This window comes from Chionomys nivalis, chromosome 4, assembly GCF_950005125.1.
Source record: "Chionomys nivalis chromosome 4, mChiNiv1.1, whole genome shotgun sequence".
Lineage (NCBI taxonomy): Eukaryota > Metazoa > Chordata > Mammalia > Rodentia > Cricetidae > Chionomys > Chionomys nivalis.
This window is the reverse complement of record NC_080089.1, coordinates 56,893,538-57,037,527: the sequence shown is the minus strand read 5'-3', so window position 1 is coordinate 57,037,527 and position 143,990 is coordinate 56,893,538. Positions and strand designations below refer to the sequence as shown.

Sequence of the window (143,990 nt, the reverse complement as noted above, 5' to 3'; positions counted from 1 at the left end):
AGTGGAAGAATACCAAACAGCAGTCTGAAATTCACCCTCTAAAGCCATACAGAGTGTGTCTATTCGCTCTTTCTAATACAGCCCTTTACGAATTTAGGTCACATCCTTTGAAGTATTTTTTAAAGGTTTATTTGTGTGTGTGAGAGTGAGTGTTGTGTATACGCATGTTCGTTTGTACAGGTCCGCTCAGAGGCCAGAGGTGTTGGATCCCCTGGAGCTAGAGGCAGCTATGAGCTGAATACTTAATACATAACCGCTGGACTTTAACCCCCCAAGTTTTGTTTTGCATTTTTTTTTCAATCAGGGTAAATTACCCCAGTTCTAAAAAAGGCCCTTCATGAGGCTTCCCTTGGAGTCTAGTAATCTGACATGGTCAGTCGGTTATTTAAAAAACTTCTACTTAGTCCCTTAGATCAAAACGCAACCGCAGTAGAGGCTGGGCAGTGAAGACTGGCCTCCTTGTTTCTGATGTAAGCAATACTGGAGGCACTGTCTTCTAAGGTGGAGAAGCCATGTGTCTGAACCCTATCAACTTTACTCAGAGGTCATCGTGGCCCAGTTTCTAACTATGAACAGTCTCTGTAATTAAGGACTCAGCTGGAATTGGGGCCCAAGAGGAGAAGTGAGAACACATCTTACACAAAAGAAATTTGTTTTATTTCTATAAGATTTATTCATTTTTATATGGATGAGTGTTTTTGTCTGAATGTCTGTAAGTGCACTGTATGTGTGTGCCTGGTACCTACAGAGGCCAAAATAAGGCATCATGTCCTCTCGCCTGCAAAAGCAGCCAGTGTTTTTTTTTTGTTTTGAGACAGGGTTTCTCTGTAGCTTTGGAGGTTGTCCTGGAACTACCTCTTGTAGACCAGGCTGGTCTCGAACTCACAGAGATCTGCCTGCCTCTGCCTCCCAAGTGCTGGGGTTAAAGGTGGGTGCCACCACCTCCTAGCTCAGCCAGTGTTCTTAATCACTGAGCCATCTCTCCAGCACTTTAGACTTTCCCTGTGCTGTCTTCTTTGGTAGGATTCCAGCTCTGGAGTGCCTGGTATCTACAATACACACACACACTGTCACAACCTATGGGCATAGAGTAAATTGTCTAATAGGACACAACTGAGGCTCCCAGGACACAGGTCATTTGTGGAAAAGTGAGTATGACTGGGAAACCTGTTCCCCTTCCACACCTAAGCTGCCACTTTCGGGATGAATGTTTAAAAAACCCTTTGGCCCAGGTAGCCTCCCGACTGGAATGGGAACAAGGCCCAGGTGAGTGCAATGATGGGATTATGTCGGATACACTTTCACCCAAGTCCTAGAAAGGCTAATTTCCCATCAGGAAGTCACATCTCCTAAACCTGCTTTTCAAGGTTGTTATAAGAATGTACAGAGATGATACAGTGAGTCCCCAACTCAGTCCCAGCACAGAGAGAATGTCTGATCAGCGAGCGCTACTGCACTGCACTGCAGGCATCTGGTTTCGCCAAGGCAGAGGCGGCTAGTGCCTAGGTCATTGTGAAAGACACTTCTGGTCTGGAGGAGACTCAGTTCTGTAACTAGCAACTGCAGGGTGTATGGGACCAAGGCAGGGCTAAGCCCAGGGGAACCAAGAGTGCAGCTAGACTGACATGGCCATGGCCTGGAGCCAGAGAAGGCCCAAAGTGTGGGAGTCAGGGGAGGCAAACAGAGAATAAACTCCCCCAACATCCTCACCAAACAGTCACTGCCAAAGCCTGTGGCAGAGGAAACAAGAAGCCACCTCAGGGGAGGGATCTGAACTTGGTCTGGGGCCCAGGCCAGATGGGGCTGAGGCGAGGAGCAGAACCCGGGCCCATGTGCCCAGCAAGCTGTGCCAGCCCAGTCCATGTCAGCCCAGCCAAATTTGAGTTATATCAGGAGAAAGGATCTGTTCAGAAAGCTCACCCATCTCCGCATATTTGCATATTCTATTTTGGGGTCTCTCTTCCTTTTTTTTCCCCCTTAGCTTCCTAGAAAAGTTCTCGTCATCAATTCCAACTTCACCTCTGTTGAACTGCAAATGCTCATTCAGTCATCCCATCTCCTCTCCAGTTATTCACTTACCTCCCCGTCACTAGCAAGGGCAGCCAGGGGTCCCTGACCTCCTTGTCTCCACTGCTCACTACTTATTCAGGGCCAGTGCTTGCAACTCAGCTCTAGCTCTGCTGTAACATCTCCCCAAGGTCACCAAAGCCCTTCTGTGACCAGGCTTGCCTAGCATGTGACACCACTGACGGTGTCCTCAGTCCATTTCCTTCTACTCCCCTTTGGTGACCCCTGTGATCCCCTTCCCAGAAGCAGACCTCCTTCCCACAGCTCCCAGTCACCACTTCCCATACAGCCCAGCTCCTTTATGGGTATCTATTTTCCTCCACATTTTCCTGGAGCGATGATTTACCTCCTCCTATGGTGTCAACACAACCTTGAACTTTAAATTTCCTGATGACTATCTCAGCCCAAGGACCGCTGCCTGGCTGTCTTGGAGTGCCTCAAGCTCGCCATGTCCAAACTGGTCTTGCATTCCACATTGTAACTCCAGTTCCTTAGTCTTGGCAGCATCAACATCTACCTACTCACATCCTGCCTCTTCCCCTTCCCCACCCCCAGATCTGATCTGTCCTTCACACCTCCCATCCCTCCCTCCACCCAGCTCCTCTGCCGCAACTTTGGTTGCAGGCCCTACAACGTCCCATCTGGAGATAACGAACCTTCTCAGTGGCTGCCTATCCGAAGTCTCACTTCCCACAAATCCAACCTCCACACAGCTGTCAGATTATCTCACATACAAATCTGGTCCCCCACCCCCACCCCACTGTCCTGCATAAAGATACTCTACAAGGCAGGGCTCCAGGCAGATTATGAGGTACCTAGAAGCCTGCAGAGTCCTGAGTCTTTTATGTCAGTGCAAATACCTCTCAGCATCAACCCCAGGACCATCAAGGAAATGTAGAAAGGTCAAACATTGTCAGAGTGGGTCTCTTGAATAGTGGGTTCCTCTGAGCACCCCCCCCCTTTACTCTGAGGAGAAAACCAATGCTCCTCAGCCTGCTACAGCACTCACCACCTACTCTTCCCCATCTCAGAGACCACGGCTGAAGAAAGAGCACAGCTGTGGAGTGAGTTTCTAGCTGTCCATTTCCTAACTGTGGGATCGTTGACAGGATTTCCCCTCTGAACCTCGTTGTCTCCGTCTGCTTAATGACAATGCTAACAGTACACTCTCCCAAAGACGGGAGTCAGTTTGAATCATGGCAGCTCTCCCCGAGTCTCTCTCTTTTACTGCCAGGCCGGACCCCAGGTCAATCAAAGTAACCTACTGCCTCAACCTTGTGTCAGTTGAGTCACCAACCCAGAAGCCAGAATGACCTTTCTGAAATGCAAATCTGCTTCCCCTGTTAAACTTTTGATTTCCTGTGGTCCCCAACTTTCTTTCCACATCCAAAGGCCCACCTGGGTGACATCCTTGCCACTTCTAACCACTCAGTATGTAAGTTTCCTTGCCTGCCGCCCCTTCTTCCTTACTCTTCCAGTCTAGCTCCAATACGACCTTCTCCAGGCGGTTTCTCTTGACACCCACTCCTAATCTAAGCGAGCTTCCTTCCCTATGAGTTGTCCACCCCAACCTTGGACTTTCCTGGCCCAGCTCTCATCAGGGTTCAGTGGGCAAGGTCTGCCTGTCTTACCAATAGCACAGTTCTTCATGAGCAAGGAGGCCACCATGTTTACACAACACAGAAGCTCACTGTTTGTTGGAAGAGTGAAAAGCACAATAGCGAGGAAGGCATCCTCAGTCCACGGAAAGCCCCAGGCGCAGAGGGGCACTTATCAGGCTCAACATGCACTGTTTAAAATATGACCACAGGAAGCAAAGCCAATGTTCCAAGCCCTTGGAGGAAAGACCTGACAAACAGGGGAAACTGGCTCAATTCTGGGAAGCTGGGGAACAGGTAGCAAGCGTTGTTCCAGAGAGAGCGAGGACACACCAATGGTCTGCAGCAGAATGGGACGAGTGAGCCGCAGGCAGAGGAGGCTGTCAAAGGACAGACAGCAGAGCCAGGCAAGCTTTAGCAAGTGGACCAACCGGAGCAGCTGTCTCAGCCACATTGGACCACCACTGGACCTTGGCCTTTATTTGTACCACAGAGCAAGAGATATTGGGCTCAAATAGCGCTTCTAGGTCTTCACTGCCATTCACAAGGCAGATTACGAGGCTCAAAAGGCTTCTTGGCACCCAGAAGCCTGCAGAGTTCTGAGTCTTTTCTGCCAATGCAAATACCTCTCAACATCAACCCGGGACCGTTGAAAGCAATGTGGAAACATCCAACATTTTCAGAGTAGGTAAAGAACAACGGGCTGCTGAGGGCGTCCCTCCAGTAGTGTGTTCTTTTGAGCACCCCCCCCCCCAACTATCACTAATATAAAGATCATACACAACAGGATGTGCTGGGGACCAAAATCAGGAGGGTAGTTCAAAGGGACACATGGGATGACCAAGTACTAAGACTGTACTGGCAGAGAAAATGGCACAGACCAGTTCCATGTGGCTCCACGTGGTAGAAAAGATTATAGATACATTCATGGAGGACTTTCTGCCTCAAGAGGAGATAAGCAGGAGCCAAATGGCTATGAGTGGAGAAGGTGTGAAGGGAATGTGGGCCGAGGCCAAGGCAGGGCCAGACCTCTGAGCTCCAGCCCACCCACATCAGTTCCGAATGAGCTCAAGCACTAACAGTAAAGACATTTTCCCCAAACAGATGTGAAGCCCAGGAAGCCCACTCGTCAACTTGGACACGTCTATGATGCTGCAGGAAATGCCCCAGGGAACAGTCACGGGGAAGGAGGGCACAGACAGATGAGCAGCAGCTGGGAGCTGTTTGTACTGCTGTTGGTAGTATTGTTTTCAACTGCTCGTGTTTATGCCTTTAGGACACAGGAAAGGGACACGCCTCGTGGCAGGCTGAATCCTGGATTACAGCGCATACATCTGAGGATGATTGCTAAGACACCGCCAGTGTAGGGACATGGAATCATTTGACAAATATTCTCTGCTGCCAAACCCAGAATCCACCTGGTTGCTCCCTAGACTTTAGCCACAGGTGGTAGTCTCCTCTGGCCTTATCTGAAACTCAGCAGCTACTACGAAACTGGGTTGTAGCCTGGCTCCACCTTAGACTCTAAGCACCAAAGCACATGGGTGCTACTACTAGGGACTTGTCTCTAAGGTATACATGGGTATGCACTACCCCCTGACACTGGTCCGAAACTTCCTAACCAGGGCCCAAACCAAATGTGGGGGGTCACCCTGATCCCTGATGTCACAGCACCCAAACCATACATCTTGCTTGCAGTTGAGATCAATAGAAAGGTCAAGTAGTGGACACAGCAGGTGAGTAGACCATCAGATATATTGGAGGGTGGGGGAGCTGGAGGCAACTTCACAACTGCCTCCTTCTAGGATTCGCCTCTGCAACTTGCTAGGCACTTGAGTACAAAAAGTTCATGGGGCTCCTCCAGCAAAGATCAGCTCCAGGGCTGCTTGGATATCCCCTCCAGTGGCCTGAAGGGCGCGGAGGCTCAACTCGTCATCCTGGATGCCCATGTCACGCAACTGCTGCAGCTGAGGCTGCCACTGGCTCTGTGGAAAGACAGGGAAGGTAAAGGTGTTATCTGGGCTCCCGATGGAACAGTCAGACTTAGAGGCTGTTTTCAGGATAAAAAGAAGAGAAGAGACCCACAGAGAAACTACTGACACTCAGGACGGTACCATAGGTGCTTCAGGAAGACTGAAGACATATTGAAAGGTAAAGAGAACAAATGAAGTTTTATAGTAAAGAAAAAGCGCCGGGCGGTGGTGGCGCACACCTTTAATCCCAGCACTTGGGAGGCAGGGGCAGGTGGATCTCTGTGAGTTCAAGGCCAGCCTGGTCTACAAGAGCTAGTTCCAGTATAGGCTCCAAAGACACAGAGAAATCCTGTCTTGAAAAAACAAACAAAAAAAGCACAGACTACTCTTATCTAAATTCCAAAAACTCATTATCTACACAAACTTATTATCTACACACACACACACACAATGAGGAATAAGTTTTGAAATTAGCTTTAAGTCAAAGGTGAGGTAAAGGTAGGGCATCCCTAATTCAAGCCCAGTGAGCCTTAAAAAAAAAAAAAAGTAGCTGTAGAAGTCATGAAACTATGGAGAGGGCCATTGGGAGGAGGCTGTCCTAAATCAGTAGGCAGGTACTATGAAACCAGAGATGGGGCACGCTGGGATGGAAAAGTTTAAACAAGGAAGAGGTGCTGAGACACAGGAGAAAGCTGATTAACCAGAACAAAGGGTATGAAAAGTCACATTGAGATCTAGTAAGCATACTTTTCATGGCTGGGAAAAACTGCTCCTAGAAGTTATTGGTTATTAAACAAAATACCAATGCCAAAGGTGGGATACTGATTAGGGAGTTTTTGGTCAGGGAGGCCCCAGAGTTCCCCAAAATAACACAGGTTCTTGCCATCCCTCTTGGTTACCAACCAGAACTAGACAGTAAGACCCTGTTGCTGCAAACAGTGGCATTGCTGTAACAAGGTAAAACAGCTGCTCTATGATTGACTCTGAGGCCTGCTTTATAGGAGAGAGTCTATGTTTGGTATGGTAAAACCTGACCAAAAACTGCATGCTTGGACGATCATAAGCCCAAGGGAAGGGGACTGAATGTTGTCTAGATAAACTGACAATGCACTAACTGCCTTCTACATACTTATGCTTATACACACAGACAAATGTTCAACTAGAGAAGCCTCTCCTTCCAGGGAATGGTGGTGCATGAAGAGAGTCATGGCTGTACAAGGTGCTCTAGTGCTCATCCCTAAAACTAGACACTTACACCATCCCTCTAAGGCTCAGAGAACACTTCAGAAGGGGGGTGGAAAGAAATGAAAGCACTGGAAGGACTACAAAATGTCATCTTCTAGGCAAGACACAACCATTGCAGTAATGAACTCAAAGCAGTTGTGGATGCCTGCACTGACTGAGCCTGAGCTTCTAGAAAGGCTCATGAAGACTGGTAAGATGGCTCAGTGGATAAAAGTGCTTGCCTTGTGAACCACATGATCTGAGTCCAATCCCTGGAATCCACATAACGGTGCAAGACACACACAGACACAGACACACACACAAATGAATATTAAGTTAAATAATATAAAAACAAAAGCAAAACAATGGGCCTACCAATAGTCAGGCAGAGGTGGAAGGAGGGCTGGGGGGCATCTCTCAAGGCTGAACTATTTACTATTGATAGAGTCAAGGAGAGCAGGAGTCATTGCCTTTAGTTGTGTGTCCACTGGTGACCCCAGGCTCCAGTGGACAGTTCCAACCCATTGCTTACACAGAAGGCCTAGTTAAACTAGTGAGACACAAACAAAACCCAAAGTCCTGAGTCTGGGAAAGACTAATAATAGTGGTGTTGGGCAGGACTTGATGGGGTGAGAGTGAGATATAGGAGGGTACGAGGAGGGTAATCAGAGTAAGTTACATACGTGTGTGAGACTGTCAAAGAACCAATGAGGAGGGTAATCAGGATGTTATATACAATACGTGCGTGAAACTGTCAAAGAACAAATCAACAAAATTAAGCTGGGATTTTTAAGTTTTTCTTTTCTTTTGGGTATTTGATCAAGGATCTCATGTAGCTCAGGCTAGCCTCAAACTCGCTATATAGCCAAGGATGCCCTTGAACTCCCCAACTCCCTGCTTTCACCTTCTGAGTGCTGAGACTACAAGTACATGTCATCACAGCCTGCTTAAGAGTTTTGTTTACTATGAGAGTAGTGAAACGTGATCTATGTTGGTACAATGTGTTAGTCAGGGTTTCTGCTGCTGAGATACAATATTATGACCAAAAGTAACTTGGGGAGAAGAGGGTTTATTTCATCTTACAGCTTTTAAGTCCATCACTGAGGAAATCCAGGGCAGGAACTCAACAAGACCAGGAACCTGGAGGCAGGTGGCCATGGAGATATGCTACTTACTGGCTTGCTCCCCATGGCTTGCTCTGCCTGCTTTCTTACAAACTTAGGACCACCAGCCCAGGGGTGGCACTACTCACAGTAGGCTGACACCCCCCATCAATCACTAATTAAGAAAATACCCCACAGGCTTGTGTATAGCCAGATCTTATGGAAGGAATTTCTCAACTGAGGTCCCCTCCTTTCAGATGACTCCAGCCTGTGTCAAGCTGACATAAAAACTAGCCAGCACATACACACACACACACACACACAAATTGGTTTTTGTTTTAAAGAGCTTTCCTATGTATATATAACACAGGCTAGTCACCAACTCATAGTATTCCTACCTCAACCTTTTAAATGTTGAGAACACAGTGTACCACCACACCTTAATAAAAACTATTTAGTAAGCAAATAATATTTCAGTTCCCGGTTGGCTGTTTGCAGTTTTCTGCCATTACAAACAATGTGACTCTTTCAGCATTGTCAGACTGTCATTTTCCATATACACAAACATCTCCAGGACAGCTTCTGAGAAACAGAACTGCTGGGAACCCTGTGTGCATACAGCCACACTTCCTTCTCAGTGACTAGTCTATTCATAGCCCTTCCCAGTTTTCCAGGAAGTGGTGGGTCTTAAGTTGCTCTATTTTAGGAGGATGTGCCACTTGTCTGATAGGATTACAACTGTCAGCCTTAAGACTTTGCTTGGTTTTGCTGTTGATTTTTCGGCTTTGGTTTTCCAGGAATGTATTTTCACTTTGACAAACTCAAAATTTAGAATGACTGTATATAATGGCTCCTGATTCTGAATTTCATCCATGAGAAGTTTTCCCTGCCGTAAGGATGAAAAAGATTTGCCCATGTTTTTTTCTAGTACTTCATAGTTTCATTACTGCCCACCTCTTCCCAGAAAGGAAATGTACAACTTATGGAAAACTTCCCCTGTCAGGAGAAGGCAGTGGGGAAGAAGCGCAGAGGCAAACAAGGGTAAGGCTATGGAAGGCAGAGAAACGCAATGTGCCGTCTCAGCTTTGCTTTACGCCAGATAGTGAGAGCTGGGAGCTTTGGAGCCCAGTGAACAGGCATCTAGCTAGAGATGACATTGAAGCAAACACGGGCTGTCCAACTCACTTGCACTGCCCATGAGTACCACACACAGTCATGAAAATCACACAGGCTTGTGCTCTGTTTTCAGAATGATGCTTCCTGCCCAGAGTCCATGAGAATCAGGCGTAAAGCAAACAGCTCATACTTGAAGGTGAAAAATACAATGCTGACACTTCGGTGTTCCACTCAGTTGCTACGGCGACCTTTTTTTTCTTCTAAGCTTCTGAGACTCCAATAACTACCAGATTAAACTTAACCTCCTTGGCCTCTTACACCCAGACTTCTACCCTCTTTCTTTGATCCCATTTCAGGATATTCTATGCCAACACGGATTTCTTTTTTTTTTTTATATTTATTTATTTATTTATTTATTTATTTATTATGTATACAATATTCTGTCTGTGTGTATGCCTGCAGGCCAGAAGAGGGCACCAGACCTCATTACAGATGGTTGTGAGCCACCAAGTGGTTGCTGGGAATTGAACTCAGTACCTTTGGAAGAGCAGTCAGTGCTCTTAACCGCTGAGCCATCTCTCCAGCCCCCAACACGGATTTCTAATATATAGTTTTGAGTACATCATAAACACCTATTTGCATCTGTTCTCTCAAGCAGTTGCCTCTGTCTAGAAATTATCTCCTTCCCATCACAAACAACCCTTCCCCTACCTAGCTTACCAAACTTAGCTCTATCAATCAATCAGCTTAGACCTCTCTCAGTTCTGCTGGACCCAGGCCCTCACTCTAAGCAGCTGAGCTTCTCACCAAGATGTTTCTCAAACATGTTACTGCATGGCGCCCCTCCAAGGCAGGGACAAGGATAGGCTCACTTTGAGCTCACCAGCTTAGCCTATATAAGTGTGCTCACTGCTCAGTCAATGCTCACTAAATCAATGATTAACTAAAACTTCCTCATGATCACAGGAATCAGGCCACAGTCACTCAGGCAAGAAGAAGCTACAAGAACAACTGCCTTTTCTGGGAAGGCTCACCTGTCACACTGCCATTCATTTGCCCCTGGTATTCCTAGAGGGAAGGACCTCCAGTGTGCAGAAAAAGGCTCAGTGTGTCAAAGTAGGAGACTACATGAAACCTCTAAGTGGGGAGACTCACCTGAAGGCTGGGCTGCCCAGAGGCCTGCAGGGCATGCTGGAGGGCTTGGCTGAAAAGATCATTGGTGATGGGTGTCCCTGACTGGACACCAGAAGACATTGGCGAGGTGCCTGAAGAATGACCCTAGATTCAAGAAAATAGTCAGCATTGCTCCAGAGCCATTTCAGTTTCACAGCAGAGAGTCAGTGTTGTCACATGACCCCATACTACTCCTGGGGTACCTAACTGGGGTACCTAACTGCTGCCTCCCAACAGGGGTCTGTTATGAGACAACCACACTATATTATGGGGTACCTAAAAGCAATCTATGTGAACATAAAAGGTTCCATGCTCTTTGACTCCAGGGAAAAGAACTCTGAGACCCCAGGCCCAATCTAGAACCCCAGTATTGAGAGAAATAGCTTTGAAGATAGCAAATCACCATCAGGAACCTTACTCCAGTGATATGCAGTCCCTGTTGGGGCTAAGAAAGAGAAAACACCCAGGCCTGTGCTAAAACTGGACTTCTAAAGGCAAGTAAATGAAAAGGGGAGTCACCTGAACCACAGTTGAGAAATCCCTACCAGGCCCCAGGACTTAGTGCAAGGAGACCTAGCACCCGGGCAGCAAAGGCAAACCTAGTCAACCACAAGGAATTTGCAGAGGGCAGCCTGGCCTTAACGTTCTCAACTCTCTTCTCCATACCTGGGTGCCAGGAGTTGGTGTGTGAGAGCTGCTCTCTGGAGTACTGGCCAGGGCCAGGGCAGTGGCCAACTCACTCTGGGTGATGGGGCGGGGCCCAGCAGCTCCACTGTACCCCAGAGAAGCCGGGCGGGAGCTGGGTGTACTGCTAGAGGGCGTAGACCGGGTGGTGCTCTGGAAAAGAGGCATCCAGAATCAGGATAAAGGAACCACACCCATCCCCAGTTCCCAGAAAGACTTCTTAAGGTCCCATCTTTCATAAAGAATATCACATGGTCTTGGCCCCCAGAGGTCCCTGTGACCACTACCTAGCCTTGGGAATAACATATCCTAAGGAGAAGCTGGATCCCAGGACCATCTCCCCTAAGGGGCAGGCTGCCATGCCACTCACTGGGTGAAAGTCGTCCTCATCATCCGAGAGCCCGTCAAACAGGAAGCCACCTGGAGGAGAATGAACAGATTCCAGGAGGAAGAACAGAAAGGCACCGGCGCAGCTCCAGCTCAAGTTACACTCCAAATTCATATTTCATCTCTCCCCTTGGAAAATTACAGGACAGATGCACTTCCTGACTCACGCCCTATGCCAACACTATACATAGCTGCTGAGTAAAGCAAATCCCTGGGCCACTACCAGCTCCTGAGGGGCCTCACCTGGCATATCTCGGTATGAGCTGGAGGGCATGCTTCGGGAAGAGGAGTCAGCTCCTGGCATTGGGGTGCTGCCTGCTACTGAGTGCAAAACCAGGATGATGGCATTGACCAGGGCTGGGTGAGCAGGCACCAATCTAGGAGTGGTAGAAAAAGAACGATTAAGGAAAGAGCATCCTTTTCCATGACAGTATGGGTGACTGTTAAAGCAGAGCCTGCCCTTAATCCCTAGTCTTCAGCATGGTTTTCTTTTGTTTTAGTTTGGGTTCTGGCTTTCAGATAGGGCCTCACTCTATACCTCTGACTGGCCTACAGCTTCCTCTCTAGGCCAAGCTAGCCTCAAATTTATTGTGACTGCCTCTGCCTCCAGAGTCTGGGATTACAAGTCCATGCCCCACATTTAGCTCACTCTTCAGCATCTTCTGATGATCTGATCTTAGCAGTGTCAGAAAGGATCTAAAGGCAAGGCATGATGGGAAATAGAAACAACAGTTTGGTAGGCTCAGGGTTCCAAACTGGGTGCAGATACCACCTCCTATACAATGGCAATCTCTGATGACTCCTTTCTCTTCCTAGAGCAGGGTTCATTTCTTCACTTGCAAAATAAGGACACACGGCTACTCCTGTCTGTCCTTCCAGCTCTAACATTTTATTGTCCTATACCTAAGTCTACTTTCCCTAGCTTACAATCCCTGACATTACTCATGAAATTCACCTGGCACACAGCTCTCCCCCCCATCCCTCTCTCCCTCTCTCGCTCCCCTCCCTCCCTCCCTCCCTCCCTCCCTCCCTCCCTCCCTCCCTCTCTCCCTCCCTCCCTCTCTCCCTCCCCACACTGCTTCATTGGGCCCCTTGGGCTTTTCTATTTCCTAAGCAGTCCTTGCTGCTCCTTCCATCTTGACACATTTAGAAAGCAGACCTGGTGACAGACTGGCTCCAAGAAGAGATCCCAGGGCAACAAACAGGTTTCTAACTGACCGCATGAGGAATGGTACTTTACAAAATGATGATTATACTTACGTATCCAGCATGTTGGGATCAGCAAAGACAGAGAAGAGGTCCTTGTCCTGGAGAACCCCTGGAAGACAGCAAGATTTCTCTTAGACAGTGGAAATCTGGCCATATCCAGAAGGAAGAGGCAGCATTAAATCTCAAAGCAAGCAACTCAAAGGGACCTCAAACCAGCCCTCCTGAGAAAGGAAGAAATGAAGTTGAGGGCATCTTACTCCAGTGGGAATGCTCCAGCTGTCCCCACATTCTCCTGTACTTAGCACACAGAGCTGCAACAGTGGAGGTCTGAGAGCCCTTAGGGGCTAGGTTTGTGGAATGAACCTTGATCATGTTCCCTCGTCCCTCAACAGCAATGCTTCTTCAAAAGATGGTCAGAGCCCTCTTTTGCTCCTAGTTTTTTTCCTTTTCCTTACATTTCTTTAAATCTTTTCTTGTACTTACCTAGGGCAATGGGGTCACTGCTGAGACCTGGGGTTGCCACAATGATCTGATCTAGAGATTCTTTATTGCTGAGCATCTTAAAGACCTGCAGAAGAAAACAGGGATGGCTTAGAATTCTACCTAGTGCCATACAGTCACCAAGTGCCCACACTCTTCTTGACTTCCTCCCTCTGAATGTTTGTACAGAATGCTTGTATACATACCACAAGGGAACAGTCTCTATGGTTCCCCACCACCATCCCTGTACTTCTAAAACAAGACCAATAACAATTTCTCCAGATCCATGCTCCATACAATGACTACTTTACACTGGTAAATATTGGGAAGGACATTCACAGCCGCATTGATTCTGCCTGTCAACAGCTCATTTCTCCAGTGGGGAAATCCATACTGAAGAGGTGACAGGCAGTTCACCAAGAGTCAAAGATCAAGACCCATCAGTAAAGGTATAGGGATTCTGTAGCAGTAACCATACTCAGTCCATAAGACCAGCCTGAGGAGAGGCTGTCTAAGCAGCATCCTAAGGAATCAACAACCAATGCCTGACTGAGACAGGCTCTTTGAAGAAAGACAGGATTCTACTGAGGCCTACAGACATGGCAAGAACTCTCAAATGAACTCTTGGTTGTCGTGGCAATGTGCTGTCAGCTCCCAAGCTGAACACTGACCAGTGACAATCCCATCTCCTGCAGTCTTGGCTGAACTCACCGCCTCCCTGTAGGAGGAGCTGCTGTGCAGGGCGGTGTGCAGGACCCGGAACTCTCTCAGGGCAGTAGCTTTGTCCACAGGTTCTAGAGGAGAAGATGTGGTTAGCCAATAGCCCAGGCACTCATTACCACAGATGGGGAGATGCTTGCTCTACAGAGTCCCTCCCCTCATCACCCTCCAAAATTGTGAGCATCACCTCAGAAAAACCCATTTGTGCCACAAGTATGAAATTTGTATAGTCAATAATCTTTGGTACATAAAACAAACAAAGATCCAGCAGAGGGGATCTTACCATAGGAAAGAGGCTTTTCTGATCAACAACCCACTGCAGGGATTCTAGACTTCTTACATTTGAGAAGGAAGAATGTATCATCAACTCAGTGGACTCTTACGTAGGGACTTAAAATAAGTTCACTCCAAGCCATCTTAACGATATAGCACTATGCTGACACAATATGTTAAGAGGAAGAAATAGAACACAAAGTTGGATGTGCATTCTCTGGTAAAACTATGCAAAATATGCCAGTCTGCATATGGTCCAAGGCTGGAAGGAGCAAGATAAAGAATAACATTTTCTAAGAGGGATAAGCCCATGGGTAATTCTTTCTTCTTTGTTATTTTCTTGCAAATTTCTCTATTTCTTTTTAGGCGTCTTTATTCTTTTTTATTTATTTATCTTTTAATTATTATGTGTATGAGTGTTTTACCTACATGTATGTCTGTGTACCATGTGAGTGCGTAGCCATCAGATTCCCTGGAACTGGAGTTACATTTAATTGCGAACTACATGCAGGTGTTAGAAATTGAACCAGGGTCCTCTGGAAGAGCAGAAAGTACTATTAACCTCTGGGCCATCTCTCTAGCCTGTAAGACTATTTTAATTCATAAAAAGAGAGAAATTGGGCTAGGTAAAGCATGCACCTGACAACCTGTGCTAAGTCCTGTTTTTGAACCTAAGCACCACAAATAAGACAAATAAATAAAAAGAAGTCACAATTAAAAGAATCCCAGTAAAGACTAAGGAAGCACAAGACACTTGAAAGCACCGAACAAACTTTTATCATGTCCCAAATAGCAACTTTATGATTTCTGGACGCTGCGATCTACATTTCCAGCAAAGTCTAGCAGTAGTCACGCTGCATTTGGTCACCTGACTATCATAACCCATTTTACAGGGGAGGAATCTGAGGGACAGGAGCAGGTAGGAGTTCACCTTGGGTCACACTGTACTATGGTATGCTTAGGATAATCTAGGCTACATAATCAGACTTTATATAAACTACTCTGTATGCCTGGAGTTTAGCACAGCCACTATATTGTGATCATGAGGGTTTGTCTCCTTTGGAAAATAGATACCACACATAAATTATCTAACTTATTCAATAAACTGAACAAAACAAGCATTTATCTTATATCTAGCTTTGGGCAAGTCACAAGAAGGCAAAAAAAAAAAAAAAAAAAAGTCCATCCCATTAGGAATTCTTGGGGCAGTAGGAGAATGAAACTATGAAACTAAATCCAACACACAAACATACAATTATAAAATACCATATTAAGGTCCTGGGGAGAGACACAGAATGCCAGTAAAGGTGCTAGCCATCACTACAAGTAAGACTAGGGCCCAATTTGCCTCCTGGGAAACCATCCAAGAGGGGAACTTAAGGCGGAGTACATATTTACTGGAAAGACGGCTTTGACGTCTAAGTGAAAATATACAGAAATGCATGGGAGAATAAGAAGGGGCTCTTGATCTCCAGCACTGCCAAGAAATAAAAAATAAATTAAGCTCAGTATGGTGGCATATACTTCTGATCCAGGCCTTCGGGAGCAAAGGAGAGACTACAAGTTCCAGACTAGAAAACCAAGGCCTGGCTCAACACACACATACAAAATAAAGCGAGAGCCTTAGGGAACAGCAGCCCGCAATGGAGACCCTCAAAGTGAGTCAGCCAGAAGAAAGAGGCTGGCAGGTTCTCCTCCCACAGTGCCAACTCTGGGGTAGGATGCTACTGTTTGTTTTATTTCTATTGCCTGACACAGAGTCTTACTATTTAAACCAGGCTGGCCTTCAGTAAGCAGCCTTCTCCCTCAGCCTCTGTTATTCTGTGACCACAGAATCAGATCATTAAGTCGACCCACTTTTGGAAGAAGAATGCTGCAGGAGAAAATATCTAAAATACTATCATTTTAAAAACTTATTTTCAGAACTAAATTTAAATTCACCTCCCAATAAAAACTCCATTTGTTTCAAAAATAAACCTGCAGATAACATGGGGAAGAAAAGGTTCTAAATATCCTAAGCAAAATCTCCTAACAGTAATGAGTGTCTCTGTAAAATCCTTTGGGAAAGAGACAGCCAGGCCAGAAGAAAACACAAAGGCTTCTAAACCAGAATAATCTAGGTTTATATCCCAGTTCTAACTCATTTTAATTAGGTGACCCTGACTATCCTTCCCATCTTTTTTCCCCACATATAAAATGCTACAATGTGATTAAACAAGATACTGAACAAAAACAAAAACTAGCTTGCAGAAACCATAACCACTCATTTTCTTCCATCAATGCCCTCTAGCTGAAGAGCAGAGGGACAGACCTGTAAATGAACAAGCTGAGTTCAATGCTCACTCAGAACATAAGAGGAGAATACATACCCCAAGAACTGCAGGGCATTTCAATCTGAGGATATTAGAAAAGTCAGAGAATCTGGGCTTTGATGGATGATTCTGGGGAAAACAGTTTTGCTCTGGGGTCAATTTTATGATTAGGCTCTTAATAGCTTTATTCGAGAAGAAAGGCAAACCAGAGCAAGATGAAAGCGATAACGGCAGAGGCAGCAGCCACTCCCATCAGCCAGGGTGAAGGGGTATGTAATTTCTTGTGTGTCTAGAAACGGTAAGAATTTTATTTTCCACTCGATCCACGATGGTCTCAGAATGTCCTTGTCTGATAATGGTGAGCCCTGTAACAGTGGGTCTTCAAAGCCCAGCTGTGAGTGTCAGACTAATGCTGGGACGTTGGCTGCTTCTCTCTCACACTTCCCATGTGGATACAAAGACGCTTTTGTCCTTAGCATTTAAAATTTAAAAAGATAACTTTCAAACTGATAACTATTCATAGCAGACACAAACAAGATAAAAGTATGTCAAACTGCTAGTATAACAAAGCAAATCTCCGCGTGGTGGTGCACACCTTTAATCCCAGTACTTGGGAGGAAGAGGCAGGCTGATCTCTGTGAGTTTGAGGCCAACCTGGTCTATAAGAACTAGTTCCAGCCGGGCGGTGGTGGCGCACGTCTTTAATCCCAGCACTTGGGAGGCAGAGGCAGGCGGATCTCTTTGAGTTCGAGACCAGCTTGGTCTACAAGAGCTAGTTCCAGGACAGGCTCCAAAGCCACAGAGAAACCCTGTCTCGAAAAACCAAAAAAAAAAACAACAACAACAAAAAAAAAAGAGCTAGTTCCAGGACATGTGCCAAAATGACAGTGGTGGCGCACGCCTTTAATCCCAACACTGGGGGGGGGGGGCAGAGGTAGGTGGATCTCTGTGAGTTCAAGGACAGCCTGGTCTACAAGAGCTAGTTCCAGGACAGGCTCCAAAGCTACAGAGAAACCTTGTCTCAATCCCCTTACACTCTCCCCCCCAAAAAGAATACACAGGTGTAACATGAGGGTTCTGTTTGTTTGGTTTTTGTCCTGCCCCGGGTACCCCACAGCTGTTTAGCCCCAAAGAAAATCACACATAGGTCTCCATAAATTATAAGCTGATTGGCCCATTAGCTCTGGCCTCTCACTGGCTAACTCTTACATCTTGATTAACCCATTTTTTTGATCTATGTTAGCCATGTGGCTCAGTACCTCCTTTTAGTGAGGCAGATCACATCCTGCTGCTTCGGTGGTCTGGGCAGGAGTGGGGGGAATCAGCTTCCTCCTTTCCAGAATTTTCCTGCTTCATTACATCATTTCTACTTCCTGTCTGGTTTTTCTGCCTATACTTCCTGCCTGGCCAATCAGCGTTTATTTATAACATGATTGACAGAATACAGACAATTCTCCCACACACAGGCTCTTCCCTTGGTGACATCAGGAAGCTCTGCTTATCTAAGAGGACAAACCCTCACTTACCAGGTTTCTGATCAGGCTCAGGCCAAGATTTGCGGAGAACATGGACTGTGGACCCAGGCTGAATACCATAGAAGTCAAGGGTCTGGTCATCTTTTAGCTTCCGGCCACAATAGATCAGATCTACAAAACAAACAAACAACAACAACAAAAAACCCAAAACCCAAACTGCCCTTTTATACTTTGTTTCTCAAAGCAATTTGGTTTCTGTCCTCTGAGAATCTTATTTTAATTAGACAGCTCTCAGGGTCTAAGGAAATAGTTCAGTGGGTAAGACTGCAAGCGTGAGGACCTCAGTTCAAATCCCCAGCACCCACACAAAAAGCCAGGCATGGCTGCATGTGCCGGTAACCACAGCAGCTGAGGGTAGAGGCAGGCTGAAACCAAGAATTGCTGGTCATGTAGCCTAACTCAAACTGCAAGCCTCGGGGTCGGTGCGAGATCTTGTCTCAAGGCTGTAAAGTGGAGCAAGAGAGGACACCTGATGTCCTGCTATGGTCTCTTCAGATACATGCATGAGTGCATGCTCTGCACACACATACAAAATAAGATATTCTCTCAGTTGCAGTGACACACATCTGTAATCCCAGATACTTGAGAGGCTGAAGCAAATTTGAGGCCAGCTTGGGCAACTTAGCAAGATCTTGCTTTAAGACATTGAAAAAAAAAATCATAGAAACAGGCTTTGGGTACAGCTCAGTGGCAGACTGCTTCCCTAGCATATACAAGGCCCGGGATGCAAAAGTCAGAACCTGTGCGTGTTGCAGGGATATCAAGAAAACACATTTGTTGCACGCCACACCTTTTATCCCATCAGAGGAAACAGGCAAACAGTAAGTTTGGGCCAGTCTGGTCTATAGTGAGTTCCAGGCCCCTCAGGAGTACAAAGTAAGACCTTATCTCAAAAACAAACCCAACATTTTTAACAACTGTTATTAAGTACAAATGCTTACTTAGGAAATATATCCACAGAAAAGCTCTAGGACTCAATACTGTAGAGAGTACTTAAATCTAAATAAATGGAAAAAACTTTAGTAACCAAAAGGGAACGAATCACAAGCCCTTAATTTACTCTTTTTTGTTTGTTTGTTTGTTTCTTTTTGTTGTTTCTCTTTAGCTTTTGGAGCCTGTCCTAGAACTAGCTCTTGTAGACCAGGCTGGCCTCGAACTCACAGAGAAACACCTGCCTCTGCCTCCCAAGTGCTGGGATTAAAGGCACCACCTGACTCCTTATTTTACTCTTTAAACGCTTCTCCCGGAGGAGGCCAGAGCAGCAACCCAGCTCCAAGACTCACCAATCAGCTCTGGATCTGGAACAGATTCCTGGAGCTTGCCAGCAATTAGCTGCTTTAGAAACGAAATGCTATAGCCCCCTAGCGAATATTCTCCCAGTTCTGTCTCTGGCAACTGAAGAATTGATTTGGGGGCGAGCGGCTGGTCAGCCAGCTTCACTGCCAGATGAAAGTCTGAGAGAGACATCCTCTCTCTTTCGCGTGCTCTCTTTCTCCCTGGAAAAGAATAAGGCATTAAAAGCTAACGGCCAAACAACCACCCTACTCATCTCCTACCTGCAACCAGGCTAAATGAAAGATAATTTCTGTGCAATAGTGCTACAGAGCACAAGGCGTAGCATTAGGAAGTTAGAACTAGCACCTTGTGTCCTCTTATTCCTCCTACTGAGTGTGTCTCAGTTTCTTCACCTTTCAAATGGACACAAAAGGCCATTCTGACAAGAATGTTGTGAGGTTCAAGCATCATCACCCAGCATCCCTTTTACACACTTGATTTCTGGTTTTCTTCTTCAATTTTTGATTTTGCTATTACAACAGCTTTACCAAGTCCTTGCCTTTCTTGCTTCCCCATCAAAGATCCATGGCACCACCCACCTCTTATTTAAAACACAGGTCTGGCAATGACTTAACTGCTTTGAAAGCCTTCCTTAACCCCAAAGCACCTTTGTGAACAGGTGTGAAGGCCACAGCCTGCAGTAAGGACCCATTCATTATGACTCCTACTTGCTTTCTTTAACAGCCCCAGCCCTGCCCCAGTATAACAACAGTAAGTCTCCTTCATAACAAAATTGTCCCCACGTATACCTCTGCTCACCTCCTGTCTTTGTAAGTAAGTTCTCTTCCCTTTTTGGCCTCTTAGCAAACTCCTACCAAGACCCACACAAATATATCGTTTCCATGCCCTCTTTTTTTCTTCTCTTGGTCACACATTCCCTGTTCCCTCAAGGCAAAAGAGCAACACAAATCAATAGATTTGAGGATATGCGGCTAGTCAGCCAGCTTCATTACCAGATGCCAGCCTAAAAAAGTATCTTCTCTTTGCTGCTTTTTTACTTGTAAGACTTACTTCTCAATTTCTCACCCTCCCCTAGACCTGTGCCCCCCCCATCTTGAATACCTTGGAAGCCAAGACTAGAGCTTTTCTAATTCACTGTCCCCAAGCCTCACTTATATGAATATCCACGAATTAAATCGAAAAACTCAAAGAATGTAAAAGCCTTGCAACGCAAGACAAGTCCCTGTTATAGACATTAGTTCCAAAGACGCCTCTTGAGGTATAGACAAGGCTAGGAAAAAGCTGTGATTCTACCCAGCAGACCTCAAGATACTGTCTACTTTCGATTTAAAGCGAGGAAGGAGTCGAGGATATATATATATATATAGCGATCTCGGTCCTCACAGCTGTCCCCTGGGGTAGGCATTGTCCTCCACATTTTACAGATCAATAATCAAGATTCAGCTCACGTCACTTGGCCCAAGGTCACAGATACCTAGTCGTGAGTAGGGACACTGTTGGCAACCCCACCTCTCCCGTGGGGCCAGTTAGCTACTTCAGACCCACGAGAGCCCCGCGCGCCCAAGGGGGCCCAGCGCCCTCACCCGTCCCGCGGAAGGAACCCGGCCGCAGAGAGCCGCCGGTGTAAACACTCACTCTGGCCCTCTTGCCGGAAACCGGAAGCTCCGCGCTGCATTCTGGGGGTTATAGTTTTCGCTGAGGTCCCGTCTCTTTTAAATGGCCGTCCAGTAGCTAGTCGCAGTGTTTCTGGTTCCGGGAGGCGGGACTTCGAGCAGATTGAAATTCTAGGCGCGCAGGGGATCTAATTTCCTGTTAGACAAAATCCTACCAGCTGAGGTAGGAAAACACGGTGTGGGGTTTCGAAAGCAGTCAGCAGCCCGGTGGTTCTCGCACTTTGCTGGGATATTTATGAAGCCTGTTGGTTATTCCGGGACGAACCACTCCCCACCCCGAGGGGGACCCGTTCCTACGTGGACAGGCTCCCTGCGGCCCTTCCAATGAAGATGCTGTCCTCCTGCGTAGTCAGCCTCCTGTGTTTTTTGCTCCTTTCACCCAGGGAACCTACCTTGTGGTGGCGCACTAGGGCTCCAAAAGTTGAGTTCTTACGAGGAGTGATTAAGTAGGGATTCTGGCACACCGTGAACATGCAACAATGGGGTTTATATCACAGTCATTCATAGAATCAGTTTGGGGAGGGGAATTTCCATTGAACTTTCATAGAGAAACTGTTTACGATGATTGAGAAACTTCTACTCGATCAAATTGAATTGTGTTTGCACAGAAGTTAGAATTAGCTAAAATCAGAAAGTACTGTTTGGACTCAGAAAATTAATTCCAAAACTAAGGAAAACAATAGCCGAAAAAGAAAAGAAAAAAACACCTATGAAACTGTGAAGTTGAGGGACCAGTGAGACAATGAGATGGCTCAGTAGGTAAAGGCTCTTGCCTCCAAACCCCAGGGCCTCCTCCAAACATGGTGGTAGGATGGAAGCATAGAACTGACTCCATAAGACTGTCCTCTGACCACACATTCCCACTGGCATATATGCACACACACAAAATAGATAGATAGATAGATAGATAGATAGATAGATAGATAGATAGATAGATAGATAGATAGGAATTTTTATAAATGAAGTTGTTCATAGTAGCTGAACACTGATTCTGTGTATGCAAGTGTAAAAGCTGTGTTCTTGCATAGTTCACTCTAGGACGGAACTAGGGCAGTAACTGAGCAGGATAGCTTGACAGAGAAAATCAAACTACACATAATTACCCCCTCCCATTCTTATGTGTGTGCTGGGGGAAGGTTTCACAGTTCCCAAAGTCCCTCTTCCCTATTATATCCATCCTTAGATGCAGCTCCTCTTTCAGGAATTCTTAACTGAGCAGCCTTCTAGGCAATTTCCTATCTACTAAGGTACTGACACTTAAACTTTATACTTCATTCCATTAAATTTGGTTTAGTTCTTAGCTTTAACTGTTTGCCAGACATGTCAGGAATTCTATCTCCTTTTGTGTTCTCAAAATGGAGCTGAATGCTCATGAAATTCTTTTGTTTGATGTCATCATAATCGTCATGAAAAAAATGGAGACTGTCTTGTTTATTTTGTCTTCCATAGTTGACCAGGACCTGAAACATAGTAGGTTAGCAATAAATAGGTGTTAAATGAGTAATCCAGGCCAAAGCTATTTATCAAATATGGCTGCATTATTGTATGTAGCCTTTTGCTCCCAAGAGGAGATGTCAATTGCAACATGATAATGTTGTAAGTAGGCAAATTAATGAAGGAATAAGCTAGGGTCAACCAAACAGGTTCTGTGGAAACCCAGTTATCAAGTAAGCACTGTGCTGCAAAGCAGAGAGAGAGAGAGAGAGAGAGAGAGAGAGAGAGAGAGAGAGAGAGAGAGAGAGAGAAAGAGAGAGAGAGAAAGAGAGAGAGGAAAAAAGAAACCTAGGCACAAGACAAAAATAGATATTTGGCAAGAAGGAAAGAGTTCAAGACCAGGTCCTTCAGCCAGTTCATATTTGGAAATATTGATACCCTTGTTAGCTCTAAGAAAATGCTGAATTCATTAAACATTCCAGAAATTATTGGGCCTAGTCAGTAATTCTACTGAAGAACAAATTGTAGGGATGGTCATATAAATTTTTATTAGTATTACTAGGGGGGAATACATTATGTTCATGGGTGTAGGTGTGAATGGGTGTGTGCCATGGCAGAAGTGTAGAGGTCAGGTGAGAATCCAGGTGACAGTCCGTGCCTTCCCATCCTGTCTGAAACAGGATCTCTTCAATGCTTTCTAAACCAGCTAGAGAGCCCAGGAGCTTCTGGAGAGTCTCTTCCTCCCGTCTCCTGGTAGGTGTGTCCTGGGATTACAGATGCCTACACTACTACCTCTGGCTTTCTGTGTGTTCTGGAGATCCAAATTCAGATAGTCACACTTTTGTGGAAAGCAAATGCTTTTACCCACTAAACCATCTCCCCATCTCAACATTTTTATTTTTGAAATAATGTGTAATAAGCTTATAAAAACATGAGGATTTCTGAGTCTCACAAAAAAAATAATTGAAACTCATCTATAACAGTTCCTGCTACAAGCACAAATGAATCAACGATTAAGAACAATGGCTTATGTATTATTATTCTTAAAGGCTTGTCATCTCCTTCAGTATCATTGTCCATTTGTTTTTATTCAGATTGATGTCCTATTTGATATTTTTTAGTGTTGACTATTGTTTTCCTTCTGACTTTTTTTTTTTGAGGGAGGCATATTTTGCTCTTTTTTATGGTCTATTATTTCAATGAATATTTGTGTGTGTGACACTTCTTAGAATATATGGATGTTGCTAGCACTATGTCAGTGGATTAATACTTGTTTTGTCAGGATCCATGGGACAGACTATGGATATCCCTGGGTGGTCTTAAAAGTTTGAACTCAAGCGGGCGGTGGTGTCGCACGCCTTTAATCCCAGTACTCAGGAGGCAAGAGGCAGGCAGATCTCTTTGAGTTCGAGGCCAACCTGGTCTATAAGAGGTAGTTCCAGGACAGGCACCAAAGCTACAGAGAAACCCTGTCTTAAAAAAAACAAAACAAAACAAAACAAAAGTTTGAACTCAGTTTTATGCAAAGCGCAAGCTTGAGGGTTCACATGGTAAAGAAAGACAACTCACACAGGGGCCCTTTCCAGACCCCATCCTCAAAGCCAAGCAGAGAGAATTTCCCTTGTCTTCTTGTAGTACCTAATTGCTTTTTTTTTTTTTTTTTTTTTTTTTTTTTTTTTTTGTAATCTGGCCTTCCTTTTAGCAAATATTTTAAGAGTTTCCACTTCATACTGAGATGATCGGTTTCAATCTCTGAGAGGCCCCCAAACCAAAAACTCCCAAGCAAGATGTCCAGAACCACAGATCTTTATAGGGAAATACACATTACCTTTTCACCTCCGCTGGTATTTTCACTTCCTCTTTCATCTTTGACATCTGAGAATTTCCTGATTATCCTGTAATTACAGCCATGTGACTTTTAATAAATGTATTTTGTATAACATCTGGGGATTTTAAAAAATTTGTTACGTGCATTGGTGTTTTGTCTGCATGCATGTTTGTACACCACGTGAATGCCTGATGCCCTTGGAAGGCAGAAAAGGATGTCAGATTTCTTGGAATTGGAGTTACAAAGGTTGTAAGCTGCCATAGGGATGCTGGGAATTAAACCTGGGTCTTCTGGAAGACCAGCCAGATCTCTTAACTGCTGAGCCATCTCTCCAGCCCAAATTTCTGTACCTTTATATTTTTTAAGATTTATTTTTTGCCAGGCAGTGGTGGCACACACCTTTAATCCCAGCCCTCAAGAGCCAGAGACAGGCAAACCTCTGTAAATTCAAGACCAGCCTGGTCTATAAGAGCTAGCTCCAGGACAGGCTCCAAAGCTACAGAGAAATCCTGTCTCGAAAAACCAAAACACAAACAAACCAAAAGATTTATTTTAATTTCATCTGTATGGATAAAAATAAATCTGTATAGATTTATGTATGTATGTCTGTATGCCACGTACATGCAGTGCTAGAGGAGGCCAGAAGAGAGCACTGACCCTTTAGAACTTGAGTTACAGCTGATTGTTAGCTGCTACGTGGGCGCTGGGAGTTGAACATGAGGCCCAGGAAGAGCCAGTGCCCTTAACTGCTGAGCCAGCTCTCCAACCCCCAATCCCTGTACATTTAAAGTAGGTCTTGATATCTGGTAACACAAATTCTTCAACTTTCTTTTGTTCTAAATTGGGCATGACTATTTCTTACCAACAGATGACAATTGTTACTTTTTTATGCTCCTAAAATATATATAAACTTTATTTTTGAACTAACTGTGCATGAGCAATATATCCAACTAAATATATGCAGTCAACAAAATTTATACTGCACATTTGTTTGGTAATCTACATATTTCACTTAACTTGAATATTTTCACACATGCTGAAATTGTCTTTTGAGAAAGTGATGTTTTAACCATTTTCAAGTTATTTCAAGTTGATAGTAAAGTTGCAAAAATTATACAAAGTGGGGGCTTCAGATATGGCCCAGTGGTTCAGAGCACTTACTATTCATGCAGAGAACTAGAGTTCAGTTCCTAGCACCCACATGGTGGTTTATAACCATCCAAACTCCAGTTCCAGAGGCTCTTACTCCCTCTTCTGACTTCTGCAGGTAGAAGTCCCATAGGGTAAACATGCATGCAAGCAAGCACTCACATAAAAATAAAATATTTCAAAAATTTTACAAAATAATTTGTTCCTACACTTTACCCAAAGTCCCAATTGTTAAAATTTTATTTTTGCCTTATCCTTTCTTTATATATGTTAGGCAAGTGCTTTACCACTAAACAACATCCCTGGCCTTCTTCCCCCTACACACACACACACACACACACAGAAACAATTTAAATGATTTGTTTTATGTTATGCATATTTTACCATGTTTTTACAGGACATAAAAAAAACACTTGAAAGTTTGACAGATGCCACTTATCAGTCATTGGGCTGGAACTCCACTGATTCTTCTTTTGGTTGGGGTCTAGCCTAAAACTAAACAATGAGATTTCAGAAATGCTTATTATAAAATGCAAAGAAATGTGTCGCTGTGTATGTGGGTCTCTTTCTTCTGTAGCTGGAAATAAAATGGGCAAAGATGTAATGAATGCCTTTTGGCTGGAATTTTCTTACCAAAAGAGTTTAGGTGCCTGTCTGTTCTATGCAAGGGCACTGTGCCAGAAACTATAAAAAAAGAAAAAGAAAGAAGAAAGAAAAAAGAAAAAGAAAAGAGAATAAAAGAAAAATTAGAAATCAAAAATCAAGTAGCTACTAAAGTTTCATGGCCCTGAAAAGGACATATCCACACATAAGCTTATGAATGAGATAAAGCAATGGGTTCCATCCCAGAACTACAAAATGTGGAACATGCCCTATTCTGTGACTCTCAAATGCTCTCTGCTAATTATTAGGTGATTTATTGTATTGTCTTAATATTCCCTTTTCCTTCTTTATTGTGATGGATTATGTTGATGCCCAAATTATCGCCCTCTTTATATTCATTCCCTTTACCATATGACATAGCATGACCCTCTCCCCATGAGTGAAGTATTCTGCCCCACACCTTAATCCCGCTTCTATTATGTGACTCGCTTTGGCAAAGCTTTGCTGACAGATATGCAGAAGCAGAGTTTTGAAAGGGACTTGCACATTGGAAGGTGCCCATTTGTATCTCAGCCATCACTCTGAGAACATGATAGACACATCTTGCAAAGCTGTCTCTTGATTTGCCCCAGCTAAAAGGACAGCTGAGGTTAGGTGATTCCATACCTCATGTAGCTATATGAGGAGGCCTAGCCAAGAAGAGTGCACAGATTATAGTTATACAATTTCGGTAGTTTTCACAAAGTGCACACATTCACATAATCACTGCCCAGATACAAAATGAGAACCTTAATACCTGAGAAGCTCTTCTCAGGCGCCCCAGTGTTATTCACTCCTGTTCATTGGCCATGCCTTTTAATGCTCTAATTTATTTTGTTTAGTCCTAACCGTGTTCTAGCTGGAATAATACTGTATACACAGACTTTTATGTCCAGTTTTCATCCAACATTTTTTAAATCATGCAAGAGATCAAATGTAGGGTCTTACATATGCTAGCAAGCTCTCTGCCGCACTGTCCTCATTCAGCGCAATGTCAATGAGATGTTTCCAGTTTGTTGTGAATGGTAACCCTTTTCTCATTTTCATGCTTGATAGTATACAGTTCAGTATACTTTTGTGTATGAGTATAGTACAATGTATTCTCATGTTGGCGCACAATTGGATTATTAACTACTTAAAGCTATTCTGAATAATGAAAACTCTCATACTTATGCATTACTGTTGTACACTATAGTATTATATATAATACTATGATTTTTTTTCTTTTGTTTTGTCAAATTGACACAAGCTAAAGTCATTTGGGAAGAGGTAACCTCAATTGAGGAAATGCCCCAATTAGATTGGTCTGTAGGCAAGTCTTGGGGTGTTGCCTTCATTTAACGTCTGATGTGGCCCACTGTTGGCAATACCACCACTGGGCAGGTGGTCCTGATTTGTGTAAGAAAGGTACCTGAGGAAGCCATGGGGAGCAAACCTGTTAGTAGTATTCTTCCCCAGCCTCTGTTTCAATTCTGCTTTGAATTCCTGCCCTGACTCCATCATGATGGATTGTGATAAGAATGTGTCAGCCAAATAAAACTTCCTTCCCAACTAGCTTTTGGTCATGGTCTTTATCACAGCAGTATAAACCAAACTGAGACAAATACTTAGGAAATTAACCATTGGGATATTGAATTGGTCAACCTTAACACATACTGCCAAACAAACTTTCCAAGTTATTGAGCCAATTTGCATTCCCACCAGAATTGCATGAGGTTCTGATTTTCTCTAGAGCTCACCAAACACTTAGTTTTAGGTTTTATTAAACTCTTTGTTTTTTTTTTTCAGAGTCTTGCTATGTAGCCTAAAACTAGTTTGAAACTCACTATGGACCCCCAGCTGGCATCAAAGTAGCAATTCTGCCTCTGATTTCTAAAATGCTGTGATTATAGACACGTGTCCCCCATGCCTAGCTGAACTTTTAAATTTTTAGAGATTCCAAGAGGTATGAAATAGTATCTGTTAAGTTGGGAGCATAGCCCCAGCCCCTGGCCTGGGAGTTGCTTTGTTCTGAACTCCAAATCCCAGCATGCAAGGTCCTGACCCCTCCCTGGGGTATTTAAGGGGCCTCCTAGAGGAGGAACACGTGGTTTTTGGGTCTGCATGGGCTCTCACTGTCCTGTGTCCCCATCATGCACTCAGCTACCCGAGAGCTTCATCCTTAATAAAACGATGGGCATTTTGATTTGGTTTGATTTGACCTAATTGGATTTCTTGCGCCGGCGGAGCTGCTCTTATTCCTATCAGTATCTTGTTTTGGTTTTCATTTATATATTCGTTATGATAAATCAGCATAAGTAAGATCTCTTACAAACATACAAACACGTGGGTGTCCCTCTTTGTAGATGAAACATCTGTTCATGTAACATTTAAGTCTGCTCATCTAACATCAGAAGGGCAGCTAAGCAGATCATGAGGCTGACAGCAAGAGATGCTGAATCTAAAGAAGCATGTGTCAGCTCAGACCCAGGCGAGCCAATAGCAGGAAATGCGGCATACAGCGCTGTTCTGGTAGATGATACTGAGGCCTCACACTAATACCCAAGAATTAGGTGATGGGTTGTGTACATAGCAACGTGTTTGCTCACAGATTCACAGGTTATTAGATGCCATGAAAAAACCAGGGCTTCTGCATGCTACAGACACACAAACTTGTAAAAGAGCTTTTGCAGATGCCATGAGTCAGAAATTCATGTAAACGGCAACAACAACAAAAAGATGGTGATGGATTAATTCGCACCATAAACCTGAGCTCCTAAGCTTTCCAGTTTCTGATTAAAACCCTCCCTCCTTACTAAAAAAACAGCCTAGGAAAGCAATGTAATCAGTAGGTTTCAGAGAATTACATTCAGAGCACCAGCACAGAAGAGGCCTGAATAGGAGTAGTAATAATACAGAGGACCAGTCACAGGATATGACCTTGGACCAGGGTGTGCTGGGATTATAGGCACCACTGCCTGGCTAGGGGTTTTTCTTTCTTTTTTTCTTTTTTTTTTGGGGGGGGGGCGGGGTTCGACACAGGGTTTCTCTGTAGCTTTGGAGCCTGTCCTGGAACTCCCTTTGTAGACCAGGCTGGCCTCGAACTCACGGAGATCCACCTGCCTCTGCCTCCCGAGTACTGGGATTACAGGCATGCGCCACCACCACCCGGCTGGGGTTTTTCTTTATTCTCTGGAATCTATGTGACCTTGGGACTTTGTTGTTGTTGTTTTTTGGTTTTTCAAGACAGGGTTTCTCTGTAGCTTTAGAGCCTGGAACTAGCTCTTGTAGTCCAGGCTGGCCTCAAACTCACAGAGATCCACATACCTACCTCTGCCTCCCAAGTGCTGGGATTAAGGGCATGCACCACCACCACCTGGCGACCTTGGGACTTTTTAAAAAAAAAATTATTTATTTATTATGTATACAATATTCTGTCTGTGTATATGCCTGCAGGCCAGAAGAGGGCACCAGACCCCATTACAGATGGTTGTGAGACTGTTGGACTCTAGCGTCCAAACACCAAGGAGGAGTCACCCCCAGAGAACACCTCACACACCACAGCTGATGCAAAAGCATGAGGATTTTATTAATTCTGTCATGACAGGGTCCCTCAGCATTTGGGAAGCCGAGAGACCTCGAATAGCTGGCACAGGCTACTTTTAAAGGAGAAGGCCACAGAAGCAAGGGGGGTTGTGATTGGCTTATTCAAAAGGGCTATTACCAATAACAGGCTGGAGAGCTGTTGCCAGATCAGATGTGGTAAGAGGTCATTTTGACCCTGTTTCCCAGGGGACTGAATCAAAACATACGTATATGGGTAATTGTTCAGGAACTGAGTACATGCATGTGTAGCTGTTAGGTCCTTGGTTCCCAGGGGAGGAGGGGAAGCTCTATGGCATGGAGGCTGAGAGGATTTAGAATTGTCAGAAATGGCTTCAGAATTGTCTTAAAGTCTTACAAGCCACCATGTGGTTGTTGGGAATTGAACTCAGGACCTTTGGAAGAGCAGGCAATGCTCTTAACCTCTGAGCCATCTCTCCAACCTTGGGACTTTTTGAGGGATAGTTATTTTAGCCTTCTATGTTTGCTCTGGTCAATGTTAGCAAACAGTGTTTTCCTAGGAAATTATTTAGTGTTTTTCTGATATGTTCTCTAGACTTAAGAAAAGTAGTATACTAATTTTTATTTACTTCTTCCACAATTCCATACATATGTATTGTATTTGATCATGGTTCCTTCATTATCCTCTCTTATCTCCCTCCTCCTTTCACCAGACCATTCTTTTTCCCAAGTCTTCTTCCTACTTCCATGTGCTTTTGTGTGTGTGTGTGTGTGTGTGGTGTTTGTACGTCTGTGTATGTATGCCTCTATGTGTGTGTGTGTCTGTGTTAGTGTGTGAGGTGTGTGTATATGTCTCTGTGTGTATATCTGTGTATGTCTGTTTATCTATGTGTGTGTCTGTGTATGTCTGTGTATCTGTGTGTGTTTGTGTTTTATAGTGATATATTATTTGTATTTTGATAAATAAATATTGCCCAAAAACCAGAAAAGCAAAGCAGCCAAGCCCCTAGAGAATTCCTACTTCTACCAACACTGGGTGACTGTAAACTAAACAGCCTAAACTTCTCTCCTATTTTATATTCCCTCTAGTGCTGAGATTAAAGACATATGACTCCCTAGGACTGGGATTAAAAGTGTGAGCCACGATCACCATGATTTGTTTCTGCATTGATCTTGTGTTGTCCAGGGTGACCTGAGCTCACAGAGATCCATCTGCTTCTGTCTCCCAAATCCTGGGGTTAAAGGTATGTGCCACCATTGCCTGACTTTAGTAGCTTTAGCTTTGCCTGTGGTCTTCAGGCAAGATTTATCTATCAAAATACAAATAATATACCACTACAGCGTGTATGTATATTCACAGGATGTTTATACTGGTAGCTATTTTTTTAAGTCTTTATTTTATTTAGTTATTTATTTGATTTTTCAAAACATGGTTTCTCTGTGTAACAGTCCTTGCTATCCTGGAACTAGCTCTTGTAGACCAGGCTGGCCTTGAACTCATGGAGATCCTTCTCACGGAGTGCTGGGATTAAAGGTGTGTGCCACCACCGCCCAGCCTGGTAGCTATTTTTAAAGTGGTCGAGGTCTTAATATACCATAAGTGTTCACAGATGTTCCCCAATGTCCCCCAGCAGACAGTGGTGTGAATCCCAGGCTAGCATCTACTCCTTGTGGGACAGTGGAGCTGATGCTGTACCATCTGAGCACTTCTAGGCCCCAGCTGCACTCCGCACTGTCACCCTTCTGACTTTATTGGGCTGTAGCTTTAGAGTTAGCTCTTCAGGGTTCAGATATTCATCTCCCATTTACATGTAAATTGAAGTTTGAGGTTTTCTATGCCTCTTGATTGATGCTGTAGGTGAAGGCGGGGGTTATTTAATTGATTCCATTGCTGATGTGTCTAGTTTTTGAAGGATTGTGGAGGGATTTAGAAAGCTGACATTATTCTACAGGATTCAGGAAGCTGTGTGTTTTCATTTTTATCACATCTTTGTGTTGTTTTTCCTTATGTTCAGCTCTCCACTGGTTTAATCGGGTTCTCTTTTTGGCCTGTTCGTTTCTATGGACGCTGGAGTCAGAGTCTATTTCTGTCCTCTTAACAGCAACCCTTAGAGTGTAGTGTGCACGTGTGTTAATCTGTGCCACCACTTTCCTCCCAAACAATATAAAGACATTGAGATGCATAGGTGCCAATCATCTTACAACCACAGGACTATTCTTTCAAGATATACCAATTGATAGTAGAACAAACAAAGAGAAGAAGGAATTGGAAACAACTCTTCTAACGATTTGTGCTTTAGTGGGGTAGATAAATGACATAAAAGTTTTAATGTGATGTATTGGTTAGTAAAAGTATTAAGGGACAAAGAAAGAATGGCGAGTGCTCTCGGTCACTTCTCTTTGCTGTGACCAAATACCTGACAGAAGAAAGTGAAGAGAGGGAAGGTTTACTTCAAGAGAGACAAGGCCTCACTATGTAGCCCTAGCTAGCCTGGGACTCACTATGTAAACCAGGCAGGCCTTAAGCTCACAAAGATGCACCTGACTCTGCCTCCCTAGTGCTGGGATCAAAGATGTGCTCCAACCATGTCCAACATTGAAAGTGTTCTTTGTGCTCCCAGTTTTAGAAGGTTGCCATCTGTCTCCACAGGGACAGCAGCGGTGAACTTCACAGCAGCCAAGTGTGTGATTAAAGGCAAACTGGGAAGTAGAAGTTAGACTGGAGCCAGTGTGGGTATGGTATACCTTTAAAGGCCACTGCTTGGGACCTACGCTCGCTATTCTCAGCCTGCCTCCTAGAGGCTCAGCAGCTTCAGAAATAGCAGCACCACAAATGTTAGCAGCACCAAGAGATCAAAACACGAGTCTGTGTACAACATTTCACATTCTACCATTAGTCAGGGTTTTCCAGGGACTAGAACTTATAGAATGATTTTATTTATATACACATGCGCGCGCACACACACATACACACATATATATATTAGAACGACTACAGACTGTGGTCCAGCTGGTTCAACAATGACTGTCTCTACCAATGGAAGATCCAAGAATCCAGTGCTGTTCAGTTCACAAGGGTGGATGTCTCAGCTTATCTTCAGTATATGCCAGAATTCCAAAGAAGTAGGATCTAATGCCAGTGAAGGAATGCACTTGCCAGCGAGGGCAAGAATAAACAGTCCAAGAGAACAAAATTCTTTTTTCCATTCGGCAAGTATGGCCCAGATTAAAGGTGGATCTTCCCACCTCAAAATATCTGGATTAAAAGTGAGTTTTTCCTACTTCAAATGATTTAATTAAGAAAAAAAAGTCCCTCACAGATGTACCCAGCCACTTAGCTTTTCATTGATTCCAGATGTAGTCACTTGACAACCAAGAATGGCCATCACAAGCCATACAAGTAGGAGAATAAAATGTGTGGTGTGTTAGCTAGGTGTAGTGGTGCACACCTTTAATCTCAGCAATCAGCAGGCAGAGGTAGGTGAGTCTCGGTGAGTTCAAGACCAGCTTGGTCTACATTGAGAGTTTCTGAACAGCTAAAGTTACATAGAGAGACCCTGTCTCAAAAAGGAAGGAAGGAAGAAAAGGTAGTGTGGCAGACAGGAAAGGCCACACTAAGCCAGGCAGTGGTGGCACACGCCTTTAATCCCAGCACAGGCAGAGGCAGGTGAATCTCTGTGAGTTCGAGGCCAGCCTGGTCTTTATAGAGCTAGTTCCAGGACAGGTTCCAAACTACAGAGAAACCCTGTCTCAAAAAAAAAAAAAAAGCAAAAACAAAAACAAAAAAGCTACACTAAAAGATGAATTTTGGAGCTGGGAGTGGTGATATATGCTTTGAATCTCAGCATTTAGTAGGTGGAAGCAGGAAAAGCAGGAGTTCAAGACCAGCCTGGAATATTAAGAGAATATGAAAACAACCTGAGCTATATAGTGAGTTTGAGGCCAGCCTGGGCTACATGAGGTCCTGTCTCAAGAGCAAAAAGAAGGAGAGGAAGGAAGGATAAAAAAGAAAATATTAATTTAGAATTAAGGCCTAAAGGAAGTGAAAGCCTTGTTTATGCTGATATCTTGAGGAAGAGCATTCTAAGCAAAAAGAAGAACAGGTGAAAGTATTCCCAAAAAGCTTTGTGGTGTGGCTGAAGAACGGGGCCATGCTGTGGGCTTCCCTGAAAGCATGAGAGCAGCTTGGTCAAATATGAAGTCACTGAGCTAGCAAGGAACCCACACAGAACCTTGTTTTCCATAGTGAACGGTTTGGTTTTTCTTATCTTTTTGTCTGCACCCAGTGCTAGGGACAGAACCAAGGGAACCGTGCCTAAGAGGCCAGTGCTATGCAAGCCGTTCCTCTTCCTAGGAACCGGGCTTTTCTTTCCTTCCTTTCTTCTCTTTTTCTCTTTGTTGTTGTTGGCTGGTTGTTTGATTGGTTTTTGAGACAAAGTCTTAGTTCATAGCTCTGGCAGGCCTGGAATTCAAAATGTAGACCAGGCTGGCTCAAACTCACAGGCCAGGCCTCTCTGCCTCCCAATTGCTGGAATTAACGGCCCGCGCCACCATGCAGGCACGTGTGTAACTGAGGTGCCGCTGTAAACTGTGTGGAACGCTTTTAGTCTTCTGTCCTTTCAGCACTGTGGGTTGAAAAGCCAGCATTTCTGTAGGAAATGATGACAGGTAAGGGATCCCTGCTCTGTTCCAGAAACCTGCCTTCTCAGACTACAGAATACACCACAGCAGATGCATCTAAGCCCATAGGAAAGGTGGTGGCAGGACAGGAAGGTCTCCAGAGCAAAGGAAAGTGGTGACATTGGATGATTACCGCTTGGTTCTGTGAGGCTGGCATGCCATGGTCCCACAGAATCTAAGAGCTCTTTCCCGTGTAGATGGGAATCACTGCTCAGCCCAAACAGGACACACAGTGCCCTCCAGTGGGCTTTGACAACATAGAGCCAGGCCAATAGGGAACCTCTGCTTATGGCCTCTCACTCCTCTGCCAGTGCTGTCCCTTTAACCTCATCAGTGTTACTCTTATGCTCAAAACTGAGGCTGAAATAACTGCTCTTAGCCAAAGTTCTCGCAGTGGGTTGACAGCGAGGCTCTTTCCATGTGCCTTCTGCTCTCCCTCCAGCTACCTCTCTATTCCCACCTCTAATCCTTTTAACCCTTTACTTTCCCTTTAAGGGGGGGGGGTTGGGAGGCCCCGCTGGTCAGAGGTTACAGTCTACCATAGCTTAGTGGCTCTCCCTGGGCTCAGCAGGTGCTTCCTATCCTACCTATCCTTATCTAGAGGACGTCTTTAGGCCCAGAAGCCTGACTTATCTCAAGGATAACCCTTGACACAATTCCCTGCAAACATTCTTCCCCCACTGCCCACATGGTAATTAAGTAATACGCTCTATTTTCATAGGGCCATGCTACCACCAGTCCAACTATATGATAGGAGCATGCCACCTAGTACAAATCAGGGTCTGCCCCAGCTACCACCCCAATACTGTATATTTCCTATACCCTAGAATAAAGTTTAGCTGTCTCATTGGAGCTAGCTCCCAGAAGGTTATTTCTGCTATATTCACAGGCTGTCCAAAATTCTCTGTTGTTGCTTCTGCCCCCTTGTCCTGATGGATTGGTGGTCAACACCAGGATAAAGGGGACCCATGGGGGACAATTATTACAACTTGTTATGTGCACATGGTGTGGGTGTCTATGGTGTGTGTACGTGTTGTGTGCAAGCACAGAGAAGGACACCGGGTCTCCGGCTATATTACTCCCTATCCTGTTTGCTTAAGACAGGCTCTCTCATTGAGCCTGGAAATAAGTTGCCGGCCAGCAAACTCCAGCGATCCTCCTGTCTCTGCCCACCCCAATCCCCCAACACACAGGTACTGTGGTTTGTGCCTGCCTGGCCACACGCAGCTTTATTTAGTTATTTATGTCTGTGTGCTAAGGATTTGAATTCAGGTTCACAAGTTTGTGCCGCAGGCACTCTTTATCAGCTGAGCCACCTCCCCCACCTTCTCTTGTCTGCTCAACACCGTTTACCAAGCATGCGCCAGCCTCTGTGTTTGCTCTTTCCTGCCTGTGGTGCATGGATTGCTTCATTATTCCCTTCACTGCTGTGTTCAGATACAGCCGCATCACCTTATCACCATGTTAAACAGCAGCCATTTCCAGCACACTCTATCCCCTCAACTAGATCCATTCTATGCCCTGGTATTTTACATCTGACACTCTCTGTATTTATCTACTTGGTATAGACAGCCATCCTTCGGTATCCAAAGGAAATTGGCTTCCAGACTCTTACTCAGAATAGTCTTATATACATCAATATGATGTTTGTAATTGATTTTCTACATAATCCTCCTCATTAGTTACTTAAAACACCTGACACCACATAAAGGTCATGTGGTTACTTCTTATACTGTGTTATTTAGGAAATAATGAAAACAAAATTCAGGACAGATAATTTTTGTGAATATTTGTGATCTATGATTGCTTGAATCTACAGATATGGAATCTGTGTGTGTGTGTTGCGTACATAGATATCTGCATGTGTATGTGCTTATTTCCTGTCTTTCCAAGAGGATAAGCTTCAACATATATAATGTGTACTTATTACTTTAGTGTATGTTTGTTTGTGTGTGTGTTTGTGTGCATGGTATGTATGTGCAGGCATGCACATGTCATGGTGTATATGTGGATGTCAGAGGACAAGTCTGTGGAGTCAGTTGTCTCTCTCCTTTACTAGGGATTGAGCTCATGTCAGATTTGAACAAAAAACGTCTTTCCCCACTGAGACTTGTCGCCAACTCCTGTTTTACATAGTTATTCATTACTTATCTCCCCTAAACTAGAATGTAAACATCAAAAAAAGAAGGAGCTTTCTGTGTTTTGTCCACAGTTGTAGCACTCAGCGTCTAGATCTCTAAATGTGCAGCAGGTGTCCAAAGTCATCTGCTGGAGCTGAAGCCACAGGCAGCCGTGAGGAATTTGGTGTGGGTGCAAGAGCAGAACTTAATCCATCTCGCTAGTCTTAATTTAAATGATAATTCTAATCCCAACAGAATTTTTTGTTGTTATTTTGAAACATGGTCTCGTGTAGCCCAGAATAGCCTCAAACTCAGTATGTAGGCAAAGATGGCCTTGAACTCTTTTTTCCTCCTGTTTTTAGCTCCCAAATGCTCAGATTAAGACATTATAGCATTATAGCGTGCGTGTGTGCGTGCATGCGTGCATGTGTGCGTGTGTGAGTGTGTGCACGTGTGCGTGTGTGTGCGTGCGTGTGTATGCATGCGTGCATGTGTGCGTGCGTGTGTGCGTGCACGTGTGCGTGCGTGCGTGTGTGTGTGTGTGTGTGTGTGTACAGGATCTCATTATGTAGCTCACCTTGACTGTCTTGGAACTGCCCAAGTTGATGTTGAATTTATGGCAGTCCTCCTTTCTTGACCTCCCAAATTCTGGGATTACAGATGAGAGCCACAATTTCTAGTTCACATTTCTTTATAATTAGAATGAATTATCTTGAATTTTTTTGGGATTTCACCTCTAAGAAACTGATAAATATAATATATATAATAAGTATAATAATATAAATATAAATATAATAAGTATATTGTAACTAGATATAAAAAGACATTAGAAATCTATCATAATGGCATCCATGTTATATTGATATAGGAGTAAACAAATCAGTCAGTGGAACAGAATATGACATATGGGGACTGGTGATGTGGCTCAGTTGGCAGTGCTTGCCCCAGTCCAGACCTCCCCACCCATGTATAGTGATGCTATGTCAGCCTCAGCTACATAGATAGTTTGAGATCAATTTAGAGTATTTAAGATTCTACCTCAAAAAAAAATAGAAAGGACAATGAAAAATTTAATTCACTGAGAAAAGAATGACTATATAAAAATGTATACCATTATAATTTACCAGGAAAATATGCTCCTATTTTGTAAACATGTACACACATCAATTTCACCTAGATTAAATGCTGAAAGAGCTTGTACTTTTAGAATGCCACCATAAGATGAGAACATAATTAATTTCCCCCCAAGCCTATCAGAATGACCGAAGATCAATTTCATCATGGTTGTAACTTCCAGCGCACAGTCTTAATCCTCAGACTTTCAAATGTCCGTTTCACAACTGGGCTCAGATTGTCGAACCCAGGCAGAATGGAAAACAAGAGACTGGTGGTAGTCAAAACTGAGGTACTGGGGGCTGGAGAGATGGCTCAGTGGTTAAGAGCACTGACTGCTCTTCCAAAGGTCCTGAGTTCAATTCCCAGCAACCACATGGTGGCTCACAACCATCTGTAAAGAGGTCTGGCGCCCTCTTCTGGCCTTCAGGCATACACACAGACAGAATATTGTATACATAATAAATAAATAAATATTTAAAAAAAAAAAAAAAACTGAGGTACTGGATCCGAAGCACAAGGAGGGTTTCCACAGGGAGGTGGGGGTGACAGCAGCAGCTACCCAGCTGAAAATGCCAGAGCCCTAGAGGAAGAGGCCAGAGGGTTTTGGAGGACTAGAAGCAGATGCTAATCAAACAGTAAGTATGTTAACACTGATGACAGCTAATTTTTTTTTATTAGAAATGAAGGGACAAATGCAGTAACGGCAGAACTAAAATGAACCCCGTGACTTTAGATTGAAAGGGAGCTATTAGAGATGAAGTTGTTGTTTTGTGCGAGATAGAGTGTGCTGGATAGTTTGTCAACTTGGCACAAACTCGAGTCATCTAATAAACATCAGGTGAGGAATGTCAGTTGAGAAAATTCCTTCCTAAAATTGGACTGTAGGACATGGGGAGGTGTTTGTTGTTGTGCTTTTGTTTATATTTTGTTTTGTTTTGAGGCAGGTTTCTCTGTGGTAGCCCTGGCTGTCCTGGAACTCATTCTGTAGACCAGGCTAGGCTTGAACTCTGCTTCACAAGTGACTCTAGGATCCTGCCCTGCTTGAGTTCCTGTCCTGACTTCCTTCCATGATGAACAGTGATGCGGAAGCGTAAGTCAAATAAACCCTTTCCTCCTCAAGTTGCTTTTGATCATGGTGTTTCATCACAGCAACAATAACCCTGACTAAGACATAAGGAGATAAAACGTGTGTGTATGCGTGTGTGTGTGTGTGTGTGTGTTATTACAGGATATGTATCTCCTAGATAGGTCCTAAAGAAACCAGGAACAGTGATATCCTCAAGCAGGGAGCTCACTTAGCACCCACATACTTAAATCTGATTTCTAAGGAACCTAGACAATGCCATCTTCAATGAGCCGAGTACACAAAGGTGGCACTATCGGTAATGTAGACACTGGCACTGTACACTATCGGGAAGGGTGCGGTAAGATGAAGGGGATCGCTCCTGTGATATTTCTGTCAAAGATGCATAACTTGATCTGGACAGGACACTACATCAGACAAAGGCAGATCAAGGGATGAGGTATGAAATAACTGGCCCACTATCTTCAAACGTGGTCATGAAGGTCAAGAAAAGAGTGAGAAAATGTTCCAGACCAAAGAAGAGCAAAGAGGGATGAAACCAAACGCAATAAATGATCCTGGGCTGGGGACTCTTTCAAGGATGTTCTCGTGACAATTAGCAAACTTGAATGGGGTCTGTGAGCTTGAAGTGTCATTGTCAATGACCTAGTTTTGATAGGTTACTATATTGATGTATGAGAACGCTATTTGTAGGAAATACATTAATTTATCCTCAGGAATGACAGGGCATGTTGATGGTATTCTTAAAAATCTCAGAGCAAAACTATTTTGCACTAGATTGCAATTTTTCATAACCATGAAATTATTTCATCATAAAAAGAAAGATGGAAAAAATCTTATTTTCACTACCAATCTAGTAGAGGAAAAAAGAAATTTAAAGTAAACTTGTCCATGTATAGTTATACCTACAGCCATGGGTATCTGTGTACATATTTCAACATAAAATAATCAGTTTTCATGAGGAGTGATTTGATATACTTCTAAGAAAAATGAGTTAATCTGTTTTCACCCATACTGATAATCCATATTACCCATCCGAGTGTAACTGCAAACACTGTGGCAGAAAGGTCCATAAATGAAGACCTAGAGACACATGGTGTGCCCGAGTACCACTTAAGCTATATAGAAGATCAATACACATTCTGTGTTCTGGAAGTTAGGACCCCCATTTCGCAGAGTATTGTCTTTGCTTCAGCTGTGCCTTCACCTCTCTGTCCCAAAACTATCAAGCATCTTCTTTTGGAAGATGACCATGACCAAAAGGTAGCGAGTAACCTGTAACTATCTTATGTTAATAGAACTCTGTCTTCCAGGTATAACATGATTGATGGTATCTTGGTACCAATGCAGAGGCCCAATGTGGCAACGCATGCCTTTAATCCTGGCACTCAGGAGACAGAAGCAGGTGGAACTCTATGAGTTCAAGGCCAGCTTGGCCCACACAGTGAGTTCTAGGATAGCCAGGGCTATATAGTGAGACAATAAACAAACAAACAAAACAAATAAATATTTCTTAAAAAAGAAGAAAGAGAAAAGAAGAGGAAAAAAAGAAGAAAGAAAATAAATCAGAGCAGCTGTAGTCCAGAATGAGACTCTAAAAGGATTGGCCTACTAGCATTTCCACGTGGAAGCAGAGGATTAAAACAGCCTCACAGCCGGGCGGTGGTGGCGCACGCCTTTAATCCCAGCACTTGGGAGGCAGAGGCAGGCGGATCTCTGTGAATTCGAGACCAGCCTGGTCTATAAGAGCTAGTTCCAGGACAGGCTCCAAAACCACAGAGAAACCCTGTCTCGAAAACCCAAAATAAATAAATAAATAAATAAATAAATAAATAAATAAATAAATAAATAAATAAATAAAACAGCCTCACATAAGCCATCCCCACTCCCAAAGATATAAATAGTTAAAAGTTTCTGGACTGAGCAGGGCATAATGGAACACATCTTTAATACCAGTATCCAGGAGGCAGATAGATCTCTGTGAGCTTGAGGCCAGCCTGGTCTACAGAACAAGTTCCAGGATAGCTAGAGCTACGTAGTGAGACTGTCTCTAAAAAGCCAAACCAAACAAACAAAAACAACAATAACAAAAGAATTTTCTGGGCCGGGCGTTGGTGGCGCATGCCTTTAATCCCAGCACTTAGAAGGCAGAGGCAGGCAGATCTCTGTGAGTTCGAGACCAGCCTGGTCTACAAGAGCTAGTTCCAGGACAGGCTCCAAAATCACAGAGAAATCCTGTCTCGAAAAGCCAAAAAAAAAAAAAAAAAAAAAAGAATTTTCTGAACTAGTGGGGAGTGCTGCTTAGTGATCCAAGTCCTCCTGAGCTGTCCATGCTCCTGTAAGTAAGCCCTCCCCAATGCCGCTCTAAATCCTCCCAATTAAATGCATTGGTTCATTAAGCAGGATTTTAATGACATTGCATTGATTCTTTGGTCTGTCATTGGTAGGGGTGAATAAACATTTGTCTACATTTCCCTGGGAAAGAATCCTGTAACACATGGTCGTTGGTCCCTAGTTTGGTACAATTATGTAGGATGTCATGCCAAACACCTCCTATGCCCTTGGCTAGTGGTGTTGGGGATGGAAAAGGCAAATCTAAACCTGAAATATAAGTATTTTCCTGAGGATGAACTTCTGATTCCAGAATAGAAGGTCCAGTGTGGTCAGTTGAAGTTCAGGTGGTCTCCTCAAGGACTGGAATGATAGTCTCAGCTTTGAGTTTGTCTTTGTTGGTGGAATGTTAACATTTGGCCAATACAGTAGCTATATCACCTGTGATAAATGCTGTTGGTCCTGACCTCTTTACTGGGCAGGAATCTCTATAGGAACAGAACCAATGAAAGTACTTACTACACAGTAAGTCTGGGTAGTCCGACAGTAATCATCCCCTTGCTGGAGAGGCAGAGAACTTGGATTTCTGCTTAGTCCACAAAGTTGGATGCCTCAGCACCCAGTCTGTCTCTGAAGGTCTGGAGGATTCCTGGAGCCCCATGGCAGCAGGGGCAGCAACAACAAATGCACAGAATAAAATGAAGGTGATGAGTCGATGCTGTGTTTTAAAACTGAGTGTGTGCATGTGTTATATATGTGTTCACATATTGGGCATGGGCTTGTTCACACAATAACGCTCATGTGAAGGTCAGAGGACAATCTTGATTGTCAATCCACCTTGTTTGAGACAAAGTCTCTTGTCTGCCACTGTGTCAGCCAGTCTAGCTCTCTAGTGAGCTTCTGAGTCTTTTCCTCGTTCCACCTCCCATCTTGCCGTAGGAGCACTGGGATTATAGAGGTGCTCCCATATGTGGCTCCTCATAGGTTCTGAGGAGCTGAACACAGGTTCTCAGACTTTCCTGGCAAATGCTTTACCTACTAAGCCATCTTCCCAGCCCCTGTCACAACATTTTTCCCTTGGACTTCTTTGTATCTGGGCCCTCAGTTAAATGGTGCCACCCACCCTGAGGCCAGGTCATCCCTTATCAGTTAGTTAGCCTCTCTGGAGACACCTTCAACAGGCAAGCCTGGAGCTGTGTCTCCTAGGTGATCCTAGATCCCATTAAGCTGACAATCAAAATCAACTATTACAACCTGTCTGTCACTATGATCACTTTAGCTAGGAGGTAAATGCCAGCATAGGGTGGCTGATAAGAGAGCCTGGCTAAGGTCAAGCAGCTTTGTCTTCTTTGGGTGTTGTGATAGTTAATAGTCAATGGCCGGGACAGGGGTGGGGGGTGGGGGGAGCGCTAGAGTGTATAGACTGGAGAATGAAGGAAGAGGGCACCATCTATGCAGTCATGGGGAAATTGCCATCCATTCTGGGTGCAGACCCCCCAGTGTGATTGCTTTACAGTTCTCCATGCCCCTGCCTGTAACCACTCACCCATAGTTCTGTAAGTAGGCCTCTCCCCTCCCCTTTAACTCTCTCCCATGGTCCCCATGCTCCCAATTTACTCAGGAGATATTGTCTTTTTCTACATCCCGTGTAGATTAGATCCATATATGTCTCTCTTAGGGTCCTTATTGTTGTCTAGGTTCTCTGGGACTGTGATTTATAGGCTGGTTTTCTTTACTTTATGTTTAAAAACCACTTATGAGTGAGTACATATGATAATTGTCTTTCTGGGTCTGGGTTACCTCACTCAGTATGATGTTTTCTAGCTCCATCCATTTGTCTGCAAATTTCAAGATGTCATTTTTTTCTGCTGTGTAGTACTCCATTGTGTAAATGTATCACATTTTCCTTATCCGTTCTTTAGTCGAGGGGCATTTCGGTTGTTTCCAGATTCTGGCTGTGACAAATAATGCTGCTATGAACATAGTTGAGCACATGTCTTTGTGGCACGATTGAGCATCCTTTGGATATATACCCGAAAGTGGCATTTCTGGGTCTTGAGGAAGGTTGTTTCTTAATTTTCTGAGAAATTGCTAAGGCATTTTTTTAATTTGTGATTGATGGAGAGGGCTCAGCCCATTGTGAATGGTGCTATCCCTGGGCTGGTGGTCCTGGGTCCTTAAGAAAGCAGACTGAGCAAGCCATGGAGGGAAAACCAGTAAGCAGCTCCCTTCTATGGCCTCTGCATCAGCTCCTGTCTCCAGGTTTCCACCCATTTGAGTTCCTGTCCTGACTTCCTTCAGTGATGGACTATGGATGTGGAATGTAAGTGAGATAAACCCCTCCCTGCGAGCTGCTTTTGGTCTTGGTTGTAACCCAAACTATGGCATTCCCCAACAGTTCCACCAGCTAGGAACCAGGTCTTCAAATGTATGAGTCTATGGGAGACATTCTCATTCAAACCGCCACAACCAGACCTAGAGTGATGTAGAAGAGAAACAACCAAGTTCACAGGTGAAGGATTACCTAAATTAGGTTAGTTTCTGGGCATGCCTGTGAGTGATTATCTAGTTAGGTTGGTCAAGGTGGGAAGACCCACCTTAACGATGGGCAGCACCATTTCATGGTCTGTGGTCTTTGACCACAGCACTGCCTGGGCACCACTTCGGCCACAGCACAAACCTGAGCACTACCATCCATCACCATGCCTCCCAACTGCGGATACAATGATTATTCTAGGGCCTGACATAAATTACATAGTGTCTTCGCATACCTCTGATAATCCCCAGCATTATGAATTCTGATGAATTGTATGACATCACAGCCATAGGACACTGGCTGTGCCTTCTGCAAAACCATCATGATGTGGGCTTGCTTTGGGTCTCAGGCAAAGCTATCAGCCCTTTATGACACCTGATAAGTAGATTAGAGCAAAGTTCGGCTTTAGATACTAAAGAAATCCACCAGTTTGTGTGAATGTGTGTGTGTGTTTATGTGTGTGTGTGTGTTTATGTGTGTGTGTGTGTGTTATAGCTACAGGATGCAACAATTTATCTTTTACCTTAGAAGAGATATCCCAACATGCCTCTAATAAATGGACTCCTGACTCTTCACAAAAATCTTTCTAAAGTAGATGCATCTTACCAAGGCTCCACCATGCTGCATGCATCTTTCTCATGTGGATCATTGGCATGATGTCATGAAAGCAATTGATCAGTGTGATACCCCAAAATTCATCCAGGATGTGACATAGGACAGGACACATGATCCTGGGAGAAAACTCTAAGGACAGATTTTAGTTCATTTGGTGTAAATGTAAATATTATTCTGTCCCTTCTTTCCTAAGTTGGGGTACAAATTAACACATTTACCAAACTAGAAATAACATATACTTGGGACCAAAATAATCTCTTCTCTAGAAAAGATGCTGCATCTGACACAGCAGCTGCAGTCAGGACAATGCAGAGCCTGGTTTAATTTAGAGCAGACTACAGTCCTCCTGCACAATTTGTCTGGTTTCAGCAAAGTTGAGAATATTAAATCTGGGCTGGGGAGATGCTTCAGCCATTAAGAGCACTGGCTGGTCTTCCAGAGGACCCAGGTTTGATGCCTAGTGCCCACTTGGTGATGAACAGCCATTTGTAGCTCCAGGTCCTGGGGATTCAGTTTCCTTTTCTGGCCTCCACAGGCGTCAGACATGCATTCAGTTCACAAACATACATTTAGGCAAAACACCCATACACAAAAAAAACCCAAATAATTAAAAAAAATTTAAAAGAGTGGTAAATCTAACAGATATAAATAGAAATCGCCATCATGGTGTTCTTTGTATGTTCAGCGTTAAAGCTAATTTCTGTTGTCCTCACTTGTAGCATTTTTTTTATATGTCAAATATTGGTTCACTGCTGACCCACTTCCTGTTCACACTTAGAGACCAGGAATGACTCAATGAGACCAAGGACCCAATGAACACACTACAGACTCAACCCAAGACAAAATTCTACCTGTTACCTGTGCTTCAAATTGTCTCCTCAGCTCTACCAGGGAAAGACTACTGTGATTCTTCAAGCTGCCAAGACCAGCGTCAACACACCAGTGAGCTTTCAGCTGCTTTGTACCCTAGCGGCACTTTCTGCGTCGGTTATTCTATTTTAGTCATTCTCATTGGTACAAAGTGGTTTCTTGATGTGATTTCCTTCAAGATAAGGTCTCTCTGTGTAGTCCTGGCCCGCTTGGAACTTGCTCTGTAGACCAGATGACCTTGAATTTACGGAGAGCCACCTGCCTCTGCCTTTGGAGTACTGGGATTAAAGGTGAGCACCATCACCACCTAGCTTTTTTCCCCTCGATGTGGTTTTAATTTATATTTCCCTGATGACTAATAAGGTTCAAAACTTCTCACATTTATCAGGCAGTTGGGTATCTACTTCTACAAAGTATTTGTTCTTGTCTTTTGCTCTTAATTTAGTTGGTTTTTTTTCCTTTTCATTTGTAATATTATAGTCTGTGTATTTTTCAAAGAGCGGCTCTCACCTATAAATGGAATAGATTTGCTCCAGAGTCACAAATTGAATTTAACTTAATAAATTCAAATGATCAATCTTTTAATTTTTAATTGTATTTGTTGCTATTATTTGTGTGTGTGTGTGTGTGTGTGTGCGCACATGCTACCTATGTGAGTACAGGTGCAGGCACATGCATGCTGTGGCACACCTGTGAAATTAGAAGACACCTTGTGGGAACTGGTTCTCTCCTTCCACTGGAATTCAGGGGTTAAACTCCAGCCGGGGAAATGAATGTTTTTACCATAGGAACAGTTTCACTGCCTTATCAATCTCTTTCTTTACAGGGTTTTTGTTTTCTTCTTACTATATCAGACTATCACATATGTATTAAAATAAAAATATTCTGTGAGCCACTTAAAATTCCTTGGGTAGCACCCTCAGTCCCTGGTGGCCTGTCTGAGGAAGTCCAACCTGCCTAGCATAAACTACCCAGTCAGCCCCCTGTAAGCTCTGCCGCCTCATCTTCTGGCTCCCTCCTCAGTGGTTCTCACACAGCACAGCAGTGTGTCAGTTCCCATGACACTGCCTGCCTCCCACCTGCCCCGATTTTCTTTAGACATATCCTTCTTCTACATAGATTAGCACTTGGGGGAGGTTCATTGCACCCTGAGCTTCAAGAGGACCATCACAGGATCCAATCAGAGTTCGTGTTCTTTCTGTCATGCAAGTGGTGACCAATTCTGGCCAAGGAGATGTAAGGGGTTCCTAAGAAAGTCATCGTTGCTCCTGCCAAAGAGAACAGAAAGATTTATCACGCGGGTACCTCCTCAGGACAATTCCAATATACTCAGGACAGCAGGGTAGAGAGGTTTGTCTGAAAGAATGTGAGCCTTTGATGCCACGGAGTGCCAATGACTGCACACGGCCTGAAGGACATCTTTGTCTCGGTCTATACTCTTTAAAAATTTGTATTACCTTCTATCTATTTATTGGTGGGGTACATGTGCCACAGCACACAGTGGGAGTTGGTTCTCTCCTTCCACAGTGAGGCTGCCTTCATGGGACAAGCTCCAACTTAAGGATGGGAGCAACAGTGACTCACACACTCTTGCGCCTAAGCAGTTAGTGCCAGTTCCTGATTCCCCCAGATCACAGCAGTTGTGGAGGGCATCTGTTTACTTGGTGGTACCACAAGGTGGAAGCAGCCTGGATCCTTAAGTCACCACATGGAGGACAGCTGCCCTGACGAGCTGTGCATCTTGCATGAACACGTGCCTTCACAGGAAGTGCACATCTTTGTGTGATTCTGGGTTTTGTGTGTTAGTAGAACATAATTTAGCCTATCTTAATAAAGTCTTTCCAGAAATGGGTTTCACATATTCCAATATATCGAAGGACGGTTTTATTGTTTATAAATAGGCTCATTGTAGAATATTCTGGAGCTTCCTTTTGTTATGTAACAAAGCATTTTTGGAATTTTTCTACATCAATATAGAGCTTGCTCTTTATTTTATTTTATTTTTTTTACAAAAGATTTACAAAGGACAGCATGAATACCTTGCAATGTAGTTAGGAGGTACATTTCCTTAATGTTTTTGAATAGATCTTACACACATATGCTATAAAATTTAAAGATGTCTAAAGAGTATATGTGTGTGTGGGGGGGAACAACCTCCCTCCCTGAGCCAACAAATTCTTCTCCAAAGGTAACCAATATTTTGTGTTCCATGTATATTTCCGGAGATATGTTAGGCATAGGATATTTAAATAAACTCCCATTGCCTGAAATCCCAAAACGATAAGGTCCACCAACACAAGTTTTGCAAAGGAGATCGCAGGAAGCCAGTTTCACTCTTAGCTCACCATCCACCCACAGCCTACAAAAGACGAAGGAATCATAGGCAGGTCAAAGTATTTGGAGAACTCCATCAGTGTGCTGAGTCATTGCCTCACCCCTAACCTCACCCTTATAGAGTGTGTGTCACTTACCTCATGCTAATATAAAGAATTTTACTGGGATAACCTAATAGAACATAATATATGTTTCTTTCAATTTGATAAACACAGTGAGCTCATGTCTGAGTCATGCCTAGAATACGTGGAGGGAAAAATAAAATTCTGATGCAGATAATCTATAGATAGAGGCGATCACAGCTTGGGATGCAGTAGGACTCACAACAATAGGTCAATGAACATATTTTCTCTAACCAAAAGTAGTGAAAACATGCCAGGGTGGCTGGGGATGTACTCGGTTGGTAGAGTGCTTACCTAGCATGCACAAAGCCCAAGGCTTAATCCTCAGCACTATATAAAGCTGGGTGTGATGGTGCATGCCCGTAACTTAGCACTCAGAAGGTAAAGGCAGGAAGATCATAAGTTCAAGGCCATCCTTGGCTATATTGTGCTACTGCATGCCTATTATCCCAGAATTTCGAAGTCTAAGCAATGTCAGCTTGGGCTTCACTGTGAGTACCAGGTAAGCTACATGCCAGGGCCCTGTTTAAAAACATCATTAAACACACAAAGAAAGCTGCAGAAATATCTCAGAAGTTAAGAGAGTTTACTACTCTTGCAGAACCCTTGGGTTTGGTTCCCAGCACCCACATGAGGTGACTCACAATCACCTGTAACTCCAGTGCCAGGGATCCCATGCCCTCTTCTGGCTTCTGAAGATACTGCATGTACATCATATACAGACAAGTCGGTACATATAAATAAATATAAATATATATACATAAATTTAAAAATTAAAACATGCCAAGTTTCTAGACAAAAGTTGCCTTGCGACCTGTTCAAGAAAGCTGCCTAGAGATATGAGTAAACTTCAGGAGGAAGAAGGTAGAGGCATATCACCAGAAGCCTAGAGTCTAGCAACTACAAGGCAATGCATTCAGCTATGAAAATGATGCTTCAGAGATGAGACCTCTCCCTAGAAACAACACGAGGACTCTCCAGAGGAGCAGAATAACTAAGATAAAGATGTTTTCTGATTCTACTCCACCATTGAGACTTCTAGCTCACTGTAATGAACTGTCCATCTTTAAACACAAGGCTTATTCCCCACCATCCTTCGCAGGTGCTCTAGCCTTCTTACTAACTTTCTCCACAAGAAGTTCGGTTAGATTTAACATGCTGGATGCCTAACCTATAAACACCCTATGAAAGTCTTTGTTTTTCTTTTTTCTTTTGCCACTTTGGTGAAAAGAATTAAAGTAGTGGCAGATAGAAAAACCTGAATCCAAGCAGAAAAGTCATGTGCCTGTCTGACACTACCATGTGGGCAGGAATTGTACTCCTGAGCGCTGCTAAGCCACTGTGTCGTAGATTTGTCCCTATTAAACATACCAAACTATTTCATCTCTGGAAAAGCAAATTGAATCTTGTCACAAGGGAGAACTGCAGAAATATGTAATCTCTATAGGTAACATAAAGGATAGAGTCTATATAAGTCATATGGGAAATATTCATGATTAGTTTGAATTTCTGACTGGGAAGAATAAAATCATAAGAGCCAAGAATAACACAACCATACACTGCAAACAATACTCCTGGAAAAATAGGCCATAGTGAACTCATAAAATTACATAATGGTACTGAGGCATCTGGCATGGTGGCACACACCTATAATCCCAGCACTCAAGGGCTAGAGGCAGGAGGGCCATAAACTGAAGGCCAGTCTGAGCTACACAAAAAGACTTCATTTCATCTCAAAACCAAGGGCTGGAATGCAATTTAGTGGTAGAACATTTATCTACTTGTACATGCACAAGATCCTGGATTCAGTCCCTAGCAACACACACACACATCCACAAGTATATCGTAAAAAATACCTGTTGTGTGGTGACCTTGTAGTCATGAAAATATCATATTACTCATGTGTTCATGATGACGCTGTTGCAAACACAGCTGCCACATAGTCTATTGTACCAAAATTACAAAAAATTATGTATGGTGTGATAGTTTGAATGTATTTGGCCCCCATGAGCTCATAGGGAGTGACATTATGAGCAGTGGCCTTGTTGAAGGAGACTGGATGACACATGCCTTTAATCTATACCTTTAATCTGGGCCACACCTTCTAGAGGAAGTGTGTCATTATGGGGGCAGGCTTTGAGGTTTCATATACTCAAGATACCACCCAGTGAGTCAGTTGACTTCCTGTTGCCTACAAAATGTAGCGGTCTCAATTCCAGCACCACCTCTGCCTGCATGCTGCCATACTCCCTGCCATGATGGACTGAACCTCTGAACTATAAGCACAGACTGAGTGTTTCTTTTATAGGAGTTGCCATGGTCATAGTGTCTCTCACAGCAATAGTGACCCTAACTAAGACATATGGTAAATATATTTCATAAGAGCAAATGATTGTGTTGTTGACTTATTATTTACTATACTTTATAACTCTTATCATACTATGCTTATATTTATTTTATTTATTTTTTAAAGATTTATTCTTATTTTATGCACATGAGTATTTTGCCTACATGTATGTAGGTACATTCATGGTTGGTGCCTGCAGAGGCCAGAAGAGGAACTGGAGTAAATAATAGTTTGTGAATCACCATGTTGGTACTGGGAACAGAACACTCAGGTCTTTTGCAAGAACAAGTGCCTTTAACTGCTCAACCATCTCTCCAGGCCCCTATGCTTGTTTTGAAAAGTTTACTGTAAGCCAGGTAGGGGTGCACACAGCTTTAATCCCAACACTCTGGAGGCAGAGGCAAGTGGATCTCTGAGTTCAAAGCCAGCCTGGTCTACAGAGAGAGTTCCAGAACAGCCAAAGCTACACAGAAAACCTGTCTCAAAAAAATAAAAAACAAAAAGTTTACTGTAAAACAAGATGCCGCCTGACATATGCGACCACCCCAAATAGTTCATGTTCATTAAATTTCTTGGTCATGTGAGAAAGCAATGTGAGCCAAATGTGGTAGCACAGGCATTGTAGCAAGACTACCAGAACAAGGAAGGGTGGATGTGGTGGTCTAGGTTTCTCCATGGTGACCTACTTTAATTTCTGTGGTGGTAGTAAAACATTGGCCGAGTGTTTTATCATCTTAGAAGAGGAAAGAGTTTCAGTTTACAGTCCATCATCAGGGAAAGCCAGGGCAGGAACACAAAGACAGGAGGTAAGACTGATAGGGCGGAGAGACACTGCTTACTGCCTTGCTTTCCATGGCTTGCTGGGTCTACTTTCTTAATACAACCCAGACCACCTGCCTAGGAATAGCCCCACCCACAGCGGGCTGGGCCTTCCTACATCAATCGTTAATCAAGAAAATGGCCCCAAAGGCCTACCTACAGGCATTTTTCCCAGTAGAGGCTCCCTCTTCCGAGATGACTGACATAAAAACTAATCAGGACAGATAGAAACACACTCTATAATGTTCAAATGATGATGAAAAAACTAAATGTACATTTCTCAGAGCAATGCCAAATATTAAGTGATGTGTGGGACCTCACATGTGTCTCATGATTTAGCTCATTGAATTTTTAATATCATTTTGGTTTTGATTTTCATTTTTTCTGATGACTGAGAGGGATAAAAACTAAGTCGGGTATGTTTAAGGCGATACTGTACGTGTTTCAAAAGTTATTGTCCTAGTAAAAAGTGTTCCTCCATCATCAGACATCTAAATTGGAATAACCACTGTAGGGATATAAAGTCTAGAAGCTCCTTAGCCACTGTGAGGGCTGTGACTATGTGACCACTGCTTCAGTTCATTGGGAAAAGAAACACACTACCATACTATTACCAATGCATACCTGTATTAGTCAGGGTTCTCTAGGGGAATCCTGAGTGTGTGTGTGTGTGTGTGTGTGTGTGTGTGTGTGTGCGCACATGTGTGGGCGGTTTATTAGAATGGCTTACAGGGTGTGGTCCAGCTACCCCAACCATGGTTGTCTCCTAACAGAAAGTCCAAGAATCCAGCAGTTGTTCGATCCACAAAGCTCTGTGTCTCCGCTGGCCTTCAGTATACGATGGAATCAGAAGCAGGCTGTAATGCAAGCAAGAATGAGGGCAAATAGGCCAACAGCACAAGGATGCCATGAGGTGTGGCCTAGATTTAGGGCAGGTCTTCCAACCTCAAAGGATTCAGTCAAGAAAAATCCCTCCCAGGTATGCCCAGCTGCTTGGGTTTTTAGTTAATTCCGGATGTAGTCAAGATGGCAACCAAGAACAATCATCACAATATCCAGGACTCACACGGGCAACCCATTGCATGAGGTCCTCTTGGATGCGCTCCAAGGGTCTCTTAAGATAAGCTCTAATCTCTTCTTCGTTGCCCTTAAAAGGTTTCTTGTGTTACATTGGTCACAAATGAGCGTGTTGCTAGCGCTGCTGAAACCGATTAGAGCACAGGGGCAGGAGTTAAGCACTGTTGAGCATTGTTAAATACCATCAACTACTGTGAGCTATTAGAATTGTTAGTTCTGTGTTGAGCTTTTGTTAAGTCTTTACTGTAAACGCCCTTTGAATGCTTTCTGTGAATGACTAAAACTGTCAAGAGCAGGCATTTGACAGGCCCTTCAACCTTGAATGGGGAGCTGTCAGTCCCGCCGCCCCTTTATTGGCAACCAGCCAGACTGCCATAATGGCAGCCTGGTGAGTCTGGACACTTTACAATTTCTCTGAGGTTATTGTACCAGCTGCAGAAGATCGTTATAATGACAACTGAAGAACTCTGCTCAGAACCACTCCAGACGGTCTTAGAAAGCAGAACTCGAAGCCAGACAAGGCTTGGTGAATTCTAAGTGGTCCTGCAGCCATTTAACCCAGGCCGGAAGAGAAGCACTTGCTCTGCTCCGAGGCTGACGCAAACACAGTCCTCCACTGCTTCAGGATTGATTCAAACGTCACCCTTCGTTTTTACGTGGGGCTGCGAAGGCTGCAAACACCCTTGCCACACTCCGCTGGCGGCTTTCTAGGCCGGCTGTGCGGCTCCGTCTTTCAGCTGGAAAACACTCTCCTGTGCTGCCCTCTGGTGTCACAACACTAGAAAAGTCTCCTCTTGCCAACTTTTTGCTCAACGTTAGGAGAGCAGGTGGATGGTAGCCCAAGGAGGGCAGCAGAAGCAGCGGGTGTTGGTGGTGGCAGCAGCAAGACCAACCGAGAGCACTGAAGCAGCAGGGATCAGAGGTGGTGGAAGCAGAAAGAAAGCAAGAAAAGCTGGCGAGTCAAGACTGAAGAAAGATAGATAGATATAGGCAAACCTAAGAAGAGAGACTACAGGTCTTGGTCACTGGAGGAAGTCTAGGGAGTTGCTGCACATTAAGGACAAAGAGGCATCCTGGGACCGAGAAATGTAACTCTAGTCACTGTCCAGGACTGAGTTCTGACACTCTGGTTCCAGGACCCACAATGCTAGCCACCCAAAATTGAAGTCCATGGCAGCGTAGGTCAGTGTTTCTCAACCTGTGGGTCGCAACCCCTTTGGGGGTCGAATCACCTTTTCACAAGGGTCACCTAAGACCGTTGGAAAACACAGATATTTACAATTCATAACAGTAGCAAAATTACAGTTATGAAGTAGCAATGAAAAAGTTTTATGGTTGGAGATCACCACATGAGGTCATAGCATTAGGAAGGTTGAGAACCACTGCTGTAGGGCAAAAGTCCCAGCATCTGAGACCTGCTCAAGAGCCATCAGGCCAGTTGTCACTTGCACCTGCTGGGTGCAGACTGCCACCCCCCCCCCCAACACACACGCACTGCTCCTGGAAGCTAAGGATCACAATAGCTTCTGGAGGCTCCAAAGTGTGTGCCTGGCACTACCAGTCTAATTCCAAAAACCTGGAACAGTAGGCACCCAGCTCCCAGGCTTGTAAGACTGTCTAGTTCCCTCCATCTACCACCCCCACCCCTGGGCACACAAGGACCAGGGCTTTCCAGTACCTGAAGAACTAGCTCATTCTTGCCTGTCCACAATTCCCGTCTAAGTGGGGCAAAGGTCCTCCGGCCAGTGCCGCCTGGAGGCTGTCTGCCAGCATCTTACCTGACTTATGTGTGTGGTGGAATTCTTGAGCCTCAGCATTCAGTTTGCATGACTCACCATTCAGTTTTTAAAAGAAGCCACAGTTTGAGAGACTCCAGGCAAAGCACCTTATAAGTACAATTCAGAAAGCATTTTTTTTTTAATTGTCATTGTGGGCCTCTTAGTGACTGACTGTTGTTTCGGAGACATCCAGAAACTTACTCTTTTGGTGTATGGGTGGCTTAATGTGCAAAAGCACTTGCCTTGAAAGTTCATCTAACTGAATTCAATCTCCGGACCCCATGTAAAGGTGGAAGGAAAGAACCAACCCCTCAGATATGCTCTCTGACCTTCACGTGCCCACCATGGAATAAATGCCTACACAAGCACCATGAGCTCATGTTAGCACATGCACACCCCCACACACACCCCCACATACCCCTCGTGCACACAAATAAACTTTAAGAATTTAAAAGAAACTCACTAGTTTGGTGTCTAACAGTGGCAACCCAACGTTGTTTTCCCCGTGGTGTTCTGAAGTCGTGGCTCATGAGTCAGAGCATGAGTTGTATTGATTACTGTTCTGTGCTGTGTTTAACAAGCGACCTGAGACAGAAATTCAGGCGAGAACTTCCTCGTTCCCAAGTGAAATGAACCAGAATCAATGGAGTCCAAAGATGGGTCTTTGCAGGGATGGGGCAGCTACAGAACCCAACATCAAACTGAAAAGGTTTTGAGAGGCAAAGGCGTGCTAAACCACAACTAATCCAAGGAAGTGAGCAGTTTTGCAAAGAACAACTGAAGTACAGTTGAAGAAATAGCTAAGCCTGATGTTCCATACTGTCTCTCAGGAGACCACTTCCTAAATAGAACACCAGTAGCACAGACACTGAGAGCAACGATCAACAAATGGGACCTCCTGAAACTAAGAAGCTTCTGCAAGGCAAAGGACACAGTCAAGAAGACAAAAGGCAGCTTACTGAATAGGAAAGATCTTCATCCACCAACCCCACATCAGACAGAGGATTGATCTCCACAATTATATATATATAAAAAACTAGACATCAAAATACCAAATATTCCAATTAAAAAATTGGGTACAGATTTAAACAGAATTCTCAACAGAAGAATCTCAAATGTCCGAAAGACACTTAAGGAATTGCTCAACATCCTTAGTTATCAAGGGAAATGCAAATCAAAATGATTCTGAGACTTCATCTTACACCAGTCAGAATGGCTAAGATCAAAAACACCGATGATAGCTTATGCTGGAGAAGATGCTGAGTAAGGCAAACACTCCTCCATTGCTGGTAGGAGTGTAAACTTGTACAGCCACTTTGGAAATCAGTATGGCAGTTTCTCAGAAAACTGGGAATCAATCTACCTCAAGACCCAGCAATACTATTCTTGGGCATATACCCAAAGGATGAACACACTCATAACACAAGAACATTTGCTCAGCTATGTTCATAGCAGCATTATTTGTAATGACCAGAACCTGGAAACAACCTAGATGCCCCTCAACCAAAGAACGGATTAAGAAAATGTGATACATTTACACAATGGAGTACTACTCAGTGGTGAAAAAATGATGACATCTTGAAATTTTCAGGCAAATGGATGGAACTAGAAAAAACAATCCTGAGTGAGGTAACCCAGACCCAGAAAGACAAACATGGTATGTACTCACTCATAAGTGGATATTAGACATAAAGCAAAGGATAACCAGCCATGACCCCAGAGAAGCTAGGTAACAAGTCTTCCTAAGAGAGACTTACCATAGAATTCCCTGGGAAGAGGAAATAGACAAAATCTCCTGAGAAAATTGGGAGCGAGGTGGGGAGAAGGGAGGACAGAAAGGGATGTGAGGAGAAGGAGATAATGAGGGAACAGGATGGTTGAGATGTAGGAAGGACAGACAGGGAGATCAAGGAAAGAGACATCTTGACTGAGGGAGCCATTATGGGGTAAGCGAGAAACCCGGCACTAGGGAATTTCCCAGGAATCCACAAGGATGACCCCAGCTAAGACCCTAAGCAATAATGGAGAGGGTGCCTGAATTGTAATCAGATTGACGACTACCTTAATTGTCATCATAGAACCTTTATCCAGGAACTGAAAGAAGCAAATTCAGAGAACCATGATGCATGATTAACAAAAGATCAGAGAGAGAAATTGGGGTTCATCCTGAAGATCCGAAAAGCAAAGCAGTCAGCCACTGGCTTACCTCTACCTCAGTCCAAAATGGTGATCCTGCCTCCAGGAATCTCAGAATGAGTTTGCATCTGTGAGCTGTCTCCTCCCATTTTATAATCCTTTCTACCGCTGGGATTAAAGGCATGCACCACTGGAATAAAGGTATGCACTGCCTGGTTTCTATGGCAACTAGTGTGACTTCTGGGATTAAAAGTGTGTATTACCACTGCATGGTCTATAAGGTTGGCCAGTGTGGCTGTTTTCCTTTTCTGATCTTCAGGCAAGTTTTATTTACTAAAATACAAATGAAATGCCACTACAGATCTAAGCACTGGGCCGAACTCCCAGAGTCCAGTGAAGGAGAGGGAGGAGTGATAATATGAGCAAAGGGGTCAAGACCATGATGGGGATACCCACAGCTCACTTGAGCTAGTGGGAACTCACTGACTCCAGACTGACAGAGGGGGAATCCTGCATAGGAACAAACTAAGCCCTCTTAATGTGGGTGACAGTTGTGTGGCTGGGGCAGTCTGTGGGGCCACTGGCAGTGGGACCAGGATTATCCCTACTGCTTGAACTAACTTTTTGGAGCCCATTCTTTTTGGAGGAATACCTTGCTTAGCCTAGATATAGGGGGAGGGCCTTGGTCCAGCCTCAGAGTGATGTGCCAGATTTTGTTGACTTCCCATGGAAAGCTCTATGCTCTCTGAGGAGTGAATGGGGGTGGAGTGAGGGAATGTGGGGGAAGCGGGAGGAGGGGAGGGAGTAAGAACTGGGATTGTTATGTAAAATGAGTAAAGATCATTTTAAAAATAAATAAAAATAGAGAGGCATGGAATAGAGAAAAATAAATGCTGCTATTTGTATCTCAAAAACAACCACAACTTATGCATCATTTCTAACACAAGGAACAGTTTTGGTCCAAAAGGTTTCTGAGGGAATTAGATAGAAATAACTATGTTATGATTTTGCTGGCCTGCCCTGTCACCATGGTACCCTGTCCCTTTAAGAGACAAGCTCCCTCTCTCTATGTCTCTGTCTCTGTCTTTCTCTCTCTCCCTCTTCCCTTCTCTCTTCTTCTGAAGGGCAGCTATCTTTCTAGCCCTTCTTTTCTCTCTCCTCTTCCTTCTCTCTCTCTGTCCCTCTATTTCTCTCTTTCTCTTTCTCTTTCCCCCATACTCCCTGACCCTCTCACACCCTCCCAATACCCACTAAATAAATTCTCCATACCCAAGCTCTCTCTGCATGGCGTATCTATCTGTCCCTTACCTGCTGCAGTCCCCTACACCAGCAATGGGAACTGCCGGGGTCACTTGCCGTATAAATCATAGCAAACTATACCCACATCTGAATGTACAAGTAAAGCCAGAAAACAGCACTTGGCTATACCAATTCCACATCAGGAAGCATGTTGTCACAGCCTTGTGCTCCTTGAGAAGAGCAGGAAAGTCAGTGGTTAGGAAGAGCCTGCCAGAGTGCAGAATCAGAGATAAGAACAATGACAAGAGAATTGTCCTGAAAGAACAAAATCTAATCTAGAACCTTCCTCCACAACCGGAAAGGTAATGTGTATCTAGTAGAATTTCACAAGCACTCCGGGTGCCATGGGTGTGACTGTCAGTTTCTTGTTCACCCCTTTTCTAGATAGGAGTTTTTATTGTCATTTTCCTGGCCTTGCTCCATCACTGCATGTTGGGTAGGTGGGTTTATTGGGGCGATGAGAAAATGGCTACAACCTGGCCCTTAGTTCATAAGGAAATTCATTCAGATCAATTAGGGAGAAAGAACTTTGGATGGTACTTGGGATTGAACTCGGGGCCTCACACGTGCCAGGCTAGCATGTTAACCCCTAAGCTGCTTTCCTGGCTCTGCTTTCCATATTTTGATGAGTGCCATAATTGAATGGAACTCTCTGCAACTCCCTATAGAAGAGCGAGGCTATTTGGTGGACAGGCCAACTGCAGTAGAGACTCCACGTTTTCTATCAAAGCCGCTATTCTCTTTAGGCACATACCTACCTTTCCAGCTGTGGTCTCCATGTAGCTGAGTCTTCTCCATTATAAAGAAGTAATATGTGTGCTTTCTGGCGAAGGTATGGTAGATCCTGAGACGAGTGGAGAGGGACTGGGACTGCTGTCACACCACCTCCTGTGGAGTCTGCGTGTTCACGTAGGCTGTGGCACAAGCTTCAAGGAAGAGTGCCTGCAGAGACAGTGTGTGCGTTCTGTGCTTCCTGCATTGGAGCCCTTGCACTTTTGGCAACACCTGCTTATGTTCTAAAGAATACAGTCTGGTTTCTTCTGGAAGGGAAGACAGTATGTTTAAGTTTCCAGAGTCTAGTGATGAGATATTGCCATATACAGGAGTATATGATGCTAATGGAGGAAGATGGAATAACATTCAAGGCAAAAAGGTTTCCAGGTTTCATATGGTGCTTAGTAAATAAAGAACAAAAGGCAAACATAATTAAGCAATTAAGACAGATTCAGAAAAGATGAGATAAGGATAGAAGAGAGAGGTAAATGCCTGTAATGTCTTGAGATTGGTTTGGGGGAAGGTTTGAAAAGGAGTTAGAAATTTGGAAAAGGAGAAGGAAAGAAGAAGTTCTTCTGCACAGACTGCAGAAATATAAAAAGACTGTAGACTGTGTGACTGTTAACCACAACCGCTTGCCCTTAGCTCAAAATGCCATGAACTCATAGCCTAGATAAAGATTTATATCAAAACTAATGCCAAGCCATGTCTAGCATAACTAACCGCACACTCACACTAGGGACATCTGGCTGATGAAATTCTATTCTTATGTATCTGATATAATGATTTTAAAAATAATCTGTATTAAATGAAAAAATACCACATGCTGTTAAGTGAATTTTTTTTTCTGTGTAAAGGATGAGCCTCATGCCTAGTAAAGACACATTCAGATGCAATTCCTTTGAGTCTTGTGTTTGTTTGTCATTCTCTGGCTCTTAACCTACCTATTCCTTAGACCCTGTCCCGTTGGTCCCAGTGCCCCTACTGAGCTGGTCCTTCACAGACTGCGATGGTGATTTTTTTTAAAATTAGCATACAGGGTGTTGGACATTAGTGCATTTTTATCTCTCTCACCCTCATGCTGCTACCCCTGACTCTCCCTTATCTCCCCCGCCACCCCATCTCCCCAAGTCTCTTTTCAGCTTTCATGTGTCTCTGCAAATGTCCTTTAGCCCTCCCCCACCTCCATGTCCCCCTTGATAGTTAATTGTGTTTGTCAACTTGATGAGATCTGGAATCAACTAAGAGACACATTTCTGGGCATGTCTGTGAGGGTACTTTCAGAAAGGATTCACTGAAAAGTGGAGACCTCACTTAGAGAGGACAGTATCTTCCAACGGGTGACCCAGATAGACAGAGGTCCCCTGCCTGCCTTCTTTTCTTGTTAAGCAAGCATGACCAACCCTCCTTCTGCTGCTGCTGCCAATACTCCTGCTGCTGTTATCCTCTGCTGGCATCCAACTCTACCTTCTTATCCTCCCAACATGGACTGAGTAGCAGTGACCCTCCAGGAAGCTTGCAGGCCTTCAGGGAGACTCTTGCAGCATCCAGCTTCATAGACTGGGGTTCCCAGGCTCTCTAGCACATAGATAGATGGTCATTGTTGGACTACCAGTCTCTATTATGTAAACCAACCTAATAAACTCCCTATTATAACATATGCATTCCATTGGTTCTGTTTCTCTAGAGAACCCTGCCCAATGCGGGTACCAAAAGCAAACAATGGATGAGAACCTGGATACCTCACCAAAAAGACTTTCTGAACAAAACATTAAGTATCTTGGGGCTGGAGAGATTGCTCAGCACTCAAGAGTGCTTGTGGCTCAATCATGAGAGTCAAAGTTCAGATTCCAGCACCCACATCAGGCTGCTCACAATTTCCTGTAACTCTAGCTCCAAGAGATCTTATGCCTTCTTATGGCCTTTCCTGAGGGTTTCTTCCTGCACACACATGTGGACAGACACACATGCACCCTCATAATGTAGTGAAAATATTTTTTTAAAAGAAATTATCTTGTTGAGTCATGTTTTGAAGATATTTGTTGTGGTTTAAAAAGCATTAGCTGGTACACTCTGAGTCCTACTTCCTTAACAAAGTTTTATATACATATATATATGTGTATATATATATATGCACATATAATATACATACAGACATATATGCTTACAAGTAATTATTAATGATAATTATTAATACTAAACACCCTGGAGTGAACCTTATAGGATTTTCTTTTTGTTTCTTTTTTTTTCTTTCAGTTGTTTTGTGAGAGTCTCAAGGTAGCCTAGGATGGCCTTGAACTCACCATGTAGCCAATGATGGCCAGTAACTTCTGATCCTCCTGTCCCTACTCCCCATTATTTAGGTTACAGATATGTGTCACCACACCAGAGGTTTGTTTTTGTTGTTGTTGTTGTTGGGGTTTTTTTTTGTTTGTTTGTTTGTTTTTCGAGACAGGGTTTCTCTGTGGTTTTGGAGCCTGTCCTGGAACTAGCTCTATAGACCAGGCTGGTCTCGAACTCACAGAGATCTGCCTGCCTCTGCCTCCCAAGTGCTGGGATTAAAGGCGTGCCCCACCACCACCCAGCTTGTTTTGTTTTTTGAGGTAGTGTTTTGCTTCTTTTTTTAGTATGTGGCACTGGCTGGCCTAGAACTTGCTATGTAAACTAGGGAGGCCTCAAGTTCACAATGGTCCACCTGCCTCTGCCTCCCAAGTACTGGAATCCTATGTGTCTCCCAAGAATGGTGACACATACCTGACACTTTTGTAAAGTGTTATAGATAATCAAACCCAGGGCATTGTGCATCCTAGGTAACAGTCTGTCAACTGGGCTACATTATTTATTTACCTGCTTTTGGAGCTGGTGAATGAACCTAGGGCCTCAGTCATACTAAGCATACATCCACTGAGCTATACCCCCAGTCCTTGTTTTTGTTTGCTGCATAGCTTAAGTATCACACATTATTTACCAGCTTCCTAAGGATAGACATTTATATAGTTACTAATCTCTTGCTATTGTCCTGTGTTCAAGTTCTTTCCATGGGAATCTGCAAATGCAAAATCTGGTCAAATTCATGCCCAGCACTATCCGGTTCAAACCACTAGCTTATAATTTCTTTTAGTTGTTCAACAGATTTTAAATTTAATATGTGCCCTTATTATTGCCCATCGTCTACTATTGCAAAGGGCATACTGGAGAAGATCCCTGAGTGATTACAAGGCAAATATTTACACTGTAGGAAGACTATAGAATAGTGTCCTCAGGGCTGGAGAGATGACCCAGTGGTTAAGAGGACTTGACTGCTCTTCCAGAGAACCTGAGCTCAGTTCCCAGCAACCACATGGTAGCTTACAAGCCTCTACAATGGGATCAAATTCTTTTTTCTGGTGTGTATGAAGACAGAGCACTCATATACATAAGATACATAAATAACTAATTTAAAAAAAAAATAAATAAAGTTTGTCAGCGGCTGGAAAGATGGTTCAGAGGTTAAAAGTACTAGCTGATTTTCTAGAGGACCAGATCGTGGCTGCTCATGCCTGTGGTCCACATCCATGTAGGCAAGACACATAAAATGTAAGCATTTTTGGAAAAGAGAAAAAGAACAGTGTCCTCACACCCATAGCATGAATCACAGTGAAACGCCCCTGGGCACATCCCAGCTTCCCACCTAGAACATGGAACTTGGCTTGGAACGTCGAGCGACTCACTGACTTCTCTCAAGCCTTAGCTTTCTTGAGAAGTGCAGATTGTTGTGAGAACTAAATGATAATGAAGTGCTTGACAAGCGATAATTTTCAGGTAACAAGTGTTTAATGGAGGTTTTTCCTAAATATGTAATTTTCTCAGTTACCAAGGCAAGCAATATTTTTACTTTTAGCTTAAGAATAGAACATGTATCATAACTGTCTTTATTGTTAATATGGAAAATTGTTTTTCTAAAGATTGAATCAGCATGAAATATTTTTCCTTTTCAAAATGATTTTACATACTTCTATCTAGCTAGTTTCTTTTTCATTAAAAATTATTATTACTTTTGTGTGTGTATGTGTGTGTGCATGTGTGTTTGCATATGTGTGCATGTTTTGACACAAGTGTGGATCTCAGAGGACAGCTTAAGGTACCAATTTTCTTACCACCGTGTGGCCCCAGGGATCAAACTCATGTCCTCAGAATTGGTGGCAATAGCCCACTGGTTTCCTTTCAGATCGAATCACTGATATTTCCCCATGTCAATGCAAGTGTAGTGTACTGACTTTCATTACAGATGTTTGGGGATACCCAGTTTGATGCATGGGTACCGGGATACAATACAAACTCTGGTCCTCATAATTCCATAGAAAGTGCTATTAACCAATGAGGCATCTCTTCGGCTCTAATATATATGCTGTGTGTGTGTGTGTGTGTGTGTGTGTGTGTGTGTGTGTGTGAACTTGCATGTGTGGAAGTCAGAGTATAACTTGCAGAAGTTGGTTCTCTCTGTCCACCATGTGAGTTCCAGGGATCAGTCTCAGAATTCAGGTCTTCAGGCTTGGCGAAAAGTGTTTTTACCTGCTTAGCCATTTTGCCCAACCCCGTTTTTGCCTTTTTTCTTTCAATAGAGTCTCCTGTACCCCGGTTGGTCTTGTACATACTTAGTGAGGTTGATCCTGAACTCACAAACGTCCTGTTTCCACCTTCCAAGTGCTTAGATAGCCATTGTGCACCATCATGCCTGGTTTGCCATCTATCGTTAATAAAGAGAGAGTCCTTAAACTTTGGGAATATTTATTTGACTTTTGTAACTAAGCCGTAGAATTAGAATGCTCCAGAGAAGATCCCGCAATGTGGGGACAAGACAGTCAGTTGCCGATGATGCCTTGTGTGAAAACAATCCACACAGAGCTCCCTCACTTCGCGGTGGGTGACGGGAGGAAGTGGTGGACGCACAGATGTAAATGCCATTCTTCTAGCGCATGGATTTCAGGAGCGAAACTGGCTGGCTGAACTGCCCATATTAGGAAATGACTGGTGGGTAGATGGTTGCAGTGTGAGTCTAAACAACTCGCCCCTTTCCATGGTGTGTGTGGAGGGGAGAGATACAAGAAAGAGTTAATCAGAGTGGTTTTAGAGCAGTAATCTTTATAGCCGCTCCATTATCTTTCTAACCAGATCTCAGGAGAGCTGTGAGTTTATAAAATCCAAACTTCTGGGTGAATATGATTAAGGTGTGTAAAGCTAAATTTAAAAGATATTTAATGGAACTTTCACTTCAGGTAGAGAAACTGAAATCCCAGTTCAGTTTTTAAAGATAGGGTTTCAGACTCAGATTCCCAAACGAGCTTACCCATTTTCCCCTGGAATTGGGTTTAAAAAATATGTGTTGTTGATTTGAGCGAATCTTAGATTCAACATAACCTCTTTCTATAGAACAGCGAGCAGACTGGAAGACAGACAACTTCTTAATTTCTGTGGTGTTGAATAAATTTCAACTTAACAAGATTTTACTAGCGCTCCTGTTCCACAAAGGGAGTTCCAGAACAGCCAGAGCTATACACAGAGAAAACCAAAACAAAACAAATCCAGTAGCTCTCTTTGTGTTATATGTAGCTTACTTATGTTAGCAAGACTCTAGGAGTAAAATAGCATTAATTTCGCAACAGGTACATATTGCTGTGTTCAGCAATAGAGACAATGAATTAGTCCCCCAAGCACACCAGACTAAAGCAAACACTCCCACCCTGTGCTTGGGAAGGGCATTTCCACTGAACTGACTCCACAGTGTCCTTGGACTCTCTGGTATCAGGATTCTAAAACATCTACCTCAGGAGAATTGTGATTTTGAGATTATCCTGTGCTACCTAGTGAGATTCTGTCTCAAAAACACATTTGGGGCCGGAGAGCTGGGCTCAGCCGTTAAGAACTCTGAGTATTCTTTAGAAGACCCAGGTTCAATTCCTAGCACCCGCATGGCAGCTCACAGTCACTCCAGCTCCAGGGGACCTGAAACACAAACATACAAGCAAAACATCCATACATATAAAAAATAAAATAAAATTTAAACCACATTATAAAGCCAGGCAGTGGTGGCACATGCCTTTACTACCAGTACTCAGGAGGCAGAGGCAGGTGGATCTCAGAGTTCAAGGCCATTCTGGTCTACAGAGTGAGTTCTAGGAAAACCAGGGCTACACAGAGAAACCCTGTTTTGAAAAGCAAAATAACAACAACAAAAACCAAAATAAATACCTGCCTAGTATCCTTTGTTGAAATTAGCAGGTTGTTCTTTGTTTATTTTGGTTTTTTAATGTTATTGTTTGACTCCTCCATCAGGAGGCCTTTTTATTTTTAGAAAAAGGAATTCTAGCAAAATGTAACAGCAAAAAAAAAGTGTGGTTCAGGTCTCTAATCACAGCTATGTAGGAGACTGAGGTCGAAGGATCACAATTTCAAGAAACCTGCCTAGGCTAGAGATCGTGGCCAACCTGGGAAACTTAATGGACCCTGTCTCAAAATAAAAAGTAAAAAGAGGGCTGCAGATGTGGCTTAGCACATACACGCACACATACACAAACACACACATACACACTCACAAACACACATATACAGAGAGAGAGCTAGAGAGAGAGATCCACACCCTATTCAGTATTGGTTCTTAAAAATAAAGAGTTCTCTTTGTATTGAAGCCATATTTTTATTAATTATTTGTAGGTGTGTGTCCATGCATGTAGGTAGTGCACATGTGTGCAGGTGCCCACAGCTCTGGCCTTGGGTCCCTGGAGCTAGAGTTACAGATAGTTGTGAAGCACCATGACGACACTGGGAACTGAATTTCCAGTCCTCTGGAAGAGCAAGTCCCCTCTTAACCTCTGAGCCATTTCTCTAGCCCTGAAAATAAAATGTTATGATAAATGGAAAGACCAAACCCATATAGGTGTCTGTGGACACATTTACACTAATTGGTTAATGCTCCGATACTCCTAGCCAGCCAGCCTCACTGCCAGGCTGACCTCAGTTTGAGTACATTTTCCACTTAGTCTCATCAACACTTCAAGGGCATCTGTCTTACTGTGCCTCTATGTGTTTGGGGAACAATCCTATGGCCATTTCTTTTGTTCTAGGACAGATGGCTTGGATTGCATCCTAGCTCCATTTTGCTCTAATAGTCTGTGGGACCACTGTGCTCTGGCCAACGTGGAAATCTAGATGAACTTTGCAAAGACAGCTTTAAACTAAATATTAAGGAGAGTGAAACAATACATTGTTGCTGTAAATTTTTTATTACATTTTATTTTCTTGCTTGGGAGTGAAGTTGTGCGCCACTTCTCACTTGTAGAGTTCAGAGGACAACTTTCGGGAGTTGGTTCTCTACAATATGGGTCCCAGAGATCAAACTCAGTTCATCAGTCGCGGCAGCAAAAGCTTCTACTGGCTGAGTCATCTCTCTAGCCCTGAAACACAATGGTATTTTAAAAGAAGATTGATTCATTTTAGGATTTGCCTTGTGCTGGTCATACAGGTCTGACTTCTTCTATTCCCAGATGAGAAAGGAAATAAGGTCAAATTACATCTTCAGAATGCTGGCAAACCTCAGATCAAAGCTTGGAAAGGATCTTGGCAGGAAAGAATGTGCTTTAAAAAAAAAAAAAAGGCAAAGGAATTATGGTCTGTTCACGCCCAGGGCTCATCATCACTGACACCAGCACTATCACTAACACACACACACAAATACTTTTGAAACAGGGTCTCGTGCTGTAGCCCAGTGAAGCTGGCCTGGAACTTACTTTGTAGTGCATGCTAGCCTCAAACTCACAGCAATCCCCTTGGCTTAGCCTCCTTCTAGTCCTGCAATTACAGGCATAAGTCCTTTCACCTGCCAGGAGTCATCAGCTAGAAAAAGTTTTCAAAGGTTAGCTTTGGAATCCCAGCAAGTAGGCACTAATATTTCTCCCGGCCTGAGTGGCTAGTGCAGGCTGCTTTATCACACAGGTAGGTCGCCGGACACCAAATATCAAATGTCTAGTTTAAAACCCAAACAGTTCTTTGAAAGAGGAGACTCCAAGGTGTAGTCTGATGGGATGTCCCCTCCCTGTAGAATGACATTTTGGAAGCCCAATCAAACTGCAGATGATATTGAGACTCCACCCCACACACATGGAGACCCTGCTGAGTGTGTTAACTTGATACACCACCCTTCAGGAACCCCTTCTGTCACATTCTTTCTCTACACAGGTCGCTTTAACACTAGTTACTCAGCAGAGCTTAACACACGCCAGCAGAGGTTCCTGAGGGCATACTTGATCTCATGACCAGAAGAAACTTTCATCCTTTACTTGTATTTTAACTTTCCATGATGATGAAAGGTATAGCAACTTCACAACAGTCTTTTCCAGTCTCGTCAGAGCAATTAATTCCAGAAATACCCCTTGAGGATCAAGGGATTATTGCTGAAGATGCAATAACTATTAGTTGCAAAGGCAGTGCATTGTATGTGTCTTCTGGGTCCCCAAACTGACATCCACTCATATTGTAATTTGTCTTTCTGTTAAAGGAAGTACTTTATGCTCATTGGCATATCCAGACCACCATCATCACTATTCTTGTGCTTTGGAGCCATTACTAAATGAAACAATGATTATTTGAACACAAGCACTAGGGCACTACAACAATAGATCTAACAACTGGGATGGATACTAAGTAGCATATGCAGCATAAATATTCTTGATAAAAAGAACAATTTATATCTTGGATGGGAAGGGGCAAGATCCTGCAAGATTTCATCATGCCAATCAAAAGAGCTATGTAAAAGTCTTGTACTGTTTATTTCTAAATTTTCCCCTTTATAATTTTGGATCCAGACTTATCATTAACAACTAAAAACACAAATATGGAAGCCATAGATGAAGGGGACAACTGTAATAAATCCAATGAGAATTTTTCAAGTGACACATGAGACACGTGATATGTAAGATTATCTATCCTTCATATATATCCCTTATGCAATTTTTTTGCAGCAACTAGACAAATGTATAAGAAATTTGACAGGAGGATGTTGGGGACACAGTCCAAGAACGAAGTCATGTGAAGGAAATTCTGAGTTCTTGTGAAAACAAGAGTCTTCTGACTTCAGTTGTCTCAAAAACATGGAATTGTTCTTGGAATATGCTTTCCTGCCCCTCCCAGGTGTATTGGATAAGAGTGAATTTATTTCAGATTATCATTACAACTGGCTGTTGTTATTTCTTTAGATTTCTCTATGGAAAAACATGTTTTTGCCACATGCAGCTTGTCCTTGTGACTATATATTCTGTTGAATTTTCTTAACCCTCATGGTATTGTAAGCAGAGACTGCCCATTTGCTTCCTGGCTGTCCAGACCTGAATAATCACACAGAAACTCTATTAATTACAACACTGTTTGGTCAATAGCTTAGGTGTATTCCTAGCTGGCTCTTGCATCTTAAATTAACACATTTCTATTAATCTATTATCACCACGAGGCTGTGGCCTACTGTCTTTCTCTTTCGGCAGCTACATGGTGCCTTCCTGGCTCTGCCTACTCTCTCTATATATCTCTGTTCATATTTCCCACATGGCTTTACTCTGCTAAGCCACAGGCTGAAACAGTTTTATCCATCAACCAACAAAAGTAAACATATTCAGAAGGACATCCTACATCATCTCCCCTTTTCCGTCTAATTAAAAAGGAAGGTTTTGACTTTAACATAGCAAAATTACATATAGCAAAGCAGGTATCAAACTAGAATTACAGTTACAATATTTCTTTATGAGTCTAAAGTTTCATATCTAATTTATATTTTATTATGACTAAGGCAAACTATAATTGTAACTATCTGTCTTCAATTCCACCAAAGACCCTACAAGGATATAATATTACCTAAGTAAAGAGAAAGTGCATTGTAAACAACTTCTAAAACTCTATAATTGAAAGAGACATCTCGCTGCCTGGACAGTCACCAAAAGTTCTTCTGTAATGTTGGGGTATCCATCTTCGGCCTACAGTATCTGGCAGACTTTTCCATGAAAAAGGGAATTTGAAATCTGCTACTCCTATACTGGCAGCTTGTCAGTCATTTTCTTCTGTATCCTGCAGCATGTCTGACAGTTTCTTTGGTGGGGCAGGAATCCTGAAGGACTATCTCGCCATCTTTAAGCAAGTTCAGCAGTCATTTTTCTGTGGGTCTTGCATATCCAGTTTATACAGTATACTGCCAAACCGTCCAGGGAAGAGCAGTTTCTTGCCCACATGGCTAGCTTTGTCATATTGAAGGCAAATTCCACAATGAGTTTCTTCAATGCCCATCAACCTCTCTGAATTTTTAGTTGGTGCTGCCAGAAGCAGACATATCTCACTGTCAAGAAAAGCCTAAGTTCTTAAAACATTTTAAATGCCATATTCTGTAAGACTTTGAAGTGTTGAAGATTATCTAACTGAACTGCATCTCTGTATATCTAGAAAACCTAACTATCATGACTATGAATTTGACTATTATAAATGATCATCCATTAATCTGTAATTTTAACTATACATTACATTTTAAATGAGCTGTATAAACATAATAGCTTAAACGAGAGCAGAAATACATGTACACAGTACAATAAAATTGACCTTAAATTTGTATCAATAGACCAAAGTCCCCAGATTCAAATGCTTCTCTGTAGTCAAGAAATTCAAAGAAAACACAATAATACACATAATCCAGACTCTCTGCATATTTTCCATTTATATGTGACTTTTTTTTACTACTTTTAAATATTTATTTACTTAAGTTATTATTTATTTGTTTTAATTAATTTCATTTAATTATTAATTTTAATATTTGTTATCTTTACTCCTTTAATCTATGACCATCTGTACTCTTGTCTATACTCTTTTTCCTCTCTCTCCCAAGCCTACGTACTATGACCCATTCAGAGGCTTATTTTTGTTTGAAATTGTCTTTATTGAGTATCTATAATCATTTTCTGACCAGGAGTGCCTATTTTTTTTTTTTTTAGGGCTAAGTGGACATGGCTAAGACCAACTCTCAGGCTCTGCCCGTTGACTCCGTCCCATTCAACATGATGGAGATATGCTCACTGCCTCTGCTAGCCATGCTCACTGCCCCGGCTCCAGGGACGCAGCAGGTCTTTGTCACCATTAAGCAATCTGTAACACGCTGCTCACAGACCCTATTTAAGTGTTCCATAACAGGACATCCTGAAAGTGCCAGAGCCATTTGTGCCATCAGCACAAACCAGGAAGCCAGCTCTTGAAGAAGTCATGCCTCTGCTCACTGCCAGCAAACAGAGCCTATCTGAAAAAAATGTGGCTACCAAGAAGTTCCAATAGACTCCTATTTTTGTGGGTCTAGAAGTCCCCCCTTTTTTTCTTCCTTTCTTAGGCTTTATGTGAATGTATGTTGCCTGGGTGTCATTTTGTAAATGGAGATTGTTCATTTGTTTCCACAGTCACTCAGGAATTATATTAATTACAACACTATTTGGCCAATAGTTTAGGCGTATTTCTAGCTAGTTTTTATATCTTAAATAAACCTATTTCTATTCATCTATGTATCACCACAAGGCTGTGGCCTACCAGTAAGGTTTTACTATCCTTCTCCTTTGGAAGCCACATGTTGTCTCCTTGGTTCTGCCTAATCTCTCTATATATTTCTGTTCAGATTTCCCACCTGGCTTTACTCTGCTCAGCCATTGGCTGAAACAGCTTTATTCATCAACCAATAAAAGGAACACATATACAGAAGGACATCCCACATCAGGGTATAAATTGTCTGATGCTCTGAATAAAGTTATTGCATTTTTAGGCTCCATTCTCCCAGTTCCACTGCCTCTGAAATGGTAAGCAGGAGGGAAAAAAGAAAATTTAGTGGGGGGAACTTATTAACTAGGCCAAACATATGAAGATGAGATGAGGACTGTTGCTCTGGTCCTCCAGTACTCAGCAGTTCCAGGAAGTGTATCAACCAAATCCACCGTAAGCGATGCAAAGAAATACTTCCTTTATCGTTTGTTTGTTGCTCAATAAGCCATATCAAAGCTAGTTTGTATTTTTTTCATTAGTCTGGGAGTTTGGTGGGGAATTCTGGTTCTCAGCTCAATAAGGCCTGGATGGTCTAGAAAAGAATGGCTCATATGTCTAGTGGTCTGAAAGCTGTTTGTTCTAAAGGTTCGTGCTTTGAATATGGAGCAACTCATTAATATATCCACTGGAGTGGTGCTCCTTGTATCTGTTGGCCATCAGGTCAACTGGGAGTTATTTAGTAACAGAGAATGTCCAGTAACAAGAGAGGGGAGGTCCCTATTTTCTTCACTTCACATTTGCTAGCACCCTATTCCTAGGATGGGGCAAAGAGTAATTTGTCTCAGCTACTGACATCATCGGGGTTGTTTTCCCAGACCCACAACTATAACCTGGAGAGGAGCTAAAACTAAAGAGATTGGCAAGAAGCTAGATCTCCCTAAGGTCCTTCAGGCTATGTGAAAAAATCTAGGCCTTGATCTCAAGAGCAATGGGAAGCCATAAAATGTTTTAGAAGGAGAAAGATAACTTCTTGGGCTGCAAAAAGAACAACAATACTTCTAAGTTTTGACAGGAAGAATAGTGAAATATAACACTTTAGTCACAGAATGTTGGGTTAAGGGAAAGGCTTTTTTTTTTTTTAAATATTTATTTATTATGTATACAATATTCTTTCTACGTGTATGCCTGCAGGCCAGAAGAGGGCACCAGACCTCATTACAGATGGTTGTGAGCCACCATGTGGTTGCCGGGAATTGAACTCAGGACCTTTGGAAGAGCAGGCAATACTCTTAACCGCTGAGCCATCTCTCCAGCCCAAGGCTTTTTTTTTTTTTTTAAATAAAAAAATGGGCATGCTGCTTTGAACACATTCCTATACATTCATGAATTGGAAACTTGAGTCTTAACACAATACTGTTAGGAGGTGAGGATATTAGGTCATGATGGCTCTGCCTTCATGAACAGAGTAGTGTTATTGAATGGATGATCTAGATAGGCTTCTTCCAAAAGCAAGTTTGTCCCTTTCTTGCTTCTCTTGTTCTTCCTCTTTCTACCTTAGGATGATGAATCATGAAGGTACCAAGATAGGGTCTGTCAATCTTAGACTTCCTCACATGTGTGTACACATGCATATGTGTGGTGGGCAAAGGACAACTTCAGGTGTCTTTTTTTTTTAATTTTTTTAAAGATTTATTTATTATGTATAAAGTGTTCTGGTGCCAGCAGGCCAGAAGAGGGCCCCAGATCCAGATCTTACTACAGATGTGTTGAGAGCTACCATGTGGTTGCTGGGAATTGAACTCAGGACCTCTGAAAGAGCAGGCAGTGCTCTTAACCACTGAGCCATCTCACCAGCCCCTCAGGTGTCTTTTTTCCCAGGAGTTGTCCATCTTGTTTTTGGGGTGAGGATCTCTCATTGGCCTGGGATTAGGATGAAGTTAAACTGGCTGGCCCTACAGCCACCAGGATCTGCCTATCTCTGGGATTACAGGCACATACCACGGTGCCCAGCTTTTTTACATGGGTTCTGGGAATGGAGCCTAGGTTCTCACGCTTGTGTACCAAGTACCTTGAAGAATTATCTATCACCCAGCCCCATGAGTATTTTGTTTGCTGTTTTTTAATGATCACTCAGCCTCAGGTATTCTATAACAGCAACCAAAATAGAATAAGGGGCTGGAAATATAGTTTAATAGCAAAGTGTTTACCAAGCAAGTGTGTGCTCTTAGGCTCAATCCCCAAGACAAAACAAAACAAAAAAAAAATATGCTAAGAAAGTGGGTGAGACTTGAATTTGCTTGAATACTGAAGATCCAATATTGTAAGAGGCTAATGGGAGAGTTCTGAGAACTAAGGAGGACCTGAGTTCAAATCCATAAAACTTCACTGCTATGGTGTGGCAGAGACAGGAGGATCTCTGGGGTTTGCTGGCCACCAGCTTAGTTCTAGATTCAGTGAAAGACCCTGCCTTAAGGCAATAAGGTACAGAAGGGTAAAACAAGACACCCAAGGTTCTCTTCTGGGCTCCATGTGTATGTCCCCACCCCCACAAATTAAAATTAAAAACCCTGTGATGACTATTCTTAGTTGTCAACGTGACTATATTTGGGATGAACTACAATTCAGAAATAGAGGGCGTATCTGTGTTTGGATCTTGGGGTGGGATGACACACACCTCTGATTAGGATCTTGAGGTGAGAAGACACATGTCTTTAATCCAGATCTTGAGGTGGAAAGACATACCTTAAATCTAGCTACACCTTCTGCTGGAAGCCTATATAAGGACACAGAAAAAGGAAGCTCTTGTTCTTTGCCTGTTTGCCCTTGTCTTGCTAGCACATCCATTCCTTTTCTGGCCTTGGAGCTACTTCTTCAGGATTCCAGCATACACAGAAGACCAGCTGGGACATCCAGCCTTGTGGGACTGAGCAACCACTAGATTCTTGGACTTGCTGTTCACAGCTAACCATTGATGGATTACTGGACTGTAGCCTGTAAGTCATTCCAAAAATTCCCTTTAGAGCCGGGCAGTGGTGGTGCATGCCTTTAATCCCAGCACTCGGGAGGCAGAGGCAGGTGGATCTCTGGGAGTTCAAAGCCAGCCTGGTCTACAAGAGCTAGTTCCGGGCACCAAAGCTACAGAGAAACCCTGTCTTGAAAAACCAAAAAAAAAAAAAAAAAAAAAAATTCCCTTTATATGTGTGTGTGTGTGTGTGTAGATTTATAGATAGAGATTCATTCCATATCTCTAGAGAACCCTGACTAATACAAAGCACAACAACTGAAAGGTTTTCCTTTTTACTACCCCTTTATAATCACTCTTCATATTTTTCCAGTTTCAAGAGTGTGATTTTGTGACTAACTTGTGTCACTCAACAAAATGTCTTTATTATGTTATATCTAATGCCAAATTGCTATGGCTAGCAATTTTGCATTCCTCTTCCTTGCTGATCATGGATCTGATAACATCCCCTCGGTGCATAATACAACTGTCTTACCAGTTAGTGAGTTGGGCTCCAAACCTAGTATCTTTCCTAACTCTCCTCTAACCTACACACCCAGAATACCAGACTATCCTGGCAACTTCACTTTCAAAATAGACCTGAAATCTGACCACTTCTCCCCTGCCGTAATGACATCATCTACTTCAGGACCCAATCATCTTCTCCCCTGCCGTAATGACATCATCTACTTCAGGACCCAATCATCTTCTCCCCTGCCGTAATGACATCATCTACTTCAGGACCCAATCATCTTCTCCCCTGCCGTAATGACATCATCTACTTCAGGACCCCATCATCTTCTCACCGCCGTAATGACATCATCTACTTCAGGACCCCATCATCTTCTTATCTTCCTCGAGGATTATTGCTTCCCTCTTTATCTGTCTAGCTTCATGATCCACAACAAGCTTCTGTGCCACAACTAGAACGGTTCGGTTAAAATCTGATCAAATTATTTTTTGGCTCAAAACTTTCCATGGTGTTAGTAGTGACAGACAAAAGTAATTTTATGTCTACCGAAGTCTGCATAGTTGAGCACTTGGCTAATTTCTTATGTAATCTCTATCACTTGCCCTTCACTCAACCATAAAAGTCAGTTTTCTATGAGCATTGTTTCCTTGTTACTGTTTGTACTCCTTTTCCTGTTAATCTGTCGAACACGTTCTTACCTTAAAGCATTCAAATATTGTCTCCTCTGTTTGAACATTCTTTCTGTAGATACCCACTAGATGTGGCTCACCCTTATGAAGTCAGTCCCATTTTGGTTTAAGAGCACCTTATCAATGAGTTCTTCTCCAGCATCTAAAAATAGAAGTTGCCTGACACAATTGTTTAATCTTTACCCTGCTTTGTTCTACAAAGCACTTATCGGGCACTATGTATTTGGCTTCCTTTCTGCAGAACCAGTAAAGACCACTGAAAGCAGGAAATGAGTTTTGTTTACTGCTCAATAAACACTGAAGTGAGGACCTGGCCAGGCATGCACAGGAATTTGGTATTTTTGATTGCATAATTTACAAAAGGGAAAAACAGGCTGGGAACACACACAAGTAGATTTCTAGATTTTAGGGCATTCTCTATTTTCTGTTACTTATATACTAAGGTAATTAGGGGAAGTTGTATGTGAATACAGTTAGAGATTCATGGAGATGGTGAGGATCCAGCTGAGTAGAAGAATAGAATGAACTTGGAAGCCACCTTTAGAATTCATTTTAAATGGATAATTTAGTGGCTTTAATCTGTTCAATCAGATCATTTTCTATGGCAAGATACAGGTATGAAAATTATAAAGTCTCTTCTGGTTAGAGGTCTTAGTTGAGGAAAAGAAAGGTTGGGGGATTGAAAGATTAGGGTTGTAATGAAATGCCACTAAATCTAGGATAAGGAAGGAAGTAGAGGAGGTTAAAGTGTAAGAAGAGATAAAGGAGATATTTTCAGCAGATTGGAGTTTCTGATAAAAGTCCAAGAGGGATGGTACAACGTTTGAGCAATGTGGGAAGAAATGGTTCAGTATCCTGATACACACTAAAAAAACACAGTTTTTAAAAATTTAAAAAAAAAATCTCCATCGGGGACTGAGGAGATGGATTAGTCAGTAAAGTGCTTGGCACCAAAGAAGAAGGGCCTAAATTTGGATACCCAACACCTAAGTAAAAAGCCGAGTGTGCAGCACACCTGTAATCCTACCACTTGGAGAGGTAATGACAAGCGGATTTCTGGAGCTTGCTGGTCAACTACTCTTGCTAAATAGGTGAGCTACAGATTCAGTGAGAGGCCTTGTCTCAAACAAACAAACAAAAACCAAAACCAAAAGGAAAGGAAGAAAAGGAAAGAAACCCCAGGTTTTGACTGGGATTGGAAATCTGGTGTAAGGCTCAATGTTAATTGGACCTTAGACTCTGGATCAAGGAAGATGATCAGAGGGGAGAAAGTTAAACCACGGAGGTGCATGCATAAACTAATAGGTTCACTACAACCAAGCGTCGCAGAAGCAAGGTTTTTGTGTGTGTTGTTGTTTTGTTTTTTATTTTACGAGCGGTGCCAGGACTAGTCACATAGTCCCTACTTTTGGAAACCGGAGGAAAGAAAAATTTTAACTCTGGTGATTAGGGTGGGGTTGAGGATGGAGGTGGCGCTCCAGGGGTAGCAGCAGCCCCTGGGGACGGGAAAAATCTCAGTCTAAAATAATCAGAGATAACCTGATAAAAAACGGGAATGCTTAATGAAGACTGGCTGAAAGATAGCACTCTTAACCCCTCTCTTTAACTTATTGCAAGGAACGTCCAACCTCCGCAGTCAGAAAGCAGAGTAGATGTAGTTACCCTGCTTTTTTTCAACTCCCCGCGAAAGCACTCCCACCGGACCGCCTCTGTGTCTGCGCTCTCCCATTGGCTGACGCTTCCGCCCGCCTTAAATAGCTTCCGCCCACGGGTCTAACCGGAGGGCGGACCCTAGGAGTCATTTCCGCCTCGTACCCCACCTCCCACCACCTCCTTCCCTTTTTAGCTGCTTCCGACCTCAGGCCCCGCCCCCGTCCGCGAGGCCCCGCCCCTGACTGCCCCTCCCCCGCCCGAGGCCGATGGCCCGGCCCCCGCGGCACCGCTTCCGGTGTGGGCCCCGCCCCGGCTGTGGCCCCCAGCTGCGGAGAAGTCGGAGGCTCAGCTGCTGCGCCGGGGCCTGAGCCGCTGCCTCCTTCCCAACCGCGAGCCCGAGCCCGGAACGCTGCGCATAGGTGAGCTACGCGGATTTGGGTTCTTTCAGCCGCGGCGGGAGCGGGGCTGTGGCAGGTGGAGGGGACCTAAATGGGAGGCGAGGCAGGTGTGTAGGGGAGACGCGGGCCAGCGAAGCGGGGGGACCGCTGAAGAAGAGTGCCCAGAGGAGTGATCTGAGATAAAGAGATGGGGAAGGTAAGGGACCCCCGGGGGAACCTCAGGGCGAGCTTAGGTGGAGTTGGGATGCTTGGAGAAGAGCCTGGAGATTGGCAGAGAGGGTTAGTGGGAGTAAAAGTGATAGGGCTCCATTGGGAGGGGGGTAAAGAATGGACTGAGAGGGGGTCGGGGACGGAGCTGCTGGAAACGAAGGTAAGGGAAATGGTCAGAAAGGCCGGGCTCAAGCGGCAAGCAGTCCGTTGCGCCCCGTTTGGAGGTCAGGGAAGTTTAGAGGATAGAGCGAGGGCTGAAAGGATGAAGTAGTTTAGATTTCTGAGGCGTAAATTCTCTAAATGTTGGTAGTATTGTTTGGATTATTGGCTGCTTAGGGGTTGGGATGAGACGGGCTCTGTTCTGGAGAATGAACCCATTGAGTTGTAGAACCGAGTCATTTCTTACTAAGGAAAGAGGCTACGGGACACCTCCCCTTCGGCTGAGGGCAGCCCTACAGAGAAGATGGTGCCAACCAGACAAGAAACATTTGTGCACTGACTGGCAGGAGTTGGTTGAAATATTTCCATTGTGTTGGTTGACGTTAATGATTATATGAATATTTTTAAATCACCAGTGAATTACTTGTTACTCTTTTGTGTGTGTGTGTTTTGTTTCTGTATTTTTGTCCCCAAAGTGGTTTTTATTTTAGATGAATGCTTTTGCCAACTGGGTGTAAATCCTTCAGGCTTTCTTACGGAATAAGAACTAAAGCAGAATGAAAGTATTGCTGCAGGCATGACTTACACTTTCTAAACTGCTAAAGAGGAAGTACGGGCAGTAAGAGGCAAATTGGAATTTGAATCTTTTAACCGCCTATGAAAACTACAACCGAGTGCTTCTAAGAAACAAATTGAGGATCGTCTAGCATGACTCTGGTTGTTTTTTGGTCTTCCCCCGCCCCAGCTTTAAAAATTGTACCCCGATAAGCATGTAGAAATTTACAGATCAAAGCCATTTTTCTTACTGGGGATTACTTCCCCCGTGAATATTTGAAGATGCTAAAGATTTCATTTTCTTCTTCATTTCAAGATGCTTTCACTCCATCTTCCAGCTCAGTCCTAAAACACTGGGACAATGCAGATATCAAGTCCCAACCTGCACAGGGCAGCTTCCCCTTTCATGTGGCAACAAAATTGCACACCCCGGTGCCAGTCCTCTTCACCCTAAAATTTACTTTGGCATGGTAATCCATTCACTTCGGAAGACTTGTGAGAAAATATAATTTAAGTGAGGCTTGTTGAAGGTGGGAGCCTGGGAAGGGTTAGAGGGGCAGGGTGTGAAAGGGGTTTGTGTTTGGAGACGGATTGGTAAGAATGCAGATAAACCTGCTCCCAGAATACTTTGGGACTGGAAGCCTTTTTTTGCTGTATTCATCAAATAAATATAGTAGAAATGAATCAGACAAAAAGAGGATATGAGGAGATTTACTTGTGGTTTATAAAAAACGTAGCATTGACTTGTTTAGGCAATATTGGTACCTGTTTCAAATTAATTAACTTTAAAATCTCCAGAGGAATTCCTCCCCCCCCCCCCCGCCCCCGTTTGTTTTTGAGGGAAGCTTGCAATTTGAGACTCTTGCCTCCTTGCATGTTTCTTTCTTTCATGTTGTTGAAACCGGATTCTTTTGGAGGCTATAATGTCCACTTAGCCTGGTTCAGTCCACTCAACAAACTGGCTGGCAATTTGATCTGGGAAATTTGTGAAGTATTAAACCAAGAGCAGTTTGCTTGATCTTGCTTTTTCCATCAGAAAAGTCATTCTGTCTATCTCTTATAGCTCTGTGTCTAGCGTGAGTAGGAGTCTCCTTCTCCAGAGAGTCTGGGAAATATAAGCCATATTCTTTCTTTTGCAGCCAGGCTATTCTTTGCCTTTGTTAATTTCAATTTTCATAGTTACTACAAATTCTATAATTCAACACCTGTACAGTGCAAGTCCAGTAGATAACTGTTTGATAAAGTAGAGAGTAAGAGAGATAAGAACTCAGTTGTTAGCAGACTTAAATGTTTTCTGGATTTCCTTTTTTTAAAACAAAATGTTTAAATCTACCCCTACCAAGATTTGCTCATTTCCCCTCTTAGATCCTGTTCTCTTTTTTTATAACTTTCCCTCCCCACCCTCTAAACAAACCCCTAGAACTCACTCATCTTGAAAGTCGGGTTTAGGAGCATTTAGTATTCAGAACTTTACTGGAGAAGAGACAATCTTTTATACCTGTTTTACATAGTTTTTCCCCCTTCTTTCTCCCTTATGGTTTTGGTTACTCACTTAAAATATAGACCCAGTGTGCCTGCTGGTCTGTGGCCAGGTTGAGAGCCATGCCAGTCTGTGGGTGAAGTCTGAGACAGTAATGGAGCCTCTACAGCAGCAACAAAAGCAGCCACACCAGGCTCCTCTACAGATGGATGCCAGAGAGAAGCAGAACCTGCAGACAAGAGAAGCACAGTTGCTGTATGCCCCCAAACTAACCACCCAGCCTGCTCTCCTTTCTGTCACACCTGGGAGACCTTCTGGTAGCCCCGTTCTGGGCCCCTTAGCCAGAGTTACACCAGCCACACCAGTGACCCAAGTATTTGAGCAGAGCAGCATCAACTCTGAACCTGAGGAAGAGGAAGGAGGTCTGGAAGACGAAGATGGAGATGATAATGTTGCAGAGATGGCTGAGAAAGAGGCCCAGGCTGCTTCCAAATATTTCCATGTCCAAAAAGCAACTCGCCAAGACCCCAGAGCAGCACCCATGTCCAGCCTGCTTCCAGCACCTGGACTCCCACTACAGGGACAACAAGCTAAAGAAGACCAAACCAAAGATACTTCCAAGGCCCCACCTTCCATCCCCACAGCTGGGCAGTCGAGCTGGAATCTGGATGAACAGCTTAAGCAGGTCAGTGTTTCTGCTATAGGAGGAAGGCCATTGTTCTACCTAGAGGTCAGCCACAGAGGGTGCTGGGTGGGCAGGAGCTGGGACTACGCCTTTTCACCCCCATGTCACTGACCTAGATAGAAATAGTCTGAAGTTTTTCTCTGCATTTGTTTGCTTGATCTGAGGGTGTAGTTCCATGATAGTGTCAAGAACTAGATTCAGTCTCTAGGACCACAAAAATATTAAGTGATGGTTCTTTTTATTAAAGCATTAGAGTGTACAAGTTACTGTTAATGTGTCTGGTTTGTTCCAAGTTTCTGTTAAAGAATCTTTCCTCTATTTTCTTTAAAGGAAGAATGAGGTAACAGCTGTGTTTCATTACGACTATCTAAAAAACAAAGTGGCTGGCTCACGCTCGTGATTCCAGCATTTAGGAGGTGGCAGTAGAAGAAGCGGCAGAAAAGGTTGGGTGTGCCAGTGCACACCTGTGATCTCAGTACTTGGTAGGCAGAGGCAAGCACATCTCAGTGAGTTCAAGCCTAGTCTGAATACTAAGTTCCAGGCCAGCCAGGACTACATGGTGAGATCTTGTCTAAAAATTTTTAAATAATGAAATTTATGGTTCTGATTAGTTTTCCTAGTAGGAATGTAGAATAATTTTCCATGTTTTTTAACTCTAAGTAAACCCAAGATCATGTTTTTTGGTTGTTTTGAAGTTGAATATAGCTGCTAAAAAGCACTTCTGAATATATTTCAACAGAGAGCATTATAGACATGATTCTGTTATTTTTTTTTTTTACATCGTCTGGTTGGAAAGAGGGAAGGGAGACCTCAGAATTCCCTTTCTATTCAAAGAAAGTTGAAATTAGTTCCAAACATGGTTGAATATTAGAGTCAACTGTAGGGGTTTTACTTGTTTCTTTGGAGGGCGCTGCTAGGGAGCAGCGTACGAGTAGGAAGCTTTTTATAAGGCAGACCTTGGAGTCCTAGTAATTGAATAATTTTGGAGGGTAGACCCTAAGCGATGGATCTCTTTTCAACTAAGCCTTTGTCTTTACAAGTTCTTTGTGACCTACACTGATGTTTTTCAGTGGTCAAAATATGAGAGTAATGGTAAATTGTTCCAGGGTGGCTTGTTGGTGCTACAGACAGGACATTCATGGTAGGCCATTAGTACCTAGATATTCTGAGTTTACATATGTACTGTCTCTGTAATCCAGTGATGCTACTTAGAAGGCATTTGTGAAAATGGATGGCTTACAAAAGGGCCTTTGGAAACTGAAAAATAAATAGGCATCTTTGTCTCAAGGAGCCCTGTGCAGTTTACCTGAGTTTTATACAATAGCGTCAATAGCGGGCTCTAATCCCATCTCTTCATGTCTGTTCATTGATATTTTGGTAGCATTTTAAATTGTTCTGAGCCTGTGTTTTATCAATTGCAGATTGAAAATAATGAAGCTAAGTATGGTTTATATTCATAAACTCTAAATTTGTGAGGCTGAAATAGAAGAGTTGAGTTTATTTCTCAAGGACATTGTAAAGGGAGAGCAAGTGAGCCATGTGAATGCCTGTCTGGTGCCAAGCACTTGGCGGATGTGCTGCACAAGTTGTCTTGTACAATTGTTGTGCCTTCCAATCTTCCATATCCTAATGGGCATCCCTCTGAAGCAGAGAAGGCACTGGGGGACACTGATCACCCAAGGGGGAGCTGCAGCGCCAAGACTAGAATCAGGATCCCAGCTTCCACGACAGCGGCACCTGGCCACCAGCCCAGATCTGCCTTCTGGCTTTCTTTGGTTTAGTAAAACATCTGTGAATTGCCGGCAGCCCCTGCACTGCTGTGTAGTTGGCACCGTTCCATGGTGGCCGCTGAGTCAGCTCATAGCAGGAACCGCCCTGACAGCACTGGGAAAGTTCAGGCCCGAGGCGGCTGCTGCCCCCGCCTTGGCAGCTGGCCAGCCTCTGTGTGTGTGCGGTCATTCCTAGAAAGTGCAGCCGTGTGTGAGGAACAAGTGGAGCTCCAGAGCCTGTCTGTCTTCAGGAAGTGCAGCAGGTGTTGAGGTCAAGCCATTAGAGCTTTGAAAAAAGAGACTCTTCAGAACTGGCGTGTGCGTGCACACGTGTACGTTGTGGCAGAGCGCCCAGCCCAGCATTCTGTATGGCTGGCAGCGGCCCGCGGCTGCACAGCTCAATGGAGGCTGGCTGTTCGCAGCTCAAACTCTTTGAGTTCATTTAAGTTTCTGAGGCATACATACTAAATATAGACTGTTTGGCAGAACACCTGCCAAAAATGTTTTCATAAATGCCAGAGTAGCTAAGGCCTAATGCTTCATTCTAAATTTACCTTCCTTCTGAATGTAGAGAAGAATCTTTCTGTCTGGGAGACAGTAACAATGTCTTAAAATTTTTGATGACTACTTCTTATTTCTCTTGTAAATTTAGTTTTTCAGTTTGGTCTTTGGGCTCCTCCTTTGCTTTGTTTCTGTTGTTTTATGTTGAGTATTAAATTTTTACTGCATTTTATTGATTTCGTGTGTGTACATGGGCATATACATGTCGTACTGGCATACGGAGGTCAGAGGACACCTTGTGGGAGTCAGTTCTCTCTTTACACCATGTGGGACTCAGGGATCAAACCCAGGCTGGCTTAGTGGCAGGTGCCTTTACCAGATGTACCATCCTCCCCACCCTCTTCCCTTGTTTTAAACTTTGCTTTAATTAATTAACTTTAAAGTTTTACTGCATGCATGTGTGTGTGTGTGTGTTTGCACATGCACACGTGTGTTGTAGTATAAGTAGGTATATGTATAGGTATGTCTCATGTAGAGGTCAGAGAATAGGAATCAGTTCTTTCGGTCTACCATGTGGATCCTGGGGATGGAACTCAGGTTGGCAGGTTTGGTGGCAGGTGCCTTTACCTGCTGAGTCATCTCACTAGTCCTTAAACATGTTTTTAAAGAAGTAAGTATTGTGCTTGAGGGGGTGTGTGTGTGTTTATGTTGAGTTATGCTTTGGACAGAAGACTAAAACTGTAGCTCCGAGAGAGCCTATAAAGACCATCAGACCATGAGGCTGGCTGGCTGTTTTTGTTCTTCGGTCTTTTGTTCTCTAAGTAATTAACTTTTGGAGAGAAGAAGTTAAGTAGCACTTGTTCCAGCAACAATTCAAAGACCTTTTACAGTTGACCCAAGATCTTAATTGTTAATGAATTATAGTGTCCTTTATTCTAAGCAATCTATTTGGCAGAGTCTTTGTGCCAGGGCTGTCAGCTGTAGGCATGTCTCTCCTCAAGGAGCCAGATGTCTAGCAGTGCTGCTGCAGCCTCAAGGTAGGGCTGGTGGCGGGATGCAGCGACCTAACTCTGTCCTAAGTCAGCCAAAACCCTACTGAAGCTGCTGTGGGATGCAGATATTCTAAAACAAATGTTGTTTTTCAAACACTTATATACATAGCAAAGTAGAAGAGGTGATTTTTCCCCCTCTGTACAGTATAGTGTAGAATTTTCAGAAAGTTCTACAGGCGTTAGTGAAGGGCTAGGCAGTCATTTGCAAATTGAAAACCTTAAGGGTGGCACAGTTATCCTTTGTTTCTGAAATCCTGTTCTTAAAGCACATAGAGTCAGAATTACCTCATGAATTCTCTTCTCAAAGAAAGCCTTGCAAAATATTTGCTTCTAAGGCCTGGCTCATTCTCTGACACCAGGGTGATGAGAAGATGGATAATACTATGGAGCCCAGCATTCTAAAACCCATCAGATTTCTATGGGCAGAGTAAATAATTGTAAAACAAGACAACAAAGAACTGAGTGTTTCTTTTCTCAAAGGAGATCACACAGCCAACTTTGGGGGGGGGCGGCTCTTAGGGGTGGTCTTCTCCTGCCTGAAGAGTGGGTGTTTTGGCAATACAGGCTTTGTTTTGAGCCCATTAGTGGAACTAGTGGTTCCCTCCACAGAACAGGAAGATGAGGGATAGTTTGATGGGCATGTGGGGGCTAGAGTTTATATGTCTGGTATTCTGCTTACTTTGCCAGACACTTTGGTTACTCTGTGTGGTTTTGCATTGCCAGCTCAGTACAAAGCACTGAAATTTACTGGGGTTCATTGCCCAATAAAGATTGTCCCTCCTCAGTCCCTTGTGTTGCACAAGACTTTGTTCATAGTTGCCTTCTAGGATGGAAGGGTCTTATTTCAGAAAACTTTCAACTGAAGAAATCCTAACCCTTCTTAAAGCTTGCTGATCACATGTTAATGAGAACAGGGTATTGCCAGTTCTGCACATCTTCAGCCTGTGACAGCACCTCTGCAGGATAGATGCAAGATAGCTCCAAGGCAGATGGGAAGGATCATTTAGTTTGATATGCACTGGTAGACAGAAAGGAGCATGACTTGGTTTAGAGTTAGTTTGTTTAACTAAATTATTGAATTTGTGTGCAGTTAATGAAGTGCCTATTAATGGCATACAGAAATGGAAATGGGGCTCGAGTGTGATTCAGCTGATAGTGTGCTTACCCAGCACACATAAACCTGAGCTTGATCCCCAGCACCCCATAAATGACATGGTGACACACTTCTACAATCTAGCATCTGGGAGGTAAATGAAGGAAAATCAGAAGTTGTAAATAATCCTTGGCTATGTGGTTGAGCTTGAGGACAGGCTACATGAGATTTCGTCTCAAAAAAAAAAAATCAATAGTCTTGTCTTACTATGGTAGAGTAATTCCTGCTGGGTAATTAGCTTGCAGTGTGGCATCTGTCTTTTTCTTCTAATGCTTTGGCAAACTGCTCTCCAGGATCTATCCCTCTAGGGTGTGGGCCCATTAGTAAGCCTACTGTTCTGGGCACATACTTGGTAAGTACTTCATGCAAAACATTTGAGGGGTTTTGCAAAACCTGTTTAAGCTGTTGACTAGAAAGAAAAGGTGGTAGGCTCTCCCCATTTTCTCTGTAGTGTGTCCTTATGCCCCCCCCCCCAGTATCTGGAATCACGGTCTGTCTAGATCAGTGGCTATCAGTTGGAGCTGATCCTTCTCTACTGCTTGACGCTTAGCAGTGCTGTTGTGCTTGTATCTGGAAGCAGATGTGTGCTCCTAGCTTCTAGTGAGAAGAGCCATGAAGGCTGCCAAACATCATACAGAATTTAGGACACATTTACACACTCCTGACAAAGAATTGCCTTATTGAAAGTGGTAAGGTTGAGAAACCCTGCTGTCCATGTTTCCTTAGGCAGAACAGGCTGTGCTTTTAAAGACTGGTGTTTGTGCTTTACTCTTAGCAGCTGAGGAGTTTGACAGCCTTGAATTTTCTTCATTTCTGGTTATTTTTGCTGTTGCTTGCTTATTTATTTATTTTTCTTTGTTTTGATTTTTGAAACAAGGTCTTTCTGTGTATTCTCTTCTTCCCTCTCTCTCTCTTTGTTGATTTTTCAATTAATTAATTGAGATAGGATCTCACCATGTAGCTTTGGCTAGCCTAGAACTTGCTATAACTTGTTATACAGACCAGGATGGCCTCAAAATACAGAGATCTGCCTGCCTCTGCCTCTTGAGTGTTAAAATTAAAGGTGTGCATCACTAACCTGATTTAATTCTGTTTTTAGTGTCCATTTTGAGTTTGTGTCCTTGGGTAGTCATTACAGTGAGCACACTGTACCTGTGAGAGTTTTAGGATCTACACCTTGAGGTCTCTTATTTGCCTCCTCCAGCCCAGCCCTGTATACTATCCATGATATTTATGGCAGTTTATGAGAGAGCTTGGTTGCCCTTCCAGACAGTCTTTGTTAACCCACAAAGATTAAGGCAGATACTTGACACACCTGTTACTAGCAGATTTGATTCTTAGGTCAGTCTTTGAGAGACAAGAGGTGTGGATCTAGATTCTAGCTCTGTCACTTGTTTATTACAGTGCTTTGAACAAGCACTGTAACTGTCTGCACTGGACCCAGGCATAGATCTCTTCCAGAGGTACAGTAGCTCTCTCCCATCATCATTGGGCTTGTTTTGTATATGCTACAAAGGTAGAAGAAAAGTAGAAATAGGAATGGTCTTTGTAAAATGCATATAATGTCCAAAGGCTCTCATTTTTAGTCCTTACTGCCTTGGTAGATAAGATGCTCAGTAAATCCTGGATACTACTCAAGGAGAGTTTCTTTAGGTTTTCTATAACTGTGGTCAAAAATAAGTATTCAAGAGTCCTCTGAAACCTTTCAGGCTTGTGGAAACATAAACCATGTACTTTGCTGTGCTTTTCCTGTTAGCATAGGGATTAGGGATATGTGAGTGTTACTGAAGTGGTAGCTGGCTTAGCTTGCTCCATATTCCCCAAAGACTAATCCCTCTGCATGTGTCCAAGTCCCACTCTTCTAGACTTTCAGGGACTTGCTCCGTTAGTGAAGACTTCTGTTTCCTGACTCTTCAGACGCTTCTCTTCTGAAGAATTCTCTGCAATTAAGCATCATCTCTCAAACTTTAAAACCAACAAGCAACAAAACTTCAAATTCATACATTATGTAATTGTTTAAAAAACTGTGAGTTTGCTTTTTAAAGAAGGCCTGTACTGCACATCTCCCCAGGCACAGTTTCTCGTAAGACGTGCACACCTTACATTTCATTTTGTCACACTTGCCAGCCAGCACACTCCAGCCAGATCCCTGACCTTTCGTTTCTCTTTGCTAAAGTTTCTAATGGCTGCCATGTTGCCTGGTCTAACTTCCTTGACCTCATTTGTTATTTAAGAAGAGGGTTGGAGCCGGGCAATGGTGGCGCACACCTTTAATCCCAGCACTTGGGAGGCAGAGGCAGGCGGATCTCTGTGAGTTCGAGACCAGTCTGGTCTACAGAGCTAGTTCCAGGACAGGCTCCAAAGCCACAGAGAAACCCTGTCTCGAAAAACGAAAAAAAAAAAAAAAAAAAAAAGAAGAAGAAGAGGGTTGGATCATTATTGACCATTTCCTCCTTGAAATTTTTCTTCTTTGTGCTTATTTTCCTTTATCCTTATAATGCTTTCTTTTCACCTAATTCTCCAGGTATTATTCTAAGCCTTCTCTACGTCATCCTTGGGAGACTCTTATATATTCGTAAATATATGAATGAGATATATGTTACTTGGATCTGTTTCTAGGCTGATACCAGTGTATCTAATCCCAGCTGACTGGTTAACATTTCCAATCATATCCTACTCACAGTGGGAACTAGTGTGCACGTCTTTAACCCCAGCACTTGGGAGACAGAGGCAGGGGATCTTTGAATTTGAGGCCAGCCTTGTCTACAAAGTGAATTCCCACACAACCACAGCTACACAGAGAAATCCTGTGTCAAAACACCAAAATAAATAACTAAATAGAATAGCTGTCCTACTCACATCTCAAGTTTAATACATTTAAAGCAATTAAAAACTTTTAAGACTATCCTAGAACTCATTCTGTAGACCAGGTTGCCTCTGCCTCCTGAGTGCTGGAATTAAAGGTGTGCACAAGCACCATCCAGTCTAAAAACATTAAAAAAAAGAAAAAAGAAAAGAAAAGACAAGGTCTTAAGTCTCAAGTAGCCCAGGTTGTTCTCCAGCTTGCTATATAACTGAGGCTGCCCTTGAACTCCTGATCCTCCTGCACCCATTTCCCAAGTACTGGTAAAGCTGAACTGTTAGTGTTGATACTTTCCCTACAATCATTTTCTCTTTGCTTTTCCTTCTCAGAAAATGGACTTGTTAGACACTTAGTCCTTCATACCAGAAACTTTGGAGTTGGGTTATTTCATGCCTGCCCCTGTCATCCCCCAAACTTACCAGTCTTCTCTTCTGAATATCTAGAATCCTGCCACTTGTCTGCTATCACCTACCTGTCTCCTCCAAGTCTTTGCTCACCCCACTTTATAATCCATTCGACATAGTCTATAATGATCTTCTAGAAACCAAATCAGATTTTGTCACTGCTTTAATGTCCTCTACATATGTTGGGTGTTCTAATTATAAACTTCAAAATCTGCATGTCTAAAACATGCCTCGTTATCTTTACCTTGACGTCAGTAGTCTGTCTTGTCACCATGCACTGTGGCCTTTGCATATGGTGATCATCCTGCTTGGGCTCTCTTGCCCAGGCTCTTTCTCTCCTTCAGTTCATTGTAACTGTCATTTACTCAGAAGTCTTATGCAGGATCTGGTTCTCTATGTATGCCGTCATTGATCATTATGCTTTACATATTTTATGTTTGTATTATTAGTTCATTGATGTCTAATTTTTAGGCTAGATCAGTGGTTCTCAACCTTCCTAATGCTGCGACTCTTTAATACAGTTTCTTGTTTGTGATGACCCCGGACCATAAAATTATTTTTGTTGCTACTTTGTAACTGTAATTTTCTACTGTTTGAACTGTAATGTAAGTATCTGAAATGCAGGATATTTGATATGCCAACCTCTGTGAAAGGGTTGTTCAACCCACAGATTAGATGAACCACCAGACTAGATGGCCAACTCCACGAGGACAGGACCACACTTATTTTGTATTCCAGCATACAGTATAGTCATGGCGTAGTAGGCACTCGATATTTTGCTGCTTCTGCCTTTGTTGATGGAAGCTGCTTGTTCATTTCCTGGCTGCCCAGACCCGAAATAACTACACAGAAACTATATTAATTTAAACAGTGCTTCACTTATTAGCTCATGCTTCTTATTGGCTAGCTTTTATATCTTAAATTAACCCATTTCTATTATTTTATATTTTACCATGAGGCTCATGATTTACCAGCAAGGTTCTGACTGGCGGCTCACATTTTTCTCGGCCAGCGGTTACACGGCTCCTGGTTGACTCCGCCTACTTTCTCCTCCTCTGTCTGCTTTGAATTCCCTCCTTGCCCTGTTCTGTGCTGCAATAGGCCCAAAGCAGCTTCTTTATTAACCAGTGCTATTCACATTGTACAGAGGGGAATCCCATAATATATCTTCTTTTAATTTACTCTGCTTTACTTGTTCTCGTTTATGTGACTGGTTCCATTTTGTGCTTATAGGCGTTAGGGGGTGGTGGTGATGTTAAGTGTCTGCCTCATTTTTTTTTTAACCTTTCTAAAAATTATTATTACATTATGTTCTGTGTTGGGGAAAGGGGCTCATGTAGAAATCAGGGGACAACCAGTGGGAATTGGTTCTCTCTGTCTACCTCATGGGTTCTGAATATCAAACTCAGGTCGTCAAGCTCCGAGGCAAGTGCCCTTACCCACTAAGTTATCCTGCCAACCACATATTTTTTAAAAATAGATTATCTATTCACAGTAATTTTTATAGCAAAATGAAGTAGAAGGTATAGTGATTAGTGCTCCTCCCCATCCTTTATCACTATAAAATCTTGCACCAGAGAGTACATTTATTACAATCAAGGAAGTTACATTGACATATTATTATACCTGCTTCTATAGTTTACATTAAAGTGAGTTCCTTTTTTAAGAAACTCTTACAAAATAGATTTTGTGTGCATGGGTGGGGGTCCAGATATATACCTCCCATGGTAAATCTCTGGAGGTCAGAGGGTTAGCTTGCTAGAGTCCTTTCACTGTGTAAGTCCCAGGGATCAAAATTGATCATCAGACTTAGTGGTGATCACCTTTACTCTCTGAGCCATCTTGCCAGCCTTTGGGATTCATACTTACTCTATTTTCTATGGGCTTAACAAATTATAATGACCTGAGTCCACCATGATACAGAATGACATTGCTGCCCTAGAAGTCATGTGTTGCATAGCTTTCATTGTCTGCGGCCCTTTTTCTTGAGGCTGATATGATCTTCTGATCTTACTTAAATTTGTCAGTTTTATTTACACAAATTTGTTTTCTTTTAAGCTGTTGTAACTTAAACACATTTTCTAGAATTCTTGTTATTTACAAATACATCTTAGGCTATAAAGATTTTTCTTGAATCTATCTCAGTTTTGCCTTATTCTGCAAAATTTGGTCCTTGAAAACTAGCATGCTTTTAAGTCTCTGAAATTTAAGATAGTCTGTCTTAGCCTTATGTATGATTAGTTTCTATAAATGTCCTTGAAAACAATGTGTGTTCTCTATTTGATAGGTACAGTGTTATCTTTTTTCTATCGGATTGAGTTTGTTAATTTGCATTTACTTAGGTCTTCCTTATATTCTAAGTTTTTTGTATGATCAGGTTCTGAAGAGCTTAATTAAAATATTCTAATACAAAATTAGCCCTTTTTTGTTAGTATTTGGGTTTTTGTTTGTTTGTTTGTTTTGTTTTTTCAAGACAGGTTTCTCTGTAGTTTTGGAGTCTGTCCTGGAACTAGCTCTTGTAGACCAGGCTGGCCTCGAACTCACAGAGATCCGCCTGCCTCTGCCTCCCGAGTGCTGGGATTAAAAGTGTGCGCCACCACTGCCCAGCTTAGTTCCAGGTTTTTTGTTTGTTTTGCTTGCTTTTCTCTAATATTTTCCCATTAACAGTCAATTCTTTATACTTACCAAGTTCATGCATTTTTCTCAGCACTACTTGTATTCTACTCTCTAGCTCTGCTTTCCTTTGTATTTTCTTTACTGAATTTTTAAGTTTGTAATAAAATTAGCTATCGTAAGTGGAAACATTTCTTCATATCTCTCTTGACTTTGCCCTTTTGTACTTTGTTCCTAGCTCTTTAGATCCTGAGTCCCTACACTGACCGTTATTTTGTCTTCTTTATCCTGTTTTTCTTGTTGGAGAGTGCAGTGTGTTGTGAGTCTGGTTGCATCTTTGTAGATCTTGGTTTTTAAGATTCTACTCAGCTATTTTCTGATTGACAATAGTATTCTAGATTTGCACTCTCTTTCGTCTATTCTGTTTGAACCTTGTTCTGTCCCATAAGCCTGATTTGCAGTCATTTCCTCTCCTTCCACTACCAATATTTTTTTTCCCTTGGGCAAGTATGTGTGTTCAGGTGTATGCTCTGGTGTGTGTGTCAGCCACAGGAATACTGGCCAGTAAACCCCAGTCCTTCTGGCTCCACCTCTCTACTTTTGGGAACACAGCATGTGCCACCACACCTGGCATTTGTGTCTGGGTTCTGGGGATCAAACTTGGGTCCCCAAGCTCTCAAAGCAAGCGCTTGAAGATATGTTTTTATATATATATATATATATATATATATATATATATATATATATATATATATATATATATATATATATATTTGTTCTTTTTTTTTTTTTTTTTTAAAGACAGGGTCTCTCTCTGGGTGGTGGTGGCACATACCTTTGATCCCAGCACTCAGAAGGCAGAGGCAGGCAAATCTCTGTGAGTTCGAGGCCAGCCTGGTCTACAAGAGCTAGTTCCAGGCTCCAAAGCCACAGAGAAACCCTGTCTTGAAAACCAAAACAAAACAAAAAAAGGTCTCTCTGTGCTAATATGCAGCATGAGGTGGGGCTGCAGATCTCATGGGTAGGGACAAACACACCATCAGACAGAGCTTACGTGAGAAGGGGGTTTATTGAGGATGAGAGGGAGGCGGGAGGAGAGTGAAAGACAGTGAGCTTCCTCCTCGGAAACGGCAGAAAGAGAGCAGGAGTGGGTCGAGTTTGTCTCTTAAAAGAACCTTTGCACCTGCATGCAGATTTAGCAGCCACAGGACCCTGGGTACATCCTGCCAAGTGAGGGGCCAGCATACTGCCTGAATCCTAACACTCTACATAACTCTAGCTGTCCTGTAACTCAACTTTGTAGATCATGCTGTCCTCTAACTCACAGAGATCCACCTGCCTCTTCCTTCAGAGTGCTGGGATTAAAGCTGTGCACCACCACCGAGCTAATTCCTTTAATTTTTTAAACTATGAGGACCTTGTTAAAACTTTTTTTGTTATGGAAACTTTAAGCATAGAAAAGGGAAAGATATTGCTTAGCTTTCTTCCAAGTATCTATATTTGGCCATTCCTTTGATACATGCTTTTAAATTCGGTTGCATGCTTTTCCTTTGTCTTGTCCTACATAAGAGTTCGTTTCCCCGTGTGATTTGCTGTTTTTCTTTGTAAGCTCATTTTGTAGGGATTTATTTCTACTTAAGGGTGTTTTGTTTTCTTTTCTGGAGCTCCACCTGCTTAGCTGCGTGCTTTGGTTTGGCTGGTGTGGATTTGAAGTGTATATTTATGCCTAGGAAGAGCTTGACTTTCAATGGGTGCTCTGTGGTGATGGCAAAGTTCCATGCTGCCTCTGACCTGATGTGCAAATTTGCCAGGCCCAACCTTTCAAGATTTCTTCCTCTTACGTAGTTACTTCAATTCTGGTTCTTGACATGCCTAAGACCTGCAACTTGAATTCTAGGGGTAGGGGAAATGATCAAATCCCAATCCTCACCCCTGTTAAGAACTATAATTGGGGTCCCCAGCTATGGTAATACCCTTTAATCCCAACACTTAAGAGGTAGAGGCAGGCAAATCTTCATGAGTTAAGTTTGGCCCCCTAGGATCCACATGGTGGGAGGAGACATGGGTCAAGGCTCACAAGCCCCCCAACAATAAATGTATAAATGTATACAAAGTAATAAAGATAATTAAAAATAAAATTTAAAATTAGTTGGGTGACATTCCTTCTTTAGCCCTCAGCTTTAGCATTTGTTTCTATTTCTACATGTGAAGCCCTTTCTTGATTTCATGCTTAGCTCTGTGTAGGAGGTATAGAGTTAAGTTTCATCTAGCATTTCTATAGGTTTTTATTTTTATTTTATTTTATTTTTTTTAAGAATTGGGGGGAAGTCAGGAGAGTTCTACATCAGATTAGCCTTACTGCTAGTGGTTTTGTTTGTTTTTTTTTTCCCTGTGTTTTTTAACAGGATATTTTGACCTGCCCTATGACAATTACTGTCTTATTTCATTGAGCTGTGTAAGGCAAGCCCTGCCATTACACCCATTTGTTCTGTGTTATTGACAGCTGAGGAAAGAAGGAAGTAGGCTGTATGTGGCCTCACCAGGAGGAGCTGGGCAGTGAACCCAGGCAAGTGTGGCTTGCAGTCCTTTGCTCCCTTCTGAGAGGCATGGTCTCTCAGCGCTTTCATCACTTTAACAGTAACTTTGTGGTCTGGAGCTCAGTACAGTGCTTGTGTGATAGTTGCAGCACTTTGGGTTCGGTCCCCAGCACCATGTGAAATGGGTGTGTGGTGTCTTGAATTCTGCAGAAGCTAGAGGGCTGATAGTTCAGTGTCATCCTCACCCCCATACTCCATTCCTAGACTGCTTAAGGCCCTGTCTCAATAATCAATCTACATAATTTCTGTTTTTTTCCTCTCACATTGTAGGAATCATTTGGGCTCATTTTAGGAAATATGAAAATACACAAATTTATAAAGAAAAGATACGCCGGGCAGTGGTGGTGCACGCCTTTAATCCTAGCACTTGGGAGGCAGAAGCAGGCAGATCTCTGTGAGTTTGAGGCCAGCCTGGTCTACAAGAGCTAATTCCAGGACAGGCTCCAAAGCTACAGAGAAACCCTGTCTCGAAAAATGAAAAAAGAAAGAAAGAAAGAAAGAAAGAAAGAAAGAAAGAAAGAAAGAAGGAAAGAATGAAAAGATACAATAAGCTACAAACATACAACTTAGATATAACTGTAAATATTTGCGGTATTTTCTTTGTATTTTAAAGGAAAATATCTACTGCAGATTTATTATTTTATTTTATATACAATTTTGTGCTCAGCTCTTATTACCAAAGAGTCTGCAAATATTTATTTTTTAAATAAATGCTAGAGTGTCATTTTTAAAATTTAATTAATAGTGATACGTGTTAGATTTCAAACCCAGGACAAATGGCTAAGGTGCTTATTTAACATATCAAAGTAGATCTGGCCACCAGGTTCTCCCTTTATCCCTCAATTCCTGCCTGCTACAGGACACCCCTGGCTGAACTCTCCAGCTCAGGGGGCTGGGCTACTCTTCCCCTTATAACCCAGCCATTTTGGTTGCCTGCTTGCTTTGTACCTTTGGCCTCCTGGCTGCTACACCTGGTTCCCCTCTTTCTCCTCCCCCACATGGCGCAGCTCAGTCTGGACATGTCCATTCTGGACTATGTCTGCCTCTGGCCATGCTCTCCCACCTGTCTACAGGAAACCTCCTCTACCATACCTAGCAGGGGTCATGTTCCTTTTCTTTTCCTTTTTCTTTTTCATTTAGTACACACCTTTAATCCAGCACTAGGGAGACCAAGGTGGGTGGATCTCTGTGAGCTCAAGGTTAGGCTGGTCTACAGAGCAAGCTGCAGGTCAGCCAGGCTTACAAAGTGAGATTCTGTCTCAATAAAATAAAATACAATATTTAAAAATTTGAGACAGGATGTTACTGTAGGCTTTGCTGGCCTCAAATTTAGAATCCTCCTGCCTCTGCGTCCCAAGTACTAGGATTACAGACTTGAATCATCATGTCTATTAGATGTACTTTAAAATGTTTGAGAAGGAAAAGTGACAAATAGTTTTAAAAGTGAAGTAAAAGTCAGCAGGACTTTGGGGTGGTTTCTTGGTAAATCTATACCTTTTCAGATTTTTAAAAATCACTATTTGTTTATATTTCAACAAAAACAAGAACCCCATGTATTGTACTTCAACTTTCTTTTTTCTCAATACTGTGGCTGTCTTTTATGAATGTTCGTAAAACAGTTGTTTTGTTGTTGTCTGTTTTTCAAGACAGGGTTTCTCTGTGTGGCCCTGGCTGTTCTGGAACTAGTTCTATAGACCATACTGACCTCGAACTCAGAGATCTGTCTGCTTCTCCCTCCTGAGTGCTGGGGTTAAAGTTGTGTGTCACCACTGCCCTGCTATGAAGCTGTGTTTATGCATGGTTTCTTGTGTATTTCTTTTGTAGTACTGTGGATTGAACCTAGGTCCTGGTACATGCTAGGCAAGCTCTTTTTTAACCACAAACCTACATTTCACCCCTTACTTATGTTTTTGTAGTAACTTATTTTAGAATCAAATAAGTACAAAACTGCTTATGAATAGGCACTTATGGAGAACAATTATAGGAAAATTCAGAGTACAAACTTAGAGTTCAGAAATTAACTCGAAAGGCCAGAGAGATGGCTCAGTGGTTAAGAGCACTTGCTGCTCTTGTAAGGGCTATGCAACCATGTCGGGTGGCTCACAGACCCTGTAACTTCAGCTTCTGGATCCACTGTCCTCTGTGGGTACTCACACAAATGTGCACATATCTACACAGACACATACACATAAATAAATAATGAAATAAAAATTAACCTGGGCCTGGTAGCTCATATTTGTCCTCCCAATATTGGGAGGTTGAAACAGGAAGGTTGAAAGTTCCAGCCCATTTTGCTACACAAGAACTCTGACAAAATAAATAAATAAGAGAGATGTTTAAAAAAAAAAACAAAAAAACATTTATAAGCTGGTGCATGATAGTTTTTTTTTTCCACTTAAATGTTTGCTTTGTATACATTTAAATTGTGTTCTGTGAGACCTTCAGAGCAGTTTCTAACCAGGCTCCTAATCTCTTGGCTATTTCTCCCGTTACATCCCAGTTGTCCTCACAGGCTCTGCAGCTCTGAGTAAGCTCTGCCCACGTCAGCAGTCTTGTCAGAAGCACAAGGAATAGCTCAGAGGTTGGAAAGGTCTGTAGTGCTGGGTTCCACAGAGAGGAGCCAGTCTTCCTCCCAGACCAGGCCTGCCTTGCATTTCACCGTGCCTTGGCATCGGGTCCTCTCATGACCAACTTTGCATTTTCATCTTTCTCCCTCATTTTATGGAAACACCTCATTTCTACCAGCCTTCCTGATTGCATGGGGTGATTTTGTGCCTAGATGAGAATGTAGGATCATGTCTTCTTTCTCCACTCTGCTCCCTTCCTGCTGCTTAATCAGAAGTGTCGCTTGGCTCTTTTTCCAAGCGACCGAGTTTGAATGATCTCTGTTGCTAGTGGGAGGTGGGCAAGCTCTTTCTGGTTCCTGCTAAAGTTACCTGACAGCGGAAGGTGAGCATCTGATAATTATAATTCCAGTGCTTCCAGGGCTAGAGTGATTTAGTTAAGAGCAGTAATCCTGATCTTATCAGGAGGGTTTTGTAGTCCAACAGTGTAGCTTCTAACAGTATCTGTTTTACTTCCTGAGGCTCCTCTCTCCCCTTAGGATTCCCCTGTAATCCTGCCCCTTACCCTTCTGTGTCTCATTGCTTCCTGCAATCAGTTAAAAGTAGGAAAAGAGCAGGAGTGCTTTTCTTTTCTTCTTATAAAGGTCTAGAAAATGGAATTTTAACACTACAACACCACCAGCCAGGCCATTAGTAAAGCTGTCACATACATGCCACATATAATTCTGATCCATGGATCTGGACAAAGATAGGTAGTTATGTGTTGCTTATCATATGGGAAAAAACAGCCATGTTCAGCCTAAATACTTAGATAGGGACTATATTTCAGAGCAATTAATTGGTATCCAAAAGCTTGAGATCAGGCCTTTGAAACCTGGTGATTTTGCTAATGACTACGTTGAGGGTAGGTTCCTAGGAATTTGCCTAGATCCGTGCCCTTGGGGCTCATATCTGTTAGATTATAGAGTAGACAGGAAATGCATTGCCGTTTTTTTTCTTTTCAGAGAATGCTCAAGAATCTCCTAAGAGTTAACAGTTTGCACAAAGGTGTTAAGGAAAGAAGTTTTCTTCCTTTCTTATTTATTATTTATTTTTTTGAGGACAATTTCTTAGGTGTCAGAATGGAGAGACCCCCCCCCCCAAGTGAAGAGTTGGTAGTAGCTTCATCCTTTTACTTAACCCTATGGAAAAGGGTTAGTTTTTGCCTTGAGGAGAAGTGAGGAATGGGAACTAAAATTGCTTTGGACATCTGAGCTGTGCTTTAATAAGATATTCCAGGTGGTCAAGGAGTAATCCTAAAATAGCCTAGATACTTAATTGCTTTTAAAGTCAGGCTCCTGTCTCTGGGGAGGTAGGGCTCTGAGGAATGCAGTGCTGGCTCCTGAGGTCTTAGAGGCGTGGTCTGGTGGGGTTACCTCCCCCACCCCCCAATCCAAGTGAAAACAAAAGCCAAGCCTTTTTGGGTCTAGAGGCATTTACTAATATTTCACCTTTTTTCCACACTTGGCAGTAATAAGCCTTTGGCTTCTGCTTCTGTAACCTGGCTTTCTTCCTAGCTGTGGAATTGGTATTGTCACCCCATCCCCTAGACAGTGGTCTGTTTTCATTAGTGCTCAAAGGCTTCCTGCTTGATCCCCTGCCTGGCTTCTCTGTTTGCACAGGACCATATTTCTCTCCCTTAAGAGTTCAGTCATCCTCTCTTTTATCCCCGCAGCCCATTCAAACTGATTCTCTTAGTTGGCTGCTTCTTAGGAGAGTCATTTCCCCTGGTTCTGCTGCTGCTCCCCTCCCTAACCCAGGTTTTCAGAGTTGGCAAAACCACCCACTCATCATTATTTATAGAAACAATATATTGGCATTATAAATCACCACTGGGAGGGGGCACTAAAAAGATATTTTATAAATGAAGAGAATTCAGGCAAAACCTGAAAGACTAACTGTGTGAAGGAGTTGTTTCTGTGGTTATTCTGTCCTCTCAGTGTGATCCTAAGCACTAGTCTTCACTACTGGGTTGCGTGACAGGGAGCATACAGGAGGTCTTGACACATGAATTAAAAGTTAATGTGGGGACTAGAGAGATAGATGGCTCAGTGATTTAGAGCACTGGCTGTTCTTGCAGAGGACCTGGCTTAGAGCCACCTGCAAACTCCAGTTCCAAGGGATCTGCTGCCTACTTCTGACCTCCAAGGGCTCCTCCATGCATATGATATACATATAAGCACACATATACACATAAAATAAAATAAATACTTTTAAAAAGTTAATGAAGGGCTAGGCGTGGTGGCACATGCCTTGAATCCCAGCACTTGGGAGGCAGAGACAGACAGATCTCTATGAGTTCAAGGCCAGCCTGGAACTAGTGAGACCCTGTTTCAAAAAAAAAAAAGGTAATAATAGATAGGTGGCTGGAGCAATGGCTTGACAGTTAATAACACTGGCTAGTCTTCCTTAGACCAGGGTTCAATTCCTGGCACCCACATGGTTTCTGACAAACATCTGTAACTCCAGTTACCAGGTTTCTGACCTTCAGGGATACTAGGCATGCATGTGGTACAAAGACACATGTAGGCAAAATACCCATACACATTTAAAAAAAAAAAAAAAAACTTTTTAAAAACTCATAAATTTTTTAAAAATGCATAAATTCAAAACAAACCTCCTAGACATAAATGGGGTTTGTTTTGTGTCTCCCCACGGTTTTAGGAATTGAAGCCAGGAACTAGCATGAGCATTACCACTAAGCACATCCTCAGCATAGACCGTTTGTTTAATTTCCATCTTTCTACATGAGACTCTAGCATATCCTAGGAGAGCAGAAGTTTGTATATGAATGAATAGAACAGAAAAAAACAAAAAGTGAAGGACACACACGCCCCCCAGCTCCATTACATGTCTGTATATCCATATGTATAGGTTATATTTTTCCAACAAAAAATAGTTCGTTAAAACTATCCAGAATATTGATTTTATCTTACTTTTTCTCAGTTTAGAAACCCTTCCCACTGTTCTCAGTTCAGAGTTTAAATTTCCCCCTAGTATTCAAGGCATTTCACAGACTGTTTCCACTTTAACTATTAGATTTGATGTACTTACATCCTCCTGCCAAAACATGCCTTGTTTATCCTCTACCCCAATGCTCATTTGAGCTATAAATCTCCCCTCAGTCCATATTCCTCAAGGCCACGTTAACCTCCAGCTCTGAGCCTCAACCTTCTGCTTCCCAAGCATTTTGTGGTTTGGTATTTGTAGCTTTACTAAGTGTATATTCAACTTGTTTTCCAACTCCTTGGTAACTCTCTCAGTGCTGGCGACCACTTTTGTTTTGGAAAGCAGGGGAGCTATTCTTCTCAGCAGCTTGCTTTACCTAGGGTGTGTTCTCGGTGAAATCTGGACTGAATAAATTCATCATCGGATCTTTGTTCTACAAAAGAGGAAAAAGGCCACATGGTCCAACCCTGCCTCATGTGAGATCCCAAATCCTGAGATCCCAGATAGTCATCCAGAACCAAGCTGCTGCTCACTTCCTAAGAAGTCTTTCTCCATTGCCAGGTAGTTCTGATAAAGACCTTCATCTGTAGACCTGAGAGCTTCCTGGGCAGTTCTTCCCAGCTGCCCTACTTTTGCCTGATGGGACTGAGGCTGGCTCCTCTTCCATAGGCAGCTTTATATATTTTCAAAGAATGAATCTGTTTATTTTCCCTCTGCTTTTCTAATCTTCTAGGATTGAGAAGTTGGAGGGCCAGTGTTTTAATTTGAGTAGCAGTCAGGTAGCCTAAGACTTTGACTTGTTTTATTTTGAAACCTTTATATATATACATGCTAGGTGCCACATTCCTCTGGTCTCTAAAATGTAATCTTCCTCCACTTCCCTTCTTCCTGGTCCCCTGTCCCCCTGGGAGAAAGAGGGCCATCCTAGAGTAGCTGGTCTATTTTGGAGGTAGAGATAAGGTAAAGGTCTTCCCTTTTGGGGAAAGATGTCCCCAGATACCTTTCCAGGGCAAGTGAAGGCGATTTTTGTTTGGTTGAAATGAACCCAGTGAGAGAATCAAGAATAAAAGACCTCCATTAATGAGCCCCACTCGGGCCATGGTTTAGCCTTTCTCTAGACAGACTTTCTCTGTGCTGACGTCACCAAGCAAGCCAGGCAAACCCAGCACACTGGTGCTGCCAGTTCGGAACTGTGAGACCTTGTTTAAGTCCCCCCGCCCGCCCCAGTCTTCTTTCACTACCTTTTTGAAAGAATTTAAAGGCAAAATAGTCTGGTTTCCCTGGGGAAGACAGTTGAATGTGGGTATGGCAGCTAAAACTAGTCTTAGGTGGGTATTTGGAGACAAACTGTCAGTTTCCTGTGAGCTCCTGGTGAGATCAAAGATGTTAAAAGGGATTTCTGAAGTAAGAGGAGGCTGTAAATGACAATAAGTAACCACTGGCTACTGTTGACATCTGCTCTTATTTCCCCTTTAACCCCCAGTTCTGGGATTGCTGCTTGTGCAAGTGGGTTCAAAGCCTTTTCCTGGAAGGGTAAACCTATCTGCAGTGACTCTTCAATTTATGAACCCCTCTTCATCCCCAAAAGGTTGAGCTGTCTCTGGGCATGCATTTTCCCCCGTTCTCGTTTGCCTCTCCTTTTCCCTGTTGTTTCCACTACTGCATTCTGTCAGCCACACTTGATGTCAAAGAACAATTATTTTGGGGCTGATAACTTTTTAGTTACTCATGTCCACACCTGATGATAGATGAAGGAAGCTTATATTGTATAAGTGAACCATTTATACCATTCTATTAGAGCTGTAAACAGAAAAGAGCTGTAGCCAGCCCTATTAGTACAGGCAGGAGGGAGGCAGGAGGCAATGAGTCCCAGTGGCACTAACCATGTCTCTCAGCATACGGTATCAGTGCTGTCCCTGTGCTGAGGGCTGGGGATACCCTCAAAATGCTTAAGAACTGCCTCAAGACAAAATAGTGAGAGATTTCTACATAGGTCCCAACCAAGTATTTCAAGCTAAGAAATGGACTATCACTGGGCAGTGTGGTGCACTCCTTTAATCTCAGCACAGAGGCAGGCAGATTTCTGAGTTTGAGGCCAGCCTGGTCTACAGAGCAGGTTCCAGGACAGCCATAGCTACACAGAAAACCCTGTCACAAAAAGCCAAAAAGAAAAGAGAAGGAATGGACTGTCCTTTTCTTTCCTTACATTCTTAAAAAATAGAGTTCAATGTCTCATTTCTGTCCTGTGGCCTGTGTCCTCCTCTGTGGTTATTGGGTTAGAGATGTTTCCGGCTACAGTCCTGTCACTGTAGAGTACGCTGGTATCCACTTTAGAATGTAGTTCTCAAATATTGTCCTTCTCCACTCTCTCCACTCCACCCTCTAGTGCTAACTCCTTTCTGGACCAGGCACATTATAAGCTGTTTCTTACCTTATGGCAATAGCCAATGCTTAGAATCCCTTGCAGTTGGGGCAGAGCTGGAGAAAGTAGAGGAGATATAGTGGATACCAACCTCTTTCCCAACCCCCTCTTCACCCCAGCATTCTTCTCTCTTCTCTCTGTAGAACTCTGCTGTCACTTGGGTGTTTATTTTCACACATAGCCCTAAGGTGGCCACACTGGCATGCTTGTTCTCACACCCCTCCCCCACTGCTGAAAGCCCCACTAATTCAAGGTTGTGGATTAGGTTCTCTCCCTCCAACTGAGAGTGACATAGCTTCTGAGCCTTGGGATGCCTGCAAGTTACTGTAATTAGCAAATACTCAGTGTTTTCGTCTTGGTGACTGATAAAGAATCCTCCTGTGAGCATTGGCCTCAGATCTCTAGCTGCAGAGTTGGAAATTGAGCTGCCACAGTAAACAGCTGACATAACAGAAGCACAATGATCCCCCATTAAATGTCTTTCAACCAATAGGAGCTCCCAGGATAATTGACTTTCCAGCAGGAATTACTGGCTCAAACAAAATCATTGGGCATTAGGACAACCTACTGCACCCTTTGAAAGGGGTTCAAAATGTAACTGTCTGGTTTTGCTGACCTAACAGGCATAATTCATCTTGATTATTCATTGTGCTAGTTGCCACCAGATGATACTAGATTTCTGGTGACTATAATTACAATGTGGGGTTGAACAACAGAGAAGAAAAAGAAAAAACTATTTTTTTCTACTTGGTTATTGACTTGAAAGGACACTAGTAACAGTGTCTGCCTCTGGATCTGATTGTGCACTGTCTAGTTCCTGACCAAGCACTTTTTTACACACATCTTTCACTAGATAAACGGGAAAACAATTTGTCATAGTCTGTTTCATTTCAACTGACAAGGTGTTACTTCTCTGTCAGACTTACTGTGCTGTTGGTGCTGTGAGGAGGAAGTGGGTCTCCATCTTAGAGCCAGCTTCTAGTAACGAAAGCAAAGTATGGCCTTAACTAGAGCTCAATAATGGCCTCTTGCTCTCAGGAAGGGTGTGCATATGGGTGCAGAGTAGAAGTCACCCAGGCTATCATTTCATAGTTTTAGAACAAGATTCCTGTGCAGTTGAAAAGTGTTCTTCCAAGAAATCTCTTCTCCTAGCCCCCTTGACTTCTCCAGCACTTTCACACCCTGCTAGCAGGGCGGTGCACCCGCGTGTGCCTGTGGTCCAGGAGAGGGGAGGAGCGGGTGTCATAGCTCAAGGTATCTGGCTGCATCCACTAGGACAGAGTGAACAGAAAACTACACTGGGAGATTTCATACTTGCCACTGCACAAAGGTGCTTGCACTATCTCTATGGCATGCATGTTTGTGTATTTGGAAGAGATTTTTAGTTCAAAGAACAAATTGATTACTTCCAGGCTGTGTGGTATTGTGCTGAGGTACAAAGAAAATAGTAAGATTGATTTTCTATCAAGGAACGTTCCTTCTGATGGAGATGACATAATTTCGAAAGACTGTGAAATTGTGAACTAGCGGCAGACAGAGACAGCTTCTGGGGTTCTTAATACAACCGGGTGAAGGGTGGGTTTCCTATGGAAGAGGTAAAGAGGCGCCTGCTGAATGAAGAACATAAACACAGGCTCCTTCCCCTTCCCTCCCACTCCACTGAATAACATTGCTTTGATCTAACCAAAGCTTGGGTTTTGTTTGTTTTGTTTTTTAATTTCCTAATGAAAATTGCCTTTCGTGCCTAGTCTGCACCTCAGGCATAGTCTCAGACTGTGGTGGCCTCCAGTCACTGGGCATTGTTTCTGGTGGTAGGCTGGGTTGAAAGACTGAAGTTTGCCCCACTCACTTGGCCCTTCACTTCAGTGCGGTGTTGAGAACTGAGCTGAGTCCCGCCCACTGCTCAGTGAGTGTGTCTCAAAATAGCAGTTTGTAGAAAGTCAGCTGGGATGGGGGTTCTTGGGACCATGGGCTTTTGTGTCTTTCTTGGCATTATCAAGCGTGAGCAACATCCATCTTTGCCAATGAAGGGAGAATGGTTCTTTGAAACCCACCCACCAACCAGCCATATTTTGAAGCCATCTTCAAAAGCAAAACAGGAAATTCATGAAAAGATAGTAGAGGGTCCTGAAAAGGCTTTTCTTTTTCTTTCTTTCTTTCTTTCTTTCTTTTTTTTTTTTTTTTTTTTTTTGGTTTTTCGAGACAGGGTTTCTCTGTAGCGTTGGAGCCTGTCCTGGAACTAGCTCTTGTAGACCAGGCTGGCCTCGAACTCACAGAGATCCACCTGCCTCTGCCTCCTGAGTGCTGTGATTAAAGGCATGCGCCACCACCACCCAGCTCTGAATAGGTTTTTCTAGTGAGCAGGAGGGCAGGGATGCTGAGGGTGGTCATCTTTGTCTGAATGATGGTCTTGCTCTTTCACTCATGATTCCCATTCCCCTCTCAATTTTGTGTTTTGTCCCCTTCAGAATGGTGCTTTGGCCTGGAGCGATGATGCTGATGGAAGCCGGGGAAGAGAGATCTCTCGAGATTTTGCCAAGGTCTGTAATGTCTTTTTGATAAAGATAGAAGCAGTTCTGCAGTGGGCTTTGTCTTTCTCCTAAACACAGAGATGTGAGTGGCAGATGAGTCACATCTGTAGTTACTCGGATGTCTGTAGGAGCTCTGGGGTAACACCTACAGTGAGATGGGATGTTTCATTGTGGTTTTCTCTTGGGGTCTGGCCTGCAGCTGTATGAACTGGACGGTGACCCTGAAAGGAAAGAATTTCTGGATGACCTCTTTGTCTTTATGCAGAAGAGGGGTAAGTGTGTTGCCTCACATTGTCCCGACTAAGTGCTTGCAGAGTGGCTGCTGTGCTACTGCTGCCTGTCCTCCTTCACTGCGCCTTGTCCAAGGGTTATTTAAATAATTGACAGCCGGATTGAAGGGAGCAGAGAGGACCTAGCAAAAGATAGATTTGGCCCTGCCTTATTTTTGTCTCTCTTCCAATTAACTAGTCTCTGGAGACATACCAAATTTAAATATGTTTTTATTGTAGCCTTATAGCTGCCTCAGGTTTCATTTAGTTAAGCATGTGGCATGTACTGTTGGCGTAGTTAGTCCCACGTAGACTGAGAAAAGGTAAGTAAAAGCATAGAGACCCTTCTGCTTGTTTTGGAGGGTGTAAAATGTTCTATGAAAAGGAAGGGCCAACATTACCTATTGGATCTCTTTGACATAGTTGGGATATTCCTGCAAGTTAACTGCTGAGTACGTAGACATACAGTTATAATCCACTTTTCAGTTCTTTGTCCTCCTCCCTCCACACTACCCCCTATAGCTGGCTCCACTCTGGACCAGGTCGTGACTGACTCTTGAGCCCAATGACTCAACTTCCTGGCTTTATATCCTGTCACAGCAATGGGTTCACCAGCTAGGTCAGGCCTCAGGAAGCATGGCCAGGACTTCAGCCACTCTGGACCCTTAACAATTTATGTAGCTCCACGTTCATCACCCTCAAGATATAGCCACCGTCATCCCCTTCACTAGAAACCTTCTAAATCTGATCACACATTCCTTGAGATATGTTAGCAACTTTATTAAGATCTGGGAATGACTTTTTTTCTTTGTTCTAGGTTGCGCTTTGATGGCAGCTAAATATTGAGTACACAGCTCGTTTTCTCTCCCTCTCCCCACTTCTTTTCCTTACTTCTCTTTCCCCTCTCTCCCTCCCCTCTCTCCCCTGCTTCTCCCTTTTTACTCCTTTTTCTAAGCCTATGCCTTCAGTGTAGTGAGCACTCACTACTGATTTGCTTTAAAAGGCGGTAGGAAGGTTAGAGGCTTTGTTCCTCTGTCTCCAAGCCTATCAGAGCAGTATTTGCAGCCCTAATTAGTTTACCCCTCCAACAGTTATCTGGAGCTCGTTGGTATGTGTGAGTAGAAAACAAAAATATAACCCTGAATGATGATGTGACTGGCAGCAGGGAAACTCCCAGTGCCCTAAGAGAGAGAAATCCACTTAATACTTTGGCCTCGCCTTCCAATTACCTTTTAATTATTTACAAGCTCCACAAGCCCAGCTGGTGCAAAGGCAGGAGCTGATCCTGTCTCAGAGGGGCTGCCATAGCAATATAGATTTGAATCAGCCGTGGAGCTCTCCTGCCTTAGTTTCTACTTCATTGTCTTTCTCTCTTCCCAGAAGGGTTTTTAAAAAAAGAAAGTGTAAGCTAGATCAGCCTAGTCATGGGTAAGATTGCTAATTGTTTACTCCTCAAGTTTCCTTTAGACTTGTGGCTCCTGGGGGACAGTCACTTGTCATACCTCTGTCTCTGGAGCCAGGCGGGTGGTGCTTAGGATGTTTGCTCTCTGAGCATCTTGTTGGTTCTCCTGACTCAGCCTGCGCTGCAGGTGACTGAGCTGCCTGGAGCTTGGTGTAGCTCTGCTTCATTCCCATAGCAGTACTGTAGTTTAGGTTAGTAGTAGGATGCAGTCTTCATGGCCTTGCTGTCCAGGGGGCCACCAGCTAGTCATCCAGCATGTTTTTGCGTGATGACAGCTGTAGATGATGTTGGTCTATAGCTCTTTGGGCCTGTCTTCAGCACTTTTGCTAGATATTTCACCATTTGCTGGTATCACCAAAAGGGTAAAGATAACTCAGTCTTTTGCTTGTTGGAAACTCTAGTGCAGATTTTCTTTGCCTTACAGCTGTTGACTTTAGGGCTGGATTATCATTTTTTGTGGAAGTACACTTGTTGTACACTGAAGAATATTAGCAGTATCCTTGGCCTCTTCCTAGTAAATTTCAATATCAAGGCTCAGTCGTGATATTGAAATGTCTAGAAATGTCTCTAGAAGCCAGATGTGGGGCATATACCTATAATTGCTCCACTTGCAGGGGTGGAAGTAGTCGAGGCCAGCCTCAGCTACATGGTTTATTGGAAGCCAGGCTGGGCTACAAGAAATCCTGTCTCAAAGAAATGCCTCTTTGTAAACGGCCTTTGGGGGAAATTGCTCTCTAGACAGAGCTACTGCCGTATGATTGGAAAGAGTGAGTAGAAAGTTTTCTCTGCGGGGGGAAGGGGGGAACGCCATGAAAATCATCTTTCCTCAGTTTAGGGTCAGCTTTTGTCAGGCATTGTGTCTCAAGCTCCCCACTCACCTCCTGCTTGAGAGTATGAAGAGAGCTCCAGGAGTCCACACCACACTGGAGCACAGAGACAGTCTCTGAGACCGACCCAGTTCCTCCTTCCTGGAACACTGTTAGCTGCTAGTCTCGGTTGAGTGGGGTTCCCATGAGACCACACTGGAGCACAGAGACAGTCTCTGAGACTGATCCAGGACCTCATTCCTGGAACACTGTTAGCTGCTAGTCTAGGTTGAGTGGGGTTCCCATGAGCTGGGAAGCAGGTTACACCTTTACTGGTGAGAGGCGTGTTGTTTGTTCTTACTTCTTACTCTGCAGAGTGGAATATGTAGGGTGTTCAAAGTGTAGGTCTCCTGAGCTGGTGTCTCAGCAGCAATTGATTCCACCAGACCTATTGTATAAACTGAATTTTAAAGTCCTGGTCATGCTCCCCTGGGCTAGGAGCTGGGCTGGGCAGCTTCCTTATAGCAAGCACCTCAGAGGAAGTAGACAGGGCTCTGAGGGAGGCAGCACACAGCAGGCTGCCCCAAATGACTGCAGCTGCAGGTGATAAAAACAGCCATCATGTGGGAAGGGGCACAGGTTGTAACTGCCGCTTTGTGCTGTCTCCCGCCTGTTAACACATTTGGGTGAATTGACTGCAACAGATGGGCCTTTCAGCCTTTGGCCTTTAGTTTCTAGACCCAGCTCAGTTACTTGCACCCTGGTGGCCCCTCCCCTCCCAATAGGTCAGTCTGTCAGGAGAAGAGCCTAAAATCACATTGGGCTGAGCTCCTGCTGGCCTAAGGAAATGAGGCCCTTGGAGACGGAAAAGGCTGTGGATTGTGCAAAAGCCAGGCAAACATCCACCCTTCTCCAGGATCTTAAGCAAAGTCTTCTCTTTGGCCGCACTTTCCTTATCTGTAAGATGTCGAATGTTCACTTAGTCAGTATGGAAGCTTGTGTTCTACTTCCAGGATCGCTCTGCTGAGCTCCCTTAGGGAGAGAGAAGAGGAGAAGCTCTGCAGCAGTTCTCTAGTAAAATATGCTATGAAGAGACCCCAGGGTTCGCTAAGACCAACTCTTTCTTCCCTTTTGCTAAATAACACTTCTTCTCTTGTGGACTGAAGCTAAGTTGAATTACACACATTTTGTTGCATTAAGAGTCTCTTTTCCAAGCAGAACATTGTTCAGAATGATGATTAGATTTCAGAGCTCCAGTGTCCTTTTCTTCTGCATATATATGCCAAGGTGTGTGTGTGTTGCCAAAAATAAAGCCAAACAGTAAATAAAATTGCCTGCCAATTTAACTCACTGTGGATAGCTTGAGCTCTCATTCTCTTATACAATGCCCATTTAGTTTCCACTGCCCAAGGGGAGGGGTGATTTGTAAGTGTGATGAGCAAGGGGCATGTATAGGTAGTTGCATTTTCACTTCAGTGAGAAAGAAAAACTCTTTCCTGAGAGGAAAAACAAAAATGTGAGCTCTGGTGGCAGTGGTGGTAGTGGTGGAGTAATTTTACAGTTATTTTTAATATTATCCTGTACACTTTGCAGAACATTTTCAATCTAGTATGTGATACTTTGCCACCAAGAGCTTCAGCTCTGTGGGATAGAAAGAGCAGAAGTTAAACTGTGACTTACCCAAATCTGGAGAGCGGACTTAGCATTTGGTCTCCTAAGTCCTAGGCCAGTGCTTGAGAGACTCGTCCCTAACACCAGCGACCCCATGACTTACTTGAGGGACTCGGGCAAACCTTGTGCCTCCTGTAGCAGAGGGTACCCACCACTTCACTGGCCACTGTCTAGTAGAGGATCTGCTTAACACAGAATAGAATGGTGTGTGCAAGGGGAAGTCTCATGCCCAGGTCAGTCATGTCTCTTGGAAGGACAAGTGTGACAGCTCAGCAGTCTGCTGTTTGCTGAGGCAGGATGAAGGAGTGGACTCAGAAGAAACTCCCAGAATCCCCTCTAGCTAGTTACCCTATCTGTCTCCACGTCCCCACTCCCACTCTTGACATGTCAGGATAAGCAACTGCGTGGTCACAAGGAAGACATCTTTTTGTTTTTTGTTTTTTTTGTCGTTGTTGTTTTCGAGACAGGGTTTCTCTGTAGCTTTGGTGCCTTTCCTGGAACTAGCTCTCGTAGACCAGGCTGGCCTCTAACTCCCAGAGATCCCCCTGCCTCTGCCTCCCGAGTGCCGGGATTAAAGGCGTGCCAAGGAAGACATCTTTTGTCAAGACCTCACTCAGAGAACTGCCCTCAACGCCAGTTCTGTCACAGCTACAAACTAGCCTTGGTTTTTCCCCAGTGGATTGTTAGATCTGTTTTTGATGTGCATATACAAATAATTTACTGTGGGAAAAAAGCTTGGTCTGCCTCAAAGTGCAATTTGAGTGTTTTTCCTTCTGTTGTGTGCTTATCTATCCATCAGGCAAGGAAATGTTCCTGACTTATATTGCCTTGCCTTTTGGTGGGGGTGGTTTCTCTGTGCTCTGGTGTCTTGCTGTCAATGCTGTGTGCCCTGCACACCCTTTCTAATAGACTAAGATGTTGTCTGTCAGATGCAGTGGGTTTGTAAGCTTTGTCTTCAAAGTTTACCCACAAGTGAGAGCCTGAAATGCAAATCTGTGATACTCTCAGGGTTAGTCTTTCAATTCAAGCCTTTTCTCTCCCCCAGGTGATCCAGCTGCTGTTGCTAAGTGCACTGTTTTTCTTCCTCCCATCTCTAATTGTCATTTAATACCATATACCTCCTCAGCCATCCATAATAATGGGAAAAGGAGTTTGGTTTTTCAATAGTACAATTAGTTTGAATTCCTCACTTTTATTAAATTTACCTTCTTTCCCTTTCAGAATCTTGCCTTGGTGAATTAGCGCATGGCAAAATTCAGTTATTTAGAGTACTCTGCGACCTCTGTTGTAATATAAGTCAGCATTTTAGAGGTTGGCCTAAGGAAAGCCTGAGCTGAGGTTTTGGCCCACTTAAACCATTAGGACAAGGTGAGGATCTGTGATGGCAGAAGAAGCAGATAGCTGTATATGTCCTAGCCTGGCTACTATCCTTCTCCTCTGAACTTTGGCAAGATGTGATCCACTAACAAACAAATAGGAAGACTACAGCCTACCTCCTTCAAACTCTTTGTTAACCTTTGACCTCAGGGATTTGTGAATGCTGAGCTCGCACTCTGCTGTAAAGTAAGAGGTGGTATGGTTATAACTGTGACTTTATTATTAACCACAGCAGAATGTAGTGTCACCTAAAGCAATTAGCTTCCCAGGTTGTGGAGCAGCCAGAATCTTACTCCTTTCTGAAGGAAGTGTAAATGTGAGTAATAAGTCTTGTCTGGGTCAGACAGTGTAATACCACACAACCGTAAGAATGAATACTGCTGACACACCCAGGATGATTCTAACAGACTTAATGTGGAACAAAAGCCAGACACAAGCGTTTTGCTATGTATGATTCCATTTATATAAAGTTCAAGAAAAATGCACATCAGAATGATGGACCCCCGCCAGCACAGGTGGGAGGGCAAATGGATGTTATTAGGAAGAAAGGGTTTTGAGAGAAAGTGGAAATGTTTCATGTTCTGACCTGAGGGTTAATTCCAGGGGTGCTTGTGAAAAATTCTTTGTCTACTCAGATTAGCGTTCTACACCATGTATAAGTTACAGATCATTGCTGTGTGTATTTGGAGGCAGAGGGCTGAAGTATATTGGTCACTCTAATAATGGATATTGGTACGTCCTTCCTTTTGCCTTTCCTTGTGGAACGGCATAGCACAGACTGCTGCAGACTGCTAGGCATTGCTACCCAAGCTCCCATTGGGAGATATGGGCGTCATAAACTGGTCAGAGGAAGAAATCACCAGTTATTTACCTTCTTGTTCCTGAGGAGCAGGCCAAGGATTAATATACAGAGGAATGGCGGGGATGCCAGCTTGCCTGCCTGTACACATTCCCGGTCTTACATGGATTTTAACTCTTCTATACACCCTGGTTGGCTGTCTTGACAGTCAGGCTATGGGCGTGATTAATGACCTTTTCGAAGCCGGGGAAAAAAGCAGACAAGGATCGCTGGCAGGGCCACACCCTGGGTTCTGGGCCCTCACCCCTGACCACTAGGCAGGAAAGCACCCTTTGAGTCTCTTTGCCCAGATTGTTGCTGGTCTTCCTTGGAACAGGCCATTCTCTGTGATGGAAGAAAGGGGCTTCCCCTCAGCATTCTCCTAGACTCCCATCTTTGTGTCTAGAGCCAGAGGCAGCTTTCTCTGTTGCCTTTCCCCTACTCTAGTATGTCTGTACAACCTAGGTGATAGAGAGGGTGCCAGGCCAGAGAGCGCTTCTGCCCAGCCATTTCTACACTGGAAGCTCTCACGACAGCTCTAGCCTATTAGTACTTGTGTCCAGCAGCATTCCCACCAACAAGGGTTAAAGCCCCAGGAGTCTCAAAGGCTTTGCTTGGGTCCCTAGCCCTCATAAAAGCCTTTTACATCCGTCCCTGGGGCTGCCTTAGGCTCCCTGGCTGAAATCTGATAAGGGCCCTCTTTGTTGCAACTGTCAGTCTCCTTTATTGAGGAGGGAACTAGAGACCAGTGGCATTTCTTGGGGTACAGATAAGGCCCTGGATTCCTGTCAGAGTGAGCATGATTAATTACCCTCAATCCTAGCTCATGCTTTGATAACAGTGACTGACAGTCTGCAGGCTTCCTTGTCAAGTGCCCCCCAGACACCCCCTCCCCCACTAGAGTAGGGATGGTCTCCTGCAGGGTCAACACAGCCACCCACAGACTTCTTTTCCATGGGTGTTTGTCTCCTTGCTGAAGCTCTGCAGCTCTTTGCATGCCCCTCTCATCAGACTCTGTTGGTATAGAGAAGGCTCTAACAGCCTAGAGAGCAGCCAGAGACCCTTTCCCCTTCTCCAGAACTCTGGGGAAGCAGCCACTGCTTGTGGACATGAGCTTCCTAGACCAGATCTTAAGTCTCCTAGTAGTCTTTCAGAAGAGAGGAGTCCTGATTGACCACTAGTCCCTAATTCAGACAAGCTTCTAAAACCAAGCCTCCACTTTAAGTAATACTCACAAGTACCAATTTTTATTTTAATTTTTGACTCATGCATTCTTAAGCCTTTAAAACTGAATGTCATCTAAACGACATTCTTCATTTCTGTCCTGCAAGTTAATGTTAGCTTGACACAAACTAGAGTCTCCAGAGAGGAGAGAGCCTTAATTGAGAAAATACCTCCATAAGATCGGGCTATAAGCAAACCTGCAGGGCATTTTCTCAGTAATGGAAGAGAGCCCAGCCCGCTGTGGTGAGGACACCCCTGGGCTGGTGGTCCTGGATTCTAAGAAAGTAGGCTGAGCAAGACAGTAAGCAGCTCTTCTCCCGCCCCTGGTCAGCTTCCGTCTCCAGGTTCCTGCCAGGGTTGAGTTCCTGCCTTGGCTTCCCTCAGTGGACTGTGGTTCAGGATTATGTAAGCCAAATAAACCTTTTCCTCCCCAGGTTGCTTTTAGTCATAGTGTTCATCACAACAATAGAAATCTTAACCAAGACAACTTTACAGATGAAATTGTGGCCTGCATCTGCTATCTCCTATGTACACACACACACACCTGATTTTGACCCAGTCCCTTAACAGACCTCCCTCTGTTTTCATAGTAGCATCTTCTTTTGGACAAAGGAAAAAAAACGGCTTCCAGATCCACTTAGTGCAAAGCAAACTGCTAAGAAACCAGCCTGAGGACTCCAGTTGGTTCTCCTATTTGCCAGGAAAAATCCAAGGCTAGGCAGGTTTTTGTGTTTGGTTTATCTGGATAATGTAAGAAAAACACACTGTTTCTGAGAGTGCTCAGGAGCCATCCTGCTCTGGGAGCCATGTTAACACTCTAACAGAGGCTTAGCCTCAAACCAGACAGACAGTACTAGTCCTCTTGTGGACTCTACCAGCAGCCTCCCCTGGAATAGGAGCTGATGGAGTGAAGGAAAGCAGAACCGTGGCTTTCTCTGCACATAGCTGCAGTCTCTGGTGTGAGATGTTTACCAGGGGTGTCTGCTCCCCCTGCAGGGGAGCTGGGTGAAGTTCCTGGGGAAGGTATAGCTTTGACTTCAAATACTGCTCTGGCCTTCTTACCTTCTCAGGTCTGTTTTCTTCCCTAAGCAGTTCCCAGCAATACCTAATCATTCTACAATAGTATTGCCCTTCATAGACCTCCAGTGGCCAGTGCCTTGCCTAGTGACTACTTCAAATGAACATGAAAATCCTTCCTGAAAAACTGCTTGCAGATATTATGAACTACAATAGAGTCTGTCATGGCTGGTATCTACACTCACTTTCAGTCAGAAAACAAGATAAACCAGGAGGTGGTTGCACACACCTTTAATCCCAGCAGAAGCAGGTGGATCTCCTTTAGTTCGAGGCCAACCTGGTTTACAGAGCGAGTTCCAGGACAACCAGGGATACACAGAGAAACCCTGTCTCAAACCAACAACAACAAAGAGGGGGAGGAAAGGGGAGAGAAAGAGAGAACAGGATAAATAGGCTGGCACCTTCATCTTGCACACCTGGCTTATCTCTAGATGAATGATGACCATTTCTTTGGAAGTTGTATTAATGTTAAAATGATCCAGAAGAAAATAGTGTTGTTCAGATACGGTGATCTGAAATGTATTTAGCTCTCCACTGACCTTCTGAAGAACAGTGCATCTCTAGATGGTAAACCCTGCTGTGCTGGTTAAGTGCTCAGCTACAGATGACCCATGTATTCCATACCCAGCCATCTTCTCTCGGCACTTTCCCTCCCCACTCCTCCCACTGATGGACTAACAGTTGCTTTGCCTTGCCAGCGCCCTACCTCTGCATGCATTCTTCTGCTAGTCTTCATAACCGGGAGCCAGAGCAAAGGCCTTGTTCTTTCTGAGCTTCTATTCCCCAGGCTCTTGAGTAATGACTGTGATCCAAGTGACCCAGGGCAGGACCTGAGAGGGGGACAGCCTCTTCAGGCCTCTTACCGTTAGACATTCAAATGGGTCTAGTGATGAATCTCATTGAGTGGGTCTCATGTTGTCCCAGGATGGCTTACATAGTAGAAAATGAACTCTGGATCCTCCTGCTTCTACCTCCCAAGTGCTGGAATTACAGCCATGTACTCCATCACTCCCAGAAAGAAACATTATTGTTTAGTCTGCCTAATATGCTGATTTTGCTACAATAATATTAGAGCATGAAGGAAAAATAGTTCCTGCTTTTACAGATTTAATATCCTGAGAAACCATTTGAGCAGATGAAACAATGAGAGCAGTTGCTGAATTTGGAAGGGTATCACAGAAATCAGGAGAGGGAAAGAATCTGTGAGACCTGAAGGAGTTAGAAAGTTCTCCCAGGGCTGGAGAGATGGCACTAACTGTTCTTCCAGAGGACTCGGGTTCAATTCCTAGCACCCACAAGGCAGCAGCTCACAGCTGTCTGTAACTTCAGTTTCAGTGAATAAGATTCCCTCACACAGAAATACACACAAGCAAATAACTAATGCACATAAAAATAAATCATTTTTTAAAATCTCAAGAGAAAGTTCTCGTTTGGTGCAGTGGATGCTAAAGAACGAACGGCATGGAGACTTGAGCTGAGCTAAGTCACGTCAGACAGGAGGAGGGGTAGTAGAGGCAAAAGTGGGCTTGACTTGAGGGTGAAGTTGAGAAGGCTCGGGTGACTGGAATGAGAGCAGTGACTGGGGTTTGCTGAAAATAGACAATTTTTTGTGGAGTATTGGTGAATGTGGATCATATGACCTAGTGGTGTGAGGTGGATAAGCCATGAGACTTTGTAGGCTTTTAAATGAGCAAGTGAGGGGCCGGAGAGATGGTTCAGCAGTTAAGAGCACTGGCTACTCTTTCAGAGAACCTGGGTTCAGTTCCCAGCACCCACATGGCAGCTCACAATTGTCTGTAGTTCCAGTTCCAGGGCATCTGATACCCTCACATGCAGGCAAAATACCAGTGTACATAAAAATAAGAATAAATAAATCATTTTTAAAAATAAGCAAGTGAAATGCCTAATAAGAGTAGAGGTGATCTGGCCACAGCGTGCAGATCATAGGTGTGAATCCAGGCTGCTGTGGGCGAGCCAATGACCTGGCCCAGATTGGTGGCCCAGGCCAAAAAGGAAAGATACTTGTGAGAGGTAGGTACCTCAGAGAAAGAGGCAGTGGGATCTCCCAACAACCTGAAAGTGGGTGATGAGCACAGCCAGGACTGATGCGGAAGTCCCTGCCTAACTTGTAAGGACTGCAGAAGTGCTGGGAAGGAAAGGGCAGAGAGGCGACAAGGGAGCCAGGGTAAGGAGGTGAAGGTGAGGGCAGTGTGCACGTCTCTTACTTTGAAGTGACAAGTCGTCCACATGAAGATACCTTGAAGTTTCTGGAGGATAGGCCTCCAAGAGAAAACAGTACCAACCCTGACCTGCACAACTCTACCATCTCAGGCATTTTGTCTTTGTGGCAGGAATGGATTTGCTGTTGAGAGCAGCACAATGCTCCACCTGGAGCTGTGAGAATTTGGGGGGGGGGGTAGGTCAGGAATATGATATTTTCTGTATTAATTTGTTTGGGTTTCCTTTGTCTTTTTATTTATATATTTAAAGACAGTGATCAGTAGTCTTTGTAGCAGAGACTAGCCTTGAACTTGAGATTCTCTTATCACAGGCTTCTCAGTACTTGGAGTTAAAGGCATATGTCATTTTCCTTGTGTTACCTATGCATTCTTGGTTGTGAGCCTGACTCTAAACAGCTTAACCATTTCTCCAGCTCTTACCTACACATTTTTAAACATAACTTCATGACCTTTCCCAAACGGGTCAGAAAACAGCTCTCTGGTCAAGACAAAGGTCTTGAAAGTCCAATGGCTTCCCCATTCACACAAAAGAGCTCTGGTCCTACCAGGGTAATCCCCATAGCTGTGTTCACACTGGTTTCTCTTCAGAAATGGGGACCTGGTAGAGGCATTCCTGAGGATGATACACAAAATATTCTTTGGCCTCCACATAGACAAATACAGATAATTTTTTTTAAATTTTTATTTATTTTGAGACAGTCTTACCATGTAACCCTGAATGGACTGGAACTCTCTTTGCAGACCATGCTGGCCTTGAACTCACAGATCACAGAGATCCACCCCCTTTTCCCTCGTAGGTGCTAAGATTATAGACCTGTGCCACCATGCCTATATATTTTATTATTTTATGTTTGTAGGTATTTTGCTGTATGTGTCTGTGTATCATGTGCATGCAATTCTAACAGAGGCCAAAAGAGGGCATCAGATCCCCTGGGACTAGAATTATAGATGGTTGTGAGCCTCCATGTAGATGTTGGGAATCAAACCCAGGGCCTCTGGAAGAACAGCCAGTGCTCTTAATTGCTGAGCCACCGTTTCAGCTCCCACATAAGATATTTTTTAGGGTGGGGCAGGAAGCCCTCTATTCCAGTCTCCTTTTGGATTATCTGAAACAGCTGATGAGTGGGCCATGTCCTGTCTCAGAAGGCCAGAACTTGGGAGACTGAGGTAGGAGGGTTTTACATTGAAGCCAGCCTGGTCAACTTTGCTAGACCCTGCTCCCAAAAATGTTATTCCTGGTGAGACTGATGTTCAGCTGAAGGGTAAAGTATCAGCACTGGAAAAGAGCAGCCTCTGTTCATGCTGCTTTGCCACTATAAGGCAACTCAATAAGATGGGGGCAGGGAAGGGGTGGGGCAGGAGCAGCAGTCCATGTACAGTAAGAGGAGTTTGCCATCAAAAGGCAACAAGTCTCATTCGCTGCCCCGGATGCTGACCCTTCCCTGTGGAATTCTCCCCTCTGACCTCCGGATCATTAATCCCGAGGCTGCCAAATGACAGTCATCCATCACGCCTCCTGACGAGCATCCCAGCCTTCTGTGAAAGGCCCTGGGCCCCTCCCTCACTCCTGTCCCCTGGTGCTCATTAGTAGTCCTTCCTGCCCAGTGCCAGGTTTCCTAATCAAGTTCCCTGCTCCCTCTCACTTCCCCTCTGGGCCAGTGGGCGGAAGCTGCTCTGACCCTCCCTCTTTCAGAGGCCAGAGAGGAGGTGGAGTGATTACTGAGTGGGGAAAGAATTGTTGAGTGGCTTTTTATTCCCTGAGAGACCTTTATGTCCAGTATCTACTTTGACTTGTCTAGTCATAAGAGAAAAAGAAAACATGTTTCTCCATCCTGTCTCAGGAGAGAAGGCAGGCAGTCTGCATAGGAGCATGTTTTCTTAACTGTTCTCAGTACTAACAAAAATGTAAGCAGGTGGATGGTCGGCAGGGCCTGAGCAGAAATTGACTCCAAAGGCTCCAGGAATGTAAGTTGCCAAACTATTAGAAATCATCTGAGATTGTATTTCTGACAACAAACAAAACACCCTCTAAATTCATCTAGATCAAAAAGGCTAAGGAACTTGCTTCAGACCACACACACACACACACCAACCCCCAAGTTGGGCCTGTCCTACTTATTTTGGACAGAACTGGCACTGAGTCTAATTGTGTCATGTCTAAGACGTTAGAGTCAGAGCACACTTCTGAGAGTCACAAGCTTTGTGTACAGCCTACTAATGGTGTGTACAGATTGATGCCTTCTTGCTCAGCATGACTAACACAGCCCTCTGTCTTGTTGGACAATCACAGGCACTCCTATCAACCGGATTCCCATAATGGCCAAGCAGATCCTGGACCTGTATATGCTATATAAACTGGTCACAGAGAAGGGGGGCTTGGTGGAGATAATCAACAAGAAAATCTGGAGGGAGATCACCAAAGGCCTGAACCTGCCCACGTCCATCACCAGTGCTGCCTTCACTCTCAGGACCCAGTGAGTAGCCACATCTGAGAAGGAAACTGAGCACATATTAGGATGTTTAGGCCTGAGTTGAGGAAGGGAAGAAAGGACTCAGATTCCTGAAACAGTGAGGAGCCTTTGAGGTGAATCCCTCAGACCTGAAAAGATGTCCTCACCATGATTATTGTATGTCAATATTTTATTATTCTGTGTGATTTAAACCTCATAATCAGCCCTAGCAAATAGATTTATTCCCATTTTGTAGATTATAAAAACAACCCTCTGCTAGTCAATTTAGCCAATGCCATACTGGGCCAGTAGACCTGAAATTCAGACTTGGGCTTCTGTCCCTACATTCTACACTTCGTCCAGTGGCCCCTCTTACCCTATATTCAGCCTCAGGTCAGTCCAGCCTCAGTTGATATATCTGTCAGGTATCATGCCCTGGCCTTTATTGAAAGATGGTAAGGGCCAGGCAGCAGTGATGACACACATCTTTAATCCCAGCACTCAGGAGGCAGAGGCAGATGGATCTGAGTTTAAGGCCAGCCTGGTGTACAGAGTAGATTCCAAGAAAGCTAGGGCTGTTACACAGAGAAACCCTGTCTCAAAAAAGAGAGAGAAGAGAGAGGGAGGGAGGGAGGGAGGGAGGGAGGGAGGGAGGGAGGGAGGGAGGGAGGGAGGGAGGGAGGGAGGGAGGGAGGGAGGGAGGGAGGGAAGATCATAAGGTTTGGGGGCCAGAAAGAAAGTTCAGCAGGTAGCTGCTTGCTGCCATACTTGCCTACCTGTGTTCAGTACCTAGAGCCCAATCCTCATTGTAGAAGAAGAGGACTCCTGCAAGTTGTTCTCTGGCCTCCATACCAGCACCAAGGCATGCATGCGCTCATGCCCATAATGTGTGCACACACATGCACACAAAATAAGTAAATGTAAAAAGAAAGAAAGGCTTTATCCATCAGGACTATTCTAGCAGAAATAGCTGTAATTAGAATGTTAGTGTATGGGGGAAAGAATGGATCCTTGGGGCAGATGAAACATACAAAGAAGGGCAGCCCTCCTGGGTTCCATCCAGTGGGAAGATTTGCTCCTTAAAGGCATTCCTAAGATGTAGAGGCCAGTGGAAAAGATTTTAGCTAAGGCCTTAAGGTTCCTTTTATGGCTGATGCTTCAGATTCAAGCAGTGTGTATATCTGAGTAGCACTAGAGAAGCCTGAAGGAATGTGTCCAGTGAGCCCAGACTTTCTTTTTATTTCTGCTGTACAGGCCACACTCTAGCTCTTGCCTGATCAAGGCTGCTTCCAAAGACACATCAGCTTAAACTAGATAGTCTCTGGTACTGTGTTTTATATTATTCTTCCTCCCTCTGTAGGTACATGAAGTATCTATATGCCTATGAGTGTGAGAAGAAAGCCTTGAGCTCCCCAGCTGAACTACAGGCTGCCATTGATGGCAATCGTCGGGAAGGTCGGAGGCCCAGCTATAGCTCCTCCCTCTTTGGCTATTCTCCTGCCACTGCTGCTGCTGCTGCTGCTGCCGCTGCTGCCGCTGCTGCTAGTGCTGCCACTGCTGGGGCCCCTGCCCTTCTATCGCCTCCCAAGATCCGATTCTCTATCCTTGGACTTGGCTCCAGCAGTGGTACCAATGCCAGTAGCCCTCGGATATCCCCAGCATCTCTCAGGAAAGGTGAGCAGGGCCTTTGGAGGAGGGAAGGGATGGAGAAAGGAAGCCCAGTTTCCCTTTGTCCAGGAGGGGCATTGAGGTGGAGGGGTAAGTCACTGTGGATTCAGTCTAGCTCTGTTTCCTTCTCAGGTGATGGAGTCCCAGTGACAACAGTGCCTGTGCCAAATCGCCTGGCTGTGCCTGGGACTTTGGCAGGCCAGCAGGCTGGTAACCGGACAGGCACACTGGAGCAGCTACGGGAGCGTCTAGAATCAGGGGAACCCCCTGAGAAGAAGACATCAAGGTTGTCGGAGGAGGAGCAGCGCCTGGTGCAGCAGGCCTTCCAGCGCAACCTTTTCAGCATGGCACGGCAGCTCCCCATGAAGATCAGAATCAACGGCAGGGGTAAGTATCAGTGTGTAACTCCGTCTTTCATAATGCTTGCCACACCCCAGCTCCACTCAAGGCCCTGAGGCTGGGTGGCTGTTAATATGTCCTGATCTCTTGGCCTAGAAAACGTCCTCTCCAATCATCTTTCCATTGCCTTCACTGCCATAGAAGACTCTAGAGGCCAGAAGAGAGCCACTGGAGGTTCTGTGCCTACCAAGATCTCACCATCCCTCATGTTTTCTAGGTCAGAAGTTGCTTCCAGCAGTGAAGTCCTTGTACTCTAACAAAGAGGAAAGTGGTTATTCACAGAGGAGACAGATGCTGTGCTTCCCCCACCCTTCCTAGCCTTTTGCTCTGTCTAAATTACAGGGTTTGCGTCCATCCCATCCACTTTACCTGATGTAGGCTGCGGTCAGGTCTGTCCTTCCTGAGAAATAGCAGAGACACCAGTGACCTCAGAAATAAGAAAAGAAATAGGCAATATAAAGTTTAGCAGTACGTTTGACATTTTCCCTTTTCCCCTCTTCATTTTTCTAATTTTCCACCTTTTTTTCCTAAAATACACATTCCATTTCCCTCATTCTTCTCCTGACTCTCCCATTCAAGCCCCCTTTCTATGCCCTTGTTGCTGTGGCTGTCTGTCAGCAAACATGGGCAGTTGTGTGCTGGGAAGAGAGGCAGCTGTGAAAGAAGCCATTGAGATTCCCAGGCAGCCCTCCTGTATGATTGTAAGAGGGGACCGTTTAGAGACCAGTGGAAGAAGGCAACTCACGTGGAAGAATGCTTGACTCTGTAGAGGGAAGGCAAAGGTCAGAGCCAGGCAGACCTCCTGTGTGCCAGCTGCCCCAGAAGGCAGGGAAGGCAAGGTGCTAGAGGCAAAAGATCCTTCTCCAGAGATCCTTACAGTTCAGATGGATCAGGGGCAGGAGGAGGCCAGGGCTGATTTCCGGAGCTGATGTACAGTGGGAACCCAGTTGGGGTTGGCCTGCTCTTCCTTTACTCTGAGAGTCCAGGAATAACTTGGCAGCAGCTGGTGAGCCTGGTTCTGCTGCCAGACCTATGATGAGAAGTAGTTGAGACAGAGCTACTAGTGAGTGTTAAGACCACAGACCAGCTTGACTAAGCAGCACCAGAGGACAGTAGGAAGCTTGACCAGGTCTACTGTCTCTGATTCCACAGAAGACAGAGCAGAGACTTCGGCTGCAGCACTGAACCTGACTACAAGCAGCATTGGAAGCATCAATATGTCTGTGGATATCGATGGCACCACCTATACAGGTAGGCCCTGGAGCTGCGGGGAGACCCATGCTAGCTTCCAGTCACAGTGCAGCTTCCCAGCTTGCCCTGTCTTGCTCTCTCAGATACCTGGGGCACGTGCTGTGGGGTGCGTGTGTGCGTGCGTCCGCGTGTGTGTGTGTTAGGAATGGAGTTGTCCTTTTTCATTGACTCAAGATTCCTAAGATACAGAGGTCCTGAACTATAGGTGCGTAGATTGATAAGATGGCCAGTCTTCTTCAACAGTGATAGGAACCCTTCCAGTCAGTGGCTGGCTTGTTGAAGATGTCATTTAGCATGAGGGTTTATTTGTCAACAACCCTATACACACTTTTCAGAATACATTATGAGCTAGGTCACCATTTACCATGCAGTCTTTCAGAGAGCAAGACTCCTTTCCCTGACTCATTAATGGTCTTTGTTTTGTTTTGTTTTGTTTTGTTTTTGTATGTGTTTTGAGGTGGGGGAGTAGTGAGACAGGGTTTCTCTGTGTAGCTCTGGCTGTCCCTGGAACTTACTCTATAGATGAGGCTGACCTTAAACTCAGATCCTGAGTGCTAGGATTAAAGGCTTGCACCACCATGCCCAGATCCATATCTTCTTTTTAAAAGTATTTTATTATTTTTTGTGCATGAGTGTTTCATCCATCTGCATGTATGTCTGTACACTATGTGGGTGCTGGGAATCCAACCCAAGTCCTCAGGGAGAGCAGCAACTGCTCTTAATTGCTGATCTATCACTCCATCCCATCCCCTGTCTTAAATAAACTGAGGACTATGACACTCATGTAGCTAGGTATAGTAGCGTATATCTGCAGCTCCAGCACTCAGATGACTAAGACAGTCACATCATGAGTTCAAGGCCAGACTACTACAGAATGAGACCCTGTCAAAACTAAATAAATATACCAGCAGTGAATCTGAGTGCTGCAGAAGCAGCCTTGACCCTGGGGGGCCTTGCTGTTTTTCAATTGTATCTTTTTTTTTTTTTTTTGAAACAGGGTTTTTCTGTGTTGCTTTGGAAGCCTATCCTGGAACTAGTTCTTGTAGACCAGGCTGGCCTCAAACTCACAGAGATATGCCTGCCTCTGCCTCCCGAGTGCTGGGATTAAAGGTGTGCACCACCACCGCCCGGCTGCCTGTAGTATTTTTGTAGGTGGTTGAGTTTACATCTGTATCTTTCAAAGTCAACATAGAGTTCACATAGGCAACAGACCCAACCCTGAATCCCTGGCTATTCCATTTGTTTTAGATACAGACTTGGGTGCAAGCTCAGGCTGGGTGACATCTGCCTGTTTTTACCAGGGCATGGGGTATGTTGGCTGCCTGGTGAGAACATCCATGTGCAGACCAGTAAAACCTTGCATTCTAACCAGTGTGTTTCCCTAGGAATAGCCTCTGGCCACCTGCCACAGCATCAGAATGCAGCCAGGAAAGGATGGGTTCCTAGAAACAGCCATGCCACTGTGGCTTGCCAGTCTCTTGTGTTGTCCTGGTACCCTGTTCCCATTCATGATGTGGCTTGGGACATCTGGGCCTAGTTTGAGTCCTGAAGAAAACAGGAACTGGGAGTTATGGCTAGATCTCAATATCCTCTTGTCATTTTCCTAGGACGAAGAAGTGGGTAACTTTCTCCTTTGCTCTCAGAAAAAGTCAGGATTTGGGGCTCCCAACACTCTGACAAAATGGGCCTCTCACCTGTCTTGACCCTGTCTGCCCCAAGCTTTCTCAGTCGGGATGTGGTGTCCAGGAACCTCAGGTGGTTCTGAGACTCAAGGCTACCATCCTCCATTAGCTCCCTTCTGCATGCTGCTTCTCACGCCTGTGCTTGCTGCCACTGCTAGGCCAACTCCTCTGCAGGGTTCCTAGGACTTGAGCATCCTCATTCTCTGACCTTCCAGAGAGCGTTCTGAGTTCCAAATGTCTTAGTGTCCTTCTCCTGCTTAAAACTTTCAGGGCTGGGGGCTGGAGAGATGGCTCAGAGGTTAAGAGCATTGCCTGCTCTTCCAAAGGTCCTGAGTTCAATTCCCAGCAACCATATTGTGGTTCACAACCATTTGTAATGGGGTCTGGTGCCCTCTTCTGACCTGCAGGCATACATGGAAGGAATGCTGTATACATAATAAATAAATAAATAAATAAATAAATAAATAAATAAATAAATAAATAAAATAAATAAATATTTTTTTAAAAAAACTTTCAGGGCCTCCAAATGGGTTCCCATAGCTATTCAAGGCCCCACCCACCTCTTTAGCCCCTTACTCTACTGCTGCCTAAACCATTAGCCCCAGTGGCATAACCTCTCATGTTGCTTTGTCTCAGGTGCCCTGGTCACCATCTCTTCAGTTTGCTGCTTTTTCTCTTTCAAGGAATCTAGACACATATTTTCCACCAAAACCTTTTCTGGGCTGTACTTGTGTTCCTTTCTCTAAAACCCTTATGATGTCCCCAACAGCAGAGCTACATCAGGCTCAGAACATTTATGTCATTCTAGCAAAGACACTGGTTACATGCCTGTCCTTCAGCAGCGTATGACCTTTTGATGGCAGGACAGTTGTCTGGGCTTCCACTGACAGCTGAGCATGGTAGGAGAATGGAGCACACAGGGTTAGGCCAACAGTCATGCCTTGTTTAATTGAACTGAGCCCATACTGCTTCTCCTCCCACCCCAGGTGTGCTATTTGCCCAGAAACCAGTGGTCCACCTCATTGCAGGCTCTGCTCCCCAGAGCATTGGCAGCGGCACCAGCAGCAGCACCAGCTCTCACTGCTCACCAAGTCCTACCTCATCCCGGGGCACCCCCAGTGCAGAGCCCTCCACCAGCTGGTCCCTCTGATGAGCAGCACCCAGCACCCATTCCCTACTCTCCTACAGAGAATAAGGGAGATTGATGCACAGAATTTACCTCATCTCATGGAGCCCACATCAGATACCATCTGGCCAGATGTTGAATTTGGAAGTGTTCGTCTGTTCAGGCTCCATTCAGGTTCTGCTGTACTCTGGGGACAAGGAGAGACTTAGGGAGGGGGGCAGGGGCAGGACAGAGCAGCGTTGTCCAATCAGGGATTGTCCTGGAGAAGTGGGTGGGGTATCTGAGCATCCAGCTTCCCCAGGGTTCCCAACCACTCCCCATCCCAGAGCAATGTATCGACAATCTGTAAGGCGACATGGGGCTGGAGGCTTTTCATTTCCCTTCCCCTTAATTTATTTCCCTTCTGCTGCCTTCTGCCTTCACCCCAGGATCACCAGTCTCTTAGTCTGCCCAGTCCCCAGTATTTAAGTCCCATTTGGGGCTTTAGTAGCAGAAGCTTGTCTTCCTTGCTCTAATCTTTTGAGCATGGGATGGGGTGGGTCTTCCCAGTCCTCCTTGCTTACTGCTTGATTCTTTGGGCATGAGTCTCTCAATCCAAGTCTTAACTTCAGTCCTCAGGGCCCTGGAATATTCCCTTTGTTGTTCTAAGGAAAAAAAAACTGTGAGGGCAAGCTTCAGGTTCAGGGCCTCTGCACATGAAAAGGAGGAAGGCCCTGGGACCTACCTGACAAGACTCCATTTAATCCCTAAACCTCAGCTCCCTGCCTGCCCATGTTGGCCAGCTCTCCCAAGATACCACTTGTCTCTGGCCCCTTCTGTCGTCTCTTGGGGCCATTTCAGCCCTACCAGCCCCAGACATGCTGATGTCAGGCTCACAGAAATACCTCAGATTTGTAATTGTTGATATTTGATTCTTCAGGAAGTATTTGCATCTCTGTAATCTTTTTTATATATGTTTTGCTGACTTTAATTTTTTAATTTTTATTGTTGTTGCTGTTGTAGCACCAAAGAAATGAAAGCAGATCACCCCAGCCGGGTGCGGTGCAGCCAGCCTCCCTCCAACCTGCCCATGCTCTGGCCAGGAGGTGGAGCAGGTGGGGTGACTCAGGGATCGCCACAGCAGGAGGATGGGGTGGAGGGACCCATGCTTGCTGGTGGATCCTGAAACCACACTGGTTCTCTCTGCCCTTACCCCAGCTGACAGAGTAGGGCAGGGTTTCTTTCTGCCCTTGGAGCCCTCGCCTTGGGACATAGGAAATGGCTGTGGGCCCTGCTTAAGGCTGAGCCCCAGAACTGAGAACTCTGTCTCCTCTTAGCATGTAACTGGAACAGGCCACTGTGGTAGAGAAAGGGTGGTCTTTACCAGGGCTCCACTCTCATCCCAGTGTGCTCTACCCTGTTACATAAGACATCACCCTCTGGGACTACTTGGGTCGTGGCAGTGAGACCACCCCATGGTCCAGCAGTCCTGACTAGGACAAGAAAGGGAAAGCAAAAGCTCGTGCACAAATATACCTCAACCTGGCAAGCGCCACTCTGCTGACTTCTGGCTCCTGTCCCTGCCCCAGGACACACATGCTCAGTAACTCACACACATAGCTCTTATACTGGGATCTGACCCTCTTCTGGCCTCAGAAGCCTTACCCACCAGGCACATGCAGGGTTGGGCAGAGGACGTCTGGGTTCTGGTGCTGTAAGAAGTCTATTTGGCCAGTGTGTCTCAGGATTTAGTCATGAAGGATAGACCCTTCCTATCCAGGGGAAACGGGGACAATGCAGGTCTTTCTGGTCATCAGATCTCCTTTCTCTTTCCCCAGGCAGCTGTCCACCTGTCCCTCTCCATGCCCCTCACCTCCCTCAAGCCAGCAGCAGGCTCCTAGCCAGAAAATGCAAGAGCTGGGTGCCCATGTGTGCCCAGCATTAGGGCTCTGGCCCAAGTGGAGCTTCCCCTGCAGGCATAGTCCTGAAAGTCACGTGGCAGGACAGCATCCCCTTTTCATGTCTTGTATGTATTCTAACCAGAAAAAAAAATGTGATAGCACATGGTAGCCTAGGCCGTGAATAAATACCTCAGACATCCTCTCACAGCAAGTGTCCGCATATGTTGTGGTTATTTTCTGTCTTACATGTTCTTGAATGTTTATATTTCAATAAAGCTCTACCTCTTCACATGAGTAGGTCTGGGCTTCTTTCACTTGGTTTCTTGCACTTGACAAGGTCCTTCAGAGGGAAAGGGGGTTTCATGAACTGTGCCTCAGGTCCCCAGCTCTCCTGATCTACTTTCCCAAAGGCTTGACCTCTATTTCTCTGCTGTGCAGTCAGAATCTCCTGGCATTACCAGTGACCAAAGCTGACAGCAGTAGTGTGTTGTGTCTGACTGGCAGGGGACCACCTCCATGGTTTAGCAGAGACCCTTGCTGAGCTCTCACTAGGTCTGATTCAGAAGAGATGTGTCTGAGCACTGGAAGGGCCTCCAGTTAAGAGATTTGCGTGTGTCATCATCCTCTGCATTTTAGAGAATGTGTTCTAACCAGGGCTGGGTGGAGGTCTTTTCTGCTAGGCTGAGCAGTCTTCTGGCACAGTAGGAGGAGGTGTGCAGAGGCAAGGCCAGGACCACAAGCAGCTCATGTGACTGCATATTCCCTTTCACTGACACTCAAAGGTCCTAGAACCTTAGCTGAGTCATGCTTCTCACTGGCCAGTGTGACAGCACATCTTTATACCATCACACTGTGCGCAACGGTCTTGGGTTTCAAGCCATCATTAGAAATAGCCAGATTCTGTCCCCTGATAAAACGACCAGCAAGGTGGCTCAGCAGGTAAGGGGCTTGCTGCCAAGCTTGAGGACCTGGGTTAGATCTCTGAACCCCATGTGGTAGAGGGGGAAACTGACTCTTTCAGCTTGCTGTCTGACCTCCACACAAAATGTCTTAAAAGGGGTGAGGGCCTGGTGTAATGGTATGCACCTGGATGACTCTGCAGGTAAGAGCTCCTGCCCCACAGCTGACACCTACTTTGATCTGGCAGGAAAGCACACCTCCCAAACTTGTCCCTTGTACACGCGCTATGGCACATGTGCACACAAACACCATCTAAAAATTGCATATTTATTTAAAATGTTTTTTTAAAGAGGATGGATCAGTCTGGCCATAGTGGCACACCTTTAATCCCAGCATTTAAGAAACAGGGGCCAGTCTGGCTGAGACATAGTTCCAGGCTTGCTAGGGCTGTATGGTAAGGCCATGTATAAGAACAGCAACAATAACAGAAACAGTGGATCAGAGTCGTCCTTGGCTACTGTATTGGGTTCTCTAAGGGAGCAAAACTGATGGAATGAATATATGTACATATGTATATATGCATATGGAAGTTATTAGAGTGGCATGGGCTGTGATCTGAGTAGTTAAATGGTTCTCAACCTATGGGTTAAGACCCTTTTGAGAGTCAAGAGACACTTTCACAGGGGTTGCCTAAGACCATCAAAAAACACAGATGTTTACAATATGATTCATAACAGCAAAATTACAGGAAGTAGCAACAAAATTACTTTCATGGTTGGGGTCACCACAACATGAGGAACTGTATAGAAGGGTATAGTACTGTATAGAACTGCATTGGGAAAGTTTAGAACCACTGGAGTAGTCTAGTAGTGGGCAAGGATCCAGTAGTTGTTCAGTCCATGAGACATCGGCGTTAGAGTCTCAGGGACGTCCTAGACAGCTGTCTATTTTCAGTCCATATTGGAATCCTGAGGAAATAGGTTTCAGTACGAGCGAAGGAATGGCTCAGGAACAGGATAGATGAACTTGCCAGTGAGAGTGAGGACAAGCAGGCAAAAAGTGAATCTTTCTTCTTCCATGTCCGTTTATGTGGGCTGCCTCCAGGAGGTGCAGATGTAGGGTGGTCTGGGCTTGGGGTAGGTTTTCCACTTCAAATAAAATAATTCAACCAAGAAAAATTCCTCACAGGTGTGACCAGCTGCTTGGGTTTTAGTTAATTCCAGATGTGGTCAAGTTGAGAGCTAAGAGTAACCATCAGGACTACCTAGGGAGTCCCAGGCCTCGCTGGGCTACATGAAACCCTATTATAAGAGAAAAAAAAAAAAGACCATCACTTTAATCACTGGCCACCAGTCATGTGTGACGCATGAAGAATCGGTAAGCCTCTGGCGGGGGCTGAGAGGTAAGTGTGACACTGGACCGGGGTGTTGGGGACTGTCTTCATTGCCATCCATTGCTGTGAAGAGACACCATGACCCTGGCAACCAATAAGAGGAAGCATTTAATTCTGGTATTGCTTACAGTTTCAGAGGGTTGGTCTGTTATGATGGTGGGAAACAGACAGGCATGGTGCTGGAGCAGTAGCTGAGAGCATTACATCCTGATCCACAGGCAGCAGGCAGAGAGAGGAAGAGACTGAGCCTGGTGTGGGCTTTTGAAACCTCAAAGCCCACCCCCCCAGTGAGAGACCTATTTCATAAGACCACACCTCCCAATCCTTCATCATCCACATAGTTCATCAACTGGGGACTAAGCATGCAAATATATAATAAGCCTGGGGGGGGGGCATTCTCAATCAAACCACCACAGAGCTGGAGATAGATGAGTGGAGACGCCTTTTCACGGGGGGGATGGGGGAGAGAGTCTGAGGACCGCACCAAACCATTGCAGTTCCTTCTGTTTCAGAATGCCAGAGAGAACGAGGAAATAGAAGCCTTCAGGAAATTTCAAACTTACCACCACCCATTGACAAACACACACACAATGTTCAAACTTTAAAATCAAAAGACGAACAGGAGGAGAGATGGCTCAGCTATTAGGAACACTTTCTGCTCTCTCAGAGGACCTGGATTTGATTCCTAACCCTTGCAGGGTAGCTGTAATTCCAGTTCTAGGTGATCCAGTGCCCTCTTTTGGCCTCCAGGAGCACCAGGCCCGCATGTGGCACGTGTGTATATGCAGGCAAAATACTCATATACACACACACACACACAAAAAAAAAGAAAACAAATCTTAAAGTCAGGCATGATGACACATACCTTTAATCCCAGTACTGAGAAAGCAGGCAGATGTCTGTGAAATAGAGTCCAGCCTGGTCTGTATAGCAGCCAGGCCAGCCAAGCTACATGAGAAAAGAACAAACTAGAGAAAGCTACTTGCAAAGGAGTAGTAGTGAGATGAACTAATAAATGCTTATTCATCGCTAAGACAAAAGACAAAAGAAGGGCAGGAAAAAATTGGGCGGTGGTGGCACACACCTTTAATCCCAGCACTCAGGAGGCAGAGGCAGGCGGATCTCTGTCAGTTCAAGGCCAGCCTAGTCTACAAGAGCTAGTTCTAGGACAGGCTCCAAAGCTACAGAGAAACCTGTCTCAAAAAAGAAAAAAAAAAAAAAAGAGGAGGAAGAGGAAGGGGAAGGGCAGGAGGAGGAGGGCAGGAAAGCTGGGTGTAGAGACTCAGGCTCCCCAGCACTTGGGAGTTGGAGAAGGCAGAACTATCAAGAAGTTCAAGGACAGCACTGACTACATAAGGAGGCTCCCTGGGGTACATGGGACTGAGTCTCAAGAAAAAGTAAGTAGGAGCCACAAACAAGTGTGTTTCAGTTTGTCCCCAACACTGCAGACATAGAGTAGTTCAGAAGGCAAAACACAGCCCAGCCTCACTAAGACAGTGCACACCACTGCACAGCTCTGAGGTTGCACAGGGCACTCCCTGCTGGGGAGGACACGGGCTGACGGATTTGGAAACCAGTTGCTGAGTAAATGGAACATGCAGTTGTCCCGGGGCTTTGAAAACTCCCTTGTGGGTGTGTGCCATGGAGAGGAGCGCTGATGACAACCATTGAACCTGGTGTGGGCTGCGGTTCCTTCTCAGGCTTGTCCGCGGATTGGCTTCTTTCATTTCTGTGGTGGTGTGAATGAGAACGGCCCCCATAAACTCATTATTTTGAATACAATCCCCAGTTGGTGAAAATGTTTGGGAAGGATTAGGGGATGTGGCCTTGTTGGAGGAGGTGTGACACTGGGGGTGGGCTTTGAGGTTTTGAAGAGCCCACACCATTCCAATTAGCTCAAACTCCTCCTGGTGCATCAGCTGTAAGCCCTCAGCTACTGCTCCAGCACCATGCCTGCCTGCTTGCTGCCGTGCTCCCCACTATGAGGAGCATAGACTCTAACCCTCTGGACCCATAAGCCCCAATAATGTAAGTTACCTTCGGCATGGGATCTCTCTCTAGCAATAGAAAGGTAACTAATACAATACAACTCTCCCTATGCATGAGGTAAAACTAAGAATTTGTTACCCATTTCACAGATGAAGAAATAGAAAAGTTGAACAACTACAGCACACTGTGAGCAGGGCCTGGATCACCCATAGCCACCGTGCCAAGCACGCTTGCACATTGCTCTGTTGTGCAGACTGTGAGGCACTTGCTGCTTGTTGTACACCTGAAAATCCTGAGTAGAAATGTGCTCAAGGAGCCAAAGAGCTAGGGTCGGACTAAAGTGCTTCCCTTCTTAAAAGGGAAAGGGATCTGAGTGGAGGGAGGCAGAGGATTCAGGGGTGTTTGTCAACAGGTCTCTGTTATACCCTGCTGTACCCATCCTGATACTAACTGGTGGCCCTAGCATCATGAAGGAAAGCCTTTGCTGCTGTCTGTGGCTGTCTGAGTCAAAGATCCCAGACTGTATCCCACCTCTGGAAGAGATTCATTGCTCTCTGTGAAGGAGTGGAGGCCACCATTAGAAGGAAAGAGGAAGTGGAGGCTGAGGGGCTCGGCGAGAGTTTGAGGTCACAGCTGGAGAGAAGGTACTGGTAGAGAATGGTCAGAACAGAAAGGGTGGAGTGTAGTTGCTGAGCTTGGGGACATTGAAGTGCAAAACCAGATGGTGGCTAATATAGATGCAGGACAAGGGGAGCCAGGCATGGTGGCATACATCTCTAGTGTCAGCAGTTGAAGGGCTGGTGCAGGAGCATCATTTAAGCCTAGGAATTTGAGACCAGCCCAGGCTACAAAGCAAAACCCATCTAAAAAGACCAGAAGGCCAAGATGCTTAGGGGTGGACAGTTTCAACAAGTTATGATCTCCCCACACTGGAGCCACTGAGACAAACAGCTGAGGCTATGAGAAAGCAAGAGACTCGGGGAGCAGGTGAGTGACTGGGTTGGATGCAGCACAGACCAGAATAGCAAAGAGGAGAGGGGTTTATTCTGGGCCTCTCAGGTATATGGAGAAGCCTGGACCTAGCTGGCCCAAATTGGCCTGTAGAAGGGTCCAGAACCTGAGCTGTTTTGTCTATGCATGGTACCCCTCTCCTGTTAAAGATCACCCCCAAAGGAACAACTTGATGTTTTCTCCATGTGTGAGATCACTTTCACCAAACTGAAATCTCTCTTGCCATCAAATCCACTTCCCGAGAAGCTATCTGCTCTTTCCACACAATGAAGTAGTGCAATTGACAGATTCCCAATTTTCATTCTCCCTGCACATCAGCAGTTCAGGAAGGGGTCCACAGATGCAGGGAGACTGTGTAGAGGAGCTCCTGGAGCAATTCTAAGACCTGGGCTAGAGTCTCAGAAAGCTCAGCAGTGATGCAGGCAGGTGCCATGGCCAACTCTGTACATGAATCCTGATTAACAGATGGGAGTGGGGAATCCGGAGGGGGTGATCACATTGGCAGGGTGGGGAGAGGTGTCCAGGAAAAGAATGGCCAGTGTCTAAAGGTTACTATTGCTGTGATGAAACACCACGACCGAAAGCTAATTGGGGAGGAAAGGGTTTATTTGCCTTACACTTCCATATCATAGTTCATCATCAAAGGAAGTCAGGGCAGGAACTCACACAGGCAGGGACCTGGAGCCAGGAGCTGATGCAGAGGCCAGTCAGTGCTGCTCACTGACTTGCTCTTCACAGCGTGCCAGCCTGCCTGCTTTCTTATCAAACCCGGAAACACCAGCCTGAGGGTGGGGGTGGCACCACCCACAATGCGCTGGGCCCTCCCCAACAATCGCTAATTAAAAAAATGCCCTACAGGCTAGCCTACAGCCCAATCTTCTGGAGACACCTTCTCAACCGAGGCCCCTCCTCATAGCTCTACCTTGGGTCAAGCTGACATAAACTAACCAGGACAACTGGCCTTTGTCAGATTGACACACACACTCATCACTGCTAAGGCACGGCTTTTCCCTTCTTGTTCATCCTCAAGAACACATTACTATGAACATCATGGTATAAAATGTTCGTAGTAGTCTTACAAGTCCCACAGCCTTTACAGATTCAAACACTTTAAAATTCAGTCTGCTTAAAAATCTAAAGTCTCTTTTAATAAACTACAATCTCGCTGGGCAGTGGTAGCACACACCTTTAATTCCAGCACACTGGAGGAAGAGGCAGGTGGATCTCTGTGAGTTTCAAGGTTAGCCTGTACCACACAGCAAATTCCAGGACAGCCAGGGCTACAAAGAAAAACCTTGTCTCTAACCTACTGCCCAAATCTAAAATTTCTTTAGAAATTTAATCTGCCTTGGGGCTGGAGAGATGGGTCAGTGGTTAAAAGCACTGGCTGTTCTTCCAGAGAATCCAGGTCCAATTCCCAGCACCCACATAGCCGCTCATAGTTGTCTATAACTCCAGTTCCAGGGTCTGACACACTCACACAGACATGTGCAGACAAAACACCAATGCACATAAAATAAAAATAAATACACCACTAAAATTCAGTCTCTCAACTGTGGCTCCTATAAAGTAAATAAATATTTCTTACTTCAAGAGGGAAGAACCAGGACACAATCACAATCAGACCAAAGTAAAACCACGCCCCAACTGTGTAAATGACTCAGTGCCTAACGTCTGGGATCTACTCACTATCTTCTGGGCTCCTCCAACGGGCTTGGCTCACTTCTCTGGTTCTGTCCTCCACAGTGCACATAGCTTGTCTTACAGGCTCCACGCTACCACTGCTATTGCTCTTGGCAGTTGTCCCATCTCCAAAATGTTGGGGGTTTCTGCTGCAGCTGGGCAGCACTTTCACTAGCCTCTCCTGGCTCTCTTCATGGTGCCAAGCCTCAACTTCTCCACATGACCCTTCAGTCCTGGGCCATCAGCTACTACTGAGGCCGCAGCTTCACTAGTGGCCTCTCCTGGCCTCTCACAGTGCCAAACCTCAGTTGCTCTCCATGACCCCTTCATGTCTTCAAAACCAGTACCACTTGGGTGATTCTAACACTACCAAGTTTGGTTGCCAGCACAAGGTACAACCTTGGCTGCTTCTGGAACATAGCTTCTGTGTGCTTGTGATCTCTCTCTCTCTCTCTCTCTCTCTCTCTCTCTCTATATATATATATATATATATATATATATATATATATATATATATATTTACTGTTAGCCTCAAACTTACCTGTCTCTGCCTCCCTAGTGCTGGGATCAAAGGTGTGTGCCACCACCACTTGACTGTACATTTTCTTAAATAGTGATTGATGGGAGGGCAGGCAGTCCACAGGTGGTGCTGCCCCTGAGCTGGTGGTCCTGGGTTATGGAAGAAAGCAGGCCATGAGCAAGCCACAAGGAACAAGCACTCCTCCATGGCCTTGCATCAGCTCCTGCCTCCAGGTTCTTGCCCTGTTTGAGTTCTTGTCCTGACTTCTTCCAATGATGAACAATGATGTGGAAGTGTAAGCCAAATAAACCCTTTCCTTTCTGTTGCTTTTTGTTACAGTGTTTCATCACAGCAATAGTAACCTTTACTGGGACAGAAACTGGTACCCCGAGAGTAGGGTAAGGCAATAACAGACCTGACTGTGTTTTTCTGGGAGAACTGTGGGAGGACTTTGGAATATTTGAGTTAGAGAAGCATTGAGTGTTGAGAGCTCAGGGGAATGGATAGTAGGAGCTTGGACAAGATGAATGTTGGGAGCAGTGCAGTGCAGATGATGAAGGCCTGGCTTGTGAGGTTTCAGAGGTAAGCAATGACTACGGGATCAGACTATGTGTGAAGAAACCATAGTGTCTGCTCAGCTGGAGATAGGACTGATTAACAAGTGACCAGCACAAATAAAGTGAAACCCTTTGTTTACTGAGACAATTGATGCTGGTTAGCTGGAGCTGAGAAATTAATGGTTAAGAAGAGATTAGTAGCCGGGTGATGGTGACACCTTTAATCCCAGTACTCAGGAGGCAAAGGCAAGAGAATCTCTGTGAGTTCGAGGCCAGCCTGGTCTACAGAGTGAGTTCCAGGATAGCCAGAGCATCACAGAGAAACCCTGTTTTGAAAAACCAAAACCCCAAACCAAACCAAACCAAACCAAAAAAAAAAAAAAAAAAAAAAACCTCAGTCAAACAAACAAACAAACAAAACACACACAAAATCAAGAAACCAGCTGGACAGAGAAACCCTGTCTCGAAAAACTAAAAAAAAAAAAAAAAAAAAAAAAAAAAAAAAAAAGAAACCAGCCGGGCAGTGGTGGCATAAGCCTTTAATCCCAGCACTCAGGAGGCAGAGGCAGGAGGATCTCTGTGAGGCCAGCCTGGTCTACAAGAGCTCAAGAGCTAGTTCCAGGACAGGCTCCAAAGCCACAGAGAAACCCTGTCTTGAAAAACCAAAAAAAAAAAAAAAAAAAAAAAAAAAGCTCCAAAGAACCCTGTCTTGGAAGGAAGGAAGGAAGGAAGGAAGGAAGGAAGGAAGGAAGGAAGGAAGGAAAGAAAGAAAGAAAGAAAGAAAGAAAGAAAGAAAGAAAGAAAGAAAGAAAGAAAGGAAGGAAAATGTTCTACACACTTGCCTGCACCCCAATCTTATGACATTTTCTTTATTGAGATTCCCTCCTTTCTGATAAAAGTATATTGTGTCCTGTTGACATAAAACTAGCCAACACAGCCAGATAAACTGAGGGAGAGGTAAATCCCAAATTGACCTTGCCTGTGGCTGCTGAGGATGCTCATGCCAGCCAGCAGAGAGCAAACACCTTTCCAAGACAGACTAGGAAATCAAGAGCTTAGCTGCTGTTGGGTTGTGTGGCCTGGGCAAGTTACCTACTTGTTGACAGAGGTTTCTGTCCCACTTGGTGCCACAGCCATTCAGTCCCAAAGAAACACACAGAGGCCTACATTAATTATAAACCAGTTGGTCTATTAGCTCGGGCTTTCTTATTAAGTAATTCTTGTGTCTTACATTAACACATAATTCTTGTCTGTATTAGCCACATGGCTTGGTACCTTCATCAGTGAGGCATTCTCATCTTGTTTCCTTTGCATCTGGGTGACAACTGCAGACTGAACCTTTCCTCTTCCAAGAATTCTCCTGTTCTGGTGGTCCTGCCTATACTTCCTGCCTGGTTATTGGCCAGTCAACATTTATTAAGACAATATAAGTGATGAATCTTTCCAGGGTACGAGACCATTGTCCCACAGCACCTGCTCTTCTAGCAGTCTTCCTGCCAGAAGGGGGATTAGCAGCTGTCTGAAGCATCAGTAAATACTAACTTACTGAGTATTCTAGAGCCAGTACTCAAGGGCTTCCCCAGCAGGACACAGGGTCACTGGACGCACTCATATGGCAACAGGCACATGAAGCCCTATGAGGATCTCGGCACTCCCACTCAGTCTGATCCCACTGCTCCTAGCCACCAGATCCACCAGGAAAGGGCTGTGCACATGACCCAATCCACCAAGAGTCAGGAACCTTAGCAGTTATATCAACGCAGGTATGTTAGGTCCCATGTCGGACAGGACAAGGACCAGGTTTTACCAGAGACCTCTGACTGTGGCTACTTACCACACCATAGAGCTTGTTCCCCAAGGAGTACTTGCTCCTCCCTATGCGGTTCACCTACCCCCAGAAGTGGGCTGGGCTGCCCTGGGTCTCTGGAGCTGTGAGAGCACAGCTGTGGGGCCAGTTTCACAGTGGCTGGGCGTGTCCCCTAGCTCTCAGTGGTCTCCTGGCCTCCAGGACTGGGCCTGGAAGAGATGAGCAGAGGCTGACACCAAGAGAGACCAAGAGACACACAAGTATATAGGCACAGGGACAGAAAGGGGAGGCTGATGGCCTCACAGAGACCCAGCAATGGCCCCAACTGGAATTCCCCTTTGAACCTTTTCTTTCCTTCCCTCCAGTCTGTGGTGAGAGACAAGGGCCAGCAGATCTGCTCTGTTCAGGGTAGCAGTCACTCCTCTCACCCCTTTAGTGGGTCTCCAGAGGCCCCCCACAGGGCCTCCAGTGAGACCCTGAAGCCCTTAGTGTTGAGAACAGCATCCGTTCCACTCCCTCAGGACAAAGTTCTTCTAGCTTCCAGAATGCCTGGTGTGGTGGTTCGAAAGAAAATAGCCCCCAAAAGGGAGTGGCACTATTAGGAGGTGTGGTCTTTGGGGAGTAAATGTGGCCTGCCTGCCTGCCTGCCTTCCTTCCTTCCTCCCTCCCTCCCTCCCTCCCTTTCTCTTTCTTTTTGGTTTTTCAAGACAGGGTTTCTTTGTGTAGTTTTGGAGCCTGTCCTGGAACTCACTCTGTAGACCAGGCTGGCCTCAAACTCATAAAGATTCACCTGCCTCTGCCTCCCAAATGCTGGGGTAAAAGGCATAGGCCACCACCGCCCAGCGACAGGGGTCCACCCTCCCTGGGGTCCCACCCTCACTGGGGTCCCACCCTCACAGGGCCCCACTCTCATGGGGTCCTCCTGTGTCTATGGATGCACCCAGAGAAGAGGCCTCACTGACACTGGACTCAGAGCTGATGGCAAGTACAAGCGGAGAGAGTGAAATGGCTCATTCTTCCCGCCACACTACACACAACGAAAACCTGGAACATTCCTCCCAACGCTCCATGCTTCACTCACAGCTTCCCTTTTACTGAAGTCCTCGATAATACCAATGCATGCTTAATGCTGCCAGGGATCCCTGAGGTCAGTCCAGGGTAGTACTGTTCTGCATGCCTGGGTCCTTCAATCTCCCCCCCCCCCGCAGGTTCCCCCCAACAGCCCCCCCCCCCGCAGGCCCCCTTCCCCAGCAGGTCCCCCCCCTGCAGGCTCCCCTCTCCGCAGGCACAGGCTCCACTCCCTGCAGGCTCCCCTCCCAGGTTCCCCCCCACGCAGGCTCCCCCACACACGGAGGCCCCCCCGCAGCCCCCTCCCCCACACAGGCTCCCTCTGACACCCGCACAGTTTCAACCTCTGGTCCCACTGCTGAATTCATGTGGGATCCTCCTTGCCAAGTTGTAACTTGCCTGACCCTCCCAGGGCTCCCAAAGAGGTATGAGGGCAGAGCAGCCTGCCTCTGGGTCTGGAAAGAGTGTGGCCGGTGGGATTCCACTATCCCCATTCACTTTGTACATCTTGCCAGCCTGCTCTACTTCTGTTGTCAGGCTCAGCTCCTCCAGTTCCTAGAAACAAGAGCCCAGTGTGGCCTTAAGGACTCCATCCACAGTACAGAGGGAGACTAGAGCTGTGTCCAGTACATGGGCGGTCCCAATTCCTAGGCCCTTCCCCAGCCTGGTATTTGGGAAAGTATGTTCAGACTACCTTGGGCCAACTCTTTCTGTGAAGGTAATTGTGGCAGCCTACCCCAGCCCACCCTAACCCACCTCCCTGACCTCTGCCCATGACTTCTCCTGGGGTCTGTCCCCCTGTCCTCTGCCCATGACCTCTGCTGGGGTCTGCCCCCTGTCCTCTGCCCATGACTTCTGCTGGGGCCTGTCCCCCCCTAACCTCTGCCCTTGTCCTCTGCTGGAACCTTTTCTCCCCTGCCCTCTGCCCATGGCCTCACTGGAGCCTCCCCACCGTGAACTCTGCCCATCGAGCCTAGCTTGCAGACTCTTGCTCCTCTACAGCCCTTAGCTCCTGTAGTCTCTGGGTCCTGGGACACAGAGCAGCTATTGGGGTGTGGCCTGTCCCCTTGTCTGCACTCTATTCTGACCATCACTAGGTCTAAGCACAGTCAGTGGCCCACTCTATTGAGTCATAGGCCATACTCTGTGGAGTCAAGGAGACTGCTGGGTCTCTGAATGCCCCAGCTCTTTAAAGTCCCCTGAACACTGTTCCCAGTGGGTATCTGAGTCTTGGAGACAGCATGGGGCCCGGCTGGTAGTAGAGCTGGGACCAGGAGTTCATGGAATCCCTGCTGTTTGATGGACCCAAGGAGGAGTCTACAGTGGTTACCACAGGCTGAGAGAGGAGCACACCTAGTACCTGCATGAGAAAAACACCTGTACGATCCCCAAAGAGAAGCCAAACTGGGGCCCACCTTGCGCTGGCCTCCAGGGACTGATCTGGAGCCTCTGCGGAGGTCTACTGGGAAGGGTAGGTGCTAAGGTGGCTGGAGCACCTGGATTGCTGCTGTGGATGCTGTCTTCCCTTCTAGTTGGCCGAATTGTTCAAGTTCTCATGTCCCTGTCATTGGGTGTGGGCTCAGGCTGCACTGATCAGAGGACCAGTTCTCAATCTTAGCAGCTGACACTAGGTTCTGGTCCCCACAGTAGCCAACCCCTGGCCCTGCCCTCACACACACACTTACCATACTGCTGCCCATGTTTGGACTTTTGGAATAGAATAGCTGCTGCAGTCCCTGAAGCGCTATACTCTTGAGTTTAAATGCCCAAAAACTACAGGAGCCTGACTGGGGAGCTTGGGACCCATTATAGAGAAAGAACAGCTGAGGCCCCATTAGGAAAAGGGTTCTAGTGACTGACAGTGCTCATACCTCCCACTGTTTTTCAAGAGCTCTGGGATCCTCAGGAAGGGTTCGTTGAGGGTCCTGATCTCACGTGGGATCATCTACCTGATGCTCCTAGGTCCTTTAAATGTCTGCAGCCATTTGATTGTTTTCTTTCCCTAAATCCTGCTGCTGGGCAGAGGAAGCCTATGAGGGGCAAACTGCACCCCCATCTCGGGTCCACCATATCCCCCTTGAGGTTGGGCAGTGCCCCACTGAAGACAGCCCCACTCTGCAGCCTAGCATTGCCTGCCCTCGTTGCTCAGCCTGGAGGAGTTAGGCAACCTGAGCAGAGCCCACCACCATCCTCCTCGGAACACTGGGACCTTTTGCAGCTGCGAACTTCCTGGGGTCATGTAAGGAGACAAGCGAAACAATAGCTGATTCCCGAGATCCTAAGTCCCACCCACCCAACGAGAAAGTAGCGGGAAGCAAGGTGGGGGTGTTGTGGGCTGAGCTGTGTCCCCTAAAAAAGAATTCTTGCAGTTTCCTGCACCTCAAAATATGACCATATTTGGAGATGCTAACCAGGTTAAAAGGAGCCTCCTGAACTAACTCCTAATCCCATGTGACTGTGATCTTTACAGAAGGCAGAAGGGAAGTTCAGATGCAGGTACAGCTTGGCAGCACATGGATGCGAGGGCAGGGACCCAGGTGACAAGAATGGCAAAGGCCGCAGGATCCAGCAGAGCCCACAGCTAGGAGCCACAGCATCGACCCTTGGCAGCAGGGTCTCCCACTGAAATTCCAGCCTGCAGAGCTGTTTCAGTCTGAGGCTGAGGTGCAAGGTGCTAGGCTGTGGGGGTGCAAGGATTGGACCCCCACATGGCAACTTCCTGGACTCCAGATGACCTGATTTCAAAGGGAACTTCCTCTTCTTGTGTGGCCACTCTTGCGACCCCGGGAAGCATGTAATAATTAGCTACACATGTGATCACATGACGAGGAGGAGGAAAGTTGTCCAGTTTTACAGCTGAGGGCCAGAGAAGTACAAGTGACTTGCCCAAGGTCACACAGGCACTATGGAGCCAGGATTTCAGAGCAGCATCCATGGGCCTCATCTCTGTCTTAACCACAGTAAGGAGCACTGACTCCTGGGATTAAGGACAACCAGGAATGAAATTGGAAGGCAAAACTTGTTAGAAGATTTGGAGCCCTAAGGGCTAGGCCTTTGCCAATCAGACAGAATAGCATGGGCTGCAGCCAGCCACTGGCCAACTGTTATTCCACCTGGCCAAGCCTTTGCCTGGCAGAAGAATACTGTGGTAAGCTTGGTCTGTGGTCTGTGAGCCACATGTCACAGGGTTCTATGAGCTGCTGTCCACATTCTATGCCCTGCCCTTTTGACAGGCTTAGAGCTGGGACAGTTCACAGGTGGTCCTTAGCCAGCCGCCTCTCCCATCCCTTCCAGTTACATCAGCAGGTTAGCCTAGGCAGAGGCCTGTGGCTCTTAGACCCCATCCCCATCTTACAGCACTGTGTCACCTGGCCTCCCTTTGTTGGTGTCTGTGTCCTACTCCATGTGCACACTGCTAGAAGAAAGTTCACATGTGGTGTGTCCATGGGAGTGTGCATGCACACCTCAGTGTGAGTTTGCGCAAGCCTGCATTTGCCCCAAGAGATGGAAAGGAAAAGGCTGCCAGGAGAAAGAGCAATTGGGTTGGAACTGGAGTTGGAGGTGGGGAGGAGACATCAGGGCCTACGGCACCTGAGTCCTTGATCTTGTTTCCGTCCTACACCCCACAACAACCACCTTGCCACCTCTGCTTGCCGTCTGGGACAGGTATTATTTTCTATTTGTGTGTGCGTGTGTGCATGTGGGAGCCAGAGGACAACTTTATGAAGTCAGTTCTCTCTTCCCACCTTTATGTGGGCTCCAGGGATGGAACTCAGGTGGCCAGGCTGTCCAGGTGCTGTTCCCTCCTGTAGTGATATTTCATTTGTATTTTACTAAGTAAAGCTTGCCTGAAGATCAGAACACAAAAACTGTCACCCTAGTCAGCCATACAGGCCAGGCAGTGTTGGCACACAACTTTAATCCCAGCAGCCACATTAGTTAGCCATAGAGGATGGGTGGTGTTGGTGCATGCCTTTAATATCAGCACTAGAGAGGAATGTAAGGTGGGATGAGACATGAACTCACTCTCTTTCAGTATGAAGATTCCATAGAGGTAAGAGCTCTCTAGTGGCTTTGTAAATGGAGATTGCTTGTTCATTTGTGGCCACCCAGACCTGGATAATCCCGCAGAAACTACATTAATTACAACACTGCTTGGCCTACTAGCTTAGGCTTCTTATTAACTAACTCTTACATTTTAATTAACCCATTTCTATTAATATGTGTATTGCCACGAGGCTGTGGCTTACCAGTAAGGTTCTGAGTGTCCTTCTCCTTCAGTCGTCTTTTTGACTCTACCTGCTCTCTCTCTCTCTATTCTTCCAGCCTGGCTATATTCTGCCCTGCCACAGGCCGAAGCAGCTTCTTTATCAACCAATGGTAACAAAGCATCCATTCCTAGCATACACAGGGGAATCCCACATCATGGCTTGGTTGTTTTGCTTTTCTGATCTTGGGTTCAACCCTAATATCTGTCTCTGGGCTTTATTATTTGTGCTACACCCTCCTGAGCCATCTCCCCAGCTGCTGTGTAGCTGTTCCCAGGAAATAAAACATTTCATCTCAAGACTCAGCAAGTTCTAAAGGGGTTATTAAGACTCAGGAAGCAAGCAACTCAAAAAGCTTCAGGAAGTCCCTGCAACAGGTGTGCTAGGGCTCCCTCCCCAAGCTCATCTCTGCAGCAAGGATTCCAGGAGGACACTCGCAGACCAGCAGCACCACTTGGAAGAGACATTTCCTAAATTGTCGGTTGAGCAACCTGTGAGCTGTGCAACGAGATCCAGATTTCCAGCGGTCAGGAGCCGTCACCAGCACTGCGGTGGGTTTCTGGTGACAGCTGCCTTTGAGCTATTTCTGCTCTTGAGACTCTCCCCTTATATACCTGAAAGGAACCCTAGTAAACTTGCCACTTTCCCTAAATTGGACTTGGGTGGTGTCTTAGTTAAGGCTTCTATTGCTTTGACGAAACACCGTGACCCAAAAGCAAGTTGAAGAGGAAAGGGCTTATTTGGCTTATACTCCCACATCACTCTACATCTCTTAGGAAGTCAGGACAGGAACTCAAACTGGGCAGGATCCTGGAGGCAGGAGCTGGTGCAGAGGCCATGGAGGATGCTGCTTACTGGCTTGCTTCCCATGGCTTGCTTAGTCTGCTTTCTTATAGAATCCAGGTTCACCAGCCCAGGGATGGCACCACCCACCATGGGCTGGGCTCACTGATCACTAATTGAGAAAATGCCTTACAGCTGGATCTCATAAGAAGCATTTTTCTCAGTGAGGCTCTTTCCTCTCTGTTGTCTGCCTCTCTAGCTGTGTCAAGCTGACACACAAAACTGGCCAGTACAGGTACAATCCTTACTTGTCCTCAGTGCTCTCTCTTGAGCAAGCAGATGTTTGTTCATCCATCTCCAGGGACTGTTTCACAACCCAGCCTGGGTCGGGGAACATTTACAATCTCCCACCCCATCTCCTCTTCTCTGGGCCTCTGTACGCGCTGCCTGCTCTTCCTGAAGCGCCCTGCATTCCAGCTTCCCTCCTGGAAAACACCCACTCAACTCTCAGGGAGGGGCCAGAAGTTCAGAATCCTCTTTTCTGGAGAGGCCCTTGCTATCTATTGCCCTTCTCCTGGTTGGTCTCTCTCTTCATTGGCACACGGAAATGTAATCACTTCTTTCTTGACCTATATGCCCTCAAGCCATACGCTTTTGGGGACAAGGAGCTGGCTGCTCTAACTCTAACATGGGTTCTGCACATAGGAAAGACTTAGGTGTGTAGTAGATGCTCACCAAATGCATGCTGAATGTCTGGGAGCTCCATGGAGGAGAGAGAGAGAGAGGGAAGAGGACATAGGATAAAGCTAGGGGGAAGACCCTGGTTGGCTTGCAGTTGGGAAGAGAATGGAGAGCAGAAAAGAGGTAGAGGGGGCTCCTACCTGGGAAAGCCAGAGCCCACTCTCCTCTGCAGTCTCTGAAGTAGAGCGCCCTCTCTCTCTCTCTCTCTCTCTCTCTCTCTCTGTGTGTGTGTGTGTGTGTGTATAATCAGAGCAACGGCCACCTGGTGCCAGCATGCCCTCCAATAGTCAGCCCCCTCCTCATGAAAGCAGCCTGGGAGGTGATTCCTGCTTCTCTAGCTCCCTTCTGAGGGACACAACTGGGGTGTGCTGACAAAATTGAGGCACTCTGGACTCAGTGTGGGCCTTAGGTCATTCCACCCCATCCCTTTATTCTCTCAAAAATAGGTGTACTCAGCTGGGCCGTGGTGGCGCCCACCTTTAATCCCAGCACTCGGGAGGCAGAGGCAGGCGGATCTCTGTGAGTTTGAGGTCAGTCTGGTCTACAGAGTGAGTTCCAGGACAGGCCCCAAAGCTCCAGAGAAACCATGTCTTGAAAAATGAAAACAAACAGCAACAAAGCTCCAGAACGTGACCAACAGGAATACAGATACACAAGACAGGAGTTGGACGCAGGCCATGTGACTCAGGGTTCTGACCATTCTTACCAACCAGTGACAGAGGCTGACCAAGCTCTTGCCAAGGGAGCCATCTCACTGTGAAAACAGAGAGCCCCGCCCTGTCTAATCTGCACATTCTAGGAGTGTGCCCAAGCAGCCATTTAGCAGGCCTCCTGGTCACAGATCACCACCAGAGCGGCCAGCAGCACTGACTTCTCCCAGCAGCTGGGTACACTCTGCCTTCAGTGCCGGAGCATGGTCCTCTAACACTGCAGCTCTCTGAAACTGCTGCAGCTGCTCCAAGAGGCCCTTCTGTGGCTCTGACCCAGCTCTTCTGAGTTTCTTGTTTACTGAAAAAGAATCCAGAGTAAGGGACTCAGCCTCTGCTGGATTGTGAGGCCCAGGCTAGCCCTGAAGGGGTTACCCATGCAGTCCCCTCCTCCCTGAACCCCTGAGCCACTCTTTCTTGGGAACACTTTTGTTTTGTTTTGTTTTGTTTTTTTGAGACAGGGTTTCTCTGTGAACACTTTTGTAGTCACTGTTCTATTGCTGAAAGAGACATCATGACCAAGGCAATTCTTATGAAAGACAGAATTAATTGGGGGCTGGTTACAGTTTTAGAGGCTTAGTCCATTATCATAGTGACAGAGAACATGGTGGCAGGCAGGCATGGTGCTGTAGAAGTAGCTGACAGCTACATCCTAATCTGGAGAGAGAGAGAGAGAGAGAGAGAGAGAGAGAGAGAGAGAGAGAGAGAGAGAGAGAGAGAGAGGAGAGAGAGAGAGAAAAGAAGGAGGAGGAAGAGGAGGAGGAGGAGGAGGAGGAGGAGGAGGAGGAGGAGGAGGAGGAAGAGAATGAAGGCATAGTTTAGGCCTGATTTGAGCTTTTGAGAGAGAGAGAGAGAGAGAGAGAGAGAGAAAATAAAGGCATAGTTTAGAACTGATTTGAGCTTTTGAGAGAGAGAGAGAGAGAGAGAGAGAGAGAGAGAGAGAGAGAGAGAGAGAATGAAAGCATAGTTTAGGACTGATTTGAGCTTTTGCAACCACAAAGCCCACCCCCAGAGACACACTTCCTCTAACAAGGCCACACCTACTCCAACAAGGTTTACACCTCCTAATCCTTCTAATTCTTTCAAATCATATCACTCACTCCCTGGTGACTAAGCATTCAAATAGACTAGCCTTTGGGAGCCATTCTTACTCAAACCACCACACCAAACTTTCCAGGTGGTGTGGGACATTCCCACATTCCAGCTGTAGGGACATTTCCGTGAACCAACATCCGCTCTAGACCTACACTGGGTTACCTGCTAGCAGAGTGGGCTAGTTGTGGGAATTGCCGTGTAGATGAACCTCCTCAAGTCACACTGGATGAAGGCCTGTCCTTGTCAGTCTCTCCTAGTCACTCTCTTTTCCACCGGTTCTTAGTAGCCCTTACCCAGCCTCAGAAGCCCCCAGGAATAAGGCCAGGCCCTCCTCTCTCTGTCCCCCAGGCATATGTGAGCTGGGGCCCTGCTCTGTACCCTCATTTCTCCTGCCAGGGGTTTTAACCCAACTGGGCAAGCATCAGATGGTGCTTCTGTACAAAGACCACTCCAGAGCCAAGGCAGAGGTCTCAGCTGCCCCCAGGGAGACTCGGCCTGGGCCCCCCAGGTATCTGGGCCTTGTCGTCATCACAGCTCTGGATCTTCAGTCAGGCTTCAGCATCTGCAGGGCAGGCTCCTGAGGCCTCCTCACATAAAGGGGGTATGTCATGGCTGGGAGTTCCCGACAACTTGGACTGTGCACCTACGTAAGTTCTTGCCTATAGTCCGGTCTCAATTTCTCTATTTGACCAGGGGCAATTGGACTGAATGGTGAAAGGTTGAGAAGACAGTCCCTCTGCTTGGGTAATAGCCTGCTTACTGCACTCCTTCCTTGGTTCCTGCTTCAAGAAGGAAGACTAGAGAATACAGTACAGGGCAGAGTTGAAACTGTAACAGAGCTGGGGGCAGAGCTTTGCCATACTTCCGCTTGGGAGGGGCTCTGGTGTCATCCCTACCCCAGGAGTCTCTAGGCTAGACTCTAGGCCAAGGTGCTGCCAGCACATCTGGTCCATATGCTGCTGTGTCTTCCCCATCCCTGTCTGCAGTAGGAAGACAAAGGGGCTGTCTGCCTATCCTCTGCTGCTCCTGTCCCCTCACAGTCCCCAACCTCACTCGCTTTCTGGCCTTGTCTCTTCCACTCCTGTTGTCCCTGGGGTCCCTGCAGCAGGTGCCTCTCCTGCTCCTGGTGGGCCAGAAAGCATTCCACCCTCTGGGAAGAATGCTGATGGCAGCAGATCCACGGAGCAGCTGGGGAGTGCTGGCTCATCCCCTCAACCCACAAGGCAGGATAGAGGCTGCAGCCTCTGATAAAGCAGATTCCTAGCCAGGGGCCCAGCTGATGGCTTATAAATGAGGGAGTGTGCTTCGTAGCTCAGGGTGGGGGAGCGAGGGAGGCTGCTCAGCAGTTATCTCCACTGCAGAGCTCTAGACATGCACTCTGCACCCCAGCTGATCACACACACACACACACACACACACACACACACACACACACACACACCACCTCTCCCTTGGAGCTGAAGATGGATCCAGAGCTCAGGATAGCAGTACGAGGACTAGGGACTCTGTTGTGGAATGCTAGAGAGCAGGGAGGCTAAAGAAATGGGTTGTCACCTGGGTCCCCAGGGTCACCCAACCCAGGTGAAGAGCAGTGGACTCATGAGGGTCATCAATAGACTGAGACATTGAGTCATTAAATACTCGGACATCTCGGCAATCCAAGTGGCTCTACTTGTACCCTTGCTTAGAGCAGGGGTGGTGTGACCTGACCAGGGAGCCTCAGCCTACAAAGTCACCTCCCCATCTGTGAGAGTGATGGCTAGTTTATCTGGTTATATAAGGAAGCTCTTGTGTGTGCTGTGTGTGCACAGGAATCCAGGCCCTTCTGTTTCCAGTCAGTGAGAGTGCCTGGCCTCACCCAGCACCTGCCTCCCAAATATAAGCACAGTTCCAGGACAGCCATGAGAGAGTGCTGTCAACAGGGCTTCGCTGCTGGCTATCCCATTCCCCTTTCTTCCCCAGACTCTCTGACTCTTAGAACATGAACCCAGGTATGGGCATAAGCTCTGGAGCACTCTGGAGCTTTCATCCTGGTACGGGAACCCTGTCAGCTTAGAAGATTCCTTAGGGCTGCAGGTGGGCGAGGAGGACCTAGAAGAGAAGATGGGAGACCCATTTTCTGTTTGAACATTGGCTCACAGCAGGCCTGGCTTCCTGGCTTGTGCTCACACTTCTGCCGAATTTGGACTTGGTCCAATAGGCCTCTAGACTGCTCAGAGGTGACTGGCCAGCTTGGTTTACAGCCGCCCATTCTCTGCTAGCCCGACCTGAAGCTCCTTTGACTGCCTCCTGTCCCACTCTGGGACTTT

General features: G+C 44.8%; 2 protein-coding genes across 4 annotated transcripts; one reads left to right on the top strand and one right to left on the bottom strand.

Annotated features, from left to right (window-relative positions):
- Positions 1-3,742: 3,742 nt before the first annotated feature.
- Ubl7 (ubiquitin like 7) lies at positions 3,743-20,900 on the bottom strand. Of its 3 annotated transcripts, none has more exons than XM_057768530.1 (11): positions 20,786-20,900; positions 19,138-19,350; positions 17,846-17,965; positions 13,726-13,808; positions 13,018-13,102; positions 12,586-12,643; positions 11,569-11,702; positions 11,309-11,358; positions 10,921-11,091; positions 10,237-10,359; positions 3,743-5,650 (listed from the first exon to the last, which is right to left on the bottom strand). In XM_057768530.1, exons 1-11 carry the CDS (start codon positions 20,823-20,825, stop codon positions 5,513-5,515), a joined length of 1,215 nt encoding a protein of 404 aa, XP_057624513.1. In that variant the 5' UTR covers positions 20,826-20,900; the 3' UTR covers positions 3,743-5,512. The 3 variants fall into 3 exon arrangements, with proteins under 3 accessions (XP_057624513.1, XP_057624515.1, XP_057624514.1); XM_057768532.1 differs by lacking the exon at positions 20,786-20,900 and adding an exon at positions 19,949-20,068; XM_057768531.1 differs by having other exon boundaries at positions 3,747-5,650; positions 20,734-20,800.
- Positions 20,901-75,107: 54,207 nt separating this feature from the next.
- On the top strand, positions 75,108-123,370 carry Arid3b (AT-rich interaction domain 3B). The gene is made up of 9 exons (XM_057768978.1): positions 75,108-75,214; positions 77,681-78,282; positions 101,677-101,748; positions 101,939-102,011; positions 114,994-115,177; positions 116,514-116,827; positions 116,954-117,208; positions 118,373-118,471; positions 121,140-123,370. The coding sequence occupies exons 2-9, from the start codon at positions 77,752-77,754 to the stop codon at positions 121,301-121,303; spliced, it is 1,692 nt and encodes a 563-aa protein (XP_057624961.1). The 5' UTR covers positions 75,108-75,214; positions 77,681-77,751; the 3' UTR covers positions 121,304-123,370.
- Positions 123,371-143,990: the final 20,620 nt, after the last annotated feature.

Coding starts and splice junctions, on each gene's coding strand:
- Arid3b (XM_057768978.1), top strand. CDS start 77,752: ATGGAGCCTCTACAGCAGCAACAAAAGCAGCCACACCAGGCTCCTCTA. Junction 116,828..116,953: donor CCCAGCATCTCTCAGGAAAG/GTGAGCAGGGCC, acceptor TTTCCTTCTCAG/GTGATGGAGTCCCAGTGACA. Junction 118,472..121,139: donor CGATGGCACCACCTATACAG/GTAGGCCCTGGA, acceptor CTCCCACCCCAG/GTGTGCTATTTGCCCAGAAA.
- Ubl7 (XM_057768530.1), bottom strand. CDS start 20,825: ATGCAGCGCGGAGCTTCCGGTTTCCGGCAAGAGGGCCAGA. Junction 11,092..11,308: donor ATGAGGACGACTTTCACCCA/GTGAGTGGCATG, acceptor CCTCTTTTCCAG/AGCACCACCCGGTCTACGCC. Junction 5,651..10,236: donor CTGGGCAGCCCAGCCTTCAG/GTGAGTCTCCCC, acceptor GTCTTTCCACAG/AGCCAGTGGCAGCCTCAGCT.